The 144,179-nt window shown below is 44.4% G+C and overlaps 1 protein-coding gene across 1 annotated transcript; it reads right to left on the minus strand.

Annotated features, from left to right (window-relative positions):
- Positions 1-33,254: 33,254 nt before the first annotated feature.
- LOC143981420 (NACHT, LRR and PYD domains-containing protein 3-like) lies at positions 33,255-113,307 on the minus strand. Its single transcript, XM_077479246.1, has 8 exons — positions 112,896-113,307; positions 108,983-109,021; positions 106,307-108,023; positions 86,166-86,309; positions 51,013-51,183; positions 45,518-45,694; positions 44,355-44,428; positions 33,255-34,615 (listed from the first exon to the last, which is right to left on the minus strand). The coding sequence occupies exons 1-7, from the start codon at positions 113,305-113,307 to the stop codon at positions 44,389-44,391; spliced, it is 2,700 nt and encodes an 899-aa protein (XP_077335372.1). The 3' UTR covers positions 33,255-34,615; positions 44,355-44,388.
- Between the last annotated feature and the right edge of the window lie 30,872 nt (positions 113,308-144,179).

Genomic DNA, 144,179 nt, shown 5'->3' on the forward strand with positions numbered 1-144,179 from the left:
CTATCAAAGGAGGCAGGACATTGGATGACAGCGTCAAGTGGGAGATCCCTACTCTATGTAATTCAGCGACGCCTGCCCTCCCCTTACCCTCCGAGGCAGTGCTGGGGCCCATGTGGGCCGAAAAGGTGATCACCAGCCCTACAGGGTCCAGCAGGTGGATCTGGCAGGCCCCCTTTAGTGTCTGGGCCCCCGGCCTATGTCCAAAGGGTCCGAATGGTCAGTCTCCTCCGTCTAAGAGTCACAATCACCAATATAAACTCACAGAAAAAGCCATTTGTAAAGTATAGAGTGACTACAGTTACCGGAATAGAGAAGAGCAGCGTGCCGGAGTGTCTCCATGCTGCTGGGAGCCGCTTTAAATACCATCCCTCCGATGTGAATATCGGATGCGGACGTAAGAACTGCGCTGCGCATGCGCAAGCCTCGCCGCAGTGACTCGCTCGTCCTGCTGGGTCCTAAGGCCCGGTTTGATGAATGGAAGCAAGACTCCCTCTGCAATTGGAATGACGTTGGATTTATTTATTGAAAGCTACAGCTTATCCCGGGATAAATGAAATGCTTTGTTACAAACTGTTCCCATAAGACCCTTATTTTTGGTACTTTGTTACTTGTCCCTCATCTACTTTATGGATTGTCCATCCTCCTCCTTCTCTCTGCCTTTCCTTTCCATTCCCCCTTTCCTTAACCTTCCCCCCTTTTCTTTCCCCCTCCCCCTTCTTTCCTCTCTCTTTTTCTCCCCCACCCCATTTTCTATTTATCCCTGTTCCCAGTGTCTTCATCATATTGTATTGGATCTCAACAACAAACCCCCTCTTTAATTACCCCCTTGACCTGCAGACCACATTCCACCTCATGTTCAGATGACTAAATGTCCTTACATAAAGTGGTGTCTCTGCCTTATGATTTGCTGAACCATTAATGGGCTCCTAATTATCACATATTTTTCATGTATATTATCGTTAAAACAAATTTATGCTCCCTTTATTATATTATTGCTGTCTTAAGTTTTTTCTTGATTTACTTTTGTATTTTTACTGATTTGGGTTCTTTTTATTATTATAATCATATATTGTAAATGCCATTGTGTCTCCAAGTTCATGGCTATGCCCCGCCTCCTTATGTCCACCTCTCTCCTAATTCCATCCAGCCGACCGCTCTGCAAAATCAGGATGTTGTTTTGCTGATTTTGAATCTCATATGGCATTAAGGTGAATGTATGGATGCCCCCAGATTGTCCTGGCGTACAGCCGGGCGCCCGTTCTGCTGTGCCCGAGGTGTGTGCGTCACTGCCTGTGTGAATTCTTTCCTGTCCTTGTGACTGGAGAGTTCTCCTCCCTCCACCCCCACAGGGAGTCTTATTTCCATTCATTGGACTGAGCCTTAGGACCTGGTGAGAATGGAAAAGCGAGTCACTGCGGCGAGGCTCACGCATGCGCAGCGCAGTTCTTACGTCCGCATCTGGTGTTCACACCGGAGGGATGGTATTTGAATTGGCTCCCAGCAGCATGGAGAGTCTGCGGGAAGCAGGGGACACCCCCGACATGCTGCTCTTCTCTATTCCGGTAACTGTAGTCACTCTATACTTTACAAATGGCTTTTCCTGTGACTTTAGATTGGTAATTGTGACTCTTATGCCCCGTACACACGCTCCAACTTTCCGACAGAGAATGTGCGATCGGAGGTTGTTGTCGGAAATTCTGACCGTGTGTACGCGAATAAGACTATTGAAGATAATTATTTCAGTTTGCTGGCCTTGTACAGCAAGTTACAAGTGTTGTTCTAATTGTGTTTACCAGATATCCCCAAAGTTACCTGATTATTGGGAGGTGTGTGGCCCTGGGCATTTAGCCAGCTGCTGAACCTGCCCCTGTAAGTAGACCCCACTTTAGCTTCTTGCCCCCTTGATGTCTGAAAGGATATTCCATCTCTCCCTCTGGCACTATGGGGGTCATTACTGTTTTCCCGTTTTCAGTTGGTCTTTATTCACCATTTTAAAGCCAGGTTCCTCTGATGCAGTAAAACATCCGGCCACCCCGGCAGTTCTCGGGCCCCTCTTAGGAGAGGTAGGTAAGCAGTGCTACCTTGAAAGAGGAGACCCATTTCTATAAGAATGTTTTCTGATATAAAAGTTTCTATTTTTGTATTCTTGAATTAATCCAATATGTCCAATTGTCTGTTTCTTGGTAGAAGGCACTGTACGTCACACATGACCAGCATCCCCTGAGGAAGCCCAACTTATGGGCGAAACATGTTGGGAAGTCCATCATATATTACTGTGTTGCCGTAACTGTAACCTATTGTACTAATAATCATTGTATCTCCTTTCCTTCTTTCCTTTTAATAAATGAATTCTTATTTTGTTCCTCAAAATAAAATATTTTTATATACTATTTTTGATATTAATTTTAATTTATGTGCACCTTTTAAAATTCCAATTTCTGTACCTTTTGATTGTCGCATCCTATTGCCCCATCAAAACTGTCCCATCCTATTGCCCCATTATACTGCCACCATCAAGATTGCCTCATAAAATTACCCCATCAAAATTGCCTCATCAAATCTGCCCCATCAAAACTGCCCCATCAAAACTGCCCCAACAAAACTGCCCCATACCATTGCCCCATTATACTGCCACCATCAAAATTGCCCCCATCAAAATTCTCCCATTAATACTGCCCCATCAAAATTGCCCCTGTCAAACTGCCCTATCAATAATGCCCCATCAAAATTCCCCCATAAAAATTTTCTTATCAAAATTGCCTCATAAAAACTGGCCAATATAAATAGCCCCATCTAAATTGCCTCATCAAAACTGCCCCATCCCATTGCCCCATTATACTGCCTCCATCAAGATTGCCCCATAAAATTACCCCATCAAAATTGTCCCATCAAAACTGCCCAACAAAACTGCCCCAACAAAACTGCCCCATATCATTGCCCCATTATACTGCCACCATAAAAATTGCCCCCATCAAAATTCTCCCATTAATACTGCCCCATCAAAATTGCCCCTGTCAAACTGCCCCATCAATAATGCCCCATGAAAATTCCCCCATCAAAATTGTCTTATCAAAATTGCCTCATAAAAACTGGCCAATATAAATAGCCCCATCTAAATTGCCTCATCAAAACTGCCCCATCCCATTGCCCCATTATACTGCCATCAAAATTGCCCCATCCTATTGCCCATCAAATTGCCCCATTAATACCTTCCCATCAAAACTTCCCCATCAAAATTGCCCCATCAAAATTGCCCCATCAAAACTGCCCCATTATACTGCAACCATCAAAATTTCCCCATCCTATAGCCCCATCAAGACTTCCCCATCAAAATTGCCCCCATCAAAACTGCCTCATCAAAATTGCCCCATCAAAACTGCCCCATTAAATCTGCCCCATCTAAATTCCCTTATCAAATCTGCCCCATCTAAATTCCCTCATCAAAACTGCCCCATCTAATTGCCCATCTAAATTGTCCCATCAAAACTGCCTCATCAAAACTGCCCCATTCTATTGCCACTATCAAAATTACACATCCTATTGTCCCATCAATATTGCCCCATCGAAACTGCCCCATCAAATTTGCCCCCATCAAAGCTGCCCCATCTAAATTGCCCCATCAAAACTGCCCCAACAAACTTGCCCCTTTCAAAACTTCCCCATATAAATTGCCTCATCAAAACTGCCCCATCAAAACTGCCCCGTCATTATGCCTCGCACTGCCACCATCAAAATTGCCCCCACCAAAATTGCCCCATCAATACTGCACCATCAAAATTGCCCTCATCAAAACTGCTTAATCAAAATTGTACCATCAAAACTGTCCCATCTAAATTGCCCCATGTAAATTGCCTTGTCAAAACTTCCCCATCCTATTGCCCCATCCTATTGCCTCATCAAATCTTCCAGTTTCAAAATTGCCCCATTCTATTTCCCCCTCAGCACAGGTATTTTGTCCCCACCCCCTCATGTGTTGTGTAATGGAATATTGATGGGTTGGTCACATGACATGTTTTGAGATTCTACTTCCAGCACTGGGAGTCTGGGATTATCTCCTCACAATGGATTTTGGCATTTTGGCGCCACCCCCTCAGGTGATGTATAATGACTTGGTCATGTGACATGAGGTAATGACTCATACACATACACTGTGATGTCATTTCTCCATGTATATATAGCACACATATAGGACTAAGCTCCATGCTGATAGAAAGATCAATCCACTGACATATGTGGGGATACAGATACCAGGTGTGTCTAAATAGTTCATCCATCGCTCCCATATCACAACACGGGCCAGGTGCACGCGCATGTACATGTCTATCCAGAAACACGCTGAGAAGAACCACCTAGTGTGGAATACATGTGACTGTCGGGGTAAATCCACTGTGGGCGGGGGGGCACAATGGGACAATGATGGAAGTTCTGCTACAAATGGGGGAAAACATCAATGGACACACATGAAATGTCAGACGATTGTACGGGACGGAAGTCGTGAGCAGAAGATGAGTTTATGACGGTTCAGGAAGGAAACGACTGAGGAGGAGCCACGCTCGGGTCACCAATCTACAAGCAGGACCCCACACACCATCCAACAAATCCCACAAATGCTGCCACCAGATTGGCCACTGACTCTACAATGGATGGTGGAGGAATTGGGCATTAGCCAGGACACGGTGCCCACCATCCCCCACCAAGATTTGGGGAAGCAGAAGATCTCTTCCATCATTCACAACATTTTATAAATTGGAGATGAATATCTCAATCCTTTCTTGTGATTGGTCAGCGCTGCCAATCTGATCACTTTTCTGGAGCAGATTTTTGTGACCATCGATTGATTGTTATAGTGGCTGCTTATGTTGTTTTGGGTCCTCATTCTGTGATTGGATGAGCGCTGGGGGAGGGGCCAACCTTTTATGTGACTATTTCTCATTGATTAGATATTGAATTTTGTTCCCTATAGCAGCCATGGAGGCGGGGAAATCGATCAGTAACCGAACAATTAATTCAGATGACTTATTTGCAGTAGATGCGGCACCAGGTGAAAATGTGGATCATCAATAATTCCTCACAACATCGGGGGACACATTAGAGAAGACAAATCGGCACTTGGTGGGATATTTGGACGATCGAACAATACCTAAAAGAGACAATCATCATGAGGAGCCTCAGGGGGGAAGGGACCCCACAGGGGGGTCTAAGTGAAGAAGGGTCTATGATTGACGGCTTACACTTCTTCAATGGGGGGTTTAAATTGCACCAACTGGTGTTATAAAGGAAAAAAAAGGTTATTATAGAAAACGATTGATGATTTGTAAATGACGTTCCATCCGATCAAAGACACAAATTTTAATGGAGACATTAAAGAAAAATTAGAAAAAAAATTGATAGAAAAACACAGAAAAAGATAATAAAACAAATCCACAGGGATATGGGAGACTTCAGAAATCATTCCATTTCCCTATGGCAAAACACTACCAGTGAGCAGAGGGATGTGGATGAGAAGGCTGAACTAGCACCACTGCCATTGATGAGGGTTCCAAATAATGGGGTAGAAGCTGGTCCGTCATCACCAAAATGGACTCCCATGCCCCAACCCTTCCCCCAATGAGGTAGAGGAGGCAAAAGAGGGAGGAGAGGAGAAGAAATGATAAAAATGAAGATAATTGATATTTCAATCAACCGTATCCTCAGAAGACTTCTGGGCCCCTATCAAGGCTCCCTACTAATAATTATTATACAAATAATGGTAATAGGGATCATTATAGACCACATCCTATTAATATTAGGGAACAACAGTATAGGAACCCATGGACCAATCGCCATCAGTATTCTGATGATAGAGATCAATGTAGTCCATCCCCTATACCCCCTTCTAATCAATATGAAATGTTACACCACTAGAACACCAATACCCAAAAACCAGCAAGGAGGAGGGGGAGGGGTGGGCAGAGAGAAAGAGGAGAGACTCAGTGGAAAGTCCACGCCCCCAAAGATGACACAATACCCCAGGGAGAGAGGGGGTGGAATCCACCCCAATGGGAAAGACCCCGCAGCCCCTTAACAGTAATAAGAACACAGGATATAAAGGCTGTAGATGGTGACAGAGAGTCAAAAAAAAGGGAGACGGATTAGAAGGATTTATAATTTACCAAACATCCAACTCAACCATAAAGAAATGAAGATTGTAAACGCCGAACTCAAATGTGCTGCCAATAAAGCGATTAACAAATGTGGTGTTTATATAAATGTACAGAAATATAGAAGAGAAATAAAGATGAAAAGATACTTCTTAGGAATCCAATGGGATCCAAGGAATAGAATTGACCACACAACCAGAGGGGGCGATAGTGGGCTAAACAATAAATCTTTATTTAATCCTCCACAACCTTCCAATAAACATCGGGAAGTTTTTATACAAATGGTATTAACCACTTTGCGCCTGTGCTATAGTCAAATGACGGCTACAGCATTGACGCTAACTGCCGGGAGGGCGTCCCTGGATGTCCTCTTGTTTACTTCCCCTCTGCGTACCACCGTGGGCGCGCATCGGGGAAGTTCTGTGTTGGCCGTGTCCCTTGGACACAGCCCGTCACAGACCACAGTAAATGGCCAATCACAGCGGTAAACATGTAAACATATGAGATCATCTCTCATCACCGGCTCTCCCTCCTCACACAGACAGCATGTGAGGAGGGAGAGATGAACCGCTGAGAAATGCAGCAGTTAGTGTAAAAAATGAATAAAACTAATGTGCCCATCTGTCCCCACTGCCAACTGTCCCCACTGCCTCACTGTCATCTGTCCCCACTGCCACCTGTCAGTGTCATCTGCCCCCAGTGTCACCTGCCAGTGCCATCTGCCCCCAGTGCCACCTGTCATTAGTGCCACCTGTCATCAGTGCCATCTGTCCCCAGTGCCATGTATAAGTGCCATCTGTCATCAGTGCCATGTATAAGTGCCATCTGCCATCAGTGCCACATCAGTGCCACGTGTCATGAGTGCCACATAGTGTCATCTGTCATCAGTGCCATGTGTCATCAGTGCCACATAGTGCCATCTGTCATCAGTGTCATATCAGTGTCACGTGTCATCAGTGCCACATATTAGTACCATCTGTCATCAGTGTCATCTGTCATCAGTGGCACCTGTCAGTGTCATGTGCCATCTGTTATCAGTGTCATGTGTCATGCCAGGTATCAATGCCATCTGTCATCAGTGTCACGTGTCATCAGTGCCACTTATCAGTGCCTTGTGTCATCAGTGCCACGTGTCATCAGTTCCACGTATAAGTGCCATCTGTCAGTGCCACATATTAGTGCCATCTATCATCAGTGCCACGTATCAGTGCCATCTGTCATCAGTGCCACATATTAGTGCCATTTGTCATCAGTGCCATCTGTCATCAGTGCCACCTGTCAGTGTCACGTGTCATCTGTTATCAGTGTCACATGTCATGACAGGTATCAGTGCCATCTGTCATCAGTGTCACGTGTCATCAGTGCCACGTATTAGTGCCATGTGTCATCATTGCCACATATTAGTGCCATGTGTCATCAGTGCCACGTATTAGTGCCACATGTCATCAGTGCCACGTATAAGTGCCATCTGTCATCAGTGCCACATATTAGTGTCATCAGTGTCTCGTGTCATCAGTGCCACATATTAGTGGCATCTGTCATCAGTGCCATGCATCAGTGCCATCTGTCATCAGTGCCACGTCAGTGTCACGTGTCATTGTCCTGGTGCTCCAGGGCCTTCAAAAGTGTAATAGGTAGTCAACAAGTTAGATGTGTAATTTATGCTCCTAGAACACGTGACAGTGCTCCCTGCATGTTGGCTATCTCTAAGTGGCCAGGCTGTGGAAAAGTCCCAGACATGTGGTATTGCCATACTCAGGAGGAGCATTTTGGGGCATTATTTGTGGTATACACATGCCAAGTGAGAGAAATAACTTATTACAATGACAATTTTGTGGAAAAAATAAAATACAATAAAAAATCTTCAATTGCAAAGAATTGTGGGAAAAAATGACAACATCAAAAAGCTCACCATCCCTCTTACTAAACACATCAGAATGTCTGCTTTCAAAAAAGGGGCCATTTGGGGGGTATTTGTACTTTCCTGGCTTGTTCGGGTCACAAGTACATCAGATGTGATCAATGTTGTATGATTTGCACCACAGCTTGTGGACTCTCTAACTTTCACAAAGACCAAATAATATCCACTAATTTTGGTTATTTTTACCAAAGATATGTAGCAGTATAAATGGTGGGCAAAATGTATGAAGAAAAATTAATCATTTGCAAAATTTTAGTTTTTTTTCATTTATACCACAAAAATAAAAACCCCAGAGGTGATCAAATACCACCAAAAGAAAGCTCTATTTGTGGGAAAAAAAGGATAAAAAATAAATTTGGGTACAGCATAACATGACTGAGTAATTGTCATTCAAAGTGTGAAAGCACCAAAAGCTGAAAATTGGTCTGGGCAGGAGGGGGTTTAAGTGCCTAGTTAGCAAGTAGTTAAAGGATGTAGATAAATTGGTACCTATAAAGTGTGTTACCCCAAAATACATAGCGCAAGGTTTAATCCCTTCAGCCCCGGACCATTTCACTGGCCAATGACCACAGCACTTTCTGAGTCCCTTTAATTGACAATTGCGTGGTCATGTGACGCAGCTCCCAAACAAAACTAACATAATTTTTCCCCACAAATAGAGCTTTCTTTTGGTGGTATTTGATCATCTCTGCGGTTTTTATTTTTTGTGCTATAAACAAAAAAGAGCGACATTTTTGTAAACAAAACCATATTTTTTACTCTTTTCTATAATAAATATCCCCAAAACATTGACCATCTCCGTGACACTTGTATGACCATCCCCCAAAGGAAGGTCACTGACCAGATATTAGGGGATATACGGCGTATCTCTGGGTGTGGCTCTGTGAATCTTCCTCCAATAGGAAGGTGTGTGGATGTCAGGTGGTTATAATCAGCAATCACTGAATCTTCCCATCTATATGTCGCTCGTTATAAGCGGAGAAAAGAGGTTCTCATAACGTAATCCAATTCATCAATAAGGTGTGTTTATCCCGTAGCTCCTCCTAGATGTTCACTTACTATAACAACAGATGATAAAATCATGAATAGAATTATAATGAAGCCCCTCCCCCGATATACCTCAATATACCTTTATATACCTCTATACCACTACAGCGGTGATCCCAGGTGAGGCCAACTGGAGAGCCGGCAGGGTGATTCGATGGTGTGGGTCGCTGCGTGGTCATGCCCTGATGCATTTCCTAATTGCTGTCATCAGAGGGCGTGGCCACACAACGCACCTCCCAACCTTTTATACACATAGACGAACATTAACCCCTCCGTGTGTTCATGTTGCTGTTGAGCGGCTCTCACCTCCCATCCAGCTGCACTCTCCGGCTATCCTGTATTCTCATAAGGGCTACACTGCATTCTACAATCAATATGAGCATTTCAACAATTCAAAAATCCAAGCACACCTCCTATATCCAACCAGGGATATCATTAAACATTATATATTCAACAAGATCTACATCACATTTGTCACACTCTAATAAATCGGTCCACAGATTGTGATCTTGCTTGATTGCACTGTGTATGGCAGAAGAAACAACCTTAATTGGTATAGAACGGCTTAACAGCCAAGGTGATAATAAAAACCTAGAAAACTACTCTCCCCAATGTGTGCTTCATTTATAACATATTAAAATCCCAATAAACAAATACTGGTAAATTGTCCAAATCAATCGTTTAATATAATTGGTCATATTCCATACTAAATTGGATGCATGAAGATCACATATGCCACTAAGGCTAGGTCTCCACCACTGCAACCCCAAATTCAAGCGATTTTGCTGTAATTTTTATGCAACTTGACTAAAATTGCCCCATCAAACTGCCCCATCAAAATTGTCCCCATCAAAATTGCCACATCCTATTGCCCCATCAAAATTACCCCATCATACTGCCCCCATTAAAATTTCACCATCAAAACTGCCCCATCAAAATTGCCCCACCAAAACTGCCCCATCAAATTTGCCCCATCAAAATTGTCCCATCAAAACAGCCCCATCAACTTGCCCCATCATACTGCCACCATCAAAATTGCCCCATCATATTACCACTATCAAATTGCTACCATAAAACTGCCCCATCAAAACTGCTCCATCACATTTGCCCCATCATACTGCCCCCATCAAACTGCCCCATCAAATTACCCTCATAAAAATTGTCCTATCAAAACTGCCTCATCATACTGCCACCATCAAAATTGCCCCATTCTACTGCCACCATCAAAACTTCCCCATCATACTGCCACCATCAAAATTATCCCATTCTATTGCTACCATCAAAACTGCCCCATCAAAATTCCCCCATCAAATCCCCCCATTAAAATTGCCCCATCATATTGCCCCCAACAACACTGCCACTTTCAAAACTGGCCCAACAAAATTGCCCCGTTATACTGCCATCATCAAAATTGCCCCATAAAAACTGCCCCATGCTATTGCCCCCATCATATTCCCCCATCAAAACTGTCGCATGCAATTTCCCCTATAAAAATTGCCACCATCAAAATTTCCCTATTATATTGCCCCATCAAAACTGACCCATCAAATTTTCCCATAAAAACTGCCCCCATCATATTGACACCATCAAATCCACACCATCAAAATTGCCCCCTCAAAAGTTCCCCATCAAAACTGCCCCATCGTATTGTCCTATCATATGGTCCCCATCTTATTCTTGTATTATAAATGATTAGTAATGGTGTGTCCCCTCCCCCTGGGCTCTTCCAGCCCCTCCCCCACCACACATCACTGTGTATAAGAAGCTTTGGTAACCATGGCAACAAAACCCTGGATACCCTTTTTAACCGCTTGCTGACCAGCCGCGTCATTATAGTGTGGCAGTTTGGCTCGGTATGTTGGCTCGCAGTATAGCGGGCATTAGAGGCAGAACAGGAAGGTGTGTGAGACAAATCCCAGTTCTGTTACCTGGGACCAACGATCCCTCATCTCCTCTAGTCAGTCCCCTCCCCCTACAGTTAGAACACACAGTCAGGAAACACATTTAACCCCTTGATCGCCCCTATTGTTAACCCCTTCCCTGCCAGTCACATTTACACAGTAATCAGTGCATTTTTATAGCACTGATTGCTGTATAAGTGACAGTGGTCCTAAAAATGTGTCAAAAGTGTCTGATCTGTCCGCCGCAATGTCACAGCCCCAATTAAAATTGCAGATCACCACCATTACTAGTGACATAAATCTATCACCTATTTTCTATAACTTTTGCACAAACCAATCAATATATGATTATTGCAATTTTTTTTTACCAAAAATATGTATAAGAATACCTATCGGCCTAAACTGAGGAAAAAAATGTTTTTTTATATATTTTTGGGATATTTATTATAGCAAAAAGTAAAAAAATATGTTTCTTTTTTTCAAAATTGTCACTCTTTTTTGTTTAAAGCGCAAAAAATAAAAAATAAATCAGAGGGGTGATCAAATACCACCAAAAGAAAGTTCTATTTGTGGGAAAAAAGGAGGTAAAATGTATTTGTGTACAGCGCCGCAGGACCGCACTATTGTCAGGTAAAGCAGGCTCCCCCGCTGACAGCTGAATGAAAAATATTGCCAAATTTGATGACAATAGAAAAATTATTTAAAAAAAAAAGGTGTGGGGGTCCCCCCAGTCCATACCAGGCCCTTCTGGTCCGGTGTGGGTTTTATGCCACCCTCTAAATGGGACTTTTTAGGGCATCCACAAAATCAATAATGTATATAAAAATGATATTCTTAATTGGAACAAGTTAAACAGGAAGTAAACCCTGGTGGGTTTTACTTCCTCATTTGCTCACTGCAAACCCTGCAAATGAAAAGCATAATGGGCTAGTATGTATCGCTTCGCATACTAGCCCATAATGTACCACTTACCTGCATAAGAATCCAGCAATGTCCCCTATGTAGGCAGCATCCATCTTCTGGCCCCTCCTCCTTCCGGCTGTGGACTCCGGCTCTGTGATTCGCTGGAGCCACCTGACATCACTCCCGCCCATGCGCACGGGAGCCGCGTTTAATAGCACTGGCTAGGGAAGAGACGGCACTTAGTTTTGTTTCTTCCCCGTGCATGCACAGTTGGAATTCTCAGCGGACTACACGGCACAGGTTTAGGAGATATTTCCAATACCTATACGTAAGTCTTATACTAGGATCACCTATAGGTAGAAGTCCAAAAAGTGAGTTTACAACCACTTTAAAAATAGTTACATATACAAGGTTACAGATCAGATGCAGTTTACATGGCAGATAACTATTGGAACAGTCAGCACATAGGATGGTGAAGACAAGGACAGCCCAACGCGTTTTGAATTTCATAAGCTATAACAAATTCTTGTTCAGGGGCGTATACATGACAAATATGAGGCAAGAAGGAAGTTCTGGACAGTCGCACTCTGGAATAGATCCTTTATTTGTAAAAAGTCCAACAGATACAAGCCACAATCAGGCTCCAACTGGCTTCACTTTAACCGGTTCCAGACCAGCGCACGCCGATGTACGTTGGCAGAATGGCTCGGGCAGGCATATTGGCGTACAGGTACTTCCAATCTTTAATGCCGCCCTGCCATCGCGAGCACGCAGCCGGCAGCGCTCTCGCATGCTGGTCAGGACCCCCGTGAGTCCGGTCGCCGCGGGCATACCCGCGATCATCTCACGGGGCGGCTGAACGAGGAAATGCCGTTGTAAACAGCATTTCCCCGTTCTGCCTAGCAACTAGTGACGCTGATCTCTGCTCCATGTGATTGGAGTAGAGATCAGTGTTCACTAAATTAAAGCCCAGCCCCCAACAGTTAGTAAAACACCCCTAGAAACACTTAACCCCTACACTGCCACCCACTGGTTAACCCCTTCCCTGCCAGTGTCATTTACACAGGAATCACTGCATTTATATAGCACTGATTGCTGTATAAATGACAATAGTCCCAAAAATGTGTCAAAAATTTCTGATGTGTCCGCTATAATGTCGCAGTCACAATAAAAATCGCTGATCGCCGCCATTACTAGTAAAAAAAACAAATTAATAAAAATGCCATAAAACTATCCCATTTTGTGAACGCTATAATGTTTGCACAAACCAATCAATAATCGCTTATTGCGATTTTTTTTTACCAAAAATACGTAGAAGAATACGTATCGGCCTAAACTGAGGGAAATTATTTTTATATATATTTTTGGGGATATTTATTATAACAAAAAGTAAAAAATAATGCGTTTTTTTTAAAATTGTCGCTCTATTTTTGTTTATAGCGCAAAAAATAAAAACCGCAGAGGTGATCAAATACCACCAAAAGAAAGCTCTATTTGTGCAAAAAAAAGGACGTCAATTTTGTTTGGGAGCCACGTCGCACGACCGCGCAATTGTCAGTTAAAGCGACGCAGTGCCAAATCGCAAAAAGTGGTCCGGTCTTTGATCAGCAAAATGGTCCGGGGCTGAAGTGGTTAAAGGTAACTTTAAATATGATAATAAAGGATGTGACTATTGTCACTATAATACAAGAGTGGTGAGCTGTAGTGTAAATGGGAAAACGTTTGACATCACATCCTTTATAAACTGTAATTCCAGATTTCTCATCTATGTTATCACATGTGAACAATGTCAGGTCCAGCATGTTGGCCGTACTACACGTAGGCTGAAAGATTGATTATACGATCATCTACACGACATTGAAAAAAACAAATCCACAAATGTAGCTAAACATTGGAACCTCATACATTTTATGGATGTCACTGGACTTTCTATACAGGATGTGGAGAAAATGACTACCCCCCAAAAGAGGAGGGACAAGTTCAGAATACTTTGCAAGTGTAAAGAATTCTGGGATATTTATTCTACACACCAGAATCCCGACAGGAATGAACTTTGAGTGGGACGTTTCTCACTATTATGAATAGATTCATGGCGGTGTATAAGGGTTGTAGTGCAGACAAGAGTTGCCATTCAGGCTTCAGTTTACTATGGTTCATACAATTTACATTGTCATGTGTATGCCCGTTTTTAACGGGAAGTGTGGCAATACTTTGGCCGTCTTGATACCGACCACTCTTTTTGCATAGTGTTGTGGACATGAGTGGGAGTATTACATTTAGACGGCTTTTACCTACATGTGGACAGTTTAGGTAGTCATCAGGACTCTAAACGGAACATGTTTTATGGACCATTGGGAGGTTTGAGCGAGTAAATGTCCACAAGTTAAAACGTGATTGGCCATACATAGCTATGTATTCCACTGCCTGTTCTCATTAACTATAATATTTTCCCTCATCTCCTCTCTTCTCCCTGCCTGGTGGTTGTTTTTTGTCTTTCTTTTCCCTCGTCCCCTTTACCCCATTCTAGTGCCGAGAGGTTCATTTGGTTTTGCATTATTTTGTATTCATTTATATAATTGGATTCTGTTTCAAGTTGGACACACTTATCACCAATGTCCCATATTATGTTGACCTGTTTGTACCGGTAGCTGACATCTTGCAATTCTTGGAGGTTTGCAATGCCGGCATGGGTTTAGACTATTCTGATGTGAATAGTGATTCTTTGATATAGAGGTTTGTTCTTATAGATATCCTCTATGCACATTTGCTTAGATACATTTATAGCTCTATAGCATGACAATGTGTGTTTCTTATCCAGCACCGGATCCAGTACCCCGTCTAATAGTTATACTTTCACTATGGTTGTGATATCGACATCATGAGATTGCTGTTTGTATGCCGATCACTAGCGGCCACTACACATTAGGGCAATTGTGGTATTTTTTGGATAGAGGAAATATAGATACCCCATGTCATATTTATTATATGTCTATATGGATACATGAAGGTTTCTAATTACAGTATCATTTTAATCATTTTTGTACTTGTGTTATGGTGGCCTTCATGTTTTCGATTATTTGACTAGTTACCATTTTTCTTATTTATCATTACTTATTTGTTCTACTTTTTGCTAAAGGTAGTTCCTGGATCTCCCAGATCATCATCATACCTAAAATGAGGGTTCTGCTATACGTTCTCCCCATGACCATTTCTTCGGTGTGGTCCGTTATAGAACCTTCACAATATAGTCTTTACATTTCAATGAATGGAGTGATTCATAGACTAGATTTGCTCAAAAGTTCTTTTGGACATCACTAGAATGCTCATAGATGCATATATATATATATATATATATATATATATATATATATATATATATATATATATATACACATATATTTTGTATCTGGTGTATATGCTATGATACAGTTCTTTTATACATAAATTAAATATTTTTAACATTTTGTGATAATAACATGTATAGAATTTTTCAATGATGATAAGTGTTTAATTGGATAGGCTATTAATTTACTTTTTATATGATGATAAATATTTTTGCCAAGTCCCAGAAGATGCCCATTTGTGACAAAACGTGTCGGGGGAGCCTCCAAATGGTGACATCATTACGCTATCCGTCTGCAACAGTGGTGAGATGAATGCTTTAGGAAATATGGAGAATACAACAGAGACGCCATGGCTTACATGACACAACCGCTCTTATGACACTTTGTTTTTGTAAGTGCAAACTCTCTTTTTATATTAAATTATTTGAAGTGATGTAGTGCACCATGGGAGTTTTATTTTTTATTCTTTGAGTAACAGCAGAACATCGGCAGGTCCGGATATCTATAAAGTTTTGAGGAGACTGTTAATTCCCTATGCTGTTAATCTAACAATGATCTGGACCTGTCGTGATCGTGGGGTGTAGGCGGGCAGGGATAGTGTAGGAGTCAGGAAGCGGTTGTGCGGGTAGGGAGTAAAGGTGGGTAGGGGGAGGGGGGAGGTGAGACGTGTAGGGTGATTGAAAGGGGTAGATCACTCTGCCCCTCCTGGGGGAGGAGTCAGCCCGGTGTCTGACTCGTTCCAACGTATGGTGACCCTTCCCCTGTGGGGGATAGTGGGAGGTTCGGTAGCAAGGTAGTGTTACGTGTTGCGCTATTTAGTAGCGCGGCGTATTTCTACCTGAAAGAAGGTCCGATGGGACCTGGGGACCCAAGACTTCAGGCCGGGGGGAGTTCCCCCCAAGAGGGTAGGATGTCTGGGATCAGACATAAAGCTAATCTTGTATAAAGGTTTAGCAGCGTGAGACGTCGCCTGGATTGACGGTGCTGCGTTTGGGCTATGCCCGAATTACTAATTATTGTCTTAAACTCTATCAACAGTGTATAACAGTGAAGAACTTACAAAATTGTCAAAGAGAGGGGACTCAAAAAGAGTAACAAACCTAGGTAATAACATTTCAGATCATATAGAGATAAAACATATCAAACTGCAAGCTAGAAGTGGGAGTGTAATACTCCATAACCCGGCATGTGAAAGTAAACATTAAATAATTCTACAGTTTAACAAGCCCAATGAACCTGATAGCAAGGAATATAGGCCTAAGGTATCTACTTAAGTCCGTTCAGCTACAGTCCCGTGCGTGTATCAAAGCTCTCCGCTATGGTAGGGTTAAAGTGTCCTGCATAGGGATCAGGATATCGCAGGTGGTACCCGTTGAGGCGTTTTGCCGCAGCCAGGTGCGTACTGTACCAAGCTGTTCCCGGAAGCCAACAGATAGTATGATTATTGGTACTCACAGTTCAGATGGAGGCAGAGGTGCAAGCTTGATCGCAGGTTACTCTGACCGGGGGTAAACTTTGCGTTGGTCTGTAAGTGGGGCTGGAAAAAAAAAGGGGGGTGGGAGGGGAGTAGCCGAGCCACCCTAAAGGCAGGTGCAGAGATGGGTTAAGCAAACGTTGGAGGCCAGCTTAATATGCTTGGCGGTCACAATTAGCAGTCGGGTGTAGCGCTCGCGTTAACATTGCGCATATTAACCTTAGGCGATCACGCGCTCGTATTGTTCAAAGGGTGGCGGGGTTCACAGTTTGTAGGTTCAGAACTTGTGTGCTGCTTCATCAAGTCAGTAGTCCCTCGCGTCCCTCCCTCTCAGGCTTCTGGCATTTATGGAGGGATATGGAGGCTCAAAACTGTTCCTGTCTGGGTTCCTGCGGTGTTTACCGGATTGGTAAGGCGACTGCGCATGGGACGGTCCCGGTGAAAATTGTGGGTTGTTTATTTCTGGAGGCGGACGGAATTCTGCGTACCATTCTGGGAGGTCCACGGTGTCAATCTGAAGGTCGTTACAGAATTTGTTAAGGTCCTCTGGTACTTTAAGCACATATTGTTTTCCCAAGAAATTTGCTTGGGGCGCAAAGGGGAACTTCCATCTGTAGCTTATACCTTTGTGCCGTAGCACCTCCAGCAATGGCTTCAGGGCCCTCCTGTTTTTGAGTGTAATGGGCGACAAGTTCTGGAGGAGTTGGATTACAGCTTCTTTATGCACAATCCATTCTCTGGTCCTGGCCTTCTGAAGAATGTCTTCCTTCAAGCAATAGTTGGGTAGACAACAAATGATGTCCCTCGGGGGATTTCCGTCTTGTGCTCTTGGCCTGAGGGCCCTATGCGCCCTGTCAAAATCAATAGGGGATTGTTCTGGCCTTTCTATGAGGGTATTAAATATGGCTGTGAGGGTCAGCCTAATTTGTTCTTGGGGCACAGTCTCAGGCACTCCTCTAATTCTGATATTGTTCCTACGTCCTCGGTTGTCTAAATCTTCGATTTGCCGGTTCATATCAATTAGGTGTTGGGAATGCGTGGCTGCAATGTCATCCAGTCTTATCAGAGCCCTGTCTCTTCTTTTCCCTGCCCGGTCCGTTATTGCCAGTTGTTCCGTTAGGCGCAGAATTTCCGTTTTAATGTCAGTAATTGCTGCTGTAAAGGAGCTTTTAATGTCAGCTGCAATGTCAGTCATGGCTGCGTAGGTGAGTAGGTGGTCAGTCTTATTGGCGCCAGCCGCAGAATCTTCAGAGGCCGGTAGGGAGACCTCATCATCCTCCATGTCTTCTATAATGCTGTTGCTCAGCGGGGGCGCTTTTTTGGTATTTTTACCGCTGCCTGAGTATTGAAATTTACTTAGGTTTGCAGATGATGTTTTGCTCTGTGGGGTCCCCAGAGAGCGCAGGGTATGGTTATGTGTACTTCTCCGTGAGTGCGTTGACATCCATTTTCACTACTCAGGTCCCCAGGTCATCAGGGTTCTCCTACAGCAACAACATATAGGCCATGCACCAGGCCACTGCCCCTACTGAGAGTGTATGGCAGTCTAGGGACTAAGTGGGGTGTACCTTAAGCACAGTCTTCGTTGGGATCTTTTTGTGGTCCGAACGGCCGACTCAAGCAAATTCAGTTAGGTGTAGAAGTGGGATAAGCAAGCAGGGTGTAGCAAGATGGCCGCTGGTGTCTTATCTGTGGGCCTGCTGGCTCTTGTTGTCCCACAGTCAGATTCAGCTCCCTGAAAGTCCCAGTGCATGCAAGGTGGGGCGGCAGGGGGTACTCTCCAATGGATAAGCCTCTGGCAGGGACCAGTTGCCAGGTAGTGTCAGCTATAGGGGGGGGTGGCGTGGGCTCTGTGGTACTCACTGTGTGCCCAGGAAGTAGGCCCAAGTTGCGGCTTATTCTCCTGCGGGTCCTGTCCACAATGAGGGGCTCACCAACAGTGGCCTGGATCTGTCCTGTGTGAGGGGCTGCCTGGAGGCCTTGCGTCTGGTGGCGGTGTGGAGCGGCCTGGCCATAGGCCCCAAGATGGCGCCCGTCTTATTACAAGGCCTCACTGCGGCCTGCTTCACCAGTGCCGCCCCGGGTGCATAGAGGGAGTCCTCGGCGGTGGTTTACTACCGCTCTGGGCCCGCTTACAGGCCGCAGCTCACGGCCCTGTGTGGATGGGCTCCGGTGAGCTGTGAGGCCAGCGGAGATGTGCGGCGCGCGGCGGCCTGTCTGTAGGCCCCAAGATGGCGCCCGTCCATCCTTGTGAAATCGCGGCGGCCCGCAGCACCGGCACTTCTCCTGGAGCTCAAATGGTCCTGCGAGGTGTTGCCCAGTAGTCACAGCAGCAGCCCCCTGAAGGATGGGTGTTCGGCTGTGCTCTTATTGCTCCGGATGGCGGTGGATGGTAGTCGCTGTCCTGGAGCTCTGCTATCAGACGTCCGCTCTCGTCCGCGGCTGGCCACGCCCCCCTGTGCTGTTAATCAACAGTCAGGGACTTTGTGGTAAGCAAGCTACCATACACTTGGGTGTTGACCTGAACGCACGTTTGATTTGTTTTGGGAAGATTGGTGTCACAACTGCTTTTTTCCTGTAATTCATCCTTTATCCACTGGAGACTGTGCATGGACTTTTTTTATTGATTTCTATGGCATGTTGCTTTAGTTTTCTCTTTTTTTTCAGTTTTTTCTTTTTTGAATATTTTTTCTTTTTTATATTTTTTTTGGAAGATTAATTTCTTCCATCTTTTATAGGTTATTTATGCTATGACACATATTATTCAACTTAATTTTTATCACATTTATATCATCTTTATTAGCGCTGCACTCATTTTGCTATAAATATTTAAGTGTTTATTTATATTTGGAGTCTATGTCCACAGTTAGTTGGGCAAACAAGGATTATGTTTATATGTATATATATATATATATATATGTACATAGGCTCATGTATATATTCTTTGGAACATATGTCCCTTCATGATATACAGTAGGTGGCCGCGATATTGTGTCAATCTCACCGCTTTTATCGGCAAGATTGACATCCTGCGAGCCCCATCGAGAGAGCCAGCACTGAGCTGGCTCACATCGGGAAAGGAAAAATGTGTTTTTTCCTTTCCCATTGAGTAACAAGCATTGCTGACATTGAGGCCAGGTTCACACTGGTGCGGGGATCCAACTTGGATCCTCGCCAATACCAGGCACTGTGTTTGGTATGAATCTTGAGGGGGAACTCCACGCCAAATTTTAAATAAAAAACTGGCATGGGTTCCCCCTCCAAGAGCATACAAGGCCCTTAGGTCTGGTACGGATTTAAAGGGGAACCGCTATGCCGAAAAAACTGTGTGGGGGGTCCCCCCAAAATCCATACCAGACCCTTATCCGAGCATGCAGCCCGGCCAGTCAGGAAAGGGGGTGGGGGTGAGAGAGTGCCCCCCCTCCTGAGCCATACCAGGCCGCATGCCCTCAACATGGGGGTTGGTACTTTGCTGCCCCCCACCCCAAAGCACCTTGTCCCCATGTTGATGAGGACAAGGTCCTCTTCCCAACAACCCTGGCCATTGGTTGTCGGGGTCTGCGGGCGGGGGGCTTATCAAGATCTGGGAGCCCCCTTTAATATGGGGGCCCCCAGATCCCGGCCCCCCACCCTATGTGAATGAGTATGGGGTACATTGTACCCCTACCCAATCACCTGGGGAAAAGAGTCAATAAAAAAACACACTACACAGGTTTTTAAAGTAATTTCAGGGTCTCTTCCGACTCATTTGCGCATTATTAACACAGGCTTATCATTATCATATTATCGCTTATTTAATGTAAATGTTTACATTGTATCACATTTTATTTTTATTTCATTTCATTTCATTTATTCACCAACTATTCAGGTGTTCACATATTTATTGGACAAATTTACAGCTCACAGTTTATTGGAATAATTTATTAACCACTTGACCACTGGGCACTTAAAGAGGAAGTAAACCCTGATGAGTTTACTTCCTCTTTCATTCCCTGCAAAGGTAAAGCATAATGGACTACTATGCATCGGATGTCACCACTGTCCCCTGTAGTCCGGTGCATCCATCTTCTCGGTGGGTCTCGCTGCTCCGCCGCTGTCATTCAGCGAAGCCTCGATGACGTCACTCCCATGCATGCGCACGGGAGCCACCACGCGTGGCATATCGCAGTTGACGGTGGCGCCATAGACAGCGGTGCCTGTCTTTCGGCAAATATCTCCTAAACCGTGTAGGTTTAGGAGATATTTCTTGGACCTTCAGGTAAGCCTTAATCTAAGGTCAAAGTGTGTTGTAAGGGTTTATAACCACTTTAACCCCTTAATAACCAGACCAATTTTCAGCTTTCGGTGCTCTCACATTTTGAATGACAATTACTCAGTCATGCAACACTGTACCCATATGAAATTTTTGTCCTTTTTTCACACAAATAGAGCTTTCTTTTGGTGGTATTTAATCACCGCTGGGTTTTTTATTTTTTGTGCTATAAAAGAAAAAAGACAGAAAATTCTGTAAAAAAATGAATTTTTCTTAGTTTCTGTTATAAAATTTAGCAGATTAGTAATTTCTCTTGATACATTCAAGCCAAAATGTATACTACTACATATCTTTGGTAAAAATAAGTACAAATTGGTGGATATTATTTGGTCTTTATGAAGGTTATAGAGTCCACAAGCTATAGTGCCAATATCTGAAAATTGATCACACCTGAAGGACTGATGGCCTATTTCAATTCTTGAGACCCTAACATGCCATAAAAGTACAAATACCCCCCAAATGACCCCTTTTTGGAAAGAAGACATTCCAAGGTATTTAGTAAGAGGCGTGATGATTTTTTTTTTAAGTTGTCATTTTTTCATACAATTCTTTGCAAAATCAAGATTTTTTTTTCCTTTTTTTTCACAAAATTGTCATATTATCAGGTTATTTCTCACAAACAGCATATGCATACCACAAATTACACCCCAAAACACATTCTGCTATTACTCCCGAGTACGGCGATACCACATATGTGAGACTTTTACACAGGGTGGCCACATACAGTGGCCCAACATGCAGGGAGGACTGTCAGGCGTTCTGGAGCACCCAGGACAATTCTGACATTTCTCTCCTACATGTAAAAATCATCATTTATTTGCTAGAAAATTACATCGAACCCCAAAACATTATATATGTTTTTTAGCAAAGACCCTATAGAATACAATGGTGGTTGTTGCAACTTTTTATCTTGCACGGCATTTGTGCAGCAATTTTTTGAAAGCTTTTTTTTGGGGAAAAACTGTTTTGTGCTTTAAAAAAAAAAAACAGTAAAGTTAGCCCAATGTTTTTGCATAATGTAAAATATGAAGTTACACCGAGTAAATAGATACCTAACATGTCACTCTTCAAAATTACACACGCTCGTGGAATGGCACCAAACGTCGCTTAAAAATCCCCATAGGCAACGCTTTACATTTTTTTTACTGGTTACTTATTTTGAGTTACAGAGGAGGTCTAGGGCTATAATTATTGCTCTCACTCTAACGTTTGCAGTGATACCTCACATGTGTGGTTTGTACACCGTTTTCATATGTGGGCAGGACTTACATATGCGTTCGCTTCTGCATGCGAGCACATGGGGACAGGGGCGCTTTAAATTTATTTTTATTTTTTTTATTGTTCATTTCACTTTATTTATTTTAGTTTGACATTTTTTTCCGCCAAAATAACATTTTTGATCACTTTTATTCCTATTACAAGGAATGTAAACATCCCTTGTAATAGGAATATGGCATGCCAGGTCCTCTTTACAGTGAGATATGGGGTCAATAAGACCCCGCATCTCACCTCTAGGCTGGGAAGCCTGAAATAAAAAAAGATTCTGGCTTTGATCGTTTTGACGAGTCGGTAGAAGCACCGGAGGGTGGTGGGAGGGGGGATGTCCCCTCTCGCCTCCTGTAAGAATGATCAAGCAGCAGAACAGCCGCTATGATTGTTCTTATGGTGTAGGTAATAACCGGCTGAAAAAGCTGATATCTGAATGGTGCCTGTAGCTACACCCATCATTCAGATATCCCCACACAAAGTCAAGGACATCATATGATGGCTGGCTGGGTATTGCAGGATATCACCAACTATGGCTGGGTATTGCAGGGTATCACGACTATGGCTGGGTATTGCAGGGTATCACCGAGTATGGCTGCTTATTGCAGGGTATCACCGAGTATGGCTGGGTATTGCAGGATATCACCGACTGTAGCTGGGTATTGCAGGGTATCACCGAGTATGGCTGGGTATTGCAGGGTATGGCTGGGTATGGAAGGGTATCTCCGAGTATGGCTGGGTATTGCAGGATATCACCGACTATGGCTGGGTATTGCAGGGTATCACCGTGTATGGCTGGGTATTGCAGAGTATGGCTGGGTATTGCAGGGTATCTCCGAGTATGGCTGGGTATCTCCGAGTATGGCAGGATATTGCAGGGTATCTCCGAGTATGGCTGGGTATGGCAATTTATGGCAGAGTATTGGCAGGGTATTGCAGAGTATTGCCAGGGTATTGCAGAGTATTTGCAGAGTATTGCAGAGTATTGCCAGGGTATTGCAGAGTATTGGTGGGTATTGCAGAGTATTGGCGGGCAGAGTATTAGCGGGCAGAGTATTGGCGGGCATTGCAGAGTATTGCCAGGTATTGCAGAGTATTGGTGGATATTGCAGAGCATTGGTGGGTATTGCAGAGTATTGCAGAGTATTGGCGGGTATTTCAGAGTATTGGTGGGTATTGGCGGGTATTGCAGAGTATTGGCGGGTATTGCAGGGTATTGGCAGGGAATTGAGGGGTTAATTTTTGGTGAGCAGAACTGTGGGCACTGCAGATGCAGCCCACAGCACTGCTGACACCGATCTTTTCCCCCTCTGCTGTACCGATCGGCACAGAGAGGGGAGGGAGGAACCGGCGTCATAACATGACGCCGGTTTGTTTACAAGTAATCACTCCATCATCTGACAAAGCGATCACATGGTAAACTGTCACGATGAGCAGCCGTTTACCATGATCCGTGATGTGCCGGGTCCAGAGGACCCAGCGGTCACGGATGCTCTCGAGTGCGCTCCCCAGGGGGCGCGCAAGAGTGGAATTCTGGGAGGACGTTATATAACGGCCTCTCAGAGTTAAGCAACTGCCCTGTAGCCGTTATTCGGCTATGGGCAGTTGTTAAGTGGTTAAAACAAAAAAGTTATTTAGACACTTTATTTTAGTTGGTTTAAATTTAATTTAAAACATTATAAAAGCATTTGTCTCATCTTTGCACTGAATTCACAAATTCATGTGTTTTCCCCCAACTCACATACGTTGAACACGTTTGTTAATCAAGGGTTTCTTTCAATTGAAGATCTAATTGAGTAATTAACCACACACAGAGTCACATATTTGAATTTTTTTATTAAGTATATATATTGCACTGTTTGTGGTGGTAAGGTAGCTATGACTAAGCACTGTTAAGTGTGAAGCGCGTCAACTCGTTTGTCCCATTTTTTGCTGTGGCTTGTATCTATTGGACTTTTTACAAATAAAGGCTATATTCCGGAGTGCAGCTGTCCAGAACTTCCTTTCTGCCTCATGTTGCTATATGCTTAGCCGGCACCTGGTATTCCAGTTCCAAGGAGAGTTCTATATCCACATTTCCCATACATGAAAAATAGTTCTCTATAATACAGAAATAAATGCTAAACTAAATATTATCTGAGGGTGGTTATGGGTTCACTCTATTTGTTGCATATATATATTAACTTGTCTATTCCTATAGTTAACTAGTCTATTAAAACTCTGATAGTTACTGTTGATAAGCACAATGATATAAGGTTAGCTATGGAAACAAACACACTGCTTATTAAAACAATGTCTTATTTATTTCCCAAGAAAATAGGAAAATGTTAACATGAAAACACTAAAGAAAAATGTTACAGAGACTATAACAAAAGAACATCAAAGATACTTATTGCAAGGCTGTCCTCTAGATATTGTTTTATCAGCTGGGCTCAAAATGGTAACAGAGAGAGGCATGAGGCTCAGAGAACCATCAGGCAAAAAAAGGACGACTTCCCTTCTGTGTGAACTTTTACACTGCATTCAGACCCACTCATAACCACACCCCACTAGCCTCCTGTCCAATGAGATATTACCAAGAGGCAGTCCTTTCAATATATTATATTTCTGTCCATCCTGATGTATTGGCCTCTAAGGGCAGTATTCGTCCATGGATCATCGCTATGTGACCCGAGCCATCTTCAGTCTTAGCTGGCCCTTTGATGAATGTCCTGCTACAGAAGATCAAACATCTTTCTTTGAAGCTTGCTTGCAGGAGTGCTAATCAAGGATTTCCATCACACCAGTTGGTCAGGAGTCAAGCTTTTGTTCTACAAAGCTTTGATGTGCAACTTGTTACATTTCAGTCACCTGGTATCAACCAGAAAGAGAAAACCCAGAAATATGATATTAAACCATGTTGCCTTCACACAGAGGACATGTGACAGATGTGGACATCACACAGGAAAACATACGTGTATATTGGGATGCTGCAGATGGTGTTATAGGGAGGAGTCATCTCCATGAACATGTCAGCTGGGATTAGTGCCACCATATTGGGGGCCCAATTTATATCCAACCAATCAGTACACGAGGAGCCACACACGGTGTCATCATATCTCACAGTGATTTGTGGATGGACAAAGATGGAGGCTGGCCTTCCATCCTTGGCCCTCAAATGGAATCAGACTTTAGATTTACATTACTTCTGTTGGGTGTGACTTTAATAATGTGAATGTGCTTTGCTGTTCCATATTTCCATGGTTGTAGTTCCTATGCAGATATTTTCTTTATGTATAACAAGGACAGTGAGTGGCATTGCTGAGGAATAATGAAGATAAGAGGACCTGCCCATGGATGGAGTGCAAGCAGAGGGCCTGGATCTGCACTGGGGGCCCCACTCCTGTCCACCAATGATTAGATCCCAGTGATCTGATAGGAACCCATCTGGGAGCTCATTTGAGGGGCAGCACATACTTTTGCATCAAACTGATGCGATCACACCCTACCCAATACCATCCCCTCCACCTGAAGAGATCCCTCTCCACCTCATCCGAAACCACCCCCTCCACCTGAGGACACCTGAGGAGACCCCACCTCAACCAATACCATCCTCCCTGCATGAGGAGACCCCATCTCACCCAATACCATCACCTCCACCTGAGGAGACCCCACCTCACCCAATACTATCCCCACCACCTAAAGAGACCCCACCTCACCCAATACTATCCCCACCACCTGAGGAGACCCAACCTCACCCAATACTATCCCCACCACCTGAGGAGACCCCACCTCACCCAATACTAGCCCCACCACCTGAGGAGACCCCACCTCACCCAATACTAGCCCCACCACCTGAGGAGACCCCACCTCACCCAATACCATCCCCTCCACCTAGAGAGACCCCACCTCACCCAATATCATTACCTCCACCTGAGGAGACCCACCTCACCCGATACTATCCCCACCACCTGAGGAGACCCCACCTCATCTAACATCATACACCACGTGGAGGACAAGGGTCTAGCTCGGCATTGCTGTGCAGAAATGTTGTGTCACATCCTATATCAACAGAAAAAAGGAGAGAACTCCCTATTGTTTGGACTTTAAAGGCAGGAACAATAGTCAAATAAAGTAAGATTTTTTTATTAGAACAAAGTATAAAAAATGTATAATAACAAAAAAAGGTAAATATCACAGAACAATTAAAATACATGCAGCGATGTCCGTAGTGTGATATGGATAATAAATATACAAGTCACCCATATAGAGTAAGGTGAACCGAGGTACTCAATACTCTACGCATTTCGGAGATATTCCGGTCTCCTTTATCAGGGTTGAGTATAGGGCAAAATATGTATTTCTAATAGAAAGCACAGATAACAAAACATTAAAATGTAGAGACGGCCAATAGGAAATGGGGGGGGGGTACATTGAAGCATTGTTGTACTTACAAATCAGGTTACAGAAATAGACACATGTAGCATATTGGTGGTTAAGAACAACACAGGTCAAGCGAATCTCATATGTGGTCTTCCAGTATCCAGGGCTCGCCTATCCAGGTGGGTATACAATGAAGTAGAAGTGCTCCAGTATGATGAGGGGACCAAAAGATCCCCAATCCCCTGTCCGATGGAATGAGAATGGCACCAGGGTATAAGATGAGGGGCCACTGAGGCGTAAGTGGCAAGAGACCCTGAGGGAAAGAGAGATAGATATAGGCAGTGACAAAGAAAGAAAAAAAGGGAAAGGATCCTTTGCGGCCAAAAAATGGGTCGTACGGATGCACACCAATGGGCACAGACAGCCGACGGTGAGTAGTGGAATAAAGGAATACTGAGGGCAGTTCCCTAGAGAGATAGTGAGTCAGAGACCACAGGACCCTCCGCTCGGCATCCCACAGCAATCAGCTGTGGAGTGCCGGCGAGCGCACAAAAGTTTACAAAGACACGTCCCTCCAATCAGCTGGCGCAAAGCTAATTGCAGCAGCTGATAGAGGGGGAGGAAACACAGGGTCAGGTGCCGGCACGCCCCCCGAGCCCCCCGTCCCAGCGTGCATGCCCAAAACACCAGTGTCGGAGCGTGGCCCCGCCCACTCCACCCACCGACACATCAAGCTTCTCGAGTGCACAGCGCATGTCCGCTGGAGTTGCAAGATGGAGAGCAGTCAGCGTACAATGAGCCGGTCACATCTCCACATAAGCCGCCATAGGTAAACAAACCCTGGCAGCTTAGTGTGCTGGGTGATCCCACATTGAATCCTGAGACCAAGGGGGAAAAAATAAAAAATAAAAACAGGAGCTAAGAGGTTGTGGAAAATGTAAACATAAAAGAAGATATAATGTAATGCAGGGAAGGAGGAGAAAAGAGGGGACAAAAAAGAAGGAAGCCAATGATCAATACATAAAAACCCCATAATGTGGTTTGGTAAAAAAAACACTTTAGCCCGGGAGACATCATACATGTCTTACATATACAGGCAAGAGATAATAACAGTATTATCAACAAATATGAATACAAGTGATACAAATAATGGAATTCTTACAAATGTTGATCCTACATACACTGGTATATCAGAATAGTGCACAACATACAAATATGGTGTACAAGATGGGGAATACGAATATAGAGAAAAAATGGTAAAAAAAATAAATAAATGAATAAATCTTTTTTTACCGATTGATTTATTTTTCCCTATGTCCTGTTGAAAAACCTTCGAGAAATGGTTTAAGCCAGATGCATTCATTAAGGCCTGGTGGCTGTGTGACTTAATTTAGAAATCCAATGGGATTCCACTTGGAGGAGGGTCTTATTTCAATCTCCCCCCTTTGGATTGGGGTGTACACGATCTAGGATTAGAAATTGAATCTTGGGAAATTTACCATTATGAACTACGGTCGTGTGTCGCCCCAAGGGTAAATCTGGGTCACATGATTGCATGCTTGTGATATGTCTGTAAGCTCTTCTCCAAAACTCCACTTTTGTTTTTCCAACGTAGAAACATTGGCATTCACAGAGCAGCAAATAGACTACCCCCACCGTACGGCAATTGGCAAAATGCCTCGGGTAAAAAATGTGGCCATTGGGTAGAATCTAATTTTTCTGTACTAGCATGTATTTACAATAATGGCATTTGCCACATATGAAGGTGACCTTGTATTTACAGTGGTGGTTCCTGTCCTCTCCCCAAAATTCGCTATTCACTAATCTATTGCCAATGGAAGTGGCCCGTTTAAAAGTGAAATGAGGTGTAGGGGTGACAAATCCACCCAGGGTCGGGTCGCAGACCAACAGATGCCAGTATTTATCAATGATCTATTTTATATCATTATGTTGGTTGTTATAACTCGTAATGATTCTAGTGATATTGGTATCATTGGAGCAATTGGTCGAGTAGAGTAGGGACTCCCTGGTATGGGTGCAGGCTTGCTTAAATGAGCGCTTCAGGGAGGCATGCAAATATCCCATGACAGTAATTGGTCGCGGAGTCTCCTCCATGAAGACCAACTCATCAGAACAGTTGCAACGTATTCTCAGATACTGACTGTAGGGAATGGAGTTCAACAGGGATTACGGGTGGAAGCTGGAGGCGTAAAGAATAGAATTGCCTGCCATAGGTTTTCTATACAGTTTGCTCCCAATAAGACCCGTCTCTTTCCTATATACTTCAACATACAGGAATGTGACGTGTTGTGAATCAAAAGACATGGTAAATTTCAAATTGAAATAATTTTTGTTAATTCTGGACAACCACTGTTCCAAGAGGTCAGGGGGTCCATCCCAGATGATGAAGATGTCATCGATGTACCGGTACCAACATAAAATGTGGTCCGAGTACATCAATAAGTCATCATCATCTAGGACCATAGACTCCTACTCCCCCAGGTACAGGTTGGCATACGACGGGGCACAACATGTCCCCATCGCTACTCCCTGCACCTGGAGGTAGTGGGAGCCGTTGAAGGTGAAAACATTATTTTGTAAAATAAAATCCAACATGGAGACGATAAATGAATTGTACATGGGATCCAGTTTATGTTCCCTTTGTAAAAGGTGTTTAATGACCGCCAGGCTTTTAGTATGGGGAATACAACTATACAAGGATGCTACATCCATTGTGACAAATAAAGCATTATCCGGGATTCGTAGATGTTCCAAAATTTGTAGGAAGTGTTGTGTGTCTTTGACAAATGAAGGCAGAGCCATAACCAATGGTTTGAGAAATTCATCTATGAGCTCACTCGCGTTATTTCTTATTGCCCCAACGCCCAAAATAATGGGCCTATCTGGGGGGTTTTATGTCCTTGTGGACTTTGGGTAGCGTGTAAAACATTGGCGTGTGAAGAAATTTATTTTGAATGCATTCCCAAGTTTGTTTAGTAATCACCTGGTTAGAGTATGCAGTGTCTACAAGAGAATAACATTTATTGTTGTACTTAGGGACAATGTCAGCCGGAACCCGCCGATACCACTCAATATTTCTCAATATGTTGGTATACATGATAATGTAGGAGGCATTGTCAAAAATGACAATATTGCCTCCCTTATCGGCCGCTTTTATAGTTATTCGATTATTGTTGGAAAGGTTTCTTAGGGCGCGGTGTTCCCTTGCAGTGAGGTTAGAGGGAGATTTGGTCTGGATTTTTAAAGTTTCCAAATCCTTATGAATAAGTCTAAGGAAGGCCGCAGCATTGGGGCATGTGCTTGGTGCTATACAGAAGTCCGATTTTTTCTTGAGGAGGGATTTGTTAGTTAATTTCGCTGGATATACCTGGGTTTTCTACTTCCTCAAGAATAGAGGACAGGTCAACACGATCAATAAGATCGGTTGGATGGTTTTCTTCCAACAGAGAGATTAATTGACTGATGGCAAGTTCCTCATGTGGGGTATATTCAATGGGGATTACCTGATGGGAAAATACATTTTTTTTAAAAGTAGTTTCCGGATAAAATCCTTAGAGATTTTAAAAGTGTCTACATTTTGGTGCGGGCAAAAATTAAGGCCTTTCTTTAAGACAGAAATTTCATCCATGGACAATGTGTATGAGGACAGATTAACAATGTTGAGATCAATAAGGGATCCATGGGTTGATGGTAGGGTGCTACTTGTGTGTAAGTGTTTGGGTTGTCCACTGAGGGAAGGGTCCCTGCTAGGACCCACTCTAAAAAAGATGGGTCATTGTAGATGGTGTCGAATGAGTCAATGGTGACAGTGTTATGTGTAACCAAGGAATCCTCTGTATTAACTGAAGAGGATTATGTGGGCGCCGATGGTGTAGGTGCTGGAGAATTGCACATAGAGTGCAACGGTGCGGGGCCAGAGGTGATTTTTTGGTAAAATCTAGAGTAATTTTTTTGCCTGTTGCTCTTTAAGGAGTCACCAGGATATTTGCACTTAGTGCTGGGTCCCGGTTTTGAACTTGTGACTCGCTGAGGAGTGAGATTGTTGAGGTGCAGGGGGCATATTGTTATTCCTCTGGTAAGTGCTCTTTGTAGTGTGCATAGAATTTGGGGGTCCTCTATTCAAGTTGGATTTGGTGGAAGTTGAATTCCATTTGTAGGCCCTGCCATCATTAAAGGCATTCTTATCATGGGAGAATTTTTGGCCTTTCTTCCTAAGGATGTCTCTGTTAAAGTTTTCAAAATGAGTTTTACGTGCAGGGGACCACAAGAAAAACATAAATGGGAGGAGCACACACATAGCTCTGAGGAAGGGGGTGCGCCCAAAAATGTGTTAGCTGTACCCCATGTTCTGTGCATGTCCAAGCATTGTTTTTATAACCTTTTGCCAGTTGCATTTTGTGAGTACCCACTTTTATATAAAACATTTTATTATTAAATTATCTTTGGTAATGCACTAGGTGTGTGCGCCTTCCATTTCTGTTTTCCTTGTAGTTCTTTTCGGATTACCCCATCTGAGGAAGGCGCATCCACCCAGTTTTGCATACCATATATACCTTTCACACCACCATTTTATTTAACATCTGTTACTCCTCACATTGGAAGACCTATTAGCGCTGGAAGTGACTGTGTTTTGTATCACAAGGTGGAGGGGATGGTATCTGTCAGTCTCTTATTCCAACTGTCTACAACACGGACATCTATTCCCTATTCCTACCTATAGCATTGGATGCTGCTCTGACAGACTCATATTTCCAAGGGAAATGTGCTTCACCAGAGACCTCAGGAGATTTCTGCTTCTTCTGCCTGCGCCTACCTTCTTACTAGGGATGAGCTCGGAGTTTGATTGGAATGCATGTTCGTCTCGAACATCGGCCATTCGTCTGTTTGGCAAATTCAGAACTTTGTGGACTGTTCGCACCAAATTCGTGTGGCACAAATGGCCCACAGTGCACTACACCATCGCAGTGCATTGCTGGCTCATGATTGGCCAAGCATGCACTGTGACCCCGCATGCTTGGCCAATCACAGCGCCGGCAGCAAGGAGAGCCATAATTGGCCACAGGCAGGGTGCCTGTGGCCAATTATAGCTCAGGGGGCTTAGTACACGCGCCACACTATATACGGCTGCCAGCACGGCAGTCTTGTGTAGTGTGTTGGTGTGCAGGGAAAGAGCTAGATAGGCAGGGACAGTGTGTTCTTTTCTTGTCCATCTGCAGGAGTTAGTAGGTGTTGTGTGCCTCCAGCGCAGTATATACTTGTATCTACCCTTTATTGCTGTTGCTCTCTAATACAGCCATCTGCAGGAGTTAGTGGGTGTTGTGTGCCTCCAGCACAGTATACACCTGTATCTACCCTTTATTGCTGGTCTTCTCTAATGCAGGCATCTGCAGGAGTTAAAGTGGGTGTTGTGTGCCTCCAGCACAGTATACACCTGAAGATACCCCTTATTGCTGGTGTTGTCTGTTGCATAGCTTGCATATTAGCCTTTAATATTAGCACTTTTGATTTTGAACGTTCGAGTCCTATAGACTTTAATAGGGTTCTAAAGTTCGTATGAATTTTCAGTCCGTTCAAATGTTCTGGTGCGAACCAAACCGTGGGGGGGGGGGGGGGGGGGTGTTCGGCTCATCCCTACTTCTTACTAACCATAGCAAGGTGTGATTGGACTGGGCTGTCATTTCTTCACCCACCATTAGGTGTCCTCAATGCTCCACCTGCATTCTGTGCATCTAACTTGGGGCTAATATATAAGAAACAAGCATGTATTTTATGGTAAAAAAAAAATATGTCATATTTACAAACAGTATATGGTAGGAATATATTATGTGGTAAATATATATAGAGAGAGAGAGGAGAGTGCAAGGAAAGGACATAATGGAGTGAGGGGGAGGGAGAGGTGAGGGGGGAGGGAGGAGAGGTTAAAGGTGAGAGGGGGAAGGGAGAGGAGAGAGGGGAAGGGAGAGGAGAGAGGGAGAAGGGAGAGGTGAGAGGGAGAAGGGAGATGAGAGAGGGGGAAGGTAGAGGAAAGATAGGGAAGGGAGAGGAGAGAGAGAGAAGGGGGAGGGAGAGTAGAGAGAGAGGGAATTGAAAGGAGGGGGGGGGAAGGGAGAGGTGAGAGGGGGGAGAGGAGAAAGGGGGAAGGGAGAGGGGGAAGGGAGGAGGGGAGAAAGGGGGAGAGAGGAGAGGTGCGAGGGGGAAGAGAGGAGAGGAGAGAGGGAAGGGAGAGGTGAGAGGGGGAATGGAGAAGTGAGAGGGAGAAGGGAGTGGTGAGAGAGGGGAAGGGAGGAGAGGTGAGAGGGGGAAGGAAGAGGGGGAATGGAGATGTTAGAGAGGGAAGGTAGAGGTGAGAAGGGGGAGGGAGAGGTGAGAGGGAGAAGGGAGTGGGGAGAGAGGGGAAGGGAGGAGAGGTGAGAGGGGAAAGGGAGAGGTGAAAGGGGGAAGGAACAGGGGGAAGGGAGATGTGAGAGGGGGAAGGGAGAGGTGAGAGGGGGAAGGGAGAGGTGAGAGGGTATCGGCTGTGGAGAACAAGATGAGAAGTTGGTAATAATCACAGAATCACAAAATAAGGTTAATAAAATATACAAAACTTTATCGATGCGTAAAATACCTCAATGTGGTAAATCTATAGAGAATAATACCTTCCAATAACCAGGTAATAATACTGGTGGCCCAATCAATCAGGATAATCACGTCCCTTTGTGTAATGATCCATGACATGAAATCCTCTGGGAATAATACATGATCCTCATATACAATATATCAGACATGAAATGTAATCAGAACAATCGGTGTATAAATCCATTTAGATGATATAATACAAAATTTCAGCAAGTTGTCAGTGAAAGGCAAAGCGGCTGAATGGACTCGGCACAATGAAATTTTAGTATCTGTGTTGGCAGAGAGTCATGCAGAGAAGAGATGGGGGAGTTGGCAGAAGTAAATATGAACTTCTAGAAATGGGATGACTTGGCTAAGCTTGTCATTCAGGGGATAAAGTTCTGGTTGTGGAAGAAAAACTCTGATATAAGGCAGCAGAGAGCCGGCTATGAGATCTCCGTCTCTCCTTAGGATTGCTGATGGATCGGGTTCTGTTCTTATACAAGATAATGTCAGCAACATGGAGAAAGCTATTGCAGAGAGACACTGGGAGCCGGGAATGAAGTATATGTTAGATAGAGCCGCATCACTTTATTACATCCAAGGAGAGGAGAGAGAGTGCAGGGAGAGGAGAAAGGACAGAGAGAGTGTGGGGAGAGGAGAAAGGACAGAGAGAGTGCAGGGAGAGGAGAGAGAGAAAGTGCAGGGAGAGGAGAAAATGCAATGAAAGGAGAGTGCGGGAAGGGGAGGGTCCAAGAAGAGGAGAGAATGTAGGGAGAAGAGAGAGAGAGTGCAAGAAAAGGAGAGAGAGTGCAGGGAGAGGAGAAAGGGCAGAGAGTGCAGGAAAAAAGAAAGAACATGCAATGAAAGGAAAGTGCAGGGAGAGGAGAGAAAGTAGGGAGAAGAGAGAGATAGGATGGAGAGTAGGGTGGAGGATGGAGAGGAGTATGGAGGATGGAGAAGAGTAGGACAGCAGTAAGATGAAAATGCAGTCTCTTTCTCTGTATTAGTGATTGTTCCAGTCATCTTTTATTGATGAAAAACTTTAGAAAATGTATTTTTCCCACCATGAATGGGTCCTAATAATGATTCGGATCCTCATCACCATCATAGTAAGTATTGATAATATTGGAAAGTGCGGAATCCTACAGAGGGGAGACAAGGGAATTCATAATGGGAGGCGACCATTATATCCATGAAGAGTAGAAGACTTTCCTTCAGAGGGTTGCAGAGAAATCCGAGGTGTCGGTGAGGAGATCCTCTATACATGGAAGACGTCCAGCAGACCCAACACCGGGACACAATCACCAGACAAATCTCTGGCCATCTACAAGAGATAATTGTACAATTACACAGAGATATTACATTGTATACATTCCATGAAATGTGTCATCAATACATACAGTGGTGTGAAAAAGTGTTTGCCCCCTTCCTCATTTCCTGTTCCTTTGCATGTTTGTCACACTTAAGTGTTTCGGAACATCAAACCAATTTAAACAATAGTCAAGGACAACACAAGTAAACACAAAATGCAATTTGTAAATGAAGGTGTTTATTATTAAAGGTGAAAAAAAATCCAAACCATCATAGCCCTGTGTGAAAAAGTGATTGCCCCCTTGTTAAAACATACTATAACTGTGGTTGTCCACACCTGAGTTCAATTTCTCTAGCCACACCCAGGCCTGATTATTGCCACACCTGTTCACAATCAAGGCATCACTTAAATAGGAGCTGCTTGACACAGTAAGGTTCACCAGAAGATCCTTAAAAGCTACACATCATGCCGAGACCCAAAGAAATTCAGGAACAATTGAGAAAGAAAGTAATTGAGATCTATCAGTCTGGAAAGGGTTATAAAGCCATTTCCAAAGCTTTGGGAATCCAGCGAACCACAGTGAGAGCCATTATCCACAAATGGCGAAGACATGGAACAGTGGTGAACCTTCCCAGGAGTGGCCGGCCGCCCAAAATTACCCCAAGAGCGCAGCAACGACTCATCCAAGAGGTCACAAAAGACCCCACAACAACATCCAAGGAACTGCAGGCCTCACTTGCCTCAGTTAAGGTCAGCGTTCATGCCTCCACCATCAGGAAAAGACTGGGCAAAAATGGCCTGCATGGCAGAGTTCCAAGGAGAAAACCACTGCTGAGCAAAAAGAACATCAAAGCTCGTCTCAATTTCTCCACAACACATCTTGATGATCCCCAAGACTTTTGGGACAACATTCTGTGGACCGATGAGACAAAAGTGGAACTCTTTGGAAGGTGTGTGTCCAAGTATATCTGGCGTAGAAGGAACACTGCATTTCATAAAAAGAACATTATACCAACAGTAAAATATGGTGGTGGTAGTGTGATGGTCTGGGGCTGTTTTGCTGCTTCAGGACCTGGAAGACTTGCCGTGATAAAAGGAACTATGAATTCTGCTGTCTACCAAGAGATCCTGAAGGAGAATGTCCGATCATCTGTTCGTGTACTCAAGCTGAAACGAACTTGGGTTCTGCAGCAGGACAATGATCCTAAACACACCAGCAAGTCCACCACCGAATGGCTGAAGAAAAACAAAATGAAGACTTTGGAGTGGCCTAGCCAAAGTCCTGACCTGAATCCTATTGAGATGTTGTGGTATGACCTTAAAAAGGCCGTTCATGCTCGAAAACCCTCTAATGTAACTGAATTAGGACAATTCTGCAAAGATGAGTGGGCCAAAATTCCTCCAGGACGCTGTAAAAGCCTCATTGCACGTTATCGCAAACGCTTGGTTGCAGTTGTTGCTGCTAAGGGTGGCCCAACCAGTTATTAGGTTTAGGGGGCAATCACTTTTTCACACAGGGCCATGATGGTTTGGATTTTTTTTCACCTTTAATAATAAACACTTTCATTTACAAATTGAATTTTGTGTTTACTTGTGTTGTCCTTGACTATTGTTTAAATTGGTTTGATGTTCCGAAACACTTAAGTGTGACAAACATGCAAAGGAACAGGAAATGAGGAAGGGGGCAAACACTTTTTCACACCACTGTATATATGTGAATGTGATGTGAATATCATTCCATGTTACACAGGGACTCGTCATATCAGTAATTTGGCTACTTTCCATTGTTAAGGCTAATTTGCCTACCTCACTTATATACTTATCTATACATAAAATAAGTGGATAAAAAACCTTTTATCTATATGAATCAAACCATGAAATTAAGAACGAATGATACATGTGCAAAAAGGATAACAATCTAATTTATTTAAACATACTATAGTACAGAAAAGAAATGTTAGAGAGTATACCCCATATAATGTGGAGGATACAACCTTAAAAATAACGATGTTACCAAATATTGCTATAATGGTCATACACATCCTTTCAAAAGATTAATAGTATATTAAAGCAAAGTCCTATGGTAGAAAGGGTTACAGAAATGAAAAGAGACATAATAATAATACAGACACAGTATCTAGTTTTTCCCTACGTTACCATGTTTGCAAAGAGGGGGGCACAGCGGGATGAAGAGAGATAAAGGAAAATACATTACATAGGAATCTTATGTGTCCAGTCCATGAGAGCTTAAGAGAGAGAAAGATTTATCATCTCTAGGGACTGATTTTATGTGGTTAGAAAACCTCATGCCTACTAATCAGAACTCAGGGACACCTCATTGGTTTGAAGTTGCCTCCAATTCTGATTGGTTATAATTTCAAGCCCAGTTAAGCATCAAACTTCCAATGCCTTTCTGTCTATATATATATTGAGCAACTTCCTTTGATCCCCAACCCTACCAGTTCCGACATTACACTTGTTTAATTATCTCTTGATTTACAACCGTCGGCCCTCTTTGATACAACATAAATTAGCATTTTAAGGACTTGATATAGATTGTGTCGTGTGAAGTTTGTTCTCAGCTACTGACAACCCACCCAAATGACCCCCCTTCTTTCTGACCAAGTCAGTGAGAATGTAAAGCAAACTGTATTGACATGCAAATGACCTGAGCCAAGATTTGTACTAAGGAATTGGAAAGGTGCATTTACTAAATTGTGTTTGTTTTCCAGAAAAGACAGTTCTGCCAGAGGAAATGGTACCCCTAAAAGGTTTATTACAAGTTGCAATTTTTTTCTCTCTCACCATGGTGAATACATTTTTTTGGGGGAATTATTGGTATACCATAAAACAAAAATCCACGTGGTATTAATATGTACTAAGTAATACATATTAATAATGAGTTGAGCTCAACAATTTTTTGGTCATAAAGTACACTATATATGAAATTTAATGTGATGTATATTGGTTTCACATGCTAATGTCTTATCACAGGTATATGACCAGTGTTTGTTTTTTCAGGCGAAAAAAAATGGAATGTTTATTACTAAATTCTATTGGTGTTGTATCCCTCAGATTCAATAATTGGGTTTTGTGGCTTACAGAACAAAGAATGTCACCACCTCCATAGACAATTTTTTTTCTTTTTCCTGGTGTCAGCGCCATTGTCTAGTGGATGCTTCTATTTGTCAGCTCAATCATCTGTGTTTTTGACTACCTAAGTGTGTGTGGTATGTTCTGATCCAACATGTATGAAGCTCTGGTATGAACAAGTTTCTTGCTCCACTGATTAGCCATGTTTATACTTGTAGTTCCATGGATTTAACTGGTAAGACTTGTGTTTAAGACTGCTTCACCCCCCTGCTGTCATTATAATTAGTTACACACCCAGCCAGTGCTTTCTTTGCAAGCGTAGCTCTTTGCCTTAGGCTAAGATATGTTAATGTGCCTAGCTATCTGGGTGTCCCCAAGTGTAGTTCACAACTGTTTCCTTCCGTGTCACCATGAAATCCTATTTTCTCCTAGAGTTTCCTGTTTGTCTGCTTTTATGTGGCTATTTGTTTTCAATTACCTAAGGAATATTGGTGTGTTTTAAGACACATCGGTCAGCTCGTGTACCTACTACTGTTCAATGATCTCAGCGCCTTAGTCCTGCAAGGGATTTTTCTTTGCCTGTTGGCCAGTTGTGTCGGGTAGCAACAGTTCCTCGAGCTGGATATACTTTATGCAATTTTTATTTTCCAATTTCCTTGCATTCAATTTACCTGCAGATATGTAGTTTGCATACTGTATGCCAGATGGCATACAAGTTGAAAGTGTATAGGTTTGGCCCCGTATTGTATAGTTTGGGTTGAGTCTGGAGAAAAGTTGTGCAGGAAGTTTGTATGGGGTGCTACCCGCTCTTGGCTGTTCCAAGGACCCTCACTTTGGTTATATGTGTGGGCATGCTGTATTCTCATCAGTTAATACCTATCGGTGTCCTCCCTGTCCTAGTGGTCTATGTCCTGCGTGCCAAGAAGACCAGTGCCCCAATGTTGCACTATGCCCCTGTCATTCATGGGAGTCCGGTCTAAAGAGTGTGGACAGTTTGTTTTGTATGGGTGAAGGATAGCATGGTCTGATTACCAAATTGATAAAGGAGGGAGAAGGTGTGCAGCCTCTATTAAGAAACTAGTGTACCTGTTGGCAGATGGTTTCAATTCGGGTACTCAGACCTTTTCCCATACTTAGGATAAAAGAGAGGGTTAAGGGAGACTGCCTTTGGAACTGGAGGTGGCACACTGGGTGCCTTATAACACTATGGAGCTGGAGATACTCAGGACCACATTGGGAGGTCTTGTGCTACATAACAAGGAAGGGGTTAGGAAAACCAACTTGCTCTGTCCAGCATCACTTTGCAAGGATAGGCAGGCAAGGGGTAGTATCCAGGTTGCCTATGAGTCGTAATAGATTGGTTGAGACTCAGTTCCAGGATCGTAAAAAAAATCTAACTTGCAATGTTCACATCCCTAATGGCAGGGATGGAACGTTGTGCAGATATTGTGGTCAATCTGTTACACCCTGGAGTCCATCTTGTTCTGATGGTTTGAGTCTGGACAGCCTCAGATGACTGGTACTGATGAGTGCTGGAGAAAGGAAGGTGTTGTGCTATGGGAAAAGACAACAATACTGGCACAGGAGGGATCATGTCCAATGGAGTCCGGGGTAGTGTCCCAACTGGTCCTAAACAAAGTTAAAAATAATCAAGACCTGAGACAAGGGTATTGGTGCTGGTATCGGATGTACAGTGATGCCCTATATTCTGCATACGGGTTGAACTGTTCTCAGCGTGGTACACTACGTCAGGCAGTCTATTGCACATCTTCCCCTGTCCGGGTAATAGATATAGCAGGGACACGAGGGTAGACCCCTATTACCCCAGAGAAAACGTTTTTTTTATAAAAAAAAAACTGACATTCCCTATTGAAGGAGTTAAAAGTTGGGTAGTTGGGTGGTTTGGGCAACAGAATTTAGATAGTGCCAACAGCCTGTGCAGGGCATAAATAGAAGGGCCCTGCTCAAGGGGTTTATGATCTTAGGAGAAGAGGGTGGTACAAAAAATAATAGCGGCTGGGAATATGGAGCTGGCTGAGGTAACATTTTAGGTGGAGGATGGGTAGGCTTCCCGTAATAAAAGTTTTTTTTTTAGGGATCACCTAGTGGTGCTCAGGGTAGGGGCTGGTTGGACATATGGGGATGGTGGAGTTCCAGAGGTTCTGGAGCGGTCCTGATGTTGAGCATGGGAGGAGGTAACAGGAGAGCTGAAAATCAGGATGTCTTAGGAGGAGTGAAGTGGACGATTTGGGTGAGCTCACAATCAAGAAATATTTAATCTAAATATCTCCAACTAAGATTTCTTAACCACTTGGCGCCCATACTACGTCTATGGAGGTCATGGGCTTTCGGAGGTTATATCTGAATGATGCCTGAGGCCACAGACATCATTCAGATATTGGCATTTTCAGCCGGCGATTCCCTGCACCATAAGAATGATCGTAGCGGCTGTTCCGCCGCTTGATCATTCTTACGGGCGGCGGGAGGGGACGCCCCCCCTCCTGCCGCCCTCCGGTGCTTGTACCGACTCACCGCTTCCATCGGTGAGTCGGTCACAGGATCTGCCGGCCCCCGCCAGTTACCATAGAGATTTCCGGCACACCAGATCGTCCCCAGAGTCTCTATGATTGTTTGGAGGCCGGGTGCGATGTTATGATGTCACGCCCGGCCTCGGTATTCAAATTAACGGCGCCGATTTGGCAGGGAAGCCAGGATCGTTTTTTTTATTATTAATTTATTCTTCCCAGCCTAGAGGTGAGATATGGGGTCTTATTGACCCCATATCTCACTGTAAATATGTCCGATCGTGCCATATTCCTATTACAAGGGATGATTACATTCCTTGTAATAGGAATAAAAGTCATCAATTTTTTTTTTAAGTGTCAAACTAAAAAAATAAAAATAAAATTAACAATAAAAAAAAAATGTAAAGCGCCCCTGTCCCCGTGAGCTCACACACAGAAGCGAACGCATACGTAAGTCCCGCCCACATATGAAAACGGTGTTCAAACCACACATGTGAGGTATCGCCGCGAATGTTAGAGCGAGAGCAATAATTCTAGACCTCCTCTGTAACCCAAAACATGTAACCAGTAAAAAAAAATTAAAGTGTCGCCTATGGGGATTTTTAAATACCAAAGTTTGGCGCCATTCCACGAGCGCATGCAATTTTGAAGCGTGACATGTTGGGTATCTATTTACTCAGCATATCCTCCTCTTTCACATTATGCAAAAAAATTGGGCTAACTTTACTGTTTTTTTTAAATCTCTGAAAAAAATGTGTTGGAAAAATTGCTGCGCAAATACAGTGCGAGATAAAATGTTGTTTGGGGGTTCTATGTAATTTTCTAGCAAAAAAAAATAGGAATTTTACATGTAGGAGAGAAATGTCAGAATTGGCCTGGGCGCGAAGTGGTTAATGGGGAAAGTTTATTCAGGTACCGTCTTAGGGCCACAGCTTTTAGTAAACTCCACCCTGTTGCTGCCCTGATGTGGGTAGCTATTAAGGGACTGATGTAGAGTATTGTGCGCATTTAAAGAGGACCCTTGAACTATATTTTTTCTCTTTTTGTTATTTTGGGAAAAAGCCTCTAAGAAAATTTGAGCAACAAAGTGCAGTCGGGTTTGACTAAATTCTAAAAGTTTTTTGGCAACCATTGTTTTATTCTCTCCTTTTTTTAATATTCTTTTTGTACCCAAATTTTTAGTGACAGTGATCCGGGTTACCTGTTGATCTTTAATATGAAAGAGTAGTTAACTATTTTTATTCTTTTGTTCCTCTTTATTTTTAATTTTATGCTAAGTTGCTGCGGTAACATTATTTTTCAAGGCACTTTGTAATAATTTTACAGGACAGTTATATATTGTTCATTTGTTTTTATGAATGCAGATTCAATGTTCTTTGACATCTGGGTTGAAGTAGCATTAAACCTGTATGTGTTCTTTTTTTTTTTCTTTTTTTTTGCTTATTTGATTTGTTTCCTCTTCTTTCTTGTTCCTACTTTCTTTATTTCATATTCCTATCTTTAATTACTTTAGGTGATGGTACCAGTCCATTAGCTGATAATGTACTTCTATATCTTTAACAGTAAATGTATTAGTCTTCTGCAGAGATGAGCTGTAAATTGGAAGGCTTTACCTTTTCTGCCTTACTTAATGTAATTCTACCTCCTGCTTTAACCTGAGCCCCGCAAGCATGTGTGGTGAACCCAGGGACCTGGCAATAACAGGCAGTGTTGACTATCCCTACCATCAAGGGCCATGGATGATACTGGCTGTTGCCTGGACTCTTTTCCCTGTGTGGAGCCCACTATACTCGTCCACGTTGCACCCCTTATAAGTATTAAGTCTTAATGGCCAACCCGCTGCTCCTGTCTGCCATTCCTCCACTATCTGTATACTGACAGTCTCCCTTTTTTGTTGTTTTTTTTGTATTTATGCATGACTGTCCGGAGGCCCGCCCAACCACCACTGGAAGACAACCAAGTCATCTCTTGAGACAAGAGCAACACATAAGACTCTCCTGAACTGTCCTTCACCATGCTGAACAGTGCTGTCTCCTGTTTCGATCCAATCGGAGTAACCATTACATGGTCTTACCAAATTACAGGACCAGTTATGCCAGGATCCCGTCATCAATGTTGGAGTTCTGCTCTTCCAAGGCAGAGGGGCGATGAAACATTGCAAGAAAGGAAGAGGAGGCCGTGGTGGTGGTGGGGAAGGGTTGGGACTTCTGGGCTGTTGTGTGTGGGTACAAAATCACTTAAGGAGGAAATAAATTCAAGAATGAACTTCAGGGGGAACTGTGGTGGAGATTTTGAAATATAATATTTATAGCAAGGAGCTTAAAGGAAGCCATTCTAATAAAATTTCCATGCTCCGTTTTAATTTGTGTGTGTGTGTGTGTGTGTGTATATATATAGGAATGTATGACTTAATCTTTTGAGGTTTATGTGTGTGTATGTGGGCAGAGGTTTTTACTGGAAGATATCCGGATGAGATTACCTTTTAGAAATACAGAAATGTCTCCTATCTCGTGGGAACCATTGAATGTCCCCAGGTGGTAGGTGCATTCCCTTTTTGTGTTACCAATCATCTTTGCAGTCATTGAGGCTCCATCTCCCCAGGGGACATTAAAATGCTAATGTCGGAACTGTTTGGGCTGAAGGATCAAAGGAGGTGGTTCATTAATTTATAGACTAAGTGGCACCGGAAGTTCAGACCTTAAACATGGACATTTCCGGGAGCTCCAGAATTAGCCAAGTATGTGTGAGCCGTCTTGAACCAATCGGCATTTAGACTTCAGAATCAGCCAATCAGAGGTTGATGCAAACTCTGAGCAGATGGATGCGTTCCATCTTCTGATTGGCCGAGAATGCATATAAAATAGGGCGAGAGTTAGCTGATGGCCTGTTCAGTTCCAGACCATCGGGGCGACAGGGTGTCTGTGTAACGTATACTTGTATCTCTCTCTCTCTCTCTAGTGCTCTCATGGACCGGGCACGTAAGATTCCTGTAATGTATTTCCCTAATCTCTCTTCATCCCGGTGTGCCCCCCGCCTTTTGCAAAAATGGTAACGTAGGGAAAAACTAGATACTGTGTCTGTATTATTATTATTATTATGTCTCTTTTCTATCTCTAACCTATTTCTTTCCTAGGACTTGTCTTGAAATAATGATAAATATATTGAAAGTGTATGTCTTTTGTAACCATATGGCCTAAATTATCTTTGCAGCCTAAGCGACACTGTACTTGTAACATCACTTGAGTTATATGATAAGTTCTAATTATTCTAAAGTTTCTTTTCTGTATAAATAAATGTAAGTGTTTATCTTTTCACACTGTTATCGTTCGTTTTTATTCTTATGTAGACAAAGGTTTAATCACTTATTTCTTGTATTGTTAATCATTTAAGTGAGATATAAAAATCGCCAGAACAGGAGTAACACAAAATCTTCCTGGGGAGGGTGGCACAGAATCTTCCTGGGGAGGGTGACACAGAATCTTCCTGGGGAGGGTGACACAGAATCTTCCTGGGGAGGGTGACACAGAATCTTCCTGGGGGTGACACAAAATGATTGGTGATGATGGTTAATATAAAACATTTTTTTCCAAAGAAAGTAAATGTCAGTAAAATGTATTGTCAGTAAACTTTGACACAACAGGACAGTGTCTTTTATGAATAAAGTTTGTTGTAATGTTTGGTCCTTGTGCCGTTGTCACAGAACATCATCCAGGAGCCAATCCACATGCAGCTCTTAAAGTGCGGGGGGGCGCTGTCTCTCATAGAGAGGAGGCGGGCAGAGGTGGGGCTCCAATCAGATGACAATGATGGCGGACCTGTAGCGGTGATCTGATGGGCGGTGCAGCCAGTGTGTCACCGCAGGCTTGTAGTACAATAGATGGGAGCGCGCATGCGCGGGTGCCCCTATCAGATCAGTGGTGTGAAGGGGGCACCGGTCACACAACAACACAGGAAGTGGGCAATACTGAGCAGAAATGACACCATTTAGAAGAGGAAAAGAAGAGAAAGATTACTATTACTGGAATTCTATATTTAAGGATCAGAAAGAGAAAATAAAAGCTGAGAGTTGATGTGACTTTACTCTGATATCATCCATTCCAGACATTCTCTTCATATCCGGATCCGTGTATTACCTGAGAGGGGGAGGGGCTCCCACACACCATCTTCTTATCTTCTTCTCTCCATAGATACACTCCAGCCTCTGCTCCTTCATAGAAGAATAAAATGAGAGTGTTAAAGGAGGAAATGTTGCTGTGATGATGGAAGGGGGGAGGGGCTCATACTGAGCTCTGTAAGAAATGATGGAAAAGTGAGGGGCCCTCACCATGGCAGGGGCCACACACTCATCTCCATCCAACCATTGGGATAACAGACTGTATGCCGGGTGTGCTGGGCTGTCATGTGTACAGGCTGAGAACACACATCTGATTGGCTCAGTTATACTGCCACATTGGATGGACCTCGGGGGATGGGGGGTATTTTCTGTAAAGGTAAAACCTTGTGGAAGATTGTAGGACCTGACTAAGATTATTATTGGTGGATCTGATTTTCCCCATCCCCCATCTGTAATGATAAAACTTGGGATGAGGAATAAATTCTCCATCATCTGGGAAATCTGTGACTGGCACAGGAAATCTCAATCATCTCTCTCATTATCTGTATAACTACAGAGACCTCCAATGGGCTCTACAGAAATTGTATAGAATGTTTGTCACCCGTCCTTCCATCTTCATTACAGAGCAGCCCGGGTGTCAGAAGACCTCCCAACAATGTCCCACCTCCATCATCTCATCTCCATCATCTCACCCCCATCATCATCTCACCCCCGTCATCTCACCCCCGTCATCTCACCCCCATCATCTCATCTCCATCATCTCACCTCCATCATCTCATCCCCATCATCTCATCTCCATCATCTCATCTCCATCATCTCATCTCCATCATCTCATCTACCTCATCTCATCCCCATCATCTCACCCCCATCATCTCACCCCCATCATCTCACCTCCATCATCTCACCTCCATCATCTCACCCCCGTCATCTCACCCCCGTCATCTCACCCCCGTCATCTCACCCCCATCATCTCATCTCCATCATCTCACCTCCATCATCTCATCCCCATCATCTCATCTCCATCATCTCATCTCCATCATCTCATCTACCTCATCTCATCCCCATCATCTCACCCCCATCATCTCATCTCCATCATCTCATCCCCACCCAATGTTGTCTACATTTTACTATTCACATTCTAAGACTTAGTATGTGTGTTACCTCCAATATAACAGATCTTACCCTCTATCCACAGAGAAGCCGGCATTCCGGAGGACCTCACAACGTCGTCTCACTTCTGACTCCGACATCTTCTCATCATCATCCAATGATATATGCAGATCGGTCAGAGTTCGGTTTGTGGAGATAACGGAACAAAGATCATCACAGCTCCATAATGTCACTTTACAGCCCCGGACACTGGAGGGAGAAGCAGGAAAGAAGGGGAATGTTCTTCCAGGGAGGGGCAGAAGTAGACACAGCTAATGAATAATCAGTGGGCGGGGTCTTAGGAAATAAAATGCAAAGCCGCCTCATATGAGCCCACAGCAGCCATTAATCAGTGCCCACCAGTGGTGCCGATCAGTATAGCCTCATCAGGCAATTTGATGGGGCAATTTTGATGGTGGCAATATAATGGGGCAAATTTGATGGGGCAGTTTTGATGGTGGCAGTATGATTGGGCAGTTTTTGTGGGGAAATTTTGATGGTGGCAGTATAATGGGACAATTTTGATAGGAGCAATTTCATGGGGAAATTTGATGGAGCCAATTTGATGGGGCATTTTGATGGGGCAATTTTGATTGTGGGAGTATAATGGGGCAATTTTGATTGTGGCAGTATGATGGGGCAATTTTATGGGGGTAATTTTAAGGGGCAATTTGATGGGGCAATAGGATGAGACAGTTTTGATTGTGGCAATTTTGATGGTGGCAGTATAATGGGGAAATTTTGATGGGGGCAATAGGATGGGGTAGTTTTGATTATGTCAGTAGGATGGGTCGATTTTGATGGGGAAATAAGATGGGGCAATTTTGATGGTGGCACCATGATTAAAGCAACAGACAACATGGATTCATGAAAGACAGAAGTTGTCAGACAAATCTGATTTCTTTTTATGAGGAGGTAAGTAAAACCTTGGACAGAGGGGTGGCGGTGGACGTGGTATACTTGGATTTTGCAAAAGCATTCGATACAGTTCCCCACACACGGCTCATGTGTAAGGTAAAGTCTACAGGTTTGGAAATATCAGTTTGTAAATGGATTGAAAATTGGCTAGAAGACAGAATTCAGAGAGTAGTGGTTAATGACTCTTACTCTGAATGGTCTAAGGTTATCAGTGGTGTACCCCAAGGTTCAGTGCTGGGACCCTTACTTTTTAACATCTTTATAAATGATATTGGGTCTGGGATCAAAAGTAATATTTCTGTCTTTGCAGATGACACCAAGATATGCAGTGGAATAACGTCCTTACAGGATGTCGCCAATTTACAAGCCGACCTCAATACACTGTCTAATTGGGCGACTGTGGCAGATGAGGTTTAATGTTGTTAAATGTAAAGTTATGCACTTGGGGGCTAAGAATATGCATGCATCATACATGCTAGGGGGAGTACAACTGGGGGAATCCATAGTGGAGAAGGATCTGGGGGTTTTGGTAGACCATAAGCTGAATAACAACATGCAATGCCAAGCTGCTGTTTGCAAAGCGAGCAAAGTCCTTTCTTGTATTAAGAGAGGTATGGACTCCAGAGAAAGAGATATAATGTTGCCCCTGTTCAAATCATTAGTAAGACCTCACCTGGAATATGCCGTTCAGTTTTGGGCACCAGTTCTCAAAAAGGATATCGGGGAACTGGAGAAAGTGCAGAGAAGGGCAACCAAACTGATAAGAGGCATGGAGGAACTCAGCTATGAGGAGAGATTAGAGGAACTAAATTTATTCACTCTTGAGAAGAGGAGATTAAGGGGGATATGATCAACATGTTCAAATACATTAGGGGTCCATATAGTGAACTTGGTGTTGAGTTGTTCTCTGTACGGTCAACCCAGAGGACACGGGGGCACTCTTTACGTCTAGAGGAAAAGAGATTTCATCTTCAAGTATGGAAAGGTTTCTTCACAGTTAGAGCTGTGAAAATGTGGAATAGACTCCCGCCAGAGGTGGTTCTGGCCAGTTCAGTAGACTGCTTTAAGAAAGGCTTGGATACTTTCCTGATGGTACATAATATAACTAGGTACTAACATAGGTAAAGTTGATCCAGGGAAAATCCGATCGCCTATTGGGGGATCAGGAAGGAATTTTTTTCCCCTGCTGTAGCAAATTGGAGCATGCTCTGCTGGGTTTTTTTTCGCCTTCCTCTGGATCAATTGTGGGCATAAAATTGGGTATCTGGATTGTACGATTATTTTTTATTTTATTTATTTGTTTTTAAGGTTGAACTGGATGGACTTGTGTCTTTTTTCAACCTGACTAACTATGTAACTATGTAACTATGATGGGACAATTTTAATGGGGGCAATAGGAGGGGGCAGTTTTGATGGGGAAATTTTGATGGGCAATAGGATGGGGCAAGCTCATGGTTCAAGAGGATGAGGCAGTTTTTATGGGGCAATTTTGGTGGTGGCAGTGTAATGGGGCAATTTAGATGGAGGTAATAAGATGGGACAATTTTGATGGGACAGTTTTGAAGGGGCAATTTGACGGGCAGTTTTGATGGGGGCAGTATAATGGGGCAATTGTGAAGGGGCAGTTTTGATGAGGGCAATAGTATGGGGCAATTTTGGGGGTGGCAGTATAATGGGGAAATTTCATGAGGAAATTTGATAGGGCAGTTTTGATTAGGCATTTTTGATGGGGCAATTTTGATGGAGGCAATTTTGATGGTGGCAGTATTATGGAACAATTTTGATTGGGGAAATAGGATATGGTAGTTTTTATGGTGACAGTATGATGGGGAAATTTCGATGAGGACAATTTTGATGGTGCCAGTATAATGGAACAATTTTTATGGGGCAATAGGATGGGGCAATTTTGGTGGTGGCAGTATAATGGAGAAAATTTTATGTGGACAATAGGATGAGGCAGTTTTGATGGGGCAATTTTGAATAGGGCAATTTTGATGGAGAAATATGATGGGGAAATTTTGGTGGTGGCAGTATGATGGGGCAATTTTGGTGGTGGCAGTAAAATGTGGCAATTGTGATGGGGCAGTTTTGATTGGGGCAATGGAATGGGGCAGTTTTGATGGGGCAATTTTGATGGGGGCAAGACGATGGGGCAATTTTGATGGTGGCAATTTGATGGGGCAATTTTGGTAGTGGCAGTATAATGGGACAATTTTGATGGGGCAATTTTAATGGGGCAATTTAATGGGGAAATTTGATTGGACAGTTTTGATGGGGCAATTTTGATGGGGCAATTTTGATGGGGGAATTTTGATGATGGCAGTATTATGGTACAATTTTGATGGGGCAATATGATAGGGCAGTTTTAATGGAGGCAGTATGATGATGCAATTTCATGGGTCAATTTTGATGGTGGCAGTATGATGGGGAAATTTTGATGGTGGCAGTATGATGGGGCAGTTTTTATTGGGGCAATAGGATGGAGCAATTTTGATGGTGAAAGTATAATGGGGCAATTTTGATGGTGGCAGTATTGTGGGGCAATAGGATGGGGCAATTTTGATGGTGAAAGTATATTGGGGCAATTTTGATGGTGGCAGTATTGTGGGGCAATAGGATGGGGCAATGGAGATGGTGGCAGTATAATGGGGTAATTTTTATGGGGCAATAGGATGGGTAAAATTTGGTTGTGGCAGTATTATGGGGCAGCAACTGGAAAAAGTAATTACTTTTTAATCAATGCCAATTGTAAATTATATCCCTCTTTCTGTGTTGATGTTATATACACACACACACACATCTGCACATAAACAAGGGATATCATTTACAATTATCATCTTTTATAAAGTAATTTCCTTTTGCAGGAGATTTTTGTATTTGTAGATTTATAATCTTTGTAAATGTAGATAAACTTCCTGCCTCCTGGAGGGGGAGGGGAGGTTTCCATAGCTAAGGGGCGGGAACTTCCTTTGACATTGCTGTTGCTATGGAAACCCGACTTACAACCTATTACACGGCTCGTGCTGCTCTGAGCATGTGCGAGATCTGGAGGTGCATGCTGGGTAACCTAACTTCTAACAAGTTTTTGGATGTGGCACTACTGAGAGGAAATCCTCACCGACTCCATTTCTACAATTACCGGGATAAAGTTGTTAGTTTTCTGTATAAAGTGTATTAATAGCAATTCATTATTCTGCAGCACATTGTTCCAGCACTGAGGTTGTGGTAGTAGCAGACATATATTCTATGTAGTATTTGCTTTGTATTATCATTTTTGTTGTGTAATTATTATTTGGAAGTTTCAGGATCAGGTGGTTAGGTGGTTTGTTACATAGTTACACAGCCGTATAGTAACACTGGGGTTGTGGTAACACTTACCTCTGTCTGCAGGTAGGTTGTCTGTCTGTGTAATATAGAGCAGAGCTACACTAGTTTGTTATTTAGTGTATAAAATATGTAGAAAGATAAAGAATGAGAGAAAATACAACAAAGACAAAAGGACAGACACAGTCTGGCTGTGAGAATAAAAGAGAAATAAACTTTTTCTGAGGATTATCCTGTGACAGGAACATGTCAGGAACATCCACTATTCACTGATTAGACCGGCACCATGGGAATCACCCTGTTAATATCTCAGGATCCTCAATTTATGGATGTGGGTGGAGTTTAGCCATCAGCCAATCAACCCTGGGGGGTGTTCCCTGCCCAGCCCACAAGCCGGTCCTGTGTTCTGAAGGAACCAGAGCTAAATGGGCCATGAATGGTTCTGATGGATAAGGATTGGATTTCCAACACCGGCATGTCAGTCTGATCCAAACAAGACCAATCAGTGCTTGTCTGGTGTGATCAGACCCCATAGAACCATTCTGGGGGTTCTCCTGGATTCTATCCTCACTACACATACAATGTTATATGTACATGTACCCCAACATGTCTACAATCAGGGGCAATTATTTCCATCTCTCTGCAACCAATATTTTATTTTGTATGAGAGATAAAATAGATTCCTCTGATATAAATCAATGTCTGGCAGACAGTTCGGGGTCTTCTCCCTGTATCGGCCTCCTCCCCTGCTGGGCTTGTAGATGAAATGACTAGGACTTCTCTTTGAGGCTCAGTGAGGTGACAATTTTATATCTACAAGGATGGGGGAATTTTATTGGCATCTAGGGGTCACTTCTGGTCTAGAGACTCGCTCTGTCCTTCCAGATTCTAATTGAGGACCATCTGTCTATGATTGGTCACTGAATGAAGAGAATACGGAGTCCTGTGCGTCTTCTGGTCTGTTTCAGGTCCGAATTCAGCCCAAAATTCAGACAGAAATCGGACCTGAAATGGTGAATGGAGACGCACCGGACCATCTGCTGTGACCCGCTGTGACCTCCAGTGTGACTCCAGCCAAAGACTGATCTCTGATAGTCAGTGGAGGGGATGAAAGCCAATAACTGTGAGTGACCTGAAGGACTATGATGGAAACTCCCAGTGTAACCGGCCAATTAGAAGTCTGTCTTTGTATAACTTTCATCTAGGTGACATGTCTGGATCCCTCACATAGAAGATTTATATCAGAATCCTGCAGAAGATTATATCATTTATAGGATAATTCTCACTTCAGCCTCTGCAGAGTACAGCCAGGATCTCTGAGCCCCTCACATAGAAGTTTTATTCCAGAGTCTTCCAGATTTTTCTCTGATAAATCCAGTGTGGTGAGGGATCGATTATTGATAAGAATGGATCGAAGATCATCACAACTGGAGGAAGTCACACCACAATCAACCAACCTGCAGAGACAAATCCAGACACATGATAGTATATTATAACATGAATATGAGGAATTATTATTATTAAGCAGGACCTCACACAGTGTCTCATACAGGGGCTTCTGAAATTGATAGATAATGGAAAGGATCTGGGGGGTTTATGAAATAAAACAGCAGAATTTCTGATGGTGGATACCCCAGTGACCCCAATATTCCATCACCTTCCTAAAGTCCACCAATCAGGAGTTCCCATTGAAGGTCACCGGATTTTGGCAGGAATAGGATCCCTTATAGAGAATGTAGGGGGAGGGGTGGATATACATTTCCAGCATTTATTGCTGAGACTTCTGGGATATATTAGAGATACAAGTACTATATTGGTGGATATTCCACATTTACAATGGGATTCTACATTCACGTGGGGAACACTTCACATTAAATCACTTTATTCTTCCATCCCCCATTCTTTAGTGTCTCCACCAATCAGATATCATCTCCATAGATATAGATCATATACTAGGAAGTTACAGGAATTATTACAGAGGATGGAAAGGATGAAGGTTTTTTACCTTAATCACTTTAGCCCCAGAAGATTTACTCCCTGAATGACCAGAGCACTTTTTACAATTTGGCACTGCGCTGCTTTATCTGGTAATTGCGCGGTCATGCAATGCTGTACACAAACAAAATGTTATCCTTTTTTCCTACAAATAGAGCTTTATTTTGGTGGTGTTTATCAGCTCTGGGAATTTTATTTTTTGCAATATAAATGAAAAAAGATGAAAAATATTGAAAAAATGATATTCCTACATTTTGTTATAAGAAAAATCCAATAAACTCAATTTTAGTCAATGTTGGAAAGTAAAGTAGATCGCCTCCAGTCATATATCTGCCAAAATATGCCGATAGTATCACACTGACACTGAATGAGATAACAACTGATGCAGTGTCAGTGTGATACTATCGGCATATATTGGCAGATATATGACTGGAGACGATCTACTTTACTTTCCAACATACGGGATACCAGCTGAAAGGCAGCCAGGTGATTTACAGACGGATACTGCAGTGGATGCCGACACCGTGATTCTCGGGTGACTGTGGTACTGATATACATATTAAAGTGGTTGTAAACCCGTACAGACCACTTTGACCTACAGGTAAGCCTAGATTAAGGCTTACCTGTAGGTCCAAGAAATATCTCCTAAACATATACGGTTTAGGAGATATTTAGAAAAAGACAGCCACCACTGTCTATGGTGTATGCGCCGTAGACAGCGCCACGCAGGCGCACTGGGCAGGCCGCAGATCATGGCGATATGCCGCTCGTGTCGGCTCCCGTGCGCATACGTGGGAGTGACGTCATTGCAGCTCCGGTGAATGACATCGCTGGAACAGTGAGACCTGGAAGTCACTCTGGGATACATGGCAGCGGTGAACATGAAGACGGAGGACCACTTCGTGGGCTTCGTTCTCAGGTAAGTTATTCATAATGAGCTAGTATGCTATGCATACTAGCTCATTATGCCTTTGCCTTGCAGGTTGCATTTTTTTTAAATAGCCTTTACTTCCTCTTTAACACTCGCTGACCAGCATTTGACTTGAGTTGCCTTTTGAAATAGCAGCTGATAATCTTTTCTGTTTATTCACATCAGAGACTAGTAATGTCATTCTGCCTTGCTACTTTGTCTGCCTAAATAAACAAAGGAGATAACTTGTTGCCAGTTGTTGAAACATTATAAGTCGGCCGGCCGCTTTGGAATGTGCATTGGAAGTGCGGTGAAGTGATTAAATAGAAGGCTGTTGCAATTAAATGCCACGGATTGGACGAGATTTCCTACTGTGCATTGGCTTTTTCTATCGTTACACTATTGTACATTGTTTAACCCTTCCCGCCGAGCGTTCGCAGATGTGCGTACTCGGCTTCCGGGGGTATACCGGGATGATGCCCGCACCTGCAGGCATCATCCCGGTACCGTTTTGTTCAGCGGGCGATTGGCTATCCAGGCATAACAACCGATGCGGCTAAAAGCCGCTCAGCTGTTATGCCGGAGGAGCGGGAGGGGGCGTCCCCCCCTCCCGCCGCCTCCCGCCGCTGTTACCGGTGCTCCCGCTCGATCGGGAGCGCCGATTCGCCATCCGATGCCTCCAGCTGCTGGGGAGGAACTGGAACGAAGCCGTAATCGGCTTCGTTCCAGTCTCCTCATAGTAAACACGGAAGCAATGTCATGACGTCACTTCCCGTTTACTCGGCTGCCAATGGCGCCGGTTTTAAAAAAATATCCGGTATTCAGAATCGCCGTTTTCGGCGATCTGAATACACTGAAGTCTAAAGGAGGGGTGGGGGGTCTTTTAGACCCCCGATCCCTCCATAAAGAGTACCTGTCACCGCCTATTACTGTCACAAGGGATGTTTACATTCCTTGTGACAGCAATAAAAGTGATCATTTTTTTTTTTTTTAAACAATTTAGTCATTTTAAAATAAATAAAAAAAATAAAAAAAAAATGTTAAAGCGCCCGCCGTCCCCGCGAGCTCGTGAAGCAAAGAAAATGCATACGGAAGTCGCGCCCGCGTATGTAAACGGTGTTCAAATCACACATGTGAGGTATCGCCGCGATCGTCAGAGCGAGAGCAATAATTCTAGCACTAGACCTCCTCTGTAACGCTAACCTGGTAACCGTAAAAAATGTTTAAAGCGTCGTCTATTGAGATTTTTAGGTACCGTACTTTTTCGTCAATCCACAAGTGCGTGCAATTATAAAGTGTGACATGTTTGGTATCTATTTACTCGGCGTAACATTATCTTTCACATTATGCAAAAAAATTGGGCTAATTTTACTGTTTTTTTTTTTTTTAATTCATGAAAGTGTCCCTTTTCCCAAAAAGTTGCATTTAAAACACCGCTGCGCAAATACCGTGTGACATAAAATAATGCAACAATCGCCGTTTTATTCTCTAGAGTCTCTGTTAAAAAAAATATATATAATGTTTGGGGGTTCCAAGTAATTTTCTAGTAGAAAATATGGATTTTAACTTGTAAACACCAAATTCCAAAAATAGGCTTAGTCATGAAAGGGTTAATCTTTCCAGCACCAAGGGATGGAGACATGTGACTATCATAGCAATATTATTAGCACTAACTACAGATAGGATTTAAAAAACATCCCAAAAACAAAAATATAAATATATACCCCTAGAAATAAACACACCCCAAAACTTGAGAAGTGCATGAGATGAAAGGCAAACAATTATACTAAATATGATCAACTCTATATAACATCCATATAATTATATGACAAATTATTAATGCAAAGTGTCCATATGGTTAAACCAACATCAGTGAGAAAATCTTCATGTGAATAACTGGATTTGAAGCACACAAATTAAATTTCCTCTCCAGAAGTGTAATGTGCTCTTTCCCGTCACCAGACAAATGAATTGGCTCCTTACCGGCTCCAAGCGACCCCCCGTTACAGAGGGTCACCACAAGCAGAATGTAATCAGATGGATATCCAGGTAGCTGTTCCCCTTTAAGCGATCCCAGATCTTTCACACAGTGGGACTATAGCTGTTACTCCATATATCACTCCCAACACAACGTAGTATCACATAGGGAAAAACATAGGCTCCAGATAGTGTAAAACCAATGACTTTAATTCACAAACAATGGACGTATACACTTACATGAAAGACTTTAAAAGCAGGCTCAAACAGAAGCGTGTGCCGGCCGGACACACGCCACAGGAAAACCAACCCGTCCTTCCTGGTATGTAACAAACGCGACTGGGGTGACGTCGACCTGTTCGCACCGCCCTACATGTTTCGTAATAACTTATGTCGTCCAGGGGCACGGGCGGCGTGCGACGTCACCCCTTTTATACCCATCCCCATACCCAAGCCTCGCTTTGGGTCAGCGGCCATCTTAGATGTCATATCAACGTTTAAAATCAATGATCGTGGACCAAGCCTCGCTTTCAATCCACGGACACCATGTGTGTGTGTATCCCAGCAAAACATCCTATAATTGCGGACCAAGCGGCGGCCATATTGAAAAGTGCTATCTCTCCACATCCACCCAGTGAGTGTGGAGACCCAGGGGAATGGTAAGTGGTTAAAACCAAGCCTCAGTCCCAATGGACCCTCGTGAAAGGTCAGTAAGAAACCAAACCTCATTCATGGTGGTCCATAATTGTTTGTATCGTTTGTATCCTCCTCCATTGCGGGATCATACTGAAGGAGTGATGCGATTAGCCGTTATCAACTATATGTGTCCAAGAGCTCCAGTCTAACCAACAATGCTATCTACTGAGCAGGAGGGAATATCTAGGTACCCAAAACATGTTGCACATATATCTGTGCTGCATTCGTATTCTGGGCGATCACGTGTAGTAGGGCACCCCCCAAAGGGAGGACTATCGTGTCCCAGGTTACTTAATGAAATTGACTGGAGCAAGTCCCTGTCGTTTTAGGTTATGGAGCTCGCACCCATGAGGCTGGGGGCGGCACCAAGCTGAGGTATCGCATTCAGGAGGATTTTCATTTTTATGGGGAGGAAAGATGAACGACACCCATGGTGTCACGAGAGAAAAGAGGGGGTAGCTTATAAGAAAGAATAAGGATGGGGAGGGAGGAGGGGGGGAGGATAAGGTGAGGCCCCGGCGAGGCCGCCGACCCAAGGCCCCATTGCCCCTAAGGGACTGTCTGTTCATGTGTAAGATTTGTAGCCATCTGAATATCGAAACAGATCCCAGTGTGACCACCGCGCACTATGTTCCTCCTCTCTTTCCCCTATAGCCGCCGTTAGATGTTCCATACGCTGTATATCGCTAATCCTGGCAAACCACTGCATAACCGTTTAGTTATTGGAAAAAATAGGGAATTTTGACCCTGTAATATTCAGTAGGTAATCTAATACGTGGGTTGCAATGGACTAAAGCAATTTGTCCGGACCTGAGAAGTGTTTTGTGTTGTTTTATGTATGTCCTGTTTGTCTTATTGTCTGTGGGTACACAATTAATTATATGAGAACCAATATTTTTATGAACTGCGCAGGTTTTTTTTCTATTTTTGATACTTTAACAAAATTGGTTAACTTATTTAAACTGGAATCAATTCATTTAGATTTATTTATTGTTGCCATTAGTAACCCCTTGTTAGCCTGCTCTTAGCAGGCTAACATTCTCTTTTTTCTATGTCTCCTATTCCATGCCCACAGCTTCTGACATCTTCTGTACCATGCCCACAGCCTCTTACATCTTGACATATTCTGTACCATGCCCACAGCCTCTGACATTTCTTGAACCATGCCCGCAGCCTCTGACATCTCCAGTACCATTCCCACAGCCTCTGCTATCTTGACATATTCTGTACGATGCTCACAGCCTTGACATCTCCTGTACCATGCCCACAGCCTCTACCTTCTTGACAAATTCTATTACATGCCCATAGCCTCAGACATATCCTGTACCATGCCCACAGCCTCTGACATCTCTTGTACCATGCCCACAGCCTCTGACATATCCTGTACCATGCCCACAGCCTCTGACATATCCTGTACCATGCCCACAGCCTATGACATCTCCTGCACCATGACCACAACCACTGCCATCTTGAAATCTTCTGTACCATGCCCACAGCCTCTGACATTTCCTGTACTATGCCCGGAGCCTCTGCCATATTGACATCTTCTGCACCATGCCCACAGCATCTGACATCTCCTGTACCATGCCTGCAGCCTCTGCCATCTTCGGTACCATGCCCACAGCCTTGACATCTCCTGTACCATGCCCACAGCCTTTAACATCTTCTGTACCATGCCCACAGCCTCTGCCATCTCCTTTACCATGCTCACAGCCTCTGACATCTCCTGAACCATGCCCACAGCCTCTGGCATCTCCTGTACCATGCCCACAGCCTCTGGCATCTCCAGTACCATGACCACAGCCTATGACATCTCCTGTACCATGTCCACAACTACTGCCACCTTGACATCTTCTGTACCATGCCCACAGCCTCTGACATTTCCTTAACCATGCCCACAGCCTCTGACATTTCATGTACTATGCCCACAGCCTTGACATCTCCTGTACCATGCCCTCAGCCTCTACCATCTTCAGTACCATGCCCACAGCCTTGACATCTCCTGTACCATGCCGCTGCCTAGGACATCTCCTGTATCATGGCCACAGCCTCTGACATATTGACATCTCCTGTACCATGCCCATAGCCTCTGCCATATTGACATCTTCTGTAACATGCCCACAGCCTCTGACATTATCTGTACCATGTCTGCAGCCTCTGCAATTCTGACATCTTCTGTCCCATGCCCACAGCCTTGACATCTCCTGTACCATGCCCACAGCCTCTGATATCTCCTGTAGCATGCCCACAGCCTCTGCCAACTGACATCTTCTGTACCATGCTCGCAGCCTCTGACATCTCCTGTACCATGCTCACAGCCTCTGATATCTCCTGTAGCATGCCCACAGCCTCTGCCAACTGACATCTTCTGTACCATGCTCGCAGCCTCTGACATCTCCTGTACCATGCCCACAGCCTCTGAAATCTCCTGTACCATTCCCGCAGCCTCTGCCATCTTGACATCTTCTGTATCATGCCAACAGCCTCTGACATTTATTGTACCATGCCCACAGCCTCTGCCATCTTGACATCTTCTGTACCATGCCCACAGCCTTGACATCTCCTGTACAATGCCCACAGCCTCTGACATCTCCTGTACCATGACCACAGCTTCTGCCATCTTGAAATATTTTGTACCATGCCCACAGCCTCTGACATCACCTGTACCATGTCTGCAGCCTCTGATATCTCCTGTAGCATGCCCACAGCCTCTGCCAACTGACATCTTCTGTACCATGCTCGCAGCCTCTGACATCTTCTGTACCATGCCCACAGCCTCTGAAATCTCCTGTACCATGCCTGCAGCCTTTGCCATCTTGACATCTTCTGTACCATGCCCACAGCCTTGACATCTCCTGTACAATGCCCACAGCCTCTGACATCTCCTGTACCATGACCAAAGCTTCTGCCATCTTGACACATTTTGTACCATGCCCACAGCCTCTGACATCTCCTTTACCATATGCACAGCCTCTGACATCTCCTGTACCATGCACGTAGCCTCTGACATCTCCAGTACCATGCCCACAGCCTCTGCCATCTTGACATATTCTGTACCATGCCCAAAGCCTTGACATCTCCTGTACCATGACTATAGCCTCTACCTTCTTGACATCTTCTATTACATGCCCACAGCCTCAGACATATCCTGTACCATGCCCACAGCCTCTGACATCTCCTGTACCAAGCCTGCAGGCTCTGCCATCTTGACATCTTTTGCACCATGCCCACGGCACCTAAAACTCCTGTACCATACCCGCAGCCTATGACATCTTCAGTACCATGCCCACAGCCTCTGGCATTTCCTGTACCATGCCCACAGCCTCTGCCATCTTGACATCTTCTGTACCATGTCACTGCCTCTGCCATATTGACATCTTCTGTACCGTGCTGCTGCCTCTGCCATCTCCTGTACCATGCCCGCAGCCACTGACATCTCCTGCCATCTTGACATCTTTTTCACCATGCCCAAAGCCCCTACATTTCTTGTACCATGCCCGCAGCCAATTAAATATTCTGTACCATGCCCACAGCCTCTGACATTTCCTATACCATGCCCACAGCCTCTGACATCTTGACATCTCCTGTACCATGCTCACAACCTCTGTCATCTTGACATCTCTTGTACCATGCCCATAGCCTCTGACATCTCCTGTACCATGCCTGAAGCCTCAGACATCTCCTGTACCATAACCACAGTCTCTGCCATTTTGACATCTCCTGTACCATGCCCGCAGCCTCTGACATCTCCTGTGCCATGCCTGCAGCCTCTGACATCTTGACATCTTCTGTACCATGCCCACAGCCTCTGAAATCTCCTTTTCCATGTACTATACCATGCCCGCAGCCTCTCACATCTCCTGTACCATGCCCACATTCTCTACCTTCTTGACATCTTCTATTACATGCCCACAGCCTCTGAAATCTGATTTACCATGCCCACAGCCGCTGGCATCTCATGTACCATGCCCACAGCCTCTGACATCTCCTGACATGCCCACAGCCTCTGATATCTCCAGTACCATGCCCGCAGGCTCTGACATCTTGACATCTTTTGCACCATGCCCACAGCCCCTACATCTCCTGTACCATGCCTGCAGTCTATGACATCTTCTGTACCATGACCATAGTCTCTGCCATCTTCACATATTCTGTACCATGCCCACCATGCCCACAGCCTCTGACATCTCCTGTACCATGTCCATCATCAACATCTCCTGTACCAAGCCTGCAGGCTCTGCCATCTTGACATCTTTTGCACCATGCCCACGGCACCTACAACTCCTGTACCATATCCACAGCCTATGACATCTTCAGTACCATGCCCACAGCCTCTGACATCTCCTATACGATGTCCACAGCGTCCGACATCTTGACATCTTCTGTACCATGTCACTGCCTCTGCCATATTGACATCTTCTGTACCATGCCCACAACCTCTGACATTTCCTTTACCATGCCTGCAGCCTCTGACATATCCTGTACCATGCCTGCAACCTCTGACATTTCCTGCACCATGCCCGCAGCCTCTGACATCTCCTGTACTATGCCCAGAGACTCTTCCATCTTGACATCTTCTGTACCATGCATACAGCCTCTGACAGCTCCTGTACCATGGCGCTAAACCCTATAAGTGAAGTGATGAATTAACTTATCATCAAAACCTGGTGTTTGTTTTTAAAAGATTTTTTGTGATCAAATGTGGAGTTAATTATCGTGTTCCATCATAATTAAAAATAAAATTAAAAATAAAATTAAAATTAAAACCAAAGTGGGTATTGAAATTATCTTATACGTGTCAGCCTATTATAGGTGGATGCTAAAAACATGTAAACTTTCAGTTAAGTGTGCAAAAATGGTGAAGTTATTGCTTATGTTCAGCGATGTGCTAATTTAACCACTTGCCGACCGCCGCACGACGATATACGTCGGCAGAATGGCACGGGCAGGCATATGGGCGTATATATAAGTCCCTGCCTGCCTGCGGGTGGGGGGCCCGATCGGGCCCCCCCCCGGTGCCTGCGGCGGTTGGCATTCCTTCGAGAGCGATCCGGGATGAGGGGGCGGCCATTCATTCATGGCCACCCCCTCGCGATCGCTCTCGACGAATGGAAATCCCCGGTGACATCACTTCCTCTCCTGTAATGTAAACACAGGAGAGGAAGTGATGTATTCTCTCCTCCGTGTCGGTATTTTTCGTTCCGACACGGAGGAGAGCGGATCGGTGAGTTGCACCAACACTCTACACACACAGTAGAACATGCCAGGCACACTCACACCCCCCCTTTACCCCCCGATCACCCCCCCAATTACCCCTGCCCCCCAGTCACAGTGACACCAATGTCATTTTTTTTTTTTTTTTTTTTTTTTGCATTGGTGTCATTTGTGACTGTAATAACTGTTAGGGCAGTTAGAGTTAGCCCCCTTTAGTTCTAATGTGCCCCCCTAACCCCCCCCAATAAAGGTTTAACCCCGTGATCACCCCCCGTCACCAGTGTCACTAAGGCTGGGTTCACATTGCAGCGGTTTATGAGAACGAATGTGATTCGCACCGCACTGCAGTGCAAATCACATCCGATCTCTGTGCGATTCGAGTTCAGCCATTCGCCGCACCCGCCGCACCCGCCGCACCCGCCGCAAATTCGCACGGGACCCTTTTTTTGGCCCGCAGCAGAATCGGATCGCATGGGTGTTCACACCATGCGATCCGAGTTTGCAGATCGCACTGCGATATGCGAACTGATCTGGGGGTGTCAGTAACATTTCACTGACACTCCCAGCAGTTCGCATAGGGCAGTGTGAACTGCCGCCGGGAGGCATGCGATGCGGGAACCCGCCGCGGATTCGCGGCGTTTCCGCATCGCTCCAGTGTGAACCCAGCCTAATAAGCGATCATTTTTCTGATCGCCGTATTAGTGTCACAGGTGACGCTAGTTAGGCAGGTAGGTATTTAGGTTCGCCGCAGCTTTTTATAGCGCCAGGGACCCCCATATACTACCGCATAAAGCCCCCTGATTGCCCCCTAGTTAACCCTTTCACCTGTGATCACCATATAACTGTTACAGGTGACGCTGGTTGGTTAGTTATTTTTTTATAGTTTCAGGGCACCCGCCATTTATTACCTAATAAAGGTTTAACCCCCTGATCACCCGGCGGGTGTCATTTGTGACTAATAACTGTTAGGGCAGTTAGGGTTAGCCCCCTTTAGTTCTAAGGTACCCCCCTAACCCCCCCAATAAAGGTTTAACCCCGTGATCACCCCCCGTCGCCAGTGTCACTAAGGCTGGGTTCACATTGCAGCGGTTTGAGAACGGATGTGATTCGCACCGCACTGCAGTGCAAATCACATCCGATCTCTGTGCGATTCGAGTTCAGCCATTCGCCACACCCGCCGCAAATTCGCACGGGACCCTTTTTTTGGCCCGCAGCAGAATCGGATCGCATGGGTGTTCACACCATGCGATCCGAGTTTGCAGATCGCACTGCGATATGCGAACTGATCTGGGGGTGTCAGTAACATTTCACTGACACTCCCAGCAGTTCGCATAGGGCAGTGTGAACTGCCGCCGGGAGGCATGCGATGCGGGAACCCGCCGCGCATTTGTGGCGTTCCCGCATCGCTCCAGTGTGAACCCAGCCTAATAAGCGATCGTTTTTCTGATCGCTGTATTAGTGTCACAGGTGACGCTAGTTAGGCAGGTAGGTATTTAGGTTCGCCGCAGCTTTTTATAGCGCCAGGGACCCCCATATACTACCGCATAAAGCCCCCTGATTGCCCCCTAGTTAACCCTTTCACCAGTGATCACCATATAACTGTTACAGGTGACGCTGGTTGGTTAGTTATTTTTTTATAGTTTCAGGGCACCCGCCATTTATTACCTAGTCTCACTAGTGTACCCCTAAATTTAGGGGTGTCTACTTTCCAAAATGGGGTCATTTGGGGGGGGTTTGTGCCATCTTGGCATTTTATGGCCTTCAAAACTGTAACGCCCTTAGAAAGCCTGAAGGCGGTGCTTGGTTTTCGGGGCCCCGTACGCGGCTAGGCTCCCAAAAAGTCCCACATATGTGGTATCCCCGTACTCAGGAGAAGCAGCAGAATTTATTTTGGGGTGTCATTTCACATATGCCCATGGCATGCGTGAGCAATATATCATTTAGTGACAACTTTGTGAAAAAAAAAATAAAAAAATAAAAAGTTTGTAATTTTCCCGCAACTTGTGGCAAAATATAAAATATTCCATGGACTCAACATGCCTCTCAGCAAATAGCTTGGGGTGTCTACTTTCTAAAATGGGGTCATTTGTGGGTGTTTTGTGCCATCTTGGCATTTTATGGCCTTCAAAACTGTAATAGGTAGTGAGAAGTGAACTCAAAAATTTACGCCCTTAGAAAGCCTGAAGGCGGTGCTTGGTTTTCGGGGCCCCGTACGCGGCTAGGCTCCCAAAAAGTCCCACATATGTGGTATCCCCGTACTCAGGAGAAGCAGCAGAATTTATTTTGGGGTGTCATTTCACATATGCCCATGGCATGTGTGAGCAATATATCATTTAGTGACAACTTTGTGAAAAAAAAAAAAAAAAAAAAAAAAGTTTGTAATTTTCCCGCAACTTGTGGCAAAATATAAAATATTCCATGAACTCAACATGCCTCTCAGCAAATAGCTTGGGGTGTCTACTTTCTAAAATGGGGTCATTTGTGGGGGTTTTGTGCCATCTTGGCATTTTATGGCCTTCAAAACTGTAATAGGTAGTGAGAAGTGAACTCAAAAATTTACGCCCTTAGAAAGCCTGAAGGCGGTGCTTGGTTTTCGGGGCCCCGTACGCGGCTAGGCTCCCAAAAAGTCCCACATATGTGGTATCCCCGTACTCAGGAGAAGCAGCAGAATTTATTTTGGGGTGTCATTTCACATACGCCCATAGCATGTGTGAGCAATATATCATTTAGTGACAACTTTGTGTAAAAAAAAAAAAAAAATTTTTTTTTTGTCATTATTCAATCGCTTGAGGCAAAAAAATAAAATATTCAATGGGCTCAACATGCCTCTTATCAATTTCCTTAGGGGGTCTACTTTCCAAAATGGGGTCATTTGGGGGGGTTTTGTACTGCCCTGCCATTTTAGCACCTCAAGAAATGAGATAGGCAGTCGTAAACTAAAAGCTGCGTAAATTCCAGAAAACGTACCTTAGTTTGTAGATGTGACAACTTTTGCGCAAACCAATAAATATACAATTATTGACTTTTTTTTTACCAAAGACATGTGGCTGAATACATTTTGGCCTAAATGTATGACTAAAATTGAGTTTATTGGATTTTTCTAATAACAAAAAGTAGAAAATATCATTTTTTTTCAAAATTTGCGGTCTTTTTACGTTTATATCGCAAAAAATAAAAATCGCAGAGGCAATCAAATACCATCAAAAGAAAGCTCTATTTGTGGGAAGAAAAGGACGCAAATTTTGTTTGGGTACAACATTGCATGACCGCGCAATTACCAGTTAAAGCAGCGCAGTGCCAAAGTGTAAAAAGACCTCTGGTCATTTACCAGCAAAATGGTCCGGTCTGAAAGTGGTTAAAGTAGACGGTGCAAACATGTGCAAAGAAATGTGCAAAAAATTAATGTGCAAAAAACAACTAAAGATCAAGACACACAACGTTGTGTGCACTCGTTTGAGACGAACGGCTGAGTTTTTCTCTATACGCATATGCTTTTAATGTCAAATGTGAGTACATTTTAATACTAATAAACGAACGATCTGGTTAAGAATGTATTACGCTATGGATATGTCTTTCCTCATATATAATTAACGTTGGATACCATACGGACGGAACAACGAAGCTTCACCCAGTGCACCAGCAACAGCCAGAGAGCGGCACAGTGGCTTACATTGTGAAGGTCCATCCAGCCCCATTAGGGGCATTAACTCTGGTGAGAGCATTCACATACTATAGCACTGAGTGGCGCACCGGGGATGAAGTTCTCTTATTGAAAACCTGCACCATTTGCACGAGTGAACCAATTATTCCCTATTGATTCTATGCACCAATAACAACAACAATCTGCAGAGGCAGTATTACTAAGCCAAACTTTTTATTTTTGGACTTATATTGGACATAAATGCGTCTTTATGCGATTATTGGTTGAAAATATTTCTGATCCTTAGCTGCTTCTGTACATATGTTGCGTCGTTATACGATTACTGGTTGAATTATTTATGACCCTTGGCTGTCTTGATCTTTAGTTGTTTTTTGCACATTAATTTTTTGCACATTTCTTTGCACATGTTTGCACAGTCTACTTTAAATTAGCACATCGCTGAACATAAGCAATAACTTCACCATTTTTGCACACTTAACTGAAAGTTTACATGTTTTTAGCATCCACCTATAATAGGCTGACACGTATAAGATAATTTCAATACCCACTTTGGTTTTAATTTTAATTTTATTTTTAATTTTATTTTTAATTATGATGGAACACGATAATTAACTCCACATTTGATCACAAAAAATCTTTTAAAAACAAACACCAGGTTTTGATGATAAGTTAATTCATCACTTCACTTATAGGGTTTAGCGCCATAGCCTTATAACTTACACTTCTTATTTCCCTCCCCTCCTTACTAAGGAAGTGAGGGCTCCAGGCATAGGCAGCTCTAACCCAATATATTTATTTATTATTATTTTTTTCTTCTTCACTAATATTTCCTTTTTTACATTTTTATCACATTGGAGATCTGATTTTTCCATAGCGCGACTTTATTTATTTATTTAGCTCCTGTACCATGCCCATAGCCTCTGACTAGGGATGAGCCGAACACCCTCCTGTTCGGTTCGCACCAGAACCTGCAAACAGACCTAAACTTCGTGTGAAATTTAGAACCCTATTAAAGTCTATGGGATTCGAACGTTCACAATCTAAAGTGCTAATTTTAAAGGGTAATATGCAAGTTACTGTCCTAAAAAGTGTTTGGGGACCTGGGTCCTGCCCCAGGGGACATGAATCAATGCAAAAAAAGTTTTAAAAACGGCAGTTTTTTCAGGAGCATTGATTTTAATAATGATTAAAGTGAAATAATAAAAGTGTAATATTCCTTTAAATTTCATAGCTGGGGGTATCTATAGTATGCCTGTGAAGGGGCACATGTTTCTGGTGCTTAGAACTGTCCCTGCACAAAGTGTCATTTGTGCAGGAAAAAAAGTCTTTTAAAATCACTTGCGGCTATATTGTCGGCTCCCCGTAATACAGAGAACACTCAATGAGTGTTCTCTGTATTAGCCGACAATTCATTCATTCATTGATAAAAACAAAAAAGCGTGGGGGTTCCCCTAAATTCAATTAACAGGCCCATCAGGTCTGACATGGATATTAAGGGGAACCCCGTGTCAAATTAAAAAAAAATTGACGTGGGGGTCCCCCTAAATATCCATACCAGACCCTTCAGGTCTGATATGGATATTAAGGGGAACCCCGCATCAAATAAAAAAAATTGACATGGGAATCCCCCTAAAAATCCATATCAGACCCTTTATCCGAGCACGCAACCTGGCAGGCCACAGGAAAAGGGGGGACGAGAGAGCGGCCCCCCTCTCTCCTGAACCGTACCAGGCCACATACCCTCAACATTGGGAGGATGCTTTGGGGGTCTGTGACCCCTCAAAGCACCTTGTCCCCATGTTGATGAGGACAAGGGCCTCATCCTCACAACCCTGGCCAGTGGTTGTGAGGGTCTGCGGGCGGGGGGCTTATCAGAATCTGGAAGCCCCCTTTAACAAGGAGACCCCCAGATCCCAGCCCCCCCTGTTTGAAATGGTAAGGGGGTACAAAAGTACCCCTACCATTTCACAAAGAAAGTGTAAAAATGGTTAAATAAGACAAACACACTTTTGGAAAATTCCTTTATTAAAAATAAAAAAAATAAAAAAAAGATTCCAGCGGTGCTAATCCACTCTTGCTATCCAGCGACGAATCTCCGGGGTCCAGCGATGGATGATCATATCCAGCAACGGGGGATCTCTCAGTCCAGCACTGTCCATACATCCGTCTTCTGTCTCCACTGCGGAGACACTGCGAAGATCCCAGCGCTGACGTTTCTTATATTAGAAGGGCAGGGCCACCCGTCACCTGACCCTCCCCTCTGACGCTGGAGAGGGAAGCCAGGGATTCCCCAGTGACGTATGGGTGACCCCGCCCCCTCTGATGTAACACAGGCAGGTTTCCGTTACATCAGAGGGGGTGGGGTCACCCATAAGTCACTGGGGAACCCCTGGCTCCCTTCACCAGCGTCAGAGGGGGCGGGGTCAGGTGATGGGTGGCCCCGCCCTCCTAATATAAGAAACGTCAGCGCTGGGATCTCCGCAGTGGAGACAGAAGACGGATGTATGGACAGTGCTGGACAGAGAGATCCCCCGTCGCTGGATATGATCATCCATCGCTGGACCCCGGAGATTAGTCGCTGGATAGCAAGAGTGGATTAGCACCGCTGGAATCTTTTTTTTTATTTTATTTTTATTTTTAATAAAGGAATTTTCCAAAAGTGTGTTTGCCTTATTTAACCATTTTTATACTTTCTTTGTGAAATGGTAGGGGTACTTTTGTACCCCCTTACCATTTCAAACAGGGGGGGCCGGGATCTGGGGGTCCCCTTGTTAAAGGGGGCTTTCAGATTCTGATAAGCCCCCCGCCCGCAGACCCTCACAACCACGGCCAGGGTTGTGAGGATGAGGCCCTTGTCCTCATCAACATGGGGACAAGGTGCTTTGAGGGGTCACAGACCCCCAAAGCATCCTCCCAATGTTGAGGGTATGTGGCCTGGTACGGTTCAGGAGAGAGAGGGGCCGCTCTCTCGTTCCCCCCTCTTTTCCTGCGGCCTGCCAGGTTGCATGCTCGGATAAAGGGTCTGATATGGATTTTTAGGGGGACCCCTACGTCAATTTTTTAAAAAAAATTAATGTGGGGTTCCCCTTAATATCCATTTCAGACCTGAAGGGTCTGGTATGGATATTTAGGGGGACCCCCACGTCAATTTTTTTTAAAATTTGACACGGGGTTCCCCTTAATATCCATGTTAGACCTGAAGGGCCTGGTAATTGAATTTAGGGGAACCCCCACGCTTTATTTTTTATTTTATTTTTATCAATGAATGAATGAATTGTCGGCTAATACAGAGAACACTCATTGAGTGTTCTCTGTATTACGGGGAGCCGACAAAATAGCCGCAAGTGATTTTAAAAGACTTTTTTTCCTGCACAAATGACACTTTGTGCAGCGACAGTTCTAAGCACCAGAAACATGTGCCCCTTCACAGGCATACTATAGATACCCACCAGCTACAAAATTTAAAGGAATATTACACTTTTATTGTTTCACTTTAATCATTATTAAAATCACTGCTCCTGAAAAAACGGCCATTTTTAAAACTTTTTTTTGCATTGATCCATGTCCCCTGGGGCAGGACCCGGGTCCCCAAACACTTTTTAGGAGAGTAACTTGCATATTACCCTTTAAAATGAGCACTTTAGATTTCTCCCATAGACTTGTATAGGGTGTTCCGGCTTTTCGAATTTGCTGCGAACAGCCCGAATTGTTCACTGTTAGCTGAACAGCCGAACAGGCAATGTTCGAGTCGAACATGAGTTCGACTCGAACTCGAAGCTCATCCCTACCTCTGACATCTCCTGTAAGATGTATTGAACCATGCCTGCAGCCTCTCACATCTCCTGTACCATGACCACAGCCTCTACCTTCTTGACATATTTTATTACATGCCCGCAGCCTCTGACATCTCCAGTACCATGCCCGCAGCCTCTGACATCTCCTGTACCATACCCACAGCCTCTGACATCTCCATTACCATGCCGCAGCCTCTGACATCTCCTGTACCATGTCCACAGCCTCTGACATCTCCGTTACCATGCCCGCAGCCTCTGACATCTCCTGTACCATGTCCACAGCCTCTGCCATCTTGACATCTTCTATACCATGCCCACAGCCTCTGACATCTCCTGTACTATGCCCGCAACCTCTGCTATCTTGACATCTTCTGTACCATGCCCACAGCCTCTGACTTCTCCTGTACCATGCCCGCAGCCTCTGACATCTTCTGTACCAAGCCCACAGCCTGTGACATCTCCTGTTTTATATCATTTCTGGAGTCTGGATAGGAATCAACAGTGGGAACACCGCCGGGATGGGGGTCATGGGAGAAGTCACACTTGTTTGTCAACTTCGGAGAGGATAGTTTAGGAAACCAGAACTTAGTGTATTCTTTTTTGCGGAAGGTCATCTTTGGTCATCAGAGTCCCCCTTAACGATTGCTCAACTTTTACCACTTATAACTGGAATTTTCTGTAATTATGTAAATATATATATATATATATATATATATATATATATATATAACTGAGTACCTGTGTGAGTATGGCACCAGCACAGGGTCAGGGCAGCTTGGCTTATTTTCACAATGCCAGTGGCTACTGATCAAGGATGCATGCACTGTCCTGTCAACATTTGAGGAGGCCACAAGGATGATGAGCAGCAACCATGCATGCATCAGTGACATTGTCCCTCTAGTCTAGAACACGTTTTGTGGAATCATGGAAAGGGCACTTGAGGCAGAACAGCGGGAGGAAGAGGAGGACTTCTTTTCCTCTCAAGGCCCCCTTTATCCAGATAGCATTCCTGTGGGTCCACCAAACACACAAGAAGAAGAGGAGGAGGATTGTGTCAGCATGGATGTTGAGGATAACATGCAGCAGTCTTCAGCGGATGGTTTTCAGTTCCCATAAACCCAAGGAGTTGTACATGGCTGGGAGGACGCAGTTATGGATAATGTGATAATTAGTGACCCAGAGGACTCAGAATAGAATGCCTCTGCAAACTTATGTTGCATGGCCTCCCCGATTCTGCAAAGCTTGTGAAAGGACCCAAGGACTTGTGGTATTAAGGAGAGGGATCATTACTGGCTGGCAACTCTTTTTGATCCATGTTACAAGGGTAAGGTTGCAGAACTCATCCTGCCTTCACAGAGGGAGCAGAGGATGAAACATCTTCAGAAGGCCTTAAAGAAAAGTTTGTGTAACGCATTTCCAGACCCCGGGAGGTTTCCATCCTGGTGCTGGACAATGTGTTTCTGAGGCTTTGTTCGGTCAGAGGAAGAGCGGTGGAGAAGGTGGCCGGCTAACCGATGCCTTTAAACAATTTTTCAGTCCTCAGTGCCAAGTTCTGATAGGGTCCAGCAACCATCATAAGCGTCTGCATTATATGGGGCAGGAATATCTAGGGGCAAGAGCAGACTTGGAGACCTTTCCGAGCATCCACTAGGTTAATGGGTCTTGAGGTTGGACCACTGGCCAGAACTTGCTCAATATGCAATCAAGCTACTGGCCTGTCCTGCATCCAGTGTTGGAGGGTTTGTAATGGATCAAAGAGTGCTCCTGTCCACAGACTCCATTGATAGGCTCACATTTATAAAAAAAAATCATTCCTGGATCAGCAGCTATCAAGCACCTGATGCTGATGTAACTGATTGAATTTGCTATTGCCAGGGCTCTGCTCACTCTTTGCGGGCAAATCTGTGTGCTCGCACGCGCACGCTCGCCGTTAGGCAACCCAAGCATCGGCGTGTGTGTGTGCACCAATATGCACCTCAGGTGCACGCGCGTGCACAACGGGCACGTGTGCATGCATCCCGCGTGCACACGTATGCGTGCTAGTGCGGTTTTGTGCCAGTGGCCCTATTTAAAGTTACAGCTGCATTTGTTTGTCTGCAGCTTGTACCTGAGACTCCTGTTACCTGTTCATCTGATTGCTATCACTGACCTGGCTTAAGTCTGACTCTGATGATCTCTCCTGCCCTGATCCCGGCCTGCCTGACTCTGTTTATGGACTACCTATTTGATGCTGAACCTTTGCTAGCCTGTGACCTTGCCTTTGCCTCTAGTTACTGCCTGATTGCCTATCTTCTCTGACCCGGCTTGTCTGACCAACCCTCTGCTTTATCCAAGTGTGCTGAGTCTATCCAGGATCCGCTGCCGCTGTTCCTGTGCCTTCTTCTACCCGGCTTGCTGTTCATCATCCTGCTCTGCCAGCTTCTGCCAGTTTCTGCAGTTCCAGCCATCCGGAGGACCATCTCCACTGCCTGCATCAGCTGCTGCATCCAGCTCAGACACTCCTACCCCGCTGTGCTCACAGGACCACTATCTTCACTCCAGTGGGCCCTGAACCAGAGTCATAAGAGAAGTCTTCTTCCACCAAATCAGGCTCACCACCCAGGTACCTAACAGCTATGGATTTGGGATCCCTTGAAGATTGCCTATGCTGACTATCCTATTCCTCCTCAATCATGAAGATTCCAGCTTCCAACAAAATTTTTGGCTTAGGGCACCACCACCACTGCCCAAGGCCAAATTTCTTTGCCCTTGTTTAACAGGGGCATGTAATTACAATTTTTTAAATGATATTTAACAGCAGGGACTATTCCTGTGCCCAGCAAGAGTAACTGTGAGGGATTACTGTGTTCTGGCACCACCAACACCTAAGGCCCAATTTATCAGCAGAGTATATAGTGCAGTCTCTATAATATATATACTGCAGTTCAGAGTATATAGTGCAGTCAGTGTGGTATATATAATAGATTGCAGAGTATACAGTGCAGTGTACAATATATTATATAGTGTATTGAAGTGGTTAAGGGTAGCCCTGTGACAGAATTAACAAAAAAACACATGGAATGGGTGGACTATCACACTATTTAAAAACAAAAAAATTTACGTGGAGTTACGCTTACTATCAATACCAGACCCGGAAAGGTCTGATATGGACTGGGGGGAAACCCACGCTGTTATTTTCAATGAATTTTTATGAATATTGCCGGGATCTGGCAATACATTACAGCCGTGAGCAATTTTAAATGACATTTTTTCCTTTAGAATTTTTTTTTGCTGTGGTACTGTTATAAACATGGGGAAAATGTGCTACTTTACAGGCAGACTAAGGGGACCCCCAGGCAAGATATTTAAAGGAATATTTCATTTTTATTGTTTCACTTTAAGCATTATTAAACCACTTCAGCCCTGGAAGAATTTACCCCTATCCTGACCAGAGCATTTTTTGCAATACGGCACTGCGTTGATTTAACTGACAATTGCACGTTGCACCCAAACAAAATTGACGTCCTTTTTTACCACAAATAGAGCTTTCTTTTGGTGGTATTTGATCACCTCTGTGTTTTTTATTTTTTGTGCTATAAACAAAAAAAGCGACAATTTTGAAAAAAAAGCAATATTTATTTACTTTTTGCTATAATAAATAAATAAATATCCCCTATATATATATATATATATATATATATATATATATATATATATATATGTTTTTCCTCAATTTAGGCCGATACGTATTCTTCTACATATTTTTGGTAAAAAATAATTGCAATAAGCGTATATTGATTGGTTTTCGCAAAAGTTATAGCATTTACAAAATAGGGGATAGATGGGGGACTTGGCTAGCCAGTGGAGCGGATGGCTGCTTTCTAAAACAGCTCCTCTCCACTAAGGGCCAATGAAGGTCAATACAGTGACGTACAGCCTTGTTTCAGTGCACAGACTGCACTACAAGGTCCAGTGAACCTCCAAAATGACATCCCGCAAAAGAAAGAGGTAAAACAACCAGGAAAGATTTCTTGATTTTCCTGATTTCTTTGCCATTCAGCGTCGTTACACGGACCAAGACAGGACTGGGGAGACACACGCGGCTCCTATACACAGCGCAGCGTGCCCACAGGATCCCAACTCGGCCGCAATATCAACAAGCAGGAATCGGAAAACTTTCCCTCACCCCCATCGGCATCATCCAGTCCAGCTAAAAGTAAACAGAAGCTGAATGAAAAGCCAGAACCGAATGGCTTGGAGGTAAGCTTAGACTCCTCTTTAGATGACACAAGAGAACTGCAGGAATCTATATCTGACTTCCCCACAACAAACAAACCAGTAATGGACACCACACTAAAAGACATGTTAATGTCCTTAAGATCCACTCTGCATGCTGACATAATGGCACTAACCAGCCAATTTAAATCAGAAATATCAGCAGTCAACAAGCGGGTCTCTCATGTAAAAACAAAAATGGGTGAATTTGCCTCCGCTTTCAACAACTTGGTGGATGCCCACAATGATAGGGACGATGAGATATTGCAGATGCAACTGAAATTGGCAAATTTAGAGGATAGGTCCAGGAGGCACAACATTAAAATAAGGGGAATACCTGAAACAATAAAACCTCCTGACCTAAAAGAATACTTTACTACAGTGATGAAATCAGTGCTTCCTGATGCACCTATAGAAGATCTAATTGTGGACCGCATCCACAGGCTTCCCAGGCCTAAACACATTGCATCACACCTGCCCAGGGACACCATAGTCAGGATTCATTTTTTCATACTAAGGACAGATTCATGGCTGCTGTTAGGCACTACGACAATATACCTCCTGACTTGCAATACTGGCTCTATATTCCTCCCCGTCAGCATATCTGTATATGGAGGGAATGTTCTCCAAATAATTTCAAATCACGAACGGAACAAGGCAGATCTGACCACTCCGTACAAGGCATAGCATCACAATCGTACAAGCATAAAATTACATTATTTGCTGACGATGTAATATTATCGCTCTCTAACCCAATCAAATCTCTACCTGCAGCCCACAGTATTCTCCAACAATTTGGCAGAATATCCTATTACAAAGTAAGCACAATGAGATCAAACGTACTAGGCATAAGAATAAACAAAAGAGTAGAAAATGATTTACAAGAGATTCTCCCATATCCATGGACCACACCGTCCATTACCTATTTTGGTATCAAACTCACATGTCCACTCTCTAAATTATACCAAGAAAACTATGTACCACTCATTGACAAATGCCAGAAAGAACTCTCAAGAATTCAAAAGTTTTACCTATCCTGGTCCGGACGGTTAGCAGCATTTAAAATGCTAATACTGCCAAAAATACTTTATGTCTTTAGAGCAATGCCAATTCAAATACTCGCTAATTTCTTTACAACAATACAAAAATAACTGTTGGGTTTTGTGGGGGGGAAGCAGGGCGAGGTTCTCTCCTTTCATACAAAATAAACATAAAAATGCAGGGGGTATGGGCCTGCCAATACTGAAGGATTATTTCACAGCACTAGTTATTGACCAGATTAAAAATTGGTTTGTTTTTTTGTCTTCAAACCATGGTGCCAACTAGAACTTACTAGATTTCTATCACTTTCACCACTTTCATTTCTCATGGCCTCTGTCATACCTACAGCTAACCAAACCACAGACCACCCCACAATTCAAACAGCGTGTAGGGCATGGCCTGAGATCAGCTTAGAAGGTTCAGCACATTACCCAATAGTCAAAGTCCCCATTCCTCTGGAATCCATCAAATAGTTAATCCCTAACATAGCATTGAATAAATGGCTTGAGAACAAAATAAGTAATATAGCAGATCTCACCACAGGGGATAAAATAAGGCCTTTCACATACATTCAGCAAAAATTCCGAATCCCAAACACAGAAATCTTTACCTACACACAGATCGCTTCTTTGGTTCAAAGTATAAAAGTGACACATATCCCCATCATAGAAAAAATATGGAAATTCCTTCAGTACTGCAACACCAAAGCTAAAGGTATAACATTAATATATAATTCTCTTCATTCTAAAGATGTCTTTCAGTAATATAATCCAATAATAAAGTGGAAAACAGAGTTGGGAAAGGCTTTCTCAGAAGCTCAATGGGAAAAAGCTATTAAATGCATCTATAAGTACTCTAGATGCTCAAACTATGACGAATTAAATCAGAAACTTATGCTGAGATGGTACTTTACTCCATACGTTGTAGCCAAATTCTCAAGGGACAATTCCAATCTGTGCTGGAGGGGGGGGGACAGGTAGGCACTCTTTTACATGTGGTCTGGGCCTGCCCTCTGCTCCGTAAATTTTGGTCAGATATATTTAACCTGATTTCAAAAGTGACAAAAGTAAGTGTTAAATCTAATGTGGAACAAGCCATTCTGAGTTTAAACACAGCAGATCATCCCTGCTCCATTAGATCCATATTTACACATATCCTATTATCCTATCCTAAGCAAATGGAAGTCCAGCGAAATTCCTAAACTGATTGAGGTTTCAATTAAAGTGAAGATGATTGCTGAATATGAAAATATAATAGCTTGCAGAGACGGTACATACCAAGCATATCAGTCCAATTGCATATCAGTCCAATTGGTCTTCTTGGAACAATTTCTTCAAAGCCCAGGGGAGACCTGTTCAGAAATAGTCTTCACTGAGCGGATGCTACTTTTCATCTTCATTTTATTTTTTGTTGTTATCTTGTCTATTCTTTTCCTTATTCATACTTCACCTTGTTGTGTCGGTACTTTCAAGATCCAGTGATCCTGGCTCCATTTTCAGTACGTACTTAGTAGATGAGACTATATAAGTAAAATAGAGGGAGGAGTGTGCCCCCTGAAGACACAGTGTGCCCCCAAAAGGGGTGTCTGGGGGGTGCCCTTATCCCTGTGACCATGGGATAGATCCTGGTAATTCCTAAAGCAGCAGAGTATATGTTGGAGCAAAAAAAAATCTTGAAAGTAGATTACCCGCGACAATTAAGACCACCTCATACTGTTCATTGTTATAATTGTTGTACTACTTAATCTGTTAAGATTGTAAATGGAATTCTTCTGTAATCAGCAACTCTTCAATAAAAACCATGAAAATAAAATAGGGGATAGATTTATGATATTTTTATTATTATTTCATTCGTAATAGCAGCAATCGGCAAGTTTTTATCATGACTGTAACATTATGGCGGACACATCGGACACTTTTGACACTATTTTGGCACCATTGTCATTTATACAGCAATCAGTGCTCTAAAAATGCACTGATTACTGTATAAATGACACTGGCAGCAAAGAGGTTAAACACTAGGGGGCGATCAAGGGGTTAAGTGTGTCCTAGGGAGTTATTCTAACTATGGTGGGATGTGCTACCTAGGACAAGACAGCGATCACTGCTCCCAATGACAGAGAGCAGTAGATCTATGTCATGTTACTAGGCAATATGGGGAAATGCCTTGTTTACATAGGCATCTACTCATTCTTCCGGTCCGTGACACGATCACTGGACACCATCCAACATAGAGTCCAGGGGTCCCGCAGGCACAGAGCACGTGGCAGATGTGCACACACCCACAATGCTGCATCTTAAAGGGGATGTACCTATATGCCCATTTGTGCAGCCGTGCCATTGTACCGACGTATATCATCGTACACTGGTCGGCAAGCGGTTAAAATCACTGCTTCTGAAATAATGGCCATTTTAAAAATGTTTTTGCATTGATACATGTCCCCTGGGGCAGGACCCGGGTCTCCAAACACTTTTTATGGCAATAACTTACATATAAGCCTTTAAAATGAACAGTTTATTTTTCAGATTCATGTCCCAATGGTGTTTGCATGTTCACACAAAGTTTTTGTGTGTTCGCAAGTTCTGGTGGGAACCAAACTGGGGGGGTGTTTGGCTCATTCCTAGTCAAGGTTACTAAAATCTGCTGTTTCCACCTGAATTCTGGGCTGGCCAATGAATGGGGGAAGTACAGGCGCTGCAGAAGTGATGGGCTGCTAATCAGGATTAAGAAGGGCACTCTGGGCTCTACGGGTCTTATTTTTAATTATTGGTGGCTGTGGGGCACTTCTTGTGCTAGCTACCGCACCAGTCAGGTACATCTGACCTTAGCAGGGACCAGTACGAGCTATCTGTGAGGATTCTCTCTACCAATTTGTATACTGAACCTGAATCTGACAGTGAGGTCTCTTTAATGCTGTACATTTATAGGTACAGCTAGTGTGACTAACAGGTAAAGAGCACCTGGTTGTCAGCGACTGCTTCAATCGCTACAAAAAATGAACTGTTAGTGGTCGTAGGGATCGGGCATGACTTTGATAATGCTGCAGTTTTGTGTGCTGTGTTTTGTAAGTGACAGTGATCTATTGGTACTGCACTTGGGTGGGCTGGGCTGGGCTGGGCAGAGGGGCTAAATGCAGGTGCTGGCAGGTATCTGGGCTGATTCTAATAACGCCACATTTTTGGAAACACTATACTATTGGGAATGCTAATATAGATCTGATCAGATCCAAGATATTGATCCATTCAGATACTATACTAGTAATGGAGCTATATAGTGTGAGTGTGTGTTAGTGTATCTGGCACTAATCTGATGATGTCTGGGATTGACACTGACCCTAACTGACACTAAAACTGATGTCATCCGACAAGAGATCTGTACATTATACTAGTGACACTGTGACAGGGATTGAAAGGGTTAAGTGGAGGTGATCAGAGGGTTAAACCTTTATTAGGGGGTTAATGGGGAGTACCCTAAACCTACCTGGGCCTACCACTAACTGCCCTAACACTGATTAGGGACAACAATACAGTGATCAGTGAAAAATCTGAAAAATGCACTTGGTGACACTGTGTCAGGGAGTGAAAGGGTTAACTGGGGGGGATCAGGGGGTGATCAAGGGGTTAAATGTGTACCTACATGTGTACCTACATGTCCTGGTGTCAGTGTAGTGTTGGTGTACTCACAGTAGATGTCTTCTCCTTGTTTGCTGGAAACTAAAAGGGCTCCACGAGGGGAGATGACATCACTTCCTCTGCCTGTGTTTGCATTACACAGGTAGAGGACAGTCTGCCATTCACCAGAACCGATCAGCAGGTCCAGGCCAGAGATCATTGACCTGGGCCTGTACACTGATTGATCCGAGAAATCAATCGTTGTGGGGACGGTGAAGGGGGCATGCAACCCCCATACCCACACATGTGACCGACATACGATGATGGCAATTCACGCAGGAGAGCCAACCTGCCGCAGTACAACTGTGTCGGCTGGTCGGGAACCGCTTAATGTATTTCCCCCCAATACTTACCTGAGTCTGATCTCCATTCCGCAATGTACACAAGAGCAGAGGATCTCTTGGCTCTCTCCCTTCTCATTGGCTCAGACACAGAGGGTGGGAGCCATTGGCAGAGGAAGACTTGAGGCTTTTTATGGCAGACAAGGACTCATAAAGGGGATGGGAGTTGGGGATGTTCATCATTTCTTCTAGTGATGGGGGAGGGGTAACTTTCCAGGATTTATAACTCCTATCCTGCAGAAGAGAGACAATGACAGGTGATATTTCTGGAGTATGAGTTGTATTGGTTATGGGACGGCCTTTTGTACAGAAGTGAGAACTGTCTGAGGTCTTTGTCTTCAGAGGAATGGATCGTGTTTTCTGTCTTTATTATGGTCAGGACAAAACATTCCATTCATAGATTTGTAAATATGAAATATTGGATATAAATAATTAGCATTTTCATTTTCAGCCAGCAGGTGGAGCTGAAATCTCTTTTCCACATGTTTACCTGCCTGTCCTTCCCGGATCACTGTACAATACATGTTATTTACAGAGCTCAGTAGCTCAAGATGTAATTTCCCTTCATAACTGAATGACTCAGAGGAGGGGGAGGGGGGAGCAGATTCCTGAAACCCACCGGAGGGACCTCACTGGATATTGTGTGAAAATTGAGGATGAATTGATCCATGGTGTCTGTAGCTACAGAGGTCAGTGAGGTGTCGGTCACACATGGGTCAGTACCATGTGATTATGTGACATTTATTCAGAATTTCTAAAGCCTGATAACTGCTTTCCATGCCTGCCATGAATATTACAATGGTGGCACACAGTTCTAGTCACACAGGAGCGGTAGCGTTGTGTCGTGTTATAAATGAAGCCCCATGTCGCTGTCATGAGACATCCACGCTTGTCAGTTGCCTCCATTCATTTCATGGTGATGTCCAATAATCGCTGGGCATTGGAGGACAGACAGCGGAGGCTCCGGTATCCCAGAATGCACTGGGAAATAATAGAGAAGTAGGACAGAGCAGCTCCGGTCACTTCTGGTTGTACAGAACAGCCGTGTTGTAACTCCAATAGCTTCTGTGTGCCGACAAAATCACCAACCAGCCGGCAATACTGACAGTGCCAGGCAGGAAATGTGTCACTGCACAGCCAAAAACCTCTTCCAATTATATATACTAATCAGCTGAACACAGAAGGATTCATCCACAAAATCCAACACCAAATACATAGAAAGACAACTGTGCAGCAGTACAAGTGAGACTCCCTAAACCTAAACATAGGATTTGTTTTTCAAATGTTTAAACAATCCACACGTGTTTCAGCACAATTATACAGGAATATTACAATGTTAGAAAAAACAATATACCGTATATACTCGAGTATAAGCCGAGATTTTCAGCCTCTTTTTTGAGGCTGAAAGTGCCCCCCTCGGCTTATACTCGAGTCATCGCCGTCTGACTGCTCGATCAGCGTATCGAGCAGACAGACGGCGGACATACTACAATTTGAAAGCCGCGCCTCCTTCTCCGCCTCCGCCTGTGATAGGCGGAACACTGAATTTCCCAGCAGCCTGTGTTCCGCCTATCACGGACATCGTCTCATCCTCGTCCGTAGTACGAGGATGAGACGATATCGGTGATAGGCGGAACACAGGCTGCTGGGCAATTCAGTGTTCCGCCTATCACAGGCGGAGGCGGAGGCGGGGCTTTTGAATTTTAGAATGGCCGCCGAGGCGATCCTGGCAAGGCACGGGACGGAGGCAAGGCAAGGCACGGCACGGGACGGGACGGAGGCAAGGCACGACACGACACGGGACGGAGGCAAGGAGGCAAGGCACGGCACGGGACGGAGGCAAGGCACGGCACGGGACGGAGGCAAGGAGGCAAGGCACGGGACGGAGGCTCGGGACACAGGTAGGCTGGACACACACACACACACACACACACACACACACACGGACACACACACATGGACACACACACACAGGGATGGATGGATGGAGACACACACACACAGGGATGGATGGATGGATGGAGACACACACACACAGGGATGGATGGATGGATGGAGACACACACACACAGGGATGGATGGATGGAGACACACACACACAGGGATGGATGGATGGATGGACACACACACACAGGGATGGATGGATGGATGGACACACACACACACAGGGATGGATGGATGGATGGACACACACACACACAGGGATGGACGGACACACAGGGACGGACACACACACAGGGATGGACAGGCATGTCTCACCCTCGGCTTATACACGAGTCAATAAGTTTGCCAGTTTTTTTGGGGGTAAATTGGGGGCCTCGGCTTATATTCGGGTCGGCCTATACTCGAGTATATACGGTAAGTAAGATATTGTCAAAGTGCTCAATATTGCAGTATGATGAGTGAGACCACATAAACTTTAGCATGCTATGTACATGCAAAAAACCTACTTTGTCGGCCACGTATGATTGGTAATGTGCAGTGACACCTCTCTTACAGGATAGACATAAAGATAGCTGTGCAGCACTAGAAGTGAGACTCCCTAAACCTAAAAGTATTAATATTTACACATTTTAAACTGTCAGGGATCCGTTCGTTCCGTGCGAGCGGATCGCCGTTCGCGCGTGCGCACTCGTGCCGCGGGTTGGCGCGTGCACGTGCGCCGCCGGGCGCCTCAGGTGCATGTGGGTGCACGCCATTCGCGTGCGCGCGCTAGCGCGATTGGCGCCAGTGGCCCTTTTTAAAGGTACAGCTGCAGATGTTCTGTGCTGTTCGTCTGCAGCTAGTACCTGAAGCAACCTGTTACTCTGCCTGAAAGCTTACCTGATACCCGACCTGGCTTCTGTTTGACTCCGCTGCCTTCTCCTGCTCCTACCCCGGCTTGTTTGACCTTTCTCGGACTGATACCTATTGCTGAACCTCTGCTAGTTGACTATTCTTCTGCCTCTCCCCTGCTGGTTCCTGTTTGCTGCTGGTCCTGCTTGTCCTCCTGCTCAGAGACCCTTCCGAGCCTGCTACTGCCTCTCCAGGTCCGTGGACCGTCCATCCGTCACCACAGCCAGCTTGCCAACCATCATCGGCTGCCATTTGCTGCAGAGAGTTCCTGCATCTGGAAGACCTCCATCTCATCAGCGTCCGCTGCTGCATCTGGCTAGACGCTCCTACCCCGCTGTGCTCTCGTCCCTCTGTTCCCTACTTCAGAGAGACTTGAACCAGAGCCGTAAGAGAGGTCTCCTTCCACAAAGTCAGACTCACCATCCAGAGACATAACAGTACGAACAGCCATGACTGAGTCTGTGGAAGGGGCCTCTGCCATGAAGGAGATCTGCTCGCACCTTGTGGCTCTTACCCAGGCCGTGAAATCCCTTCAGGACGGTTACACCAGGTTGGAGGAGCGTGTTCAGCATCTATCTGCCCCCGGCCCAGCAGTCTCAGCACCTCAGCCTCCTCCTGCTCAGCCAGCCACCCACTCTGCCGTCATGATGCTTCCACCTGAACCAAGGGTTCCCATCCCAGAGAGATTTGCAGGGGACCGTTCCAAATTTTGGGCATTCCGCAACGCCTGCCAGTTGTATTTTTCCCTTCAGCCCAGGACCTTTTCCCTGGAAGCAACTAAAGTGGGATTCGTTATTTCCCTTCTGCAAGGAGAACCCCAGTCCTGGGCCCATCACCTTCTGGAGAATGACAACTCTCTTACCCAGACCCTCTCTTCTTTCTTCGAAGGAATGGTTCAACTCTATGACGACCCCCAATGGACTGCTACCGCGGAATCTGCATTATCTGCGCTCCAGCAAGGCCGTAGGACGGCTGAGGACTATGTTTCGGACTTTAGACGCTGGAGCGCAGACACCCAGTGGAACGAGTCGGCTCTGAGACACCAATTCCGTATGGGTCTGTCTGAGGGTCTTAAGGATGAACTGGCCCGTGTTGGTACCCCAGACTCCCTGGAAGGCCTAATTGCTTTGGCTATTCAGATTGACCGGAGACTTCGTGAGCGTAGGGCCGAACGCTCCTCTCAACCCCAAAGACAAGCCTGGATGACCGCTAGAACTCCTACTCCGGCACCTTTCTTCACCCCTTCCCCTCAAGGGGGGCCTGCCAGTGTTGCTCAAACTTCTGAGGAGCCCATGCAGCTCGGACTACTGCGGCCTACCCTGTCACCTGAAGAGCGAGCCCGACGTTGGCAGATGAACTTATGTCTGTATTGTGGCGGATCCGGACATTACGTGAACAACTGCCCTGTTAAGACACGTAAGTGCCTTTCTGCTGTGTCTAACAGTTCCGTAACCTTGCCTACCAACACTTCCCATATTGCCCTTCTACTCTCATTTCAGCTTCAGGAAAGAACAGTCCGCGTCAACGCTATCCTTGACTCCGGGGCCTGCGGTTGTTTCATTGACTCCGCCTTCACCGACTTGTATTCCATACCACTTCGGGAAAAATCTCATGGACTTTCCATCTTCTTGGCCGACGGTTCTCAAATTAAATCCGGTCGGGTCACCCAGGAGACTTTTCCACTACTAGCTACCACCTCCTGCCAGCACAAGGAACTGCTAACACTCGATGTTATCTCTTCACCGCTATTCCCAGTGATCCTAGGCATACCGTGGCTCAAGGCCCATAATCCTTCCATTGACTGGTCCTCCGGGGAAGTGAGGTTTCTATGCCCTTATTGCCTGGATCACTGCCTTTCTGGGGTTCCTGCTCTGCCCAGAACGCTTCTCTGTCTGGACCCAGACCTGGACTTGTGTCAGTCAGTTCCTGAACCCTATCACAAATTTCTGGACGTTTTCAGTAAGCGGGGGGCTGACTCTCTTCCTCCGCACCGGCCTTACGATTGCCCCATTGAGCTTCTTCCAGGAGCAGAGATTCCGTTCGGACGTGTCTTCCCCATGTCTGAGAAGGAACAAGAAGCCCTGAAGGTCTACATTTCCGAGAACCTCAAGAAGGGGTTCATCCGTCACTCCGCATCTCCTGCTGGTGCCGGAATATTCTTCGTTACGAAGAAGGATCAGACACTTCGGCCCTGTGTGGATTACCGGGAGTTGAACAGAATTACAGTTAAAAACCTTTGATTCCTGAACTTTTTCAAAAGCTGAGGTCGGCTACTGTCTTCACCAAGTTGGACTTGAGGGGAGCTTATAATCTGGTCCGTATACGGGCTGGCGACGAGTGGAAAACTGCTTTCCGAACTCGTTTTGGACACTACGAGTACCTGGTTATGCCTTTCGGGCTCTGTAACGCCCCAACCACTTTTCAGCATCTGATAAATGATGTTTTCCGGGACTTTCTGGACATTTTCTTCATCGTGTATTTAGATGACATTCTGATTTTCTCCGGTTCTCTGGAACAGCATCGTGAGCACATTGGCAGGGTGCTGCTGCGGCTCCGACAGCACGGGTTATACGCCAAAGCCGAAAAATGCAAGTTCGAACAGCAGAACATTCAATTTCTTGGCCTTGAAATTTCCCCAGCAGGCATCAAAATGGACCCGCAGAAGTTTTCCGCTGTTCTTGAGTGGCCAGCCCCCACCGATAAAAAGGGGATCCAGCGCTTTGTGGGCTTTGCCAATTTTTATAGAAAATGTATTAAGGGGTTCTCGGCCATCATCTCTCCCATCACCCAGCTCACTAAGCAAAACATACGTTTCTATTGGGGTCCTGAAGCACAGGCTGCCTTTGAGAAACTCAAGAACTTGTTTACTTCTGCTCCCATCCTCAGCCATCCGGACCCGTCTCGACCCTATATCTTGGAGGTCGATGCTTCCGAGGTAGCAGTGGGGGCGGTGGTTTCCCAGCGTCAAGGTAAAGATGATCTGATGCACCCGTAGGGTTCTTCTCTCGAAAACTTTCTCCTGCGGAGAGGAATTATGATGTGGGGGATCGAGAGTTACTAGCCATCAAGTCTGCTTTAGAGGAGTGGAGATATTTACTGGAGGGGGCGGTTCACCCCGTACTCATTTACACTGATCATAAGAACCTTGAGTACCTCCGTACCGCTAAACGCCTGAAGCCTCGGCAGGCTCGCTGGGCCCTCTTCTTCTCTCGGTTCTGCTTTCACATTACCTATCATCCTGGTTCAAGAAATGTGAAGCCGGATGCGCTTTCTCACATGTTTGATAGTTCCAAGGACATCGCACCTCCAGACACCATCCTTCCCGCCAACACCTTTATGCTCGTCCAGCCAGACCTGTTGTCCCAGTTAAGAGGAGCTTCTCTCATATCCTCCTGTCCCCCAGGAATTACATTGGTATCCAGAGAGGGGCTGCTTTGGAAAGACGATCTAATCTTTGTTCCTGAAGACGTCCGAATGAGCATCCTGGGTTTCCTTCATGATCACCCTCTCGCAGGGCACTTTGGTTTCCGCAAAACACTAGAGCTTGTACAGCGTACCTTCTGGTGGCCAGGCATGAGGGAATTCTGCAAAAAATATGTAGACTCTTGCCCCGTGTGTAGTCGAAGTAAGGTTCCCAGAAACCGGGCCTGGGGTCTGCTTAAACCACTTCCCGCACCTGATCGACCCTGGCGGATGATTACAATGGATTTTATTGTAGAACTTCCTCCTTCTGAAAACTGTACAGCCATCTTTGTGGTTTGTGACCGTTTGTCCAAGATGGCCCATTTCCTACCCTTGAAGAAACTCCCTCCGCATCTGAGACGGCCCACATCTTCATTAGGGAGATAATCAGACTTCACGGGGTACCTGCTAATATCGTATCAGATAGAGGGGTCCAGTTCTCTTCTCGCTTTTGGAGAGCCCTATGTGAGACCTTGAAAATAGAACTGGCCTTGTCCTCCGCCTATCACCCCCAGACCAATGGGCAGACTGAGTGTACCAACCAAACCCTCGAACAGTACATTAGATGCTTTACGTCCTTTGTTCAGGACAATTGGGTTTCCCTTTTACCCCTGGCGGAATTTGCCCATAACAACGCCAGTCATGCTACCACAGGGCAATCCCCGTTTTTTGCTAACTATGGTTTTCATCTGTCTTTTCTTCCTGATATCCTTTCAGAATCCCATGTTCCAGCAGTCCAGGACACGGTGTCCTTTCTCCATCGTAACAACCAGATCCTACAAGAAGCCATAGCTAAGGCTCAGGCGGACAGTAAGAGGAACTTCGATCAAAGAAGAAGAGGAGAATTGATTCTTCAAGTCGGGGATCAGGTATGGCTTTCCACTTCTAACTTGAAATTAGCTTGTCCCTCCAAGAAACTGTAATCCCATGAGAAGAAAACCGAATGTGATCACAGGAAATCAAACTTATCGGTAATCACATAAGAGAATCAATGATCACATGGGAAAAGTCCATAGACAATTGCAGATGATAATAAAGTCCTCTATAGTGTGACTGGTGCACAAAGGGTGCACGCGCGCTGCCGGGCGCCTCAGGCGCGTGCGGTTGCGCGCCGTTCGCGTGCGCGCGCGGCGCACGCGCGCACATGTGCGCGCTAGCGCGATTGGCGCCAGTGGCCCTTTTTAAAGGTACAGCTGCAGATGTTCTGTGCTGTTCGTCTGCAGCTAGTACCTGAAGCAACCTGTTACTCTGCCTGAAAGCTTACCTGATACCCGACCCGGCTTCTGTTTGACTCCGCTGCCTTCTCCTGCTCCGACCCCGGCTTGTTTGACCTTTCTCGGACTGATACCTATTGCTGAACCTCTGCTAGTTGACTACTCTTCTGCCTCTCCCCTGCTGGTTCCTGTTTGCTGCTGGTCCTGCTTGTCCTCCTGCTCAGAGACCCTTCCGAGCCTGCTACTTCCTCTCCAGGTCCGTGGACCATCCATCCGTCACCACAGCCAGCTTGCCAACCATCATCGGCTGCCATTTGCTGCGGAGAGTTCCTGCATCTGGAAGACCTCCATCTCATCAGTGTCCGCTGCTGCATCTGGCTAGATGTTCCTACCCCGCTGTGCTCTCGTCCCTCTGTTCCCTACTTCAGAGAGACTTGAACCAGAGCCGTAAGAGAGGTCTCCTTCCACAAAGTCAGACTCACCATCCAGAGACATAACATAAACAAACAACACAAATATACATGATGAAGCCCCACGTAGGGTGTAACGTGTAAGGTGGAGATGTCATCACACCTGTCAGATACACTAGGAGAGCCGCTGCTATACTGTTATGAAGGAGAGGAGGGTCGCCCGGCGTTCTGTGCATTCTTACATGGATATATTGTGAGGATATATTACATGCTATTATTAATAAACTATTAATTACCCGAGTATCCCAGCTATTGTGACACATGCAAATAAAACAGATGTGGTAACAAGTCACCAAGCGGGTATTATCCTCAGACTGGGAAATCTGTCCTCCAGGGGGCAGGAGAGCGATAGTGAGTATGATGACATGGTGGCTGGTTTTCATTCTATAGAATTATTGTAATATATCCGAAATTCACATATCAGAGGAGATCATTTCCTCTACATCACTTCCCCTTTAGGCTCCTCCCACTAGAAGAACAACCCCTCCCCCGGACATTTCTCCAGCATTCTTATAGTGTTTCCAGAGCTTCATAAACACAATGAAGACACCTGATAAATGTCATAGAAATGTTACTGAGCATTGCTTCCTTCTACATAATCATCAGACGGGTGAGGGGTCTATTCCATCTTATTTCCTGCTTGTTAGGAATATGGAGGGTCATTCCATATGTACAGAGCCTGGTCACTGTTCTACTATAAGGGGAACCCCAAATCCCATGGATGAGATTACAAAGAGAAAGATTCCCTAAGAGAGAGGAGAAGACATGAGAAGAGGACAGGTGATGGAAGATTCTACATGGGTGAGGATGGAGGACACCCAGAGATAGAAGGAGACACTGAGAGACGGGAACAATCACAAGACGTCCCATTTCCCCATCACGGCACATCACACATTTCTCTTACTGTAATTCCTGAATTTTACTCTCCGGGTTCATCAAAAAGGAAAGAGAATCCGACTTCATATTATATCCTGAAGAGGAGGAATCTTCTTCTTCTGCTTTGTCCTCTCCCGGACAATCTTTATTGGAAATAGTACACCACAGAAATCTAAAATCCAATAATGAGATAATAATTATCACCAAGAATGTATGACCTCTGACACCAAGAATAACAATGTAACCCCCAACATTTCCCTTCCACATGGCTGCCTTCCCTCTGGCTCTACAGTCTCATACTGGACCTGATGAGGACTTCTCATTGGTGGTTATGAGAGGTCTTTGAAGTCAGACTCCAGACAAAACTTATATTCTTAATATCTAATATTTCAATTGGCTTTATTATACTTTATTTAGAATATGAATTATCCATAATTGTGTGTATGGTAACTTTGAATCAATTCATCTCCATATTATGACATGCCGAAACTGAAAAAGTAAACATTTAAAACTTGTCAGGATTTTGATGAATATTGTAAATCTTATATATGCTTTTAAAGACATATTCCTATGTAACTGATATTTTGTTTAAAGTCTAAAGCTCTCCTTCCCTCACTTCCTTTGATTAGGTCAGTCTATATGTCTGAGTGATACCAGATGTTAAATAGCTATGGTAACCACTCCTTAGCCCACACCCTTGGGAGGGAGTGTTAATAGAAGGTGGGTTTATTCTTTTGGCACAAATTTAGAAGCTTTGAGTTCATATAAGCAAAAGCTAGCTGGAAGACGGCCCTTCTGCATCTACACTCAGCTTTGAATACATCCATGTATTTCAGCACACAGACTTTCAGCTATTCTTCAGCATACAAAGGGTTATTCCGCCATTTCTAAAAGCTAGAACAATAGAACACATGGTCTAACTTGAAGAACTCTTTTTATATCTTTGAAACGAATGAACAATACTAGAATTTTATCATTGTACTATTTTTGTAAGTATTATTTTTCTACATTCGTGTGTACAATAAAACACACATTTTGATATACGCTGACTCAGAACTAATTAAGGAAATTTGTCTCACAATCGTAAGTTTGTCTTACCAAATATATATAAATAAGACATATATATATATATATATATATATATATATATATATATATATATATATATATTTACATATTTTTACATTGGCTCAGCCAGACAGTCAATCATATGTCGGAAGTTTTTTTTTCAACTTTCTTCTTTTGATCAGAGGGGAAAGAAGTGATGAACAGAAATTAACTTCGCAAAGATTGTAAAGAAACTAGAAGAAAATTATGATATTGATGATTGTGAAAGACCAGAGAATTTCAGATATACGGAAGTCTTGACAGACGGTTGAATTCGAGTCCAGCAGGAAAACAGAAAAGTTTTATATTTGGTGAGTAGAAAATTAATATGGAATTTGTAGATGTTTTAGCTGATGAAAGTACATTGGAATTTAAAGGTTTATCGAAACAGGTCTCTGATGCTGTTTTATGGAAATCAATGTATAATCAATGCTTTCAGGCAAATACTGACATTGAGAAGGATAGATTCTCATTAGTTAAAATAAAGAAAAAAATACATAATGTAATGAAGTTAATTACAGTTTTTAATACTATGATATTTGATGAGCCAGAAAAACAAATGATTTGTGTAGTGAATCAGGCAGCAATGCAAAGTGTAACAGAAATTGCACGAACGCAGGAGAAGTTATATATTGAACAATTATTGACTGAAAAAGTTGAATTGGAATATAAAATGAATGCATTATTGCAATTGTTTATAGAAAAAGAAGGTCAAATAGTTTTTTTGACTCAGGAAAAGATTGAACATGAGAATATTCAAAGTCTGCTTAAAAAACAATTACTGCAAGCTCAGGCTTCTGCACATGATCAGTGCTCAAAAATGGAGGCTCTTGAACATGTGACAAAGTTGGATGTGAGAGTTAATGATGTTGACTCCGGATTTGAAACAATGGAGTCTTCTGATGAGTCAATTGTTAATATTTGCTCAGACAATGAAAGTGTGAAGTCAGTTGACTTCAATAATACTGATATTAAACAGAAATGTCAATTTCCATTGCCATATGCTCAGAGAAAAGTGTATGCAAAAAGAGCAACTCTTAAATGTTTTGTTTGCAAAGGAGAGGGTCACATAGCCAGGTTTTGTTTGTTGACTAATAATAATAATTATTATAATGATATACAAAAGAGGTTGTATTATCCGAAAACTATGCCAAGGCATTATGAAGTATATTCTGTATGCTGGTGTAGTAATTTGAAGTATAGAGGTCATAATAATCAAACTTATTTTCCTTCTAAGACCCAAATGCAAAGATTGCAAACTGAAAATAGTCCATTAAGACAGGAAAGATATCATTATGTAGCATATAACACTGAAAAACAATGTTAGCAGTCCTTAACCACTTCAGCTCCGGACCAATAAACACCTTAAGGACCAGAGGTCTTTTTCCAATTTCGCACTGCGCTGCTTTAACTGGTAATTGCGCGGTCATGCAATATTGCACCCAAACAAAATTTGCGTCCTTTTCTTCCCACAAATAGAGCTTTCTTTTGATGGCATTTGATTGCCTCTGCGATTTTTTTTTGCGATATAAATGTAAAAAGAGCGAAAATTTTGAAAAAAAAAGATATTTTCTTCTTTTTGTTATAAGAAAAATCAAATAAACTAAATTTTAGTCATACATTGAGGGCAAAATTTATTCAGCCACATGTCTTTAGTAAAAAAAATGTCAATAAGCGTATATTTTTTGGTTTGCGCAAAAGTTATAGCGTCTACAAACTAGAGTACATTTTCTGGAATTTACACAGCTTTTAATTTATGACTGCCTATCTCATTTCTTGAGGTGCTAAAATGGCAGGGCAGTACAAACCCCCCCAAATGACCCCATTTTGGAAAGTAGACACACCAAGGAAATTGCTGATGGGTATGTTGAGCCCGTTGAATATTTATTTTTTTTGTCCTAAGGGATTGAATAATGACAAAAAAAAAAAAATTTTACAAAAAGTTGTCACTAAATGATATATTGCTCACACATGCCATGGTTATATGTGGAATTGCACCCCAAAATATATTCCGCTACTTCTCCCGAGTATGGGGATACCACATGTGTGGGACTTTTTGGGAGTCTAATCGCGCACGGCACCCCGAAAACCAATCACCACCTTCAGGATTTCTAAGGGTGCAAATTTTTGATTTAACTCCCCACTACCTATCACAGTTTCGAAGGCCATAAAATGCCAAAATAGCACAAAATCCCCCAAAATGACCCCATTTTGGAAAGAAGACACCCCAACCTGTTTACTGAGAGGCATGTTGAGTCCATGGAATATTTTATATTTTGCCACAAGTTGCGGGAATATTACAAACTTTTTTTTTTTGCACAAAGTTGTCACTAAATGATATATTGCTCACACATGCTATGGGCATATGTGAAATGACACCCAAAAAATACATTCTGCTGCTTCTCCCGAGTACGGGGATACCACATGTGGGGGACTTTTTGGGAGCCTAGCCGCGTACGGGACCCCGAAATCCAAGCACCGCCTTCAGGATTTCTAAGGGCATACATTTTTTATTTTACTCCTCACTACCTATCACTACCTATCACAGTTTTGAAGGCCATAAAATGCCAAGATGGCACAAACCCCCCCCCAAATGACCCCATTTTGGAAAGTAGACACCCCAAGCTATTTGCTGAGGGCCATGTTGAGACCATTGAATATTTTTTTTTGTCCCAAGGGATTGAATAATGAAAAAAAATAAAAAATATATATATTTTTTTTTTACAAAAAGTTGTCACTAAATGATATATTGCTCACACATGCCATAGTTATACGTGGAATTGCACCCCAAAATATTTTCCGCTACTTCTCCCGAGTATGGGGATACCACATGTGTGGGACTTTTTGGGAGTCTAATCGCGCACGGCACCCCGAAAACCAATCACCACCTTCAGGATTTCTAAGGGTGCAAATTTTTGATTTAACTCCTCACTACCTATCACAGTTTTGAAGGCCATAAAATGCCAAAATAGCACAAAACCCCCAAAAATGACCCCATTTTGGAAAGTAGACACCCCAAGCTATTTACTGAGAGGCATGTTGAGTCCATGGAATATTTTATATTTTGCCAAAAGTTGCAGGAATATTACAAACTTTTTTTTTTGCACAAAGTTGTCACTAAATGATATATTGCTCACACATGCTATGGGCAGAAGTCAAATTACACCCCAAAATAAATTCTGCTGCTTCTCCCGAGTACGGGGATACCACATGTGGGGGACTTTTTGGGAGCCTAGCCACGTACGGGACCCCGAAAACCAAGCACTGCCTTCCGGATTTAAATATAAAATGCTACCAAAAAAACTGTTAGCGATCGCAGGGATCAGGCCTGACTCTGCGATCGCTGCAGTTATGTGTTTAGTGTTTTGTAAGTGACAGTGATCGATCGATACTGCACTTGGGTGGGCTGGGCAGAGGGGCAAAACGCAGGTGCTAGCAGGTATCTGGGCTGATCCCGTTAACAATGCGTTTTTTTGGAACCCTGAACTGCTGGGGACGCTAGTATAGATCTGATCAGATCAGATATTGATCTGTTCAGATTCTATACCACTACGGGAGGTGTATGCTTTGCGTGTGGGTGTTAGCGGTACTGGCACTAACCTAGCGCTGCCTGGGGCGACGCAGACCCTGACCCTAAAACCTAATTGATATCACTCGCCGGGTGATCAGGGGGTTAAACCTTTATTGGGTAATAAATGGTGGGTGCCCTGATGCTATAAAAAGCAAACTAACCAGAGTCACCCGTAACACTTATACGGTGATCAGTGGTGAAAGGGTTAACTAGGGGCAATCAGGGGGTTCAAATTTTTATTAGGTAGTATATGGGGTCCCTGGCGCTATATAAAAACCTGACGGGGAACCTAAATAACTAACTGTCTAACCAGCGTCACCAGTGACACTTATACTGTGATCGCTGGTGAAAGGGTTAACTAGGGGCAATCAGGGGGTTAAAACCATTATTGGGTAGTATATCGGGGTACCTAGCGCTATAAAAACCTGACGGTGAACCTAAAAAAATAACTAGCTACCTAGCGACAGTAGCGACACTGATGCAGCGATCAGAAAAATGATCGCTTAGTGACACTGGCAAAAGGGGGTGAAAGGGTTAACTAGGGGCAATCAGGATGTTAAAACCATTATTGGGTAGTATATCGGGGTACCTAGCGATATAAAAACCTGGCAGTGAACCTAAAAAAATAACTAGCTACCTAGCGACAGTAGCGACACTAATGCAGCGATCAGAAAAATGATCGCTTAGTGACAGTGGCAAAAGGGGGTGAAAGGGTTAACTAGGGGCAATCAGGATGTTAAAACCATTATTGGGTAGTATATCGGGGTACCTAGCGCTATAAAAACCTGGCGGTGAACCTAAAAAAATAACTAGCTACCTAGCGACACTAGCGACACTGATGCAGCGATCAGAAAAATGATCGCTTAGTGACACTGGCAAAAGGGGGTGAAAGGGTTAACTCTAGGGGCAATCAGGGGGGTTAAATCTTTATTGGGGGTGATAGGGGGCTACCCTGGACCTAACACTAACTGTCCTGACAGTTTTTACTTTTACAACTGACACTGAATGCATTGATCAGTAAAGAAATGATCAATGCAATCAGTGACACTGTGACTGGGGGGGGAGGGGGGGCGGGGGGGATCGGGGGGCGATCGGGGGGGGATCAGGGGGGGTTTGTGTACCTATGTGTACCTATGTGTCAGTGTAGTATTTTGGTGCACTTACTTTTAGTCTTCTCCTCGTAGTCCGGTCAAAAAGACCGCCCGAGGAGAATGACATCACTTCCTCCTTCCTGTGTAAACAATACACAGTGGGAGGAAGTTCGTCATTGGCCAGGAGCGATCGAGAGGGGGTGGCCAGAATCCAACGGCCATCCCCTCATCACAAATCGCTCCCGGAGGGAAACGGACCGCCGTATCCAGCGGGAGGGGGTCCGATCGGACCCCCCACCCGCTGGAAGGCAGGCACGTACATCTACGTGCTTGTGCCTGCCTGTGCCATTCTGATGACGTATAATGGCAATACGGCGGTCCTTAAGTGGTTAAATTAACTGCATGGATGGTAAGAATTTTCTGGTTGATGTTTATTTGCTATGATTAAGGTTATGATTTGAGCTTCAGAGAGTTGGTTTTGACGTTTGGAATATTATTGAGGACTTATATATATTTTTAATATTTTCAAGGATAATCCTTTGTATTATTATTTTTTATTAATTTTTCTTTGTTATGACTATTATGTTTTTTATTTATTTTTTGTTCAGGCTGAACATTGAAAGGTTTAGTTCACCTGAAAAGGAGGGTAAAGAACAGCTTTGTATTCAATTAGTAACTGAATAAATTTTCAGCTTGGTACTCAATTAGCTGTAGGCAGTAGAACTACAGACACATTCAATTAGCTAAGAAAACAGATTAGTATGGAGAATTAGTGATTACATCCTGAATGGTTAAAATTTATGTTGTTAAGAAAATAGACACACAGAATTCTTCATTTGTAGAGAAACGTGAAGGGGTGATTTCTTTGCATTTTTCTCTGGTTGTCACAAAATTATTATTTTGGGTCATTAGACCATAAGTTTGTGTCATGACTAAAAGGGTTTTTGTGTTGTATATACCACAACACCTACAGGTGGGATTCACTAATGATGATGCTTTAACAATTCTTGGGATGTTGAGTAATCATGTTTTTTTCAGTTGGGGTATAACAGTAAACTGTTCCATTTATCTTAATGGGTGTAAGAAAGTATTCTGCTTTTGAGCTTAAAATAGGAAGGAAAATGGCGTTTGTGTTTCCCCGTGATTTTTTTTTGTTTTCACCTTCAAGAGAGACAATAGATAAATCAAATTAGTTGCAGAAGTTATGAAAAAAATGGTCCCTCTACACATTTCCAGTTGAGAAAGAAAGTTAATTCATGATAAAAAGTGTCATTGTGTTAGTTAAAATATAAGTCTTTTATATTACAATATTTCTTGATTAGGAGATTAAGAAATAATTTGTATATATACTGATATGTAGTATTTGTTTTTAAGGTAAAAAGGATTGTATATGTTTAAAATGTTTTTATACATAGCACTCATAGGCCTATCCTTAGGAATTTAGAATGAGTAACGCCCATTGTTTTAGAAAGGTGGGAGGGAAATTGCTCATTCTGTGGAACTGTATAGCCCAGATGAACTTTTAAGCTAGTCTTAGAAAGGAAAAAGGTGGGGGTTAATGTTTTAGGAGTAGAAACTTCTAACAGGAGTCAATTATTGGAGGGCACATATTGCAGAGAGATTTTCACTCCAGTACACACAAGGCACATATCGAATTTAATCTTCATTGTAAGAATAATTTATTTTTGATATTCTACAATTGATATTGTTCTTGTAACATTTTGTTATTTTGTTATTAAACCAAAATTATCTTTTGTACAAGATAAGCGGTCTATCAAGTTGACCAGGAACAGAAAGGTTTATTTGAAATAAAATTAGATGTTGTTAGCACAAGTCTAAGACAAAAGGAAATGGTGATTAAAGAATTGTCACATGTAAGGTCACACCCAGAGATGGTGAGATGCACGTCACAGGCGGAGCTAAAGTTTCAGGAGTTGAAACATGGAAAAGTAATTGGGAAGGTCCATTGACATTTTGGATGTTCCAGGGGTACAAATACCTTCTCAGTTCAGTGAAAAATGTATGTAGAAAAATGTGGGTATAACAAATTGTATATGCCGAGATAATGATGCTGCATTCCTTTTTTCAGGAATGAATTATAAAAATCTAATCTGGAGGAATCATGGATCCCAAAAAGATGATAAGATCAACAAAAGAAAAGTTTTAAAGAGAGAAAATGTATCATTATCACAGGATGCATCTTTTACCAATGTTATCTGTGGTAAAATATATCACAAACTGTTCCAGTTATGCAGAGGTTAACAGGATTGAAGAATTACACAACAAAGATCACACATTATTCAGAAATAAGAGAGATGTAGACATTGATATCAATGCAGATGAACTAAAAAATAAGAACATTGATATCATTACAAAGGACAAAAATGATAGAGTTATTGATATTAATGCATATGACAAAAATCATAATTTTAGAAATGTTGATATTAATACAGCAGAAGATTTGTATGGATTTGTATGTGTAGGACAGGGATATGATTCTGTTTACAATTGTATTTTATTCACAGCAATAATATTGAAATCAAAGTTAAAATAGAATCCAAAACATATTTTGTTGAAATGCAGGGATCTTATAGACTAAATAACAAAACCGGAACTTTTGAATGTAACATATTGTTAAGGAGTAGGGATGAGCCGAACACCCCCGGTTCGGTTCGCACCAGAACTTTCGAACGGACCCCAAATTCGTACGAACGTTAGAACCCCATTGAAGTCTATGGGACTCGAACGTTCGAAATTAAAAGTGCTAATTTTAACGGCTAATATGCAAGATACTGTCCTAAAAAGGGTTTGGGGACCTGGCTCCTGCCCCAGGGGACATGGGTCAATGCAAAAAAAAGTTTTAAAAACGGCCGTTTTGGCGGGAGCACTGATTTTAATGGCGATTAAAGTGGGAAAAAAAAGTGAAATATTCCTTTAAATATGGTGCCTGGGGGTGTCTGTAGTATGCCTGTGAAGTGCCACGTGTTTCCAGTGTTTAGAACAGTCCCTGCACAAAATGACATTTAACGGAAATAACGTAATTTAAAGCTGCTTGCGGTTTTAATGTTATATCTGGTTCCTGCAATATGGTTGAAAATCATTGAGAAAAATGGCATGGGTAGCCCTCCCTGCCCATTACAAGCCCCTTTAGGTCTTGTACGCATATTAAGGGGAACCCCGTACCCATATTAAAAAAAGGAAATGCGTGTGGCCCCCAGGCCCTATATACTCAGAACAGCAGTATACAGGCGGTGCAAACAAGACAGGGACTGTGTAGGTTTGCTGTGTTAAGTTGAATCTGTTTGTAATTTTCAACAGGTACATTTTTAAAGTGTAGCTCCAGTCAAAAAAACTATTTTTAAGCTTTTTGGAAAACATAGGGAAGGGTTATCACCCCTGTATAATTTGTTTTGTCGTCCATCTTTTTTAATCTCACTTGCTGTTGTCTCCTTCCGTTTGCAAGTAGGAGATGTTTGTAAGTTGGATGTTTGAAAGTAGGGGTCTGCCCTATATGCTCTGCAGAAATGGCGGAACAAGGTGTTGGTTTTGCCACAACATTGTAAGCCCTCAAAGTGACTCTTGGTGGGCGCTGGAGCGCCCTGCTGTGAACGATTATATCAAGAATTGTAATTACATGCCATTGTTGAACAGTGGTAGAAAAATTGACCTTTGGTGGTTGTGGTGCTGGTGCCACAACACTATAGGTCCTCACCGTTACTCTGGGTGGGCACAGGAAGGGGCTGTGAAATATTATATAAAGAATTGTAATTACATGTCCCTGTTAAACAGGGGCAGAAAAATTGGGCCTTAGGCACTGGTGCTGGTGCCACGACACTGCAACCTCTCCCATATACTCTAGTTTTATTGCAGGAATTAGCCCTGCTGCAAAGCATTGCATCAAAAATTGTACTTAAATGCCCCTGTTAAACAACAGGAATTAGCCCTGCTGTAAAGCATTGCATCAAAAACTGTAATTAAACGCCCCTGTTAAACAGGGGCAGAAAAATTGGGCCTTAGGCAACCTCTCCCATATAATCTGGGTTTATTGCAGGAATTAGCCCTGCTGCAAAGCATTGCATCAAAAATTGTACTTAAATGCCCCTGTTAAACAGGGGCCAGAAAAATTGGGCCTTAGGCACTGGTGCTGGTGCCACGACACTGCAACCCCTCCCATATACTCTTGTTTTATTGCAGGAATTAGCCCTGCTGCAAAACATTGCATCAAAAATTGTACTTAAATGCCCCTGTTAGACAGGGGCAGAAAAATTGGGCCTTAGGCACTGGTGCTGGTGCCACGACACTGCAACCTCTCCCATATACTCTTGTTTTATTGCAGGAATAAGCCCTGCTGCAAAGCATTGCATCAAAAATTGTACTTAAACACCCCTGTTAAATAGGGGCAGAAAAATTGGGCTGATGGCATCACCCAGAACCAGAAATGTTCTTCCAACATATCATCGGAGGAGGAAGAGGATAGACAATCAACATAACAGGACAGTCACTCAGCATCAGCATAGGCAGCCTTGAAGGGATGTGATATTTAAAAAAAAATATTCGGTGACATCAGCTGCAGGTGCTTGGTAGCTGTGGGTGATCCAAGACTGATTCATCTTGATGAAGGTCAGTCGATCAACTGATTCGGTAGACAGCCGCACCCTGTGATCGGTAACAAAGCCACCAGCAGCACTGAAGGTGCGTTCCGAAAGAACGCTGGATGCAGGACAGGCCAGTAGCTCAATTGCATACTGTGCAAGCTCTGGCCAGTGATCCATCCTCAAGACCCAGTAAGCCAGAAGATTTTCGGTGGGAAAGGTGTCCAAGTCTGACCTTGCCCCTAGGTATTCCTGCACCATGTAAATCAGATGCTGGCGATGGTTGCTGGAACCGATCATACCTTGGGGCTGCAGACTAAAAAATTGTCTGAAAGCATCAGTCAGACGGCCACCTTCTCCACCGCTCCTTCTGACCGATGCCTCAGCAACATGTTGTTCAGGACCAGGAGTTTGTAACCTCCCAGTCTCTGGGAACGCATTGCACAGACCTTTCTGCAAGGCCTCCCGGAGATGTCTCATCCTCTGCTCCCTCTGCGATGGCAAGATAAGGTCGGCAACCTTACCCTTGTACCGTGGATCAAGGAGAGTGGCCAGCCAGTAATGGTCCCTCTCCTTGATCCGAAGAATACGAGGATCCTTCCGCAGGCTTTTCAGGATCAGGGAGGCCATGCAGCGTAGGTTAGCTGAGGCATTCGGTCCGGAGTCCTCTGGGTCACGAAGGACAACATGATCCGCAGCTACCTCCTCCCAGCCACGTACAAGTCCACGTGTTTCTTGGGACTGTAAATCATCCCTACAAGACTGCTGCTGCTGCTGCTGATGCTGAGTGCCAGCCTCCACCTCCATGCTGACACAATAATCCTCCTCCTCCTCTTCCTCCTCCTCATCATCCTCTTCCTGTGTGATGGGTGGCACAGCAGGAACACTGTCTGGATAAAGGGGGCCTTGAGAGGCAAGGAAGTCCTCCTCTTCCTGCCTCTGTTCTGCCTCAAGTGCCCTGTCCATTATTCCACCCAGCTACCAGAAGATTGACCCAATGGGCAGTGAAAGACAGGTAATGTCCCTGTCCATGCCTGCTGGACCATGAGTCAGCGGTAATATGCACCTTACCGCTGACCGCCCTGTCCAGCGAGGCAAGGACATTGCCTTCCACATGCCGGTAGAGAGCCGGAATCGCCTTCTGTGAGAAAAAGTGGTGTTTGGGGACCTGCCACTGAGGAACCGCACATTGTACAAACTCACGGAAGGGGGCCGAGTCTACCAACTGAAAAGGCAGCAGTTGAAGTGCTAGCAATTTAGCCAAGCTAGCATTCAACCACTGGACATGTGGATGGCTGGGAGTGAACTTCTTTCGCCGGTCCAGCAGCTGGGGCAGGGACATTTGCCTGCTATAATCGGACGTGGGTGTACTGCTAGCAGAGTGCCCGGAAACCCTTGGCTGTGACACACCTAATTCTACACCTTCATTCCTCTCAGAGCAGGTTTCAGAGAGGACTGAAGGTCTAGTGGGGTTGGAGATGCCAGCTGATGAGGAGCAAGGAGAGGGCCGCTTTGTTCTTTGGTGTGGGTCTTTGAGGTACGCTTGCCAACGAGCTGCATGGCAGGTCAACATATGTCTGGTCAAGCATGTGGTGCCCAAGCGGCTGATGTTTTGGCCACGTGAGATACACTTGAGACATATGTTGCAAATAGCAGCGGTGCGATCTGATGCACTCGTCTCAAAAAAGGCCCACACCAAAGAACTTTTAGAATAACGTGCAGAGGCAGCGCCCTGCACAGGCGGAGCTCTGCGGTGTGATTCAGTCAGTGTGCTGCCCCTAAGCTGGCCCCCGGAGGGCATCCTGCCTCATTGGACATGTGCCTCCTCCTCCTCCTCCTCCTCCTCTCTCCTACCAGGCACCCAGGTGGAGTCAGTGCCCTCATCATCCCCCTTCATCGCTGTAGCAAACCTGGCAGTATGCTGCAGCTTGTGGAACATGACTGCCAGATTGCTGTCCTTCTTGAGCATCCCCTCTCTCTGCATTCATGCTACTGCCTTCCTCTAGCTGAGTGTCATCATCAGAGGCTACAAAACACTGGGCATCCTCCTGGAGCATGGACCCAACACTGTGCTCAAAGAGTTCAGGAGACTCCTCAGGAGGACGTGGTGGGTCTAGGGAAGGAGTCACTGATGATGACATTGGGAGGAGGGAAGACGATGTATTGGCAGCTGCTTTGCTAGTACCCTGAGACTGGGTGAGAGAGGATGAGGAGGATGAAGAGGGCTTGGTCATCCACTCTACCAAGTCGTTGGCATGTTGCGGCTCAACATGTCCAGCTGCCGAAAAGAAGGACAAGCGCGTCCCATGGCCACGTGCTGATGACAATGCACCGCGTCCACGACCAGCACTGTTGTCTCTAGACACAGAGCCTGCTTGCCCTCTTTTATCGGCTCGCGCCTTGCTGGCCTTCCAGACATGGTAATGGCCTGAAGGGAGTTGGGTAAAAAAGCAGTTGGGTAGTGTATATTGTGCTAGAGGCACACAACACCCACTAACTCCTGCAGATGCCTTTATTATAGAACACCAGAGATAAAGGGGTATACTGTAATGGAGTCACACAACACCCACTAAGCCCTGCAGATGGCTCTATTAGAGAACAGCAATAAAGGGTAGATACAGGTGTATATTGTGCTGGAGGCACAAAACACCCACTAACTCCTGCAGATGCCTTTATTATAGAACACCAGAAATAAAGGGGTATATACAGATGTATACTGTGCTGTGCTGGAGGCACACACAACTTCCAATAACTCCTGCAGATGGCAAGTGGGCTCAAATAGAGAAGAGCTATGTAGGTGAATATAGCGGTATGTACTGGGTACAGAGCACGCAGACAGCACGCACAAGCTCCTAACACTACTGACTGCAAGCTCTATTATAAAAGATAGATCACTAGCTATATAGGTGAGGTGAATATAGCGGTGTATACTGCGGTCAGGGCACGCAGACAACAACCACTACACAACAGCAAGATCAAAAATTGTCCAAAAACGATCGGTGTGTACTGTGTTGAAGGTACATAGAACACCCACTAACTGCTTCAGACGCCAACACACTACACAAGGCCGCCACGCTGGCGGCCTTATATAGTGTGGGGTGTGCACTACACAGCCTGAGCTATGATTGGCCACAGGCATCCTGCCTGTGGCCAATCATGGCTCTCCTCGCTGCTGGTGCTGCGATTGGCCAAGCATGCGGGGTCACAGTGAATGCTTGGCCAATCATGAGCCAGCAATGCACTGCGCCATCGCAGTGCATTGTGGGCCGTGAGCGCCACACAAATTTGGCGCGAACGGACCAAAACGTTCGGACTTCGCCGAACGGGCGAACAGCCGATGTCCAAGTCGAACGTATGTTCAACTCGAACGTGAAGCTCATCCCTATTAAGGAGTTTCTGGTCTATATATTTAAAAGGTAATGATTCAACAATGTGGTCTGGAGATGTTACTAATACTATATCAAGATCTGGGAAAATACTTTATCCCTTTGATCAATTTTATTACCTTTTTCAAAGTTTCGTGAAGATATTAAATCCAAAATATTTAAATATAATTGGAGATGAAAAAGGGGACGTTGTAAGAATATGGGATTTTAAAGTAACAAGAAAATTTACTCAAATAAGGGTCAAAATTGATATTTATATAGTTTATAGGATTGTTCCAGAAATTAATATTTTCCCACAATCTTTGAAAATTATAGAAGATAAAGATAATTTGCATTTGATATGTGATACAAAAATATTTTTACCTCGAAATTCATTGTTAACTTGGAAAAGGAATGATGAGTTTTGGGTAGTTTTCTTTATAGTTCTACTATCATAATTCATAAAGGAATTTTTGGTAGTGTGAATTGGATCAATGATACATTTGTTTATCAACAAATGAGAGTATCTTTGAATGATACTGGTATATATGAATGTTGCATATCAATAGGAAATTATCCGGTGAAATGTGCTAAGGCATGAGTTATTGTTATGTCTCCAAGGAAAACTCCATGTGTCAATCAGAAAAGTTTCTCTACAAGTCCTTTTAAGATTAACCATTTCCAATCCAGAACTCTTTTGAGAGAGGGAAAGTTTGTCATTATTTTGTGGAACTTTAATATTTCAGAATGGAAAATTTCTACAAGGTTTCCACAATGTCAATGACATTTGGTTAATATGGAATTGGGTATTGAGAGATGGTTTGGAATTAATAATAGAAATTACAACAGAAATAAGCGTGGTATTGTTAAAGGTATTTTAGGAGGGATTGGCACAATCGGCAGTATAACAAATAGTTTGGATATTAATACTTTAAAGTCTGATCTAGAAACCGCTGGTTTAGTGGGGAGTAATGGTATTAAAATACAAAGACATTTAAATCAGATTTTAGAAAATATGGTAAGTAAAACTGCTAATATAATGGGTCCATCTATTTTACAACTGCAAAATATTACTCTTGATTTGATGATAAGTGAACAACATTCTGATATAGCCAGAGCATGCTTAAAGATTCAAACTGAATATTCCACTAATTTTAAAATAATTGCGCAAGCATTTCAAAGTGGAATAACTCCTTTTGGCATTTTACAATATTTACCCAAAGAATATTTATATGCTATAAATCATACAGATTTATGGGTAAACAAATGGATAGGATGCAAACAGGATGTATGTTATAGTTCTTCTATGATTCCAATAGCCGGAAAAGAACAAATTTTGTTTCCAATCAAATCAAATGTTTTGGGATTACCTGTCGGTAATACACAATTATTAAACTATAAATTACAGTATACAGACTTTGTATTTAACAATGAAAATTCGGAATTAGAACAATTAGATCTGTCATCATGTTTACAATTCCAGTCTAAAGTTATCTGCTTACCCAATCAAGATAAAAGTATATTTAATTCTTGTTATCATAATCATACATTATGTTCAGCAAGAATAGAAAAAGTTGAAACAATTTCTGAATGAATTACTCGTGTAGATAAAAAGAAGGTTTGTTTTCAGATTATGTCAGATACAGAAAGGGAAAAATTTCAAAAGCTGCGCCACAACCCTTGTTAACTGACCAAACCAATATAAATAATGAATAAATAAATGAATAAATATTGATATATAAATAAATGATTACAATGATGGTAGAGATGAAGCAATCACCTGGTTTCAATCTGCTGCTCTGGCTGGCATTTCCAGTTTCACTGCCAATTCTTGAGCTTTCAGACTGGTATTTGGATTGTTGCAGGAAGCCACTAGTGGAAAAACACATAAGCCCTGGAACAGAGCAATTCTGATTGGTCACTGCCAGCACACAGCATCATTCTGATCTGTCCTGGAAGCAAGGCAGAGAGAAGAGGGAGGAGATCTGGGATTACATATCCCCAGACTGCTACATGGCTGCAGGAGCACTGACTTTTCAGCACCCGTTGAGTGCGATTTGGGATTGCTGATCGTGGGAGTTATTTGTGTGACGCCACTATACATTGGGGATAGCTGATCCATGAGCGTCTGATGTATGGAGAAAGACCCAGATGATTCATTATTAAGGCTGTATTTGGGTTTCCATCTGGTAAGCGCATCCACTTCTCGGTGACGGGCACTGGTTTGCTGTTTCGTGTGGATTCACTGTGGTGTCCTTAAAGGGACATTTATAGAGGACTCTATCTTATAAGCCCTGTTTTTTCCTTTAGGCTGATGAACTGTGACTTACAATTTTTTTTCCTTATCAATTTATGTGGGATTAATGTAATTTATTTATATATCAAATATGTATCTATTTATTTATTCATTATTTATATTCATTTATTTATATATCAAATATTTATTCATTTATTTATTCATTATTTATATTGGTTTGGTCAGTTAACAGGGGTTGTGGTGCAGCTTTTGAAAATTTTCTCTAGTCTATTTTAGTGTATGTATCCCACTTAGAGCTGCGGCCTCTATTTAGTTTTTTGATTATTTTTAGTTGTTTACTCCTGAGCGCAGTTCATTTTTTATTTCTATACTTTTGTCAGATACAATTTTGATTCCAATCACTGTTTTGGGATTACTTGTCAGCAATACACAATTATTATACTATAAATTACAGTATACAGATTTTTTATTTAACAATGAAAATTCAGAATTAGAACAATTAGATCTGTCATCATGTTTACAATTCCAGTCTAAAGTTATATGTTTACCTAATCAAGATAAAAGTATATTTCATTCTTGTTATCATAATCACACATTATGTTCAGCAAGAATAGAAAAAAGTTGAAACACTTTCTGAATGAATTCCTGGTGTAGATAAAAAGAAGGTTTGTTTTCAGATTATGTCAGATACAGAAAGGGTTAAAACTTTTTTCTCTTCTTGTACAAATACAGAAAACCTAAATCAAGGTTTGTATTGTATAGAAGGAGACATTGTTACAATAAGTATTAATGGGTTGAGAACAAATTTAACAAATATACTTATGAAAAATATTAGCGCTCTTCCTACATAGTATAATATTTCCCAAATAGATGAATTTCCATGGGAAAATGGGCAAATATAATTCAAAAGGATCAAGGTTTATTAATAGCTTTGGCTAAGGAATTTCAAAATGCAGAAGTATTGTTTAAACAAGAACAAGGTAATTTGCAAGAAATATCACATCAATGGTCAGAATTTTCAGGAAGTAATCGGTGGAAAAAAATTAGTAATAGTGTATCCATTTGGGGAAAAACTTTGATAACTTCAGCAGCAGGAAATATTTTATTACATCCTATTGTTATTCTTTTTATTATTATTATGTTATTCCTTATATTCCAGATATGTTTGATGTTTAGAATGAAAAAATTATATTATCGAATTAGAAGTGAAATTAGGAAAGGAGATGATTTACTGCAAAACAAGCTTAAAAGGAGAATGGGTTTTGGAGTTACGGATTCAGTTACACATGACAGAACATTTGGAGTTATTGAATCAAAATCTGCTTGATTGAGACATGAATGTTTGAATGGATTTATATCTGAAAAATATGATTTGTATTCATATTTCAGAGGGGAATATTATATTCTTAATATCTAAAATTTCAATTGGCTTCATTATACTTTATTTAGAATATGAATTATCCATAATTGTGTGTATGGTAATTTTGAATCAATTAATCTCCATATTATGACATGCTGAAACTGAAAAAGTAAACATTTAAAACTCAGGATTTTGATGAATATTGTAAATCTTATATATGCTTTTAAAGACATATTCCTATGTAACTGATATTTTGTTTAAAGTCTAAAGCTCTCCTTCCCCCACTTCCTTTGATTAGGTCAGTCTATATGTCTGAGTGATACCAGATGTTAAATAGCTATGGTAACCACTCCTTAGCCCACACCCTTGGGAGGGAGTGTTAATAAAAGGTGGGTTTATTCTTTTGGCGTGAATTTAGAAGCTTTGAGTTCATATAAGCAAAAGCTAGTTGGAAGACGGCCCTTCTGCATCTACACTCAGCTCTGAATACATCCATGTATTTCAGCACACAGACTTTCAGCTATTCTTCAGCATACAAAGGGTTATTCCCCATTTCTAAAAGCTAGAACAATAGAAAACATGGTCTAACTTGAAGAACTCTTTTTATATCTTTCAAACGAATGAACAATACTAGAATTTTATCATTGTACTATTTTTGTAAGTATTATTATTCTACATTCGTGTGTACAATAAAACACACATTTTGATTTACTCTGACTCAGAACTAGTTAAGGAAATTCGTCTCACAATCGTAAGTTTGTCTTACCAAATATATATGTATATATATATTCGACATATATATATATATATATATATATATATATATTTTTTACATATTTTTACACCCTTGATATGTATATGGAGTCTCTGGCCTTCCTACACAGGGGTCTCCATTCAGCTTCTGGGAAATCCTGGAACACCACTTTGGTTCCAGATATAAAATGCAGTCCAGACATTCCCATCTCCGCCCACTTCTGCAGACAATTGGTCCTTCCAATGTTGGGATGATGATGTCACACCCCTGACATTATTTCCCTCCCCCACATCTCTGAACATGAAGCTTTCCCTCCAAATGTTCTGTGTGATAAATGGTATAATTGGGGGCAGGGAAAGGGTTAATGCGATGTAAATGATGTGATTGTTCCCAGAAGTTGTGTAGAAGGTGATATGTGGGAACCACCATTTAGCTCTGGTTCACACAGCACAACATGAAAGTCGCAGCCACTTCCAGCTTGACTTTGCTCTACAACTTCCCGGCGACCAGGTGCGACTTCAAAGAGCCTTTACTGAGAAGAATTCCTATGTGACTTTGATGGATCCGTGTTTATAGCATGTTTTATCACATGACAAAACATGCGTCTGATAACCGTGATTGGGGCATCATTAACAATCAGGCTGCATTTACATCTGCATGATTCTGAATGCACATCAACCGCCAGAAATTGTGTGCCTAGCCGCACGCTTCAGAAATGCGATTCAACCGTGCGTCACGCTTGTACTGCAAAAATGGCAAGGCGAGCGCGATGCATGTTTCCAAAACGTATGGCAAAGCATGCGTTTTCCTGCAGGTTGCCGGGCATTCAGAAATGTTCAGATGCCAACGAATGGTATCGCAAGTGAAACGTGTGTTGTCACACATCAAAATGCACAGCAAAGCATGCGTTTTCTTACGGGTTGGCGTGCGTTCAGAAACATGAAGATGCAGATGAATGGTAACACAAGTGTGATGTGCATTGCCACACAAAACACGCAGAAAAGCATGCGTTTTCTTGCGGGTTGCCGTCAGTTGTAAATATGTTTCCATTCATTCACATCTGTACATTTCCAACTGCACAGCAACCTGCAAGAAAATCCATGCTTTGCTGTGCGTTTCATAAATGTGCGACAATGTGCGTCACACTTGTGTTATTATTCATTTGCTTCTGCACATTTTTGAATGCATGGCAGACCGCAAGAATACATGCGCTTTGCTGTATGTTTCAAAAATGCACAGCAAGGCGCATTGCTTTTGTGTTACCATTCATTTACATCTGTGCATGCGTGGCGTGCGTTGTTGTGCATATTTCAGACATATGAAAAATCGCACATTTTCTGTGTGGGTCACCTCGTATTCGGAAACACGCAGATATGAATGTCGGCTGATTGTTAATGACACCCCAATCACAGTTAGACGCATGTTTTGCTGCCAAGATGCATGACGCTCCATGAATGAGAAGATTCTTGAGCTACTTTGGGGTGTTTGTTGCATGTCGGGCAGAACATTCCAGTGAATGGGCTCCCTATACACAATGTGTGATTACACATGAAAAATACACAAATAATGGAAGTGGCAATGTGCGTTTCCTCTACACTCAGGTGTGACTGGGATGTGATTGGAGGAAGATTTTAGGCAGCAAGGATGACCAGGGAGGAGAGGTGGGGGTAAAGAAGCCTCAGAAGTCGCAGCAAAGTCTTAAAGATTCAGACAAATGTGTGACTTTCTGGTGATTTTACATTGAAGTCTATGGGAGTCGTGCAGCACAAGAATCACACAAAAGTAGTGCAGGAAGTATTTTGTTTTGTTGCAGTGACTCAAATCGCAGCAATTAAGACAACACCCAATAGAATCTTTATGTTTTCACCTGACCTGCGACTTTACATGTCATCAGAATGTCGCTGGAAAAATGCTGTAGAGTGAAGCAGGGCTTAGGGCTGAGGAAAGTGTGAGTTCCCAGGACTTCTAACAAGTGTGGTAGATGGAGAACATGTCTGATAATCACTGTTATACTGTATGCAGGTTCCTGCCCATTCTCTGAATTCAGTTAGGATATCCTCACACTCACTTACCTGACCTTCTGACTCCTGTGTAGGAATGGAGATAGAAGTTTCTGGCACTCTGGACTCACAGTGAGAAATAGAAAACTTAAAGACTGAAAACTTTCTCTCTTCAAAGTCTTCAAGCAATAGTTCAGCTGCTTGGAATAATTCCTGTCCATCCACAAGTGACCAGTACATGAGCCCCTCAGTACCAAATCTGTACAACCCGACATGACTCTCCTAATGAAGTCCTCATCCTGAGTCTCATACAGATAGAAGATGGTCTGGGTACAGAAAGTCTGATCACTGCCCTTCATGGCCCATTCTATGATTGCAGGTTTGGCTCGGAGTGAGATGGGGATTCCAGTGACCTCTGAGAATGTCTTCACCTGATTTTCATTTAAGAGACCAAACAGAATTTGTACAGATAATGATAAATGTGAGTAATCTGATCTGAGGCCACGGAGTGATTCCCCTTTACAGATCTCCGGGAGGAAAGTACCTTCCATAGACCCAGACCCATCATCCATCCCATAATAGAGAGCAGCAAGGAACTCCTGTACACTCAGGTGGATGAAGCTGTAGCAGGTCTGGTTACGGACGTCCCAACGAAAGATGTTCTCATTCAGAAATACAGACTCCACCTCATCCAGAGAAAGTCCATGTCTTTCTAGATCTTTCTTCTCAAATAAGATTTGTTGGTTCAGAAGTCCCTGATTGGCCAGAGCACACAGCTTCTTCAGACAGGTTTGTTTCCGGTGTACAGACTGCTCCTTCTTGCTGTGATGGGTTAGTAAAACCTCCAGGAAGAGAAGATAAATTGAAGTCGTTGTCTTACACTGAATTACACCCAAATCTTTTCTTATTTCTTGTGTCATTACAGTGCAGACAATCCAGCATGTGATGGGGACGGCACACATGGTGTACACAACGTTATTGTCTTTTATTATACGGAGAACCTTGTCTGCATCTTCTTTATTTCCGAAGAATGTATGGACATATTCCTCTCGATCGTCCCTTGTAAATCCCTGGATTTCCACATTGCGAGAATCATCGATGAATGTGTTAAGTTTCTCCATGGCCAGTGATCTTGTGGTGATGATCAGAGAAGATTCTGGGAGAACATGTCTCCTGAGCAAGCTTTGGAGAATTATTTCTTTGTGGGTTTCCATAGAAATGTCAGGACAACCCTCAGATTTCTCCTCCAGAGTCCACCTCAGTTCATCAAACCCATCAACTATGGTGAGAAGTTTTCTCTGACTTCCAGGATCCTTCAGAATAGACACCAGGTCATCTGAACTCAGTCTGCAGGTTCTGGATAAAAGTCCCACAAGACTTATGTTTCCAGGGATGGTGTTGAATTCTCTACAGCTCAGATAAAACACAAAATCAAACTTGTCTCGGAAGAGATCCCCAGAGGCCCAGTCCAGCATGATCTTCTTGGAGGTCATTGTTTTTCCAATCCCAGCAGGTCCTTGTAGCACCACAATCTCAGGTATAAACCCACATTCATCAGGGTCAAAGAGGGCCTGGATTGTGGTTGGGGATCTTTTCTCCATGATCTGTAGATGTCTTCTACCTGAACTCCTTATTTCTTCTTCCTTTCCCTCTTTATTCTGGGGTCCCTTTATCATCAATAAATTGGTGAATATTTCATGTAGATAAACAACCTCCCCCATACAGGAATTATATTCTGGAATCCTCTGGAACTTCTTTTTCATAGACTTTCTGTGTTCCTTACCGAAGTCTTTATGAGAGAAAGGAGAATATTTTATTCCTTGTACACACATGAAATATTATTTATAAGACAGAGTTGGGAATATTGTGTTCTAACCATAAACTCAAAAAATGGAACCTAAAAGAAAATATTCCATGAAATACAGGATGATTGTGGGAAACTATGGACACATCATCCAGATCAGAGGAGTAACTAGAACATTCAGGGCTCCTGTGCAAGAAGCCATGAAGGGTCCCCCTGACTACTGGTGCCCTTTCCTCTGGTCCCAGGGCCCTCCCCTCCAAGACTGGGGCTCTTCCCTCTGAGGCAGGGGCCCTTTCCACTTGTTCCTGTCATGGAAATCTTTAAAATCCCTTGTTCAGATTGCTGCGACTTATCATGTGACTCGCAACGCAAAGTCACATGACAAGTCAAAATACATTATTTTCAATGGGTGCTGTCCTAATCAATGCATCTCAAGTCACAGCAACAAAGAAAAAGGTTCCTGCAATACGTCTCTATGTCTTTGGTGTGATTTGAGTGCCTTAAGCCCCATACACACTATCAGATTATCTGCTGAGTTTTTCCTTCAGATTTACCAAAACCATATAGAATGAGGACAAACCTTAGGAGTTTCAATGTGTATGCAATCAGGCAGGCCCTTCTACTACATGGTTTTGGTAAATCTGAAGGAAAAACTCAGCAGATAATCTGATAGTGTGTATCGGGCTTAAGACAACAATGTTAAATCACAAAATCTCAAACAAGTCACAAGAAAATTGCAAGCAATTTGCACAACTTTGGGATCACAGCAGAACTGAGCTCATGTTCTACAGTGGGCCCCTTTCCTGCAATGTTGGGCCCCCTACAGTGGCAAAATGCCAAGGCAACCTTTACGACCCTGGTAGTTCCACCACTGATCCAGGTTACAGTAAAACAAAATGTTCATCCAGAAGAGATTTCATATGAAACGTGGATGTCCTACTAACCTGAGAATCTGTTGTCATGTGTCGTCTTCTTCAGTTTGGCTGGAAATAAGATTAGGGAAGTGATTAGTCCTGACAAACCTCTGAAAGTCTCTCCTCCTGGTGATGGGGAGAGTCTTTGTCTGCCTGGTAACATCTCAGCACATTGCAGTGACATGTGACCATGGTGGGGGGACCAGAAAAGCCCCCAATTCTCTATGCAGTGATTACAGGCACACACCTAGAATCTGGAGCCTTGACTCCTCTTTCTGATGGAGGTTCAGGTGGATGCATAGGGCACAAGGCTCAGAACCCCAAGCAACAATCATGAGGGTCTCCTAGGAATACAGATATAAATATGGAGGTTCTGTATAATAGACAAGTGGCTGTGATTGTATTGCTCTGCCTGGCATGCTGAGTGATGTCATTGTGTTATGGTGACTGACTGCCGGCATCCTGGAGAAGTGTTACTCCGCTTCCCTTTTACATTGTTCCTGAACTCTGTAGCCTTTTCCTTCATCCATAATTTTATACCCAAATGCATTTTATTCTGTAAACTCCCTCAGTAAAGATTGTTTAACCCCTTAGTGACCGAGGGGAAAACAAATGTTAATGCCTGAACACAATTTTGCAACTCTGACCTGTGTTAGTAAATCTGTATATATCATCACAACTACATTGTGTATCCAGGAGGATTATACCGGATTCATTTCAGGACACATTGACATTCTCTTGGTAACACTGGTACAAACACTGTTAGTTGTGGTTTGTGCCATAGTACGGCCTAAAAAACATTTCACACATTTAGATTTTTTATCCTACCTTAAAAAACCTGACACTGATACTAATTTAGAAAATGTTTTTCAACCACTTCCTGACCGGCTCACGCCGATATACGTTGGCATTTTGGCGAGGGATATCGTTGTTATGGCAGCAGCTACCATAACCCCGGTATCCTCTTCTTCAGTGAGTGGTCCGGTTTCCAATAAAAGTGATCTCTGTGGTGGATTCGCCGCAAGATCACATTTATCAGCGCCCCCCCTCCTGCCACTCTCTAGTGCCCTCCGCCGCTTACCGGAGCTGTCACTAGCGGCTGAGATGCTTGTGTGCAGAAGCAAACGCATATTTGAGCAGCGCCCGCATATGAAAACGGTGTTCAAACCACACATGTGAGGTATCGCTGCAATCGTTAGAGCGAGAGCAATAATTCTAGCCCTAGACCTCCTCTGTAACTCAAAACATGCAACCTGTAGAATTTTTTAAACATCACCTATGGAGATTTTTAAGGGTAAAAGTTTGTCGCCATTCCACGAGCAGGCACAATTTTGAAGCTTGACATGTTGGGTATCAATTTACTCGCCGTAACATTATCTTTCACAATATAAAAAAAATGGTCTAACTTTACTGTTGTCTTATTTTAATTAAAAAAGTGTTTTTTTTTTCCAAAAAAGTGTGCTTGTAAGTCTGCTGTGCAAATACGGTGTGACAGAGAGTATTGCAACAACCGCTATTTTATTCTCTAGGGTGTTAGAAAAATATATATATAATGTTTGGGGGTTCTGGGTAATTTTTGAGCAAAAAACTGTTTTTACCTTGTAAACACCAAATTTCAGAAAGAGGCTCAGTCCTTAAAGGGGTTGTAAAGGTAAAAATGTTTTCACCTTAATGCACTCTATAGAATAAGGTGAAAAAACATCTGACAGTGCCAGCCCCCCCAGCCCCCTGTTTTACTTACCTGCCCCCTCGAAAGTCTCCGACATCCTCTTCGCCGTTAATTTGCTGGAGTGGATGGATTGAAAGCAGTGCAGCCATTGGCTCGTGCTGCTGTCAATCACATCCAATGACGCAGCGCACCGGGGGTGGGGCCAAGTGATACAGTGAGCGGGCCCGCAAGTGCTTCTCACCATGCGAGGGAGCTCGCATGAATGTGAGAAGTACTTGCCCCCCGAAGCAGAAACAGCTTCCGAGACCAGGTTCGGGGCCACTGTGTGCAAAACGAGCTGCACAGTGGAGGTAAGTATAACATGTTTGTTATTTAAAAAAAATCTCTTTACAACCCCTTCAACCACTTGCTTACCGGCACTTAATCCCCCCACCTGCCCAGACCAATTTTCAGCTTTCAGCGCTGACGCACTTTGAATGACAATTGCGCAGTCAGACAACACTGTACCCAAATGGAATTTTTATCATTTTTTTTCCCACAAATAGAGCTTTCTTTTGGTGGTATTTAATCACAGCTGGAAAAGATGGAAAATTTGGAAAAAATATCATGTTTAATAGTTTGATATAAAATTTTGCAAACAGGTAATTTTTCCCCTTCGTTGATATGCGCTGATGAAGCGGCACTGGTGGGCACTGATAGGCTGTACTGATAGGCACAGATAAGGTGGCACTGATGGGGACAGATAAGGTGGTACTAATGGGCACTGATGGGTGGCACTGATAGGTGACACTGATGGGTGGAACTGAGGTGCATCACTGTTGTTGAGGCACTGATTGTGGGCACTGATGGGTGGCACTGTTTCTGATGTCCCTCTCATGCCCGCCAGCGATCAGCTTTTTTTTCTCCTCACGCTGTCAGTGCGAGGAGAAGAAATAGCCGATTACTGGCAATGTTGACATCACATGATCAGCTGTCATTGACTGACAGCTGATCACATGGTAAGGGGTCGAGATCGAGTCTCATAGACTCGCTGATCACAGAGCGTGCCATACACACCCTGAAGGGGGCATGCAGGCCACTCGGGCATGGGACAACGTCAATAGACAGTCCTGGCAAAGCAGGTCTGCGCTGCAACCAACATTCGGCTATAGCGTGGATCTGTAGTGGTTAAGTGGTTAAAAAGAAACCTACCTTAAAATACATTTACACTGACCACTAACATGACCTTTGAGTCCAAAATTAAATCTGGCACTGACCCGGATTAAACCTTGATATAGCTATTTTTTTCTTTATTAGAAAGAAAATGTAATGTATCCTGTATATGAAATGTATTGTATAATGGAATATCTATGTATACATTTTTTTTAATGTAATGGATTATGTATGTATACAATGTATTATATAATGGATCCTGTATGTATACAATGTATTATATAATGGATCCTGTATGTATACAATGTATTATATAATATATCCTGTATGTATACAATGTATTATGTAATGGATCCTGTATGTATACAATGTATTATATAATATATCCTGTATGTATACAATGTATTATATAATGGATCCTATATGTATATAATGTATTATGTAATATATCCTGTATGTATACAATGTATTATATAATGGATCCTGTATGCATAAAATGTATTATATAATGGATTCTGTATGTATACAATGTATTATATAATATATCCTGTATGTATACAATGTATTATATAATGGATCCTGTATGCATAAAATGTATTATATAATGGATCCTGTATGTATACAATGTATTATATAATATATCCTGTATGTATACAATGTATTATATAATGGATCCTGTATGTATACAATGTATTATATAATGGATCCTGTATGCATACAATGTATATTTTTCTCCATTTAGAAAAGAAAGAAAACATGAGGTGATCTGCACAGTGACTCATTACTGTGATTGCCAATCAGAGGTTATCACAGCGATCATGTGACAGGGAACCGGCAGTCCCAGGCTCTGATCATTAGTATGATCCCCGGGGCTCTTGGTGAGATCCTAGTCTCTGTGCAGCTCTCTCCCAGCACAAAGAGAGGTACCCAGATATGTGGCCCCCAGAATAAAGACTCCTTTTTATGGGGTCCCATAAGTGCGTACTGTCAGTGGGAAGGGGTTTGTCCAGTTGGATGCTCCTGATTGGTCACTGGCTTTCCCTGAATGACATTCCTAGTTCTTCCTCACACAGATATTGATCAGGAATTGGTAGGAAATGGTCATTATAGATGGGAACTCACCATTTTGTGCTCTCCTCTCCTTGAGGTCATCTGCAGGTCCCATCAGACCAATCAGTGTAAGGACATCAATGGTAACATCCAGAGCCCCTTCTTCTCCATATGCATCTATCAGGAAGTCCTTGGTGGTGATCCAGTCTGCATTTTCTAGTCTTCCTCGGGGGATGGGCTGTTTATCTCCATAGGAGAAATCAGACAATTTGTTCCTAAATCTCTTGAAGTCACTTCCTTTCAGATCCTCCAGAGAATATATGATAAGATCCCCGGGGGTTTGTTTTCGCTTTCCCAGGACACCAGGAGCTGACCCTGTAGAGAGGACAATCAGCAACCATAAACATTCATCCTGATTGGAGGATTTCTGACACATGACAGCAGATAAGTCTGTACTGGCAGCCAGCAATGCTATAAAGAGCATATAGAAGGGGAAGAAAATGTTCCCCAATATGTCTATATGTATATTATCCTATGGAGGGATTGGATTCCCTGTGGTAATCTCATATGATTGCCTCCTTAGTGGTAAATTACATCTCAGATGGATTAATATGGGGCAAACACCTAGGGGGGGGCTATTTTTTTGAAAAAACTCACCTTTGTGAATCTTCCCTATAATGTGTCTAATATGTTTATTTCCTATGATTATCAGCTCCATCTAGTGGTCATAATGCCATATCTTACTGGTTGAGGTATTTCAAGAAAATAATGTATTATTAGCTGATGATCATAGGAAATAAACCTATTAGACAAATTACGGGGATTATTAGTGATGACTGTACAAATGAGACAAATTCATAGTAAGTATTTTATATACAGACCTTCTAATGTATATGTAGGGATGATCATTTTAACCGCTTGCCAACCGCCTCACGCAGATATACTGCGGCAGAAGGGCACGTACAGGCAGAATCATGTACCTGTACATTGCCCTTTAAGAGGCGGCCTGCACCCCCCCACAGTTAGAAACATGCCCCTTGGACACACTTAACCCCTACACTGTCACCTAGTTGTTAACCCCTTTACTGCCTGTCATTTACACAGGAATCAGTGCATTTGTATAGCACTGATTGCTGTATAAATGACAATGGTCCCAAAAATGGCCGATGTGTCTGCCATAATGTCGCAATCACAATAAAAATAAAAAAATAAATCGCTGATTGCCGCCATTACTAGTAAAAACGAAAATAATAAAAATGCCATAAAACTATCCTCTATTTTATTAAACGCTATAACTTTTGCACAAACCAATCAATAATCGCTTATTACAATTTTTTTTTACCAAAAATATGTAGAAGAATACGTATCGGCCTAAACTGAGGAAAAATATGTTTTTATATATTTTGGGGGATATTTATTATAGCAAAAAGTAAAAAATTTGTTTTTTTCAAAATTGTCGCTCTATTTTTGTTTATAGCGCAAAAAATAAAAACCGCAGAGGGGATCAAATACCACCAAAAGAAAGTTCTATTTGTGGGAAAAAAAGGAAGTCAATTTTGTTTGGGAGCCACGTCGCACGACCATGCAATTGTCAGTTAAAGTGCGGTGCCGAATCACAAAATGTGCTCTGGTCAGAAAGGGGGTAAAATCTTCCGGGGCTTAAGTGGTTAAACATCATGTTTATTGATTGTTTCATAGTAAACAAAAAAAATATATATAAAACCTTTAAAAACCTCCACCCTGAATAATGATGTGTCTGATCAGTGTGAACTAAGAACTCCGATTACCCCCAAATCTCCCAGCAGTATGTGTCATGTGACACGGGGCTGTGTTCTCCTTAGGGTTATAGACAAAGGATTCCCCTGATCGCTACACAAATAGCCATAAAATGTGGGGTCCTCCAATCATTATGGATCACTGGACCATCTCAGAAGATCATTTCCATCAATGATAAATAAAATCTGAAGACACGGGAATGTGATGGTGGAATTGATGAAAAGCTCCTGAACTCTTCTAATGGGTGGACTGACCAGATGTCTACAGGAAATGTCCAGACTATGGAGACATAAGATGTCCTATCATCTAATTCCAATCTCTGGAGATGTGAGATGGAGGAAAACATTGGAAAGGATGGTCAGGATCGGCAGTCATACCTTGTGAGGAGGAGGATGAGGAGGAAGAGGTCGCCATGACATCAGAAGATGACCCGAGATGACATCACCTGGAAGGAGCACAAACAATAATAAACGTATTTGTAATGCGATGAATGGAAACAATAAGGAGGATTTTGTTCCCTTCTGTGGCTGACTGGCTGTCCAATTAGAAGGTATTAGAATTGGATGGATTTCTGTCATTTACAACCCATAAATATAAGAGGGTCAATCAGAACCTTCATCCCGGCATTCATCTGATTGGTATATCGGGGTCACAAAGGAATATTACCCTGTTTAGGGACACAATTTATACAGACTTGGACTTTTAGGTGTCACCTCCACAAATCTGTTCCATTCACAGCCAAGACTGGTACTAATCAGCACCAAAGTATCAGCCAGTAAGATGTCTACAGAGAGGTCAGGTGATAAAAAGGAGACCCCAAAATGAAATCCGTGTGGTCAGCAGAGACCTCCATTCACTAATAAGATGCTTCCAAGAGGACTCTTCAGGAAGGTCGGAATTTATTCATCATAAAAACAGGTTAAACACAAACAACACATTGTGTGTCTCTTTAGTGGCCACTTTGTCAGGAAACGTGTACAGGACACTTTAATGGGTGGGATCTGTGTGTGTCCTTCAGACCAGACTATACTGTACAGTATACGGATATGTCAGTTTTTTCTGATAATAAATGATAATTATTGATATGAATTCTGAAGGAGATATGAAGAATAACCTTCTGATGAACCACAGGCTACAAATGTTATAAAACTAAAGACTCGGAGAGTCGGCTGTGAAAGGAAAGTTTACATTCAGAGCAATGAGTTACAAGGACACATTTAATCCAGCAGACAATGTGTTATAATGGTCCTCACACAACACCGGTATAAAGAAGATTTATTTTTATATTAGATATTTATTAGATATTTTTACAAGTCCAGAAAAAGAAATAGAAAAGAGTTCCGGTAACAAAGTGTGACATAAGAAGAAAGTCATGTAGGAGAAGGAAGAAGGAAAGCGCTCAGTACAAGTCTCTTGTGTGTCTCTTCCATATTCACAAACCTCAATGAGAAGAAGATTATAGATGAAGGAATTCCAGACAAACATCTTGTGATTTATACTTCACAGATTATCAGTGAGGGAAGTAATCAGGGAAACAAAGGAAAGAACATATCAAAGATTATCAGAGTAATGAAATAAAAGAAAGTATAGAACAATAGAAGATTATTATTATACTGATTGCTCCAGATTTTCCATCGTTTGTCATACCAGACATTTTTGGTACTGTAAAAGGCTGGAGCTTTTACAAGACTAAGGCTCAGGTCACATCTATGCGGTGGAGTTTGATGCAGTTTTTCGTTGCATTTTTTGAACACGTGTTTCTGATGCTTTTTTTTAAATGTTTTTTTTGTTTGCATTTTGGCTGTTAAGGAGCAGGTGGATGCCACGTCCTTAACAACCGACGACTCATCAGCTGTCAGCAGAACTCCCTGCTGACAGCTGAATGTAAACAGAACAATGCCAGCATCAAAAATTTTTAAAAAAAAACAGCGTGCCCCCCAATCCATACCAGACCCTTATCCGAGCATGCAGCCCATTAGGTCAGGAAAGGGGAGGGACAAGCGATCAGGACTGGAAGGATTTTCCCCCTTAATGACCAGACCTTTTTTTTGCGATACGGCACTACATTACTTTAACTCACAATTGAGCGGTCATGCAATGCCCGACCCTAACAAATTGATATCCTTTTTCCCCACAAATAGAACTTTCTTTTGGTGGTATTTGATCGCCATTTTTTTTTTTTTTACAAAGAGCGACAATTTTGAATAAAACTATTTTTTTACTTCTTGCTATAACACATATCCAAAAAAATAATAATTTCTTCATCAGTTTAGGCAGATATATTTTCTTCTACATATTTTTGCTAAAAAAAAATAAAAAAAATTCAATAGGCGTATATTGATTGGTTTGCAGAAAAGTTGTCACGTCAAAAAAGGGGAAAGATTTAGGGACTTTTAATTTTTTAGTTTTTACTAGAAATGGTGGTGATCTGTTATTTTTAGTGGGACTGCGACATTGTAGCGGATGAATGTGACCCCAAATGACACGTTTTGGTGACCAGTGACATTATAACATTGATCAGTGCTATAAAAATGCACTGATCAATGTAAAAATGACACTGGCAGGGAAGGGGTTAACCCTAGGGGGTGATCAAGGGGTTAACTGTGTTCCCTCAACATGTTCTAACTGTAGGGGGATGGGCTGCCTGGGACATGACAGAGATCACTGGGAACAGTAGATCTCTGACATGTCCCCTGTCAGAATGGGGATCACCTTGTTTACAAAGGCAGATCCCTATTCTGCCTCTCCTCACTGTGACTTTGGGTCGCCGGCAGACATAGAGTCCGCCCAACCCACAGGCACACCCCGCAACAGCACCTGTGTGAGCTGATGTACAATAATGTCAGTAGGCGCAGGAGAGCCGACTGGCCGCAGTACAACTGCAGTGGGTGGTCATCAAGTAGATTAAAAGAAACAAAGAACAAAAAGAAAGTCCCCCAGTGCAGATCCAGCATCAATCACGCTGCCACCACCATCCAAAAAAAAGAGGCTCCGCCATCTGACAATTCCTAAATAATTAAGGGGCGGGGCCACCAAATTACATAATTCCTCATTTTAATGTGTATATTTGTAACCTAGTTTTTTTTTATGAATACGTAGATACTTTTTATATGCATTCATCTTTTTTGTATTTGAATAAACTGCAACATTTGATCAATACGTCAGATCACGCGCCATCCACCTCTGTCTTACACCTGGCCAACAAATGACATCAGAGGGTAGCCCCATCCGCTTTGTGACATCATTGACCCAGCATGACCCATTCGATGGGGCCCCAAACATTTGAATAACATCCACAATCTGGAAGTCAAAAACGAAACCTCCCAGATGTTACTGTTGTCACTTCCTTGACTAAACTCCGAACTGAACTGAGAGGGTTGATGGTTCAGCAGCATAATAAATACCTTCCGTCCCTAAAGAACCGCTATTGTGCCCCAAACAACAAATCGGGAAAAATCCTGGCTACTAGACACAAGACACAGAGCACAATCCACTAAGTGATATGTTACCACATCCGAGTGTGCTGCAATATATCTCACAACATTAAAAAAATTAGGTGTAATTTACAAAGAATCTCTCATTATAAACTTGCATGCATTATATATTCAAAAATAACAAGTGACATCATGTGGTAAGTTATCACAAGCATGTCGCAAGTGTTGGGGGGAACGGTTCACTAAACACCCGAATTTGCAGGGTTTTCACCGGGTGTTATCCCTTCCAAACACACTGCAATGCACTGAGTGCTGCACAATGCATCCTGTGGGCAAAGCTTTGCTCAATCAGGGCGCAATGTAAGCTGGTTGTTAAGGAGAGGGGCCGGGAAGACGGCCACGGCATCCTTGACAACTGATGAGTCAGCTCTCTATGGGTTTCCCCGCTGACAGCTGAAAAAAAAGCCATCAATAGAAAAGAGTGAAAAAATAATGTGGGGGTCCCCAATCCATACCAGGCCCTTATCCAGGCATGCAGCCTGGCAGGTCAGGAAAGGGGGGGAATGAGCAAGCAACCCCTCTCCTGAACCATACCAGGCCTTATCCCAAAGCTGCTTGTCCCCATGTTGATGGGGACAAGGGTCTCTTCCCCAAAACCTGTGGGCTGTGGTTGTGGGGGTCCCTCAATGTAAAGCCATTGTCAATCATGCCATCCACTGGACCTGAAAGATTTTTTTTAAAAAGCTCCACCTTCTGTGACGGTCGCCTGCTGAATGCCTCCTCTGCGCTTTGTCAGTTCTTATATAGGCAAGTGTGAGGCCACCTGGCAACATTACCTTGTGACCCCACCCCTTGTGACGCCACTGGCCCAGCATGCACCAGCCCATGACATCAGAAGAAACAGTGCCACTGGGTGATGTAGCCAGGTGACCCCATCCCTTCCTATATAAGAAATGTCAAAGTGAAGAGCAGGCATTTGGCAGCAGGCCATCCTTGGAATCTAACATTTACCAATTTATATTTTTGGTGATAATGGAAGTTCATGTTTATGTTGGAAGAAGAATACAATCCATGTCTCTAATCACAATCTCATTGTCCTTGTTTGCTCCACCTTCATACCAATTAACAGGACCAAGACTGAGACACACATCCATCTCCACATAATGTTTTACGGTTCAATGGTATGTCGGCATTAAACCTCCATCTTCCTGAAAATCATATATACATGTTCTGGTGCAAATATTATCCACTTACCGACCACCTGGCCGCATTCTACTAAGGATTACGGATAAGCCCAATGTTCGAGTCGAGCATAAGTTTGACTCGAACATCGGGTGTTCGCCTGTTCGATGAATACCGAACAATTTGGGGTGTTCGTGGCAAATTCGAAAGCCATGGAACACCCTTTAAAAGTCTATGGGAGAAAACAAAAGTGTTAATTTTAAAGGCTTATATGCATGATATTGCCATAAAAAGTGTTTGGGGACCCGGGTCCTGCCCCAGGGGACATGTATCAATGCAAAAAAAGTTTTAAAAAGGTCAGTTTTTTTCGGGTGCAGTGATTTTAATAATGCTTAAAGTGAAACAATAAAAGTGTAATATTCCTTTAAATTTCGTACCTGGGGGTGTGTATAGTATGCGTGTAAAGTGGTGCATGTTTCCCGTGCTTAGAACAGTCTGACAGAAAAATGATATTTAAAACTACTCATGGCTATAATGACTTGTTGGGTCTCGGCAATACAGATAAAATAAGTCATTGACCAGTCCCTTTGGGTCTGGTATGAATATTAAGGGGAACCCCAAACCAAAATGTAAAAACAAATTGCGTGGGGGTCCCCCCAAATTCCATACCAGGCCCTTCAGGTCTGGTATGGATATTAAGGGGAACCCTGCGGCAAAAAAATGGTATGGGGGTCCCCCTTCAGGTCTGGTATGGATTTTAAGGGGAACCCTGCACTAAAATAAAAAAATGGCGTGGGGTTCCCCCCAAAAATATATACCAGACCCTTATCCAAGCATGCAACCTGGCAGGCTGCAGGAAAAGAGGGGGGATGAGAGAGAGCCCCCCTCCTGAACCATACCAGGCCACATGCCCTCAACATGGGGAGGGTGCTTTGGGGTAGCCCCCCAAAGCACCTTGTCCCCATGTTGATGGGAACAAGGGCCTCATCCCCACAACCCTTACCTGGTGGTTGTGGGGGTCTATGGTTGGGGGCTTATCAGAATCTGGATGCCCCCTTTAACAAGTGGACCCCCAGATCCCAGCCTCCCCCCTGTGTGAAATGGTAACGGGGTACAAATGTACCCCTACCATTTCACAAAAAAGTGTCAAAATGGTACAAATGACAAGATAAGTCCTTTATTAAAAAATTAAAAAATAAAAATGTCCCACAAAGTCCATTTATCTTCTCTTGCTCCACCGGCAGACCGAAAAATAAAAAATAAAGACGCGACTGACCCGCTTCCATGGGAGGCACCCGCCATATGACACGTCCTTGCAGGTGACAGTTCTTTTTATAACTGAGGGCGGGGCCACACAGTGATGTTCCTGGGTGACCCTGCCCCCTATGATGCACTGGGACTTCCCTATGGCTTTCCCAGGGAGTTAGAGTGGGCGGGCCACCCAGTTTATGTAAACAGATGGCCCCGCCCCCTCTGACACACAAAGACTTCCCTATGGCTTTCCTGGGGCGTCAGAGGGGGCAGTGCCACCCAGTTATGTAAACAGGTGGCCCCGTCCCCACCAGGAAAGCCATGGGGAAGTCCCCATGCTTCACCGTGTGGCCCCGACCTCAGTTATAAAAGAACTGTCACCTGCGAGGACACATCATATGACGGGTGCCTCCCATAGAGGCAGGTCGGTCGTGGCTTTTTTTTTTTTTTTCGGTCCATCAGCGGAGTGAGAAGAAGATTAATGGACTTCGTGGGACATTTTAATTTTTTTAATTTTTTAATAAAGATTTTGTCCCAAGCTGTGTCTTTTCATTTGTACCATTTTTTTTACTTTTTTTGTGAAATGGCAGGGGTACATTTGTACCCTGTTAGCATTTCACATAGGAGAGCAGGATCTGGGGGTCCCCTTATTAAAGTGGTTGTAAACTCTCCCCCACAACTTTGTCCCATGTAAATCAGCATAAAAAAACCAATGAACACTGCTTGTAGATATCTCCTTACTTACTTAGTATTGTTGTAATCCTTTTTGTTTTTTACTTCTTATGGCACACAACACTGAACTCCCAGGAGACTTCAGAATCATTCAGAGCTTCCTCCTACACACCCTGTGACCATGTGACATGACATGCAGTGTAAACTTGGCCATTACTGCAGTCTTATCAGCTTTAAGGCTGACACAGGGAAACATTAGACATCGGCACAAGTAAATACTATGAAATAAAACAAGTCAGCTATGAGCAGGGAAGCAGGCTTGCAATAGAAATGTTGGATTGAGAAGGAGTCTTGGTTAACAGTACAGGAAGTGCTCAATGTAAGGGCGGAAATACCCTCCACTGTGGACTCAGAAAACAATACTTAAGATGGTGCTGCCTAACCCCTGGAAAAAAGTTTCTTTAAACAGTAAGTAATATGCGATATGGGCTGGATTACAGTGGCTATAGTCTGATAATTACTTATTATAATGGACTAAATGAAGAGAAGCATCAGAGTGGGAGAGTTTACTTCCTCTTTAAAGGGTGCTTCCAGATTCCGATAAGCCCCCCACCCGCAGACTCCCACAACCACCGGGAAAGGGTGGTGGGGATGAAGGCCTTGTCCCCATCAATAAAATTTTGGTTCGGGGGTTCCCCTTAATATTCATACCAGACCCAAAGGGCCTGGTAATGGACTGGGAGGATCTCATGCCGTTTTTTTCAATGTCTTCTTTTATCTGTATTGCTGAGACCCGACAATTCATTATAGCCGTGAGTACTTTTAAATTACCTTTTTTCCTTTAGAAATGTAATTTTGCTGTGGTATTGTTCTAATGGAAACATGTGCCACTTTACAGGCATACTATAGACACCCCCAGGTTCAAAATTTAAAGGAATATTTCACTTTTATTGCTTCACTTTAAGCATTATTAATATCACTGCTCCCGAAAAAAAGTCATTTTTTATTTTTTTTTACTTTTTTATTTATGCAAAAGGAAAGAAATACAAGAAAGAAAATATTACATCATATAGCCACAACAACATACAAAACTTTTTTCTTGTGGTCTTGCGGTTTAAACAGGGTTAATAGTCCTCCATTCATAACCTTCAATGTGTATACATTTTCTTTTCATAAGCCACCTCTATTCACCCCTAACTAACTTAATTCATACCTTTCCATGATATACAACCCAATACTTTCTATTCCTCCCTTCTATTTTATTTTTTCTGAAGGACACCCCAAATCATAATCAAAACCCCCGAAAGAATGTCTAACCCCCCTCCCATCCCTCCCCTTTTTCATCTTCCCTTCTCCTCTCATCCCCCCTCCCCACGGAGGATGGGAGCCTCCATATTATTTTCCATATTCAAAGGACTCGGAGCGTTTAAAAAAATTCAAAGGACTCAAAATATTCAAAGTATTCAAAGATGGGCAGACTCATTCCTCTATTGTATTCCCCAACAATTTCTTCCCTTCTTCGGAGTATATAAATAAGTTCCAAGCTGTCCAGGTTTTAGTATACTGCTCTTTTCTGTCTTGGGCCGAGAGAACTAAGTCCCCTATAGCTCCCACATTTCGGACCCTATTAAACCACATTGCAATTGAAGCTGGCCTAGTATCTTTCCAGCAAAGAGCAATACCAGCCTTAGCCGCATTAACTAAATGGCATAAAACTGATTTTTTTATGTCTGTAGAGGTATTTGTGAACAGTGAAGTAAAAAAAAAGCCGGGTCATCTGGTATTGAAAATGCTGGAATTTTTTGGGAAATTCTTTGTACCTCTAGCCAGTATTGTCTGATCTTTGGACATGATCAGAATATATGGATCAAAGTCCTCCGTTCCTTATTACATTGCCAACAGCGGTCCGAGGCCTCAGGGAAAAACGTAGAGTCTTGACGGGGTATAATACCACCACATCAGTACCTTGTAGTTAGATTCCTGGGTTTGTGTACAGACCGATGTAACGCAAGATGTATTATCTTCTGACGTTGTACTGGCATTAAGGTCTTTCCAAGATCTCTCTCCCATTTCCCAATTCCAGGCATCTTAAAGTCATCCATATCGTCCAGGAGAGGGGCTCTTTTTCCTCACAGTATTGCTTGAATTTAGTCAATTGTCATTGATAATTTATCGCCGGACCCAACAATTTAAAGAAATGGCACAATTGTAATGCCTGCCAAAACTGCCATTTTTAAAACTTTTTTTGCATTGATACAAGTCCCCTGGGGCAGGATTTGGGCCCCCAAACCCTTTTTAGGACAATAACTTGCATATTAACCTTTAAAAATAGCACTTTTGATTATTCATGTTCATGTCCCATAGACTTTAACAGTGTTTGCGTGTTTTAATAATTTTTTTGACCGTTCACATGTTCTGCTGCGAACCGGACCTGGGGGTGTTCGGCTCATCCCTACTAAGGATGTGGGGCACTGTACTGAGGACAGGGGGCGCTGTACTGAGGACGGGGGGCATTATACTGAGAACGGGGATGCTATACTGAGGACGGAAGGGGGAGCTGTACTGAGGATGGAGGGGGGAGCTGTACTGAGGACGGAGGGGGTCGCTGTACTGAGGACGGAGGGGGGAGCTGTACTGAGGATGGAGGCGGGAGCTGTACTGAGGATGGAGGGGGGAGCTGTACTGAGGACGGAGGGGGTCGCTGTACTGAGGACGGAGGGGGGAGTTGTACTGAGGACGGAAGGGGGAGCTGTACTGAGGACGGAGGCGGGAGCTGTACTGAGGATGGAGGGGGGAGCTGTACTGAGGACGGAGGGGGTCGCTGTACTGAGGACGGAGGGGGGAGTTGTACTGAGGACGGAGGGGGGCGCTGTACTGAGGACGGAGGGGGGCGCTGTACTGAGGACGAAGTGGGGCGCTGTACTGAGGATGGAGGGCATGCTCTGCTGAGGACGGGGGTGTGATGTACTGAGGACGGGGGGCACTGTAGGCAAAGCAATGTGCTGGTACATCTCTGCCTACTTCCAGGTTTAGGGTTCTAGGCATGTTAACCCCACCCGTCCTTTCATACTGCCCCCCTCATGTTATTCTACCTTCCCTCATATTATTCTGCCTCCCCTCCTATTATTCTGCCTCCCCTCCTGTCACACTGCCCCTCCTGTCACACTGCCTCCCCCACATGTCAAACTGCTCCCCCTTCTGTCATATTGCTCCCCATATTGGTACCCTTTGCCCCTCTCATGTCATAATGCTCCCCTCCTGTCACACTGCCCAAGTACCCTTCTTAGATGTGATGGGTACATTAGTTTTCTTTTTTAGACTGTATTTTATTTTCATCTGGTGATCTGGCCAGTAAGTCTCTAGGGGAGTGCCTAGGCACAGGACGTGAACTGATATCAAGAGTGCCTAGGCACAGGAAGTGCACTGATATCAGGAGTCCCTAGGGTCAGGAAATGTACTAATATCAGAAGTGCCTAGGCACAGGAAGTGCATTGATATTGGGAGTGCATAGGCACAGGAAATGTACTAATATCAGAACTGCCTAGGCACAGGAAGTGCACTTCTATTTTCTGGGAGGAATGTGAGAGAAAATGTAGATTTTTCAGGGAGGTGCCTAGGCACAATGACATTTTCTGGATGTTTCCCATAACGCAGCAAATCTTCCCTCTCTGAGTTCTGGATTACTTGGAGGCGGAGTCACCTACAGCTGTATTAGTTAGTGGCTGGCCTAGGCTGGGGGGAGGAGATAACATGTGTGTCTCAGATCCTGGGATTTTTGATCCCGCCCACTCACCAGTAATATAAATATAGGGGAAGAGCGAGTTCAGGCCCTTTGGTCATGTACTACTGTGCTTTGCAGTCCATTGGAGGCACCAGGGTTATGGAGAACACCCAAGCATGGGAAACACAGAGATGGACTTCTACCTTGCAGAGGTATGCCTGGGCAGTAGGGATGAGCTCATTGTTTGAGTTGAACACATGTTCGACACGAACACCAGCTGTTCGCCCATTCAGCAAAGCCAGAACTCTGTGGGCCGTTCGCATCATATTAGTGTGGCGCTCACGGCCCACAATGCACTGCGCCATCGCAGTGCATTGCTGGCTCATGATTGGACAAGCATGAATTGTGACCCCGCATGCTTAGCCAATCGCAGCGCCGGCAGCGAGGAGAGCCATAATTGGCCACAGGCAATGGCCAATTATAGCTCAGGGGTAAGGATGAGCCGAACACCCCCCTGTTCAGTTCGCACCAGAACCTGCGTACAGACCTAAAATTCGTGTGAACTTTAGAACCCTATTAAAATCTATGGGACTCGAACGTTCACAATCTAAAGTGCTAATTTTAAAGGCTAGCATGCAAGTTACTGTCCTAAAAAGTGTTTGGGGACCCGGGTCCTGCCACAGGGGACATGGATCAATGCAAAAAAAGTTTTAAAAACAGCCGTTTTTTCAGGAGCAGTGATTTTAATAATGATTAAAGTGAAACAATAAAAGTGTAATATTCCTTTAAATTTCGTAGGGGGGGTTGTCTATAGTATGCCTGTGAAGGGGCGCATGTTTCCCGTGCTTAGAACTGTCCCTGCACAAAGTGTCATTTTGCAAGGAAATAAAGTATTTTAAAATCACGTGCGGCTATATTGTCGGCTCCCGTAATACAGAGAACACTCAATGAGCGCCCCCCCTCCTGAACCATACCAGGCCACATGCCCTCAACATTGGGAGGATGCTTTGGGGGTCTGTGACCCCTCAAAGCACCATGTCCCCATGTTGATGGGTACAAGGGCCTCATCCCCACAACCCTGGCAGGTGGTTGTGGGGGTCTGCGGGTGGGGGGCTTATCAGAATCTGGAAGCCCCCTTTAACAAGGGGACCCCCAGATCCCTGTTTGAAATGGTAAGGGGGTACAAAAGTACCCCTACCATTTCACAAAGAAAGTGTAAAAAATGGTTAAATAAGACAAACACACTTTTGAAAAATTCCTTTATTAAAAAAAAAAAAAAAAAAAAGATTCCAGCGGTGCTAATCCATTCTTGCTATCCAGCGATGGATTATCATATCTCCGGGGGCCAGCGATGGCTGATCTGATCCAGCGATGGGTGATTTTCAGTCCAGTGCAGTGCATGCATGCATCCGTCTTCTGTCTCCACTGCGGAGACACTGCAGGGATCCCAGCGTTGACATTTCTTATATTAGGAGCAGTGGTGGCTGGTGCTCCATTTTTTTGGGGGGGCGCAAAGAATGCCTGAACCAGCCTCCCCCCCCCCCAGCCGCTGGTCACTCGCCCGCAATAGGGCCTACAGATTGATAAATAGACAGAGAAATTAGATAAATGGACACATGGATAGATAGACAATGGGTGGGGGGATGGAAGAATGGATGGATGGATGGATGGATGGATGGATAGATAGATACTGGGTGGGAGGGAGGGATGGATGGATAGACACTGGGTGGGAGGGATGGATGGATAGATAAATAGATACCGGAGGGAGGAATGGATGGATGGATGAACACTGAGCGGGATGTATGGATGGACACTGAGTGAGCGGGATGGATGGATAGACAGTGAGTGGGATGGATGGATGGATGGATGGACAATGAGTGAGTGGGATGGATGGATGGACAGTGAGTGAGTGGGATGGATGGATGGACAGTGAGTGAGTGGGATGGATGGATTGACAGTGAGTGAGTGGGATGGATGGATTGACAGTGAGTGGGATGGATGGATGGATGGACAGTGAGTGGGATGGATGGATGGATGGACAGTGAGTGAGTGGGATGGATGGAAGGACAGTGAGTGAGTGGGATGGATGGATGGATGAACAGTGAGTGGGATGGATGGATGGACAGTGAGTGAGTGGGATGGATAGACAGTGAGTGAGTGAGTGGGATGGATGGATGGACAGTGAGTGGGATGGATGGACAGTGAGTGAGTGAGTGGGATGGATGGACAGTGAGTAAGTGAGTGGGATGGATGGACAGTGAGTGAGTGGGATGGATGGATGGATGGACAGTGAGTGGGATGGATGGATGGACAGTGAGTGAGTGGGATGGATAGACAGTGAGTGAGTGGGATGGATGGATGGATGGATGGATGGACAGTGAGTGAGTGAGATGGATGGACAGTGAGTAAGTGAGTGGGATGGATGGACAGTGAGTGAGTGGGATGGGTGGACAGTGAGTGAGTGGGATGGATGGATGGACAGTGAGTGGGATGGATGGACAGTGAGTGGGATGGATGGATAGTGAGTGAGTGGGATGCATGGACAGTGAGTGGGATGGATGGACAGTGAGGGAGTGGGATGGATGGACAGTGAGTGAGTGGAATGGATGGACAGTGAGTGAGTGAGTGGGATGGATGGACAGTGAGTGAGTGGAATGGATGGACAGTGAGTGGGATGGATGGACAGTGAGTGGGATGGATGGACAGTGAGTGGGATGGATGGATGGATGGACAGTGAGTGGGATGGATGGATGGACAGTGAGTGAGTGAGTGGGATGGATGGACAGTGAGTGGGATGGATGGATGGACACACACAGATCAGTGATGAGTGAGTGGGATGGATGGACAGTGAGTGAGTGGGATGTATGGACAGTGAGTGAGTGGGATGGATGGACAGTGAGTGAGTGGGATGGATGGATGGACAGTGAGTGAGTGGGATGGATGGATGGACAGTGAGTGAGTGAGTGGGATGGATGGATGGACACACACAGATCAGTAATGAGGACTTACAGGTCTGTTAATGAGGCTCTGTCCTGAGCAGGAATCCATGGCTAGTGATTGGCAGCTGTGACTCCTCCTTCCTTCCATACACTGGGTGTGGTCTGATCTCGGTGTGTAGTCGGTCACACAAGGGGTCGCTCTCCTTATATATACAGGATGGGCTGTGTGTTTAACAAGAGCCTCCACTGACACCGCCAAACCGAGACACGTCAACACCAGTGGAGATAATAGAAGCACTGAGGATCAGCACTTGTTAAACTCACAGCCTGTGTGAAGCCTCCCCCTCCATTCATCCTGTAGAAATAAGGAGACCGCCTTGTGTGATCCTCAGTGATTCTATCATCTCCACTGGTGTGGCTGTGCCTCGTTTGGCTGTCAGTGGAATCATTCAGCTCTGCCCCCTCCTGCGGATTTCCAGCATCTACCTTGTTGTTGTTGAGTTTCATAGAGGCAAGTGCGGGAGTTCACTCCTCCGCTCGGCGCACTGGTCTGACACAGGGAAATCCGGAAGTGACATACTAACTAGTCTGTCACTCAAAGCACATAGTATAGTAATCCTATGGGCACCGGGCGGATGCAGATCGGCACTTTTCATTGCGCCACAAGGCGGGTAAAAACCCCGCAAATGAAGCACCACGTCTGCAATCTTGTGATTGCATTGACGTGGCGCTTCACATAGTGCGGTGTGTCCGGCGCTCCAACACAGTGCACTTAAGCACTTTTTTTCACATTTTTTTTGTGACTGACTGCATGGAGGGGGGCAGCGCCCGGGCGCCCCCTATGGACGAGCCGCCACTGATTAGGAGGGTGTGGCCACCCGTCACCTGACTCCGCCCCCTCTGACGCTGGTGAGGGAAGCCATGGAGTTCCCCAGTGACGTATGGGTGACCCCGCCCCCCTCTGATGTAACGGAAAGCTGCGTTACATCAGAGGGGGTCAGGTGATGGGTGGCCCTGCCCTCCTAATATAAGAAATGTCAGCGCTGGGATCCCCGCAGTGTCTCCTCAGTGGAGACAGAAGACGGATGCATACATGGACAGCGCTGGACTGAAAATCACCCGACACTGGATCAGATCAGCCATCGCTGGACCCCGGAGAGATGATCATCCATCGCTGAATAGCAAGAGTGGATTACCACCGCTGGAATATTTTTTTTATTTTTAATACAGGAATTTTTCAAAAGGGTGTTTGTCTTATTTAACCATTTTTTACACTTTCTTTGTGAAATGGTAGGGGAACTTTTGTACCCCCTTACCATTTCAAACAGGGGGGGCTGGGATCTGGGGGTCCCCTTGTTAAAGGGGGCTTGCAGATTCTGATAAGGCCCCCGCCCGCAGACCCCCTCAACCACCGGTCAGGGTTGTGGGGATGAGGCCCTTGTATCCATCAACATGGGGACATGGTGCTTTGAGGGGTCACAGACCCCCAAAGCATCCTCCCAATGTTGAGGGCATGTGGCCTGGTACGGTTCAGGAGGGGGGCGCTCTCTCGTCCCCCCTCTTTTCTTGAGGCCTGCCAGGTTGCGCACTGGGATAAAGGGTCTGGTATTGATATTTAGGGGGACCCCACGTAAAAAAAAAATTAAATTTGACGCAGGGTTTCTCTTAATATCCATACCAGACCTGAAGGGCCTGGTAATTGAATTTAGGAGAACCCCACGCTTTTTTTTTAATCAATGAATGAATTGTCCACTCCCTAATACAGAGAACACTCATTGAGTGTTCTCTGTATTACGGGAGCCGGCAATTGAAAGTGATTTTAAAAGCCTTTATTTCCTTGCGAAATAACACTTTGTGCAGGGACAGTTCTAAGCACGGGAAATATGTGCCCCTTCACAGGCATACTATAGACACCCCCCCCCCCCCCCCCCAGGTATGAAATTTAAAGGAATATTACACTTTTATTGTTTCACTTTAATCATTATTAAAAATCACTGCTCCTGAAAAAACTGCAGTTTTTAAAACTTTTTTTTGCATTGATCCACGTCCCCTGGGGCAGGACCCGGGTCCCCAAACACTTTTTAGGACAGTAACCTGCATATTAGCCTTTAAAATTAGCACTTTAGATTTCTTCCATAGACTTTTATTGGGTGTTCCGGCTTTTCAAATTTGCCGCGAACAGCCCAAATTGTTCACTGTTCGTTGAACAGGCCAACAGGCAATGTTCGAGTTGAACATGAGTATGACTCAAACTCAAAGCTCATCCCTACTCAGGGGGTTTAGTACACGCCCCACACTATATAAGGCCACCAGCGCTGTGGCCTTGTGTAGTGTGTTGCGGCTTTCAGGGAGAGAGCAGGATAGGCAGGGACAGTGTGTTCTTTTCTTGTGAACCTAGCGCTGTTAAAGTGGGTGTTGTGTGCCTCCAGCACAGTATACACCTGAAGCTACCCTTTATTACTGGTCTTCTGTAATACAGGCATCTGCAATAGTGATGGACGAACTTCCGACGCGACGTTTCGCAAACGCGACCGATAGTTTGCGAACCGTAATGTTCGCAGCGGGCCCCATTGACTTCAATGGGAGGCGAACTTTGCAAACCTACAGGTCAAATTTGCAGCCACAAAATAATTAATAGCTGTGCAAACATAGTCTCACCACATGGCCAATGACATAACACATGTATGAGGTGAATTTGGGATCGACAACTACAAGCATTCTTTTTTTATATGGGAAATTGTTGTGACAATTCAGGACTGTGGAGCGCATGAAGGCAATGGAGGAGAGGGAAGGTCAGGGTAGGCAAAGAAGAGGGTGCAGGAGATGATCACCAGCAGCGGGACATACAGCAATGACACCTGCATCGTGATAGAGTGATCTGACACCAGCACCGTGATAGACAGCACTGACATCAGCAGCGCGACATACAGCAATGACACCTGCACCATGATAGAGTGATCTGACACCAGCACCGTGATAGAGAGCACTGACATCAGCAGCGTGACATAAAGCACTGACACCAGCACCGTGATATACAGCACTGACACCAGCACCGTGATAGAGAGCACTGACATCAGCAGCGTGATATACAGCAATGACACCTGCACCGTGATAGAGTGATCTGACACCAGCACCGTGATAGAGAGCACTGACATCAGCAGAGTGACATAAAGCACTGAAATCAGCACCGTGATATACAGCACTGACACCAGCACCGTGATAGAGAGCACTGACATCAGCAGCATGACATAAAGCACTCACACCAGCACCGTGATATAAAGCACTGACACCAGCACCGTGATATACAGCACTGACACTGGCACTGACACCGTAAGCAGCCCCAGGAGGAAGTCAGCATAGCACAGGGATGGTGGGAGCCCCTCATAATAAGCAGCCCCAGGAGGATGTCAGCATAGCACAGGGATGGTGGGAGCCCCTCACAATAAGCAGCCCCAGGAGGAAGTCAGCACAGCACAGGGATGGTGGGAGCCCCTCATAATGAGCATAGTACAGGGATGGTGGGAGCCCCTCATAATAAGCAGCCCCAGGAGGAAGTCAGCACAGCACAGGGATGGTGGGAGCCCCTCATAATAAGCAGCCCCAGGAGGAAGTCAGCACAGCACAGGGATGGTGGGAGCCCCTCATAATGAGCATAGCACAGGGATGGTGGGAGCCCCTCATAATATGCACAGCAGAGGTACAGCCCCAGGAGGAAGTCAGCACAGCACAGGGATGGTGGGAGCCCCTCATAATAAGCAGCCCCAGGAGGAAGTCAAGTATGTGCAAGTATTTTATACGTGTATTACACAACTATATACTGAAGACCAAATAGTACACTTATACCAGTCCTTAAGGACCTTTGTGGAACTAGTAGCTAGGTATTAGCAGACTGTATCTCAGTCCCTATACTGATAAAGGATTGCTGCAGCAGAAAGGCAGCAGTCAGCACCTCAACCCTATATAGTGTGGACCTATACCAGTCCTTAAGGAATAGCAGACTGTACCTCACTCAACCCTATGTACTGTAGTACCCTATACCTTACCAGTCCTTATAAGGACCTTTGTGGAACTAGTAGGTTGTGAATGATTAGCAGACTGTACATCAGTCCCTATACTGATAAAGGACTACTGCAGCAGAAGGGCAGCAGTCAGCAGTAGTGCACCTCAACCCTATATATTGTGGACCTATACCAGTCCTTAAGGAATAGCAGACTGTACCTCACTCAACCCTATGTACTGTAGTACCCTATACCTTACCAGTCCTTATAAGGACCTTTGTGGAACTAGTAGGTTGTGAATGATTAGCAGACTGTACCTCAGTCCCTATACTGATAAAGGACTACTGCAGCAGAAGGGCAGCAGTCAAGTATAATATTCTTTCTATATTTGGAAGAAAGAATATTATACGTGTACAAGCCTATTACCATACCAGTCATGAAAAGAACCTTTGTGGACCTAATAGTAACAGCTACTGATTAAACTGACTGTCCCTCACTGCCACACGCAGCTTCCTACCTGTCCCTATTTAAACTGACAAAACACAGGCTCCTGCAACAAGAACTTGAATAGCACTCAAAACTATATCCTGTACTACTTTACCATACCAGTCCTGAAAAGGACTTTTGTGGACCTAATAGTAACAGCTGATGATTAAACTGACTGTCCCTGCTGCACACAGCATCCTGTCCCTCTCTCTACACTGACAAAAGACAGGCTGCTGCAACAATCACTAGCACAGCAGTGCCTCAAACCTATATCCTGAACTACACCTAACACCTATACCAGTCCTGAAAAGAACTTTTGTGGACCTAATAGCTAGCGATTTGGGTCAATGCAGTCTCTCCCTGCTCCACACAGCAACCTCTCCCTATAGTGACATATGAAAGAATGTAAAATGGCCGCCGGATCGGGTCTATTTATAAGTTAGGGGGAATGTCCAAGTGTCCATGTGCTGTAATGTCTCAATTGGCTGTCCTGTACCCCATGATGGATGTGTCATCATAGGTCAAAGTTCTTTTACACAGTAAACACGGAAGTCCGCTGGGCGAACGGCGGCAATAGTCCGCCGATCGGGCGGACCGCAAACAGCTGAAATTATCCGCGAAACGACCGCTGGGCGAACCATTCGGCCATCCCTAATCTGCAACAGTTAAAGTGGGTGTTGTGTGCCTCCAGCACAATATACACCTGAAGCTACCCTTTATTACTGGTGTTCTGTAATACAGGCATCTGCAGCAGTTAAAGTGGGTGTTGTGTGCCTTATACACAGTATACACCTGAAGCTACCCTTTATTATTGGTGTTCTGTAATACAGGCATCTGCAGCAGTTAAAGTGGGTGTTGTGTGCCTCCAGCACAGTATACACCTGAAGATATCCCTTATTGCTGGTGTTCTGTAATACAGGCACCTGCAGCATTTACAGTGGGTGTTGTGTGCCTCCTGCACAGTATACACCTGAAGCTACCCCTCATTGCTAGTGTTGTTCTGTTTCTGTAACACAGGCAGGCAGCTGCAGTAATTACAGTCAGTGTAATGTATCATCTGCTCAGTTTGCACCTAAAGCTACCCAATTGCTGGTTTTCCCATCTCCCTGCAGGCCATTACTATGTCTGGAAGGCCAACAAGGAAAGGCAGACAGTCACGAGTCAATAAAAGAGGGCAAGCAGGCTCTGTGTCTAGAGACAACTGTGCTGGTCGTGGATGCGGTGCATCGTCATCAGCACGTGGCCATGGGACGCGCTTGTCCTTATTTTCGGCAGCTGGACGTGTTGAGCCGCATCATGCCGAAGACTTGGTAGAGTGTATGACCAAGCCCTCTTCATCCTCCTCATCCTCTCTCACCCAGGCGCAGGGTACTAACAAAGCAGCTGCCAATGCATCCTCTTCCCTCATCTTAATGTCATCATTAGTGACTCCTTCCCTAGACCACGTCCTCCTGAGGAGTCCCCTGAACTCTTTGAGCACGGTGTTGGGTACATGCTCCAGGAGGTTGTCCAGCGTTTTGAAGGCTCTGATGATGATACCCAGCTAGAGAAAGGCAGTAACGCAAGCGCAGAGGGAGGGGATGCTCAAGAAGGACAGCAATCTGGCAGTCATGTTCCACCAGCTACAGCATACTGCCAGGTTTGCTCCAGTGATAAAGAGGGAGGGGGTAATGAAGTCACTGGCTCCACATGGGTACCTGATAGGAGAGAGGAGGAGGAGGCACATTTCCAATGAGGCAGGATGTCCTCCGGGGGCCATCTTAGGGGCAGCACACTGACTGAATCACACCGCATAGCTCTACCTGTACAGGGCACTGCCTGCGTTATTCCAAAAGTTATTTGGTGTGGGCTTTTTTTGAGACGAGTGCATCAGATCGCACTGCTGCCATTTGCAACATATGTCTCAAGCGTATCTTGCGTGGCCAAAACATCAGCCGCTTGGGCAACACATGCTTGACCAGACATATCTTGACCTGCCATGCAGCTAGTTGGGAAGCGTACCTTAAAGACTCACGTCCGATTGTAGCAGGCAAATTTCCCTGCCCCAGCTGCTGGACCATCGAAAAAAGTTCACTCCCAGCCATCCACATGCCCAGCAGTTGAATGCTAGTTTGGCTAAGTTGCTAGCACTTCAACTGCTGCCTTTTCAGTTGGTAGACTTGGCCCCCTTCCGTGAGTTTGTGCAATGTGCGGTTCCTCAGTGGCAGGTCCCCAAACGCCACTTTTTCTCACGGAAGGCGATTCCGGCTCTCTACCAGCATGTGGAAGGCAATGTCCATGCCTCGCCGGACAGGGCGGTCAGCAGTAAGGTGCATATTACTGCTGACTCATGGTCCAGCAGGCATGGACAGGAAAGTTACCTATCTTTCACGGCCCATTGGGTCAATCTTCTGGCAGCTGGGAAGGATGCAGAACAAGGTGCAGTAGTGTTGGAGGTTGTTCCGCCACCACACCTCCAAAATGCTACTACTGGTTGTGACACACCTCTCTCCTCCACCCCTCCTCTTCTTCTTCCTCCATGGCATCTTCCAGTGCTTTGTCCTCAGAACTAGCGGTGCTCCATAGGCATTCAAGGGGCTATGCAGGTAAGCAGGCAAAAATATGCCATGCCGTGCTTGTGCTGGTTTATTTGGGGGACAGGAGGCACACTGGGGCAGATATTTTGTCAGCTTTGCAGAGGCAGGCCGAGAGGTGTTTGACGCCATGCCAGCTTAAGCCAGGAATGGTGGTTTGTGACAATGGCACCAACTCGTCTCCGCCCTCTGACAGGCACAACTGACCCATGTGCCCTGTGAGGCTCATGTGCTTAACCTGGTGGTACTGTGGTTCTTGGGCAGGTACAGGATGTCCTGAAGCAGGCCAGGAAAGTTTGTGTGCATTTCCGCTGATCATTTGATGGCAGTCCTCGGCTGGCTGAGCTCCAAAAGGAGTTGAACCTGCCCAAGAATCTTCTTATATGTGACATGCCCACCAGGTGGAACTCAACGTTGGCCAGGCCAGGAAAGTCTGTGTGCATTTCCGCCGATCATTTAATGCCTGTGCTCAGCTGGCTGAGCTCCAAAAGGAGTTGAACCTGCCCAAGAACCGCCTTATATGTGACATGCCCACCAGATGGAACTCAACATTGACCATGCTGCAGTGGTTGCACACGCAGCAGAGGGCCATCAATGAGTACCTGTGTGACTATGGCACCAGGACAGGGTCAGGGGAGCTTGTTTTTTTTCACCACACTAGTGGGGCATGATCAGGGATGCATGCACTGTCCTGTCACCATTTGAGGAGGCCACAAGGATGGTGAGCAGTGACAGTGCATGCATCAGTGACACTGTACCTCTTGTCCACCTGTTGGAGCATACGTTGTGTGAAATAATGAATAGGGCACTTAAGGCAGAACAGAGGCAGGAAGAGGAGGACTTCCTTGCCTCTCAAGGCCCCCTTTATCCAGACAGTGTTCCTGCTGTCCCACCCATCACACAGTAAGAGGATGAGGAGGAGGAGGAGGAGGCTTGTGTCAGCATGGAGGTGGAGCTTGGCACTCAGTATCAGCAGTCTTTTAGGGAAGATTTACAGTCCCACAAAACCTGTGGACTTGTACGTGGCTGGGAGGAGGTGACTGTGGATCATGTTGTCCTTAATGACCCAGAGGACTCTGGACCGAATGCCACAGCTAACCTACGCTGCATGGCCTCCCTGATCCTGCAAAGCCTGGTGAGGTAGGTGTGTCTAAAGCCGCGTACACACGTAGCCGTCTGTCCGACGTACTTAGTCTGGCGGACTTTCCGCCAGACTGTCCTGGCCGGCCGGGTAGCCGGGTAGCGTGCTCGGACAAGGGTCTGTTGTGGACTTTGGGGGGGACCCCCACGCTGATTTTTTTCGGCGTTGGGGTTCCCCCTTAAGTCCATACCAGGCGGCGGGGCCAGCGACATCTCCTTCGTGGGCCCCGCCTACCTGGAGACCCGCTCGAAATGAGCGGACTTTTCTCCGGGCGGGAAAAGTCCGTTCATTTCAAAAGTACGGCGGACTGGCATACACACGGCCGGATTGTCCGCCGAAATGCGAGTCCGGCGGGAAGATTGGAGTGTAAAACTACATTCTAAGTCCTCTGTACTTTCGGGTCAAAAAAGTATGCCGGAGGCTACACACGGGGGGATTGTTTGGCGGACTTGAGTTTGCCGGACTTTTCCACCCGCTTGTTTGATCGTTAGGGGTAGTACTACATACAGTCATAATGTCTGAGCCCAGTGTGATGGTGGCTGTAATGAACTGAGGAATACGCATAGGTCTATGAGCTGTTGAGGGTATACACAAAGGATAAGGGAACATAGGAGGGTAACGTAAAAAAGAGAAACAATACTGAAATAACAAAAATAACAGAGTTGGGTGGAGTAATCACCCAGTAACCATAACTGACTTCACCTTTTTCTACATGAGGTTCGTCACTCATATAGGGTTCCCAGAGAGTGCACGCACCCCCTGGAATGGTCTTGTTTAACACCTCGGGGAGGGGGGAGGGAAAAAATAGGAGGGGGTGAGAAAGGCCAAGGAGTGACTCTCAGGAAGGGAGTGGAGGGGTGAGAGGTGGGGAAGGGAGGGTGGAGGGGGACATAGCAGAAAGGCGCCAGGACACTAGGACGTGTCTATAGTGGCATCCAATAGCCAGCATGTGAACTGACAGGGCTAAATAAAAGTTGGTAAGAGAAATAAACAAACATGCAAAAACAATAACTAGCTTTGCATTGCTGTACCAAAGTCTAGCTAGTAATAGTTATAAAGGTTATGTCGCAGCAGCAGCCACTGCAGATGGTAGCCGACAGATGAGGTACAAACAAAAATTACCCAATCCCAGCACGTTCAATGCGGTCCAGGAGGAGCAGGAACAGGTCAGCGGATCTCTGTTTGATGGGGATGTGTTGTCGGGCGGCTGCATTTGTACGCCAGCTTTTCAGGACTCAGCTGATGTTTGATGGAGGCCCGAGGGTCAGTCGCAGATCCCGAGGGGGGGTTCCTTGCCAAGGGGTCTTGTTCCGTATCCATTTCTGTTGGATGGTTGAGATAATGTTCCGCTTCAGCAGGGGATGTGAAGGTGTGGCGTGAGCCAGTCGGAGAAGTGATGTGGAGAACTGCTGGGTATGCCAAAGTGAATTTAACATGGTTGTTAAATAGTGTTGCGCAGATTGGCAAAAAGGCTTTGCGTTGTTTCATGACCTCAACTGAGTAGTCTGCAAATAGTAGCAAATTAATACCGTCAATGGTGAGGGATCGTTGGCTGCAGAATTTCTGTAAAATGGTGGTCTTGTCCACATAGTTCAGGTATCTGACAATGACGGCTCTGGGCTTGGTACGCTGGTCATTGCATTGGCCTATGCGGTGAGCGCATTCAATAACGCACGGAGTACGGAGACCTAGCTGTGCAGGAATGCTAAAGCGCAAAGGTCTGTGAGTTGCATATAAGTAAATGATTCAGGCAATCCCACGATCCGCAGGTTGTTCCTCCTCAAACTATTTTCTAAATCATCTAATTTGTCCCACAAGTCCCTGTTGGAGTGAGTGAAGCGTGCTATGGCAGCAGCATGTGCAGTAGTGTCATCCTCCATTATGGATAACCTCTCCTCAGCATGTGTAATGTGCTGAGCCTGCAGCTGGATTTCAGCCTGAAATTGCTCCAGGGCTTTCTGGAGAGCATAGTCTATTGTGGAGGTTAGTGTGGGTGTCAGGAGAGAGACCACTGCCTGAGCTATGTCGGCAGATGAAGCACATTGTGTCCAAATATATTCAGAACTGATTTAGACAAACTGAAAAAACAAACATATAAATAAAAGAAAATGCAGCGCTATGTGATATTAACCTTACTAGTGCGACAATAAATACCACAAATTGAGGCCGTGACACTTACATCCAAGTTATGAGAAAAAAACAATATATGAATAATAAAAAACAAAACATCTTTGTGTCGAGCAAGTTTACAGTGAAAAAAATAATATCAAAGTATCATCAAATATCAAAAAAAGTCTCAATTTTCAGCAAGTCCAGATTGAAAAGGGTATATGCTGAAAAAATATATTGAACAAAAATATATCTAATAATGTCCCATAAGTGGCTCTTGTGATGATGATCCAGGAAATAAGCTCAGTGACTTCACACACTTGTTCCCCTCCCCCCATGTGTGACTGCGCTCACCTCAAGGAATGTGACTGCATAATCACGTTTGGTCTACAAAAGCAGCTGAACCACCTCTGGGCTCTAAGTATAACGGGCTTTGCAGGATCCCCCCGGTGGTATAATCCAGAGATGTTGTCTTCAATTTAAAGTAAGAAAGAGGCAGGATAGTGCATTATCATTTGAGTATAAATTTATTGTAGGTAAAAAACATCATCAGGGTCCTCACATTTCACAGGTGCTTCCAGCGCACCTGTCATGGTCGGTCCCGAGTCCCTGCAGCCCGTGGAAGACTTACCCACAATGTCGGTCCGTTGAGCGCTGATGGGTCTTCCCGGGCGCGCGTTGGCGCGAGCGGACGCACGCGGGTGCGAGCTGGTACGTTCGGGCGCACGCGGGTGCGCAGAGTTGTAGACGTACGCACGCGAGTGCGAGCTGGTACGATCGGGCGCACGCGGGTGCGCAGAGTTGCGGACGTGCGCACGCGGGTGCGCGGGGCCACGGTCGGTTGCACGGTTTGACGTGGGCACGAACTGACGTGCCGTGCGACCGTCTTTGGCGCCCAGAAGGCTTCTTAAGTGATTCACTCTAGGGGCTCGTTGCTGTCCTGTCTACAGCGTTCCTGAGAGTTGCTCTGTTTGCCTGATTGTTCCTGTCTCTGTTTACCTCGGCTTGTTCCTGATTATCCTGCCTGCTGCCTGCCCTGACCTTCGGACCTCCTGACTACTCTTCTGCCTTATCCTTCGGTACCTCTGCTGCCAGCCCGTTGACGACCCGGCTTGTGACCACTTCGCTTCTGCCTGCTGTTCCACTTCGTGTTGGTGCCCACCTGCTTGCTTCCAGCTGCTGACGTCTTACCGTTCCTGAGTCACCTGACTTCGTCCTTCGCTGTCTACGCCAGTTCCTGACCAAGGCCCACCTTCACGGACTTGGCACTTGTGCCCTCTGCCCTCCAGAACCCCTGTTCTCACCTTCAGGGGGTCTCGAGCCAGAGGCTTACGAGAGGCCGCTCCCTGCACTCCGGGCTCCTACCACCAGGTACGTGACAGTACAGGACAGCCATGTCCGAGCCCACGCAGGGAGCGTCTCCAATGGACGAACTTTGCCACCATCTCGCAGGCCTCACTCAAGCGGTGAAAAGCTTACAGGAAGGCTACAGTCAACTGGAGGAACGGGTTCAGGCCCTATCCGCTTCCTCTCCTGCTTCCTCCGGATCTCCTGCTACTCCTGCTGTAGTAATGCTGCCACCCGAACCCAGGGTGCCTACACCCGAGAGATTTTCCGGAGATCGAGGGAAATTCCGGTCTTTCAGGAACTCTTGCGAACTGTTCTTTGCCCTACAGCCAAGGACTTTCTCCCTCGAGGCCACTAAGGTGGGCTATGTGATCTCTTTGCTGACCGGTGAACCTCAGTCTTGGGCCCACCGTCTTCTTGAAAGAAAAGATCGCTCCCTCGAAACCCTGGACACCTTCTTCCAGGCCATGTCGCGGTTGTACGAGGACCCACAGTTAACCGCCACCGCTGAAGCAGCTCTGCACTCGCTGCAGCAAGGCCGTCGGCCTGTAGAGGACTACGTGTCGGAGTTCCGACGCTGGAGCTCTGACACGGACTGGAATAATGCAGCATTACGTTACCAGTTCCGGATGGGCCTATCGGAACCATTAAAAGATGAGCTCGCCCGAGTAGGCATCCCAGAGACTCTAGAAGCCCTAATAGATCTGGCAATCCAAATTGACAGACGGCTGAGGGAACGCCGTCTGGAGCGGTCTACAACCACATCTCGTCCGGTCTGGATGCTTCCACGAGTCCCCAGCTCTCCTCATCTCATCCCTCCTGCTACCACCACGACCAGTCAAGACCTCCCTGAGCCCATGCAGCTGGGTTTACTCCGGCCTTCTTTAACGCCTGAAGAACGCCAGCGCCGTCGGGAAGGAAACCTCTGTCTCTACTGTGGTGGGTCTGGACATTTTGTGCGCAATTGCCCTGCTAAGCTCCGTAAGTCCCTCCTTGTTTCTCCTGCCCTCACATTAGACTGTCCTAGTGCTGCTTCCCATTTGACTGTGTCCATTTCTTTGCAGCTACCAGGAGGGAACGTCCAGACCAACGCCATTATTGACTCCGGTGCTTGCAGTGGCTTTATGGATTCAACCTTTGCCTCTAAACATAATATACCACTTCGGCCCAGGGCAAGGGGTCTTTCTATACACCTGGCCGATGGTTCCACTCTCAAGTCCGGACCTGTTACCCAACAGACTCAACCCCTGTTAACTACAATTGCTGGAGCCCATCAAGAATTACTCTGCCTGGACATTATCACCTCTCCCCTCTTCCCTATCATTCTCGGCATGCCCTGGCTGAGGGCACATAACCCCTATGTTGACTGGACCACTGGGGAGCTGAGATTTCCTTCTCCTTACTGCCTCCAACACTGCCTTCCGGGAACCGACCAGGCCTCTTCTTCTTCCTTGTTCTGTCTGGAAGCTGACGAAGAAACCCGCCAAGTTGTACCCACTGCCTACCACGATTTCCTAGACGTATTTAGCAAGAAGGGTGCAGAGACCTTACCCCCTCACAGGCCATACGACTGCCCCATTGAGTTACTTCCTGGGGCAGAAATTCCTTTTGGGAGGATCTTCCCGCTGTCTGAAACTGAGTTGGTGACTCTGAAGTCTTATTTGGACGATAACCTCAGGAAGGGATTTATCCGTCCCTCCACTTCTCCGGCAGGGGCAGGGATCTTTTTCGTGGAAAAAAAGGATCAGACCCTGCGCCCTTGCATTGACTACCGGGCCCTTAATAAAATAACGATCAAAAACCGTTACCCCCTACCACTCGTACCGGAGCTTTTTCAGAGACTGGGATCAGCAGCAGTATTTTCAAAACTGGATCTCCGGGGGGCTTACAATCTGGTCCGCATCCGTGATGGTGATGAGTGGAAGACGGCTTTTCGTACTCGCTTCGGGCACTTCGAGTACCTTGTCATGCCTTTTGGATTATGCAACGCTCCCGCCACGTTCCAACATTTTATTAACGACATTTTCAAGGATTACCTAGACCTGTTCGTCATCACTTACTTGGACGATATCCTGATCTTCTCCTCCTCTCTGGCAGAGCACCGGGAGCATGTCAGGAAGGTGCTATCCCGACTTCGTCTGCATGGGTTATACGCCAAGCCGGAGAAATGTACCTTTGAGCAATCTAGCATTCAATTCCTGGGGTTGATAATCTCTGTAGATGGCATCAAGATGGACCCTCAGAAGGTTTCCGCTATCCAGGATTGGCCCGCTCCCACTGACAGAAAAGGCGTCCAGCGTTTCATAGGATTCGCAAATTTCTATAGGAAATTTATCAAGGGGTTCTCTACTATCATTGCCCCCATCACCAGACTGACCAGGCAGGGTCTAAAATTCCAATGGTCTCCAGAAGCTCAGAAAGCCTTCTCCACCCTGAAGGACTTATTCGTGTCAGCTACCATCCTCAAACACCCTGATCCAACCCGGCCCTATATTTTAGAGGTTGATGCCTCTGAGATCGCGGTTGGGGCAATTCTCTCCCAGAGACATGGTCCTAGGGCCCGCTTACACCCGGTGGCATTTTTCTCCCGCAAATTAACGGAGGCAGAAGCAAACTATGATGTCGGAGATCGAGAGCTATTGGCCATTAAAGCGGCTCTCGAGGAATGGCGTTACCTACTGGAGGGAGCTACGCATCCAATCCTCATCTATACGGATCACAGGAACCTGGAATACTTGAAATCCGCTAAGAGGTTGAAACCACGCCAAGCCAGATGGGCTCTTTTCTTTTCCAGGTTCCTGTTCCACATAACGTATCGTCCGGGTTCCAAGAACACCAAACCGGACGCCCTGTCCCGAATGTACAATGAACCAGAGACTACTCCACACCCGGATACCATCTTGGCCTCAGGGAACTTTCTTTTTCTTCAGGCCGATTTATTGTCCCTGATCAAACAAGCCTCCGTGGGTGCCACTCCTCCGCCAAATGTCACGCTTCTGACCCAAGACGAACTTCTCTGGCATGAAGATAAAATTTTTGTCCCCCAGGAAGCTCGGGTATCAGTCCTCAGTGCATGTCATGACCACCCGTTGGCCGGTCATTTCGGCGCCTTCAAGACTACCGAGTTGGTCAAGCGCTCCTTTTGGTGGCCCCAGCTGAGAGCCGATTGCAAGAGGTATGTGGAAGCTTGTGTCATTTGCACCCGTAATAAGAACAGCAAGTCCAGGGCCTGGGGTCTGATGAAGCCATTACCTGTTCCAGAGAGGCCCTGGCGAATGATTTCGATGGATTTCATCGTAGAACTTCCTCCATCAGAAGGTCACTCCACTATCTTCGTGGTGGTGGATAGGCTAACGAAGATGGCCCACTTCCTGCCAATGAAGGGCACCCCGTCTGCTGCAGAGACCGCTGAGGTTTTTATTAAGGAAATCGTAAGGCTGCACGGTGTTCCCGCGAATATTATCTCGGATCGGGGTGTGCAGTTCACATCCAAGTTTTGGAGAGCTCTCTGCAGGGCTTTAAAGATTGACCTCTGTCTTTCATCAGCCTACCACCCGCAGACCAACGGGCAAACAGAACGGACAAACCAGACGTTAGAGCAATACTTACGCTGCTTTTCGTCCTTCTCCCAGGACGACTGGACTTCCTTGCTCCCGTTAGCGAAGTTCGCTTACAACAATTCCATCCATTCTGCCATAAGTCAGTCTCCATTCTTTGCTAATTACGGCTTCCACCCTTCATTCTTGTCCCAAGACCTGCCTGAAAGCCCGGTACCTGCTGTCCAGGAGAGTATCAACTTCTTTAGTGCCAATAATAAGCTTCTGCAGGAGACCTTGGCGAAAACTCAAAAACGTAATAAGGAAATCTTTGACAGGAAAAGAAGGGGGGAGCTTGAACTTAAAATTGGAGACCAGGTGTGGCTCTCCACACTAAACCTGAAGATGGCCTGCCCTACCAAGAAGTTGGGACCAAGGTTTGTGGGTCCCTTCCCTATTATTAGAAGAATTAACGAGGTAACTTTTGAGCTGAAATTGCCTGAGTCTTTCCGGATTCACCCCGTGTTCCATGTGGCGTTACTCAAGCCAGCCGTTCCAGACCCCTTTGTCAGCCGGAGGATTGTCCCACCGGAACCTGTGGTCGTCGACGGTGAAATCGAATACGAGGTGGAGTCTATCCTGGACTGCAGGCGTAGACGGAATCAAGTCCAGTTCCTGGTAAAATGGAAGGGGTATGGACCCGAGGAGAATTCTTGGGAACCTGAATCCAACCTTCATGCCGAAAGATTGATTCTCGCCTTCAGAAGGGCCCATCCTGATAGAATAGCCCAATTGGGCATCCGGAGGCTGCCCCTCGGGGGGGGGCAATGTCATGGTCGGTCCCGAGTCCCTGCAGCCCGTGGAAGACTTACCCACAATGTCGGTCCGTTGAGCGCTGATGGGTCTTCCCGGGCGCGCGTTGGCGCGAGCGGACGCACGCGGGTGCGAGCTGGTACGTTCGGGCGCACGCGGGTGCGCAGAGTTGTAGACGTACGCACGCGAGTGCGAGCTGGTACGATCGGGCGCACGCGGGTGCGCAGAGTTGCGGACGTGCGCACGCGGGTGCGCGGGGCCACGGTCGGTTGCACGGTTTGACGTGGGCACGAACTGACGTGCCGTGCGACCGTCTTTGGCGCCCAGAAGGCTTCTTAAGTGATTCACTCTAGGGGCTCGTTGCTGTCCTGTCTACAG

The sequence above is a fragment of the Lithobates pipiens genome, unplaced genomic scaffold (assembly GCF_037356315.1).
Source record: "Lithobates pipiens isolate NorthernLeopardFrog02 unplaced genomic scaffold, aLitPip1_a1.2 Scaffold_157, whole genome shotgun sequence".
NCBI classification, from domain to species: domain Eukaryota; kingdom Metazoa; phylum Chordata; class Amphibia; order Anura; family Ranidae; genus Lithobates; species Lithobates pipiens.

Bases quoted from the DNA above. Each gene is read 5' to 3' on its own strand.
- LOC143981420 (XM_077479246.1), bottom strand. From the start codon at position 113,307: ATGCTCTTTATAGCATTGCTGGCTGCCAGTACAGACTTATCTGCTGTC. The intron at 86,310-106,306 runs GTAAGTGAGTGT...ATTGGATTTTAG, and splicing joins CACAGGAGTCAGAAGGTCAG to ATTTCTGTGGTGTACTATTT. The intron at 44,429-45,517 runs GTAAGATCTGTT...TCTTCTATGAAG, and splicing joins GGCTTCTCTGTGGATAGAGG to GAGCAGAGGCTGGAGTGTAT.